The 144,179-nt window shown below is 42.1% G+C and overlaps 2 pseudogenes; both read right to left on the minus strand.

Annotated features, from left to right (window-relative positions):
• Positions 1–8,313: 8,313 nt before the first annotated feature.
• Positions 8,314–87,026, minus strand: LOC133389667 (dihydropyrimidinase-like; annotated as a pseudogene).
• Positions 38,049–38,167, minus strand: LOC133389749 (5S ribosomal RNA; annotated as a pseudogene).
• Positions 87,027–144,179: the final 57,153 nt, after the last annotated feature.

Below are 144,179 nucleotides of genomic sequence, written 5' to 3' on the forward strand. Positions count from 1 at the left end.
GCACAAATGGTCAAGGAATACCTAACTGCTTTCAACGAGTTCAAATCTCCAGAGCCCAATGAACTGCATCCTAGAGTAACTGAGGAACTGGCTGAAGAACTCTCAGAAACCCTGTCTATTACCTTTGTGAAGCCGTGGAGAATGGGTGAAGTGCTGAATGACTGGAGGAGGGCTAATGTTGTCCCTAACTTCAAAAAGGGCAAAAAGGAGGAGTCTGGGAACTACAGACCAGTCAGTCTGAAATCAATCCCTGGGAAAATCTTGAAGCACATTATAAAGTGGTCAAACTGTAAGCACCTTGAAAACAATGTGGTGATGACTAGAAGCCAACATGGATTTGTCAAGAACAAATTGTGCCAGACTAATCTCATTTTTTGATTAGGTAACCTCCTCTGGTAGACTGTGGGAATGCTGTGGACATAATATATCTTAACTTCAGTAAAGCTTTTGACAAAGTGACCCATGAGATTCTGATTAGCAAGCTAGCTAAATGTGGGCTGGATGGAACAACTGTCAGGTGGATCCACAGTTGGCTACAGGTTGGACTTAATGGCCTTATAGGCCCATTTCAAGCCTACTATTATTCTACACAAGTGTAACCGACCATCATCTTGGTATCTGCAGAGTCAGCAAGTTCAGTCTGTATTGACAGTGGAACACCCATCCATCATTGCACTAGTAAACATAAAAAATAAATATAGTCATGGTGGGGGGAGGCAGTAGCATGCTCCTAGTGGTGGTGTGCTTGTTGGGATGGGTTGAGATGGCAGCAATGAGGTTGGAGAAACTCCAGGTTGGTGGCAGTGGTCGCCCCGCAGATGCACCACCCTGGGGCTTCTCATCTTCATCCTGACAAGCACAGCACTGCTGGGAGGACACAATTGCTCTCCCCCATCCCCAATGAGCCACTGCTGTATTTCTGCATGATAATGCTTTTCTTGTGATGGAACTCAACTGTACAGAGTACTGGCACCTCTTGTTTTGCTGCCTGTGGCAACCATCTTGTGCTGGCACTCCGCAGTTTTATCAAGATATGAGTACCAGCAGCTCATTTCCCCCCCCAGCACTGTGTGTGTGTGCATGTGTGTTTATTTTTTTATTTATATGCATGTAAATAATGGTAGTAGTAACTCTCAGCACTTTTAAACAATCTGTTGCTATTGCTTTATGGCAACAAAACCATTCCCTCTATATGAAATTACAAATATCTTCAGCACCGTTAGGATGCACAGAACAAAGAAACAGTCTGACTGAATGGCTCATAATTCTCTGGACTTGACGTTTCCTTTATGAAAGGCAGAATCTTATTTCCTTCCTGCTTGCTTCCTGCAAACAGTTAAAATGAGGTCTATACTTTAACAAAGTTTGTTGCCCTTCCTAACCTCCCTGGAGCAGCTTCTCTGTTCCTGGGCCAGGCTGGAATCTTCTTTTCTTAACTTATGCAGTTCAAATATATATTTGACAATACTTATCAATAACTTTAAATATATGTACAATACAATACAGTACAATAGTATTAATTCAATCAAAACAACGTGTTGCAATTCTTAAAACAAATAACTTATTTATTACATTTATATGCCGCCTTTCTTTCATCACAGAAACCCATGGTAGCAGTAGCTATACTGGTTCCCAGGCAGTCTCCCATTGAGGCACTGACCAGATCCAGATGTGCTCAGCTTCAGCAAGGTGGTAGCCTTGTGTATTTTCAGACTATAGTCTGGGTCTTCCATTGTCTTAAGAAGGGCCCATAATTAACACTTTGAACCCAGCACATACATGCAAATTAGGGATGCAAGGTCAGAAGCATCCCAAACCCTGAGATTTCAGGGGCAGGCCCTAGTGATGTCATAGGGGCAGGACCTAGTGATATCATTAAGCTTGATACATTAAGCATCAACCACAGTTGCTTGGAGCATACCACTAAAAAAAATCTGATTAGATATTAAGATAGAAATCATTTAGCTGAGGGTGTTCCCAGGTCCAGCTGAAGTGACGGGATTGTGCCTTCTCACCTGCTTAGAAAGCCTGGTTAGGGAACATTTAATCTAGTCTACTTGCTTCTGGCAAGAAGGGTTTAAGTGCCCTCAGCCCAGGCCAGACACCAGAAGGCCATTGTAGGAAGAAAGTCTAGTGTTGTGGAGATATTAGATGGGAGCACTCAGGAGTAAAGATGGATGCCCCTGAAGGCTGCAATTCTAAACACACTTACTAAGGGACTAAGCCCCATAGAACTCAACAGGACTTACTTCTGCGTAGATATTGTTAGGATTGTGCTGTTGGTAAGGCTTGATTAGGTAGCCTCTGCAAATATATCCATATCAAAGCAAGTTTGGCAACCCCCTGCCTGGAATGCCCTACCTGCCTTTTAATGTGTCTCCTCCAAACTTCTTTACAGACTTGACTCTTCACTGCAGAGAGAGGTTTGAGAAATTAGTAAGAGTTAAGAAGATACTCTAACCTTTCCTGTCTATCCCATGGGCTGCTATAAACTCACTTTGGCAGACAACCCAATTCCAGTGAGTAATAATTGACAGAAAGAAAACGCTACCTTCACAGGCAGTAGCTTCGGAACATCAGCAATTGAAGCCACACTTCCCAGTATGTGAATTCTGTTTTATCACTATTGGGCAAGAAACAAAGCTTCATGCAAATAACAAGGTCATCATCAGTGGGTTTAAGGGGGTTGAGCTGACCACATGGAACCAATGTTGTTGCTTCTAGGCATGTAAGGGAGTAAGAGGTAAATGAAATAAAAATAGAAAAACAAAAACAAAAGACAGTAATGATTTCCTAAATGCAATCCCATATCAACCACAACAAGATTCCTAAGAGTAAGACAGAAAAATCAGCATCCCACAACCAGTCAGGATTCCTAACCAAAAACCAAAACTAAAAACTCCTGGCAGCCAGTCAGTCAAGGACACAGAAATCCCCATAGAGCACAACCTGACCAGGGGGGGGTGCAGTTAGTGCAGAATGCTGTGGCAAAATTGCTGACATGAGTGAGACCCTTTCAGCACATACCTCTGCTCTGAAATCTGCACTGGTTGCCAATCTGCTACCAGGCCAAGTTCAAGGTGTGCTTTCCATGTTATGGGTTCCACATAGTTCTTGTTCTGCTCTTGTAAGAAATCAGTCCTTTAGTGTGGCAGCACCTATATTTTGGAACTCTCTGCCTATTGACATTAGGCAGATTCCTTCATTGTACTCTTTTCAGCACCTGCTAAAAACATTTTTGTTAGGCAAGCCTAACGTTTTTTATCTGTTTTTAACTCATTGTTCGTTTTATTATTTTGAATGTTTTTAAATACCTGTCTTTAACCGTTTTTGCCAATAATTTTGTTTTAATTCCTTTTATAAACTGCTTTGAGGTTTATTACAACAAAGCGGTATATAAATGTTGTAAATAAAATACATAAATAAATTTTGGAGTCACTGTGGCCCTTGGGTCTCTTTTTTCTTTTAGGCACAAAGGAATATGCCTTATATCGATTCAGGCCATTTAATACCATCTAGCTCAATACTGATGACATGGACTAGCATTGGCTCTCCAGGATTCCAGGCAAGAATCTCTTCCAGAGTTTGAACTGTGGACCTTTGCATGCAAAGCATGTGCTCTGCCACTGAGCTACAGCCCTGTTTAAAAAAGTATCTTTTAACATTTTCCATTCACTAATGAATGCACAGCATACTAGGGCAGATCCACACCATGCATCTAAAGCACATTCAACAACATTTGAAGCACGTGAATCCCACCACAGAATTATGGGAACTGTAGTTTGTTAAGGGTGGTGGGAACTATAACTGTGAGGGGGAAACTTCACTTCCCGGGATTCTTTGGGGGAAGACAGGATCTGCATTACTTAATAAACTTTACCTGCATATAAATAATTTTAATTAAATTTCAAAATGGAAATAAGCTACAAAGTTGGGTGATCATGGGCTACACACCATCTCTCAGCCTAATCTGCCCCTCAGGGTGAAACAACAGAGGGGGACCATGACCACCCCAAGGAAGAAGGGCATATTTAAAATGTAGAGGAAATAATTTGTAAATAATAATTCACAACCATAGTGTGAAATCAGATACATATCAAGTCATAGTATGAAGAAATATTTATATAAGCATGAGTGTCAAAGCTGTTTATTATTTACACAACCTGTAAATATATTTATAGTGCAATCCTATGCTTATTTATTCAGAATCAAATCCCAATGTATTCACTGGGGCTTACTCAGACAGGGAAGCATACACAGGACTGCAATTCAGTGATAAGGAACTTCACTCACCTAATCCAAAATTCAGAATCATGCCACTTTAAGCTGTTTGGCAACTGTTTATACTTGTTTTATGGTTATTGAATTTTAAATGGCTTTATTTCTTCTTGTGAGCTGTCTTGGTTTCCAAACCTATCTCACAGGGTTGTTGGAAATATTCCATATATACACACACACTAGAGACGTAAAAATACATACAGCCCATATAATAGTTTATTGTCAAAACCAGTTGGCCTTTGCAGAACTTTTTTTTAAAGTATTAGTTTGCTGCCAAATAAAAGCAGTGACACCTAAGTAAGCCCTGCCCAACTGCTTAAAAAAAAAAGGATCAGAGGGGGAGAGAAAGATTTATAACACAATCCTTTTCTATGTTCATTCAAAAGTCCCATTGATTTTTAGAACAATGCTAACCATGTCTACTCAAAAGTAAGTCCTACTGAATTCAGTGGGGTTAACTCCTAGGTATGTGGAATTAGCATTGCAGCTTTACTTCCAGAAAAGCTTCATATTGGGAAGATTTGAAAACAGGTTATGAATAAGACAAATAAACTGCCCTCTTCAACAGTCCAGTAAAATTTAAACTTCCTTGACTCCTTAATTAGAAAAGTATAACACAGCAGCATGTACACTTCTTAAAACTTCTGTTCAAAAATTAGTTAGATAAAATGTATAATATGCCATTTTTGGCAAGTAATTAAAAAAACCCCTGCATGCACATTTTTATCATAATTATAACTAAAATTGTTTGTTGTGTATGCCCCCAAGATCCTGCTGTGATCTTCTGTTGTAGTGCAATCCTATGAATGTTTACTCAGAAGCAAGTCCCAATTCTGTATAGAGAAAGTACTCCTTATGCTGCTGAAAGCTATATATTTACTGAATTCCTGATGTGAGACAAACAGGAAAAGGAAACTGTTCTCAGAACTTGAAATGGGGGTTTAGCTATTGCCTGGGGGTCAACAAGTCTTATTAATCACAACTCTGATTTCCGAGGATGTGGACAAGATCCTTGGAGAGGCGAGAGCCACCACGTTTGCTAGACCCTTGCCCTTCCTGGCTCATTAAGAGTGCCAGGGGGGGACTGGCCGACTGGGTGAGGGAAGTGGTAAATGCCTCTTTACAACAAGGCAGAATTCCAATGTGCCTAAAAGAGGCAGTTATAAGACCTTTGTTGAAAAAGCCCTCCCTGGATCCCTCTATAATGGGTAATTATCGGCCAGTCTCCAACATTCCATTTCTGGGTAAGGTAATAGAGCGTGTGGTGGCTGTCCAGCTCCAGAGATTCTTGGATGAAACGGATTATCTTGACCCATTTCAGTCTGGTTTCAGGCCTGGCTACGGGACAGAGACGGCTTTGGTTGCCTTGGTGGATGACCTACGCAGAGAGCTGGGCAGGGGGAGTGTGTCCCTGTTGGTTCTACTGGACCTCTCAGCAGCTTTCGATACCATCGACCATGGTATCCTTCTGGGCCGCCTTGCCAGTATGGGACTTGGGGGCACTGTGTTGCGGTGGCTCAGCTCCTTCCTGGAGGGACGAACCCAGAATGTGGTGCTGGGGGATTCCTGTTCGACTCCTTGGCCGTTGACATATGGGGTCCCTCAGGGCTCAGTTTTGTCCCCCATGTTATTTAACATCTACATGAAACCGCTGGGTGAGGTTGTCCGGGGGTTTGGGGTTCGGTGTCATCAGTATGCGGATGACACCCAACTCTATTTCTCCTTTCCACCTAAAGCCAAGGAAGCTGTCCTGGTCCTGAACCGGTGCCTGGCATCAGTGATGGACTGGATGAGGGCGAACAAATTGAAATTAAATCCAGACAAGACAGAGGTGCTGCTGGTTAGTTGAAAGGCAAATCAGGGAATAGGGATTCAGCCTGTGCTGGATGGGATTACACTCCCTCTGAAGACACAGGTTCGCAGTTTGGGTGTGCTCCTGGACTCAGCTTTGAACTTGGAGGCCCAGGTCTCTGCAGTGGCCAGGAGTGCTTTTGCCCAGCTAAGACTGGTGCGCCAGCTGCGCCCGTTCCTGGAGATGCCTGATTTGACTACAGTGATGCATGCCTTAGTTACATCCCATTTAGATTACTGTAATGCGCTCTATGTGGGGCTGCCTTTGAAGACTGTTCGGAAACTTAAACTGGTACAAAGAGCTGCAGCCAGAGTGCTAACTGGGGCTTGTTACAGGGACCATACAACCCCCTTGTTACAACAGCTCCACTGGCTGCCAGTTTGTTTCCGGTCACAATTCAAAGTGCTGGTTTTGACCTATAAAGCTCTATACGGCCGAGGTCCAGGCTATTTGTCAGACCGTATCTCCCCATGTGAGCCTGCCCGGGCATTGAGATCCTCAGGAGAGGCCCTTCTCTCAGTCCCAACACCTTCGCAAGCGTGATTGGTGGGGACGCAAGATAGGGCCTTCTCGGTGGCTGCCCCCAGGTTCTGGAACTCTCTTCCTAGGGAAGCACGAATGGCCCCTTCCTTGCTATCCTTCCGTCGGCAGGCAAAGACTTTTTTATTCCGACAGGCTTTTGGACTAGAAGATGTTTAAGATAGGGCCTCATAAGGTCTGTTGTATTGTTCTATGGTCCTATTCTTAATGTTTTAAATTGTCTTAGTATCTTAAGTGTATGTTTCATGGTTTTAATGTCACGAATAGTTTAATTCTATTTTAATTGTATATTTCTGTATGTTTTTTTACCTATGTGTAGTTTTTATTTGTAAGCCGCCCTGAATTCCAGTTTAGGAAAAAGGGCGGGATAAAAATAAAGATTCATTCATTCATTCATTCATTCACTTATTGGCTAAAAACCTGAAAGGGCAGGGATTAGGACAGCCGGTACTGACAGAAGTTGCGGGGGGAGGCTGACATTTTGGTTTATATCCTTTGAACCAGACCACTAAGAAACTTAATTTTTTTAAAATGAAAGCTAAGAGTTCAGAGATTAAAGTGCTTCATCTGGAGACCCAGAGAGGACCCCCAACACCTGGCATCTCTGGGTGAAAACTGGACACCTGGCAACCTTACTGCAAATAGTTAAAAGCAGGCCTCTACGTTAACTACATCTGCAGGCCTTCCTAACCAGGGTTGCCAGGCTCAGGGCCTGAGAATGATTCTGTATCTTTAAGAGAAGAGACAATTCAGCCAAGTGCAGGTTTTCTTGCAACACTGTAATGGGAAAAACCACAAGAATTCACCTTGTGGTTTTTCCCATTACAGTGTTGCAAGAAAACCTGCACTTGGCTGAATTGTCTCTTCTCTTAAAGATACAGAATCATTCTCAGGCCCTGAGCCTGGCAACCCTATTCCTAACCCCTTTGGAGCAGCTCCTTTCTTCCTGGGCCTGACTGGACTGATGGAATCTTCCAAGAGCAGTCAGCCCGCCACCCTGAAATCCTACATACTGAGCATGTTCAATCAGCTACTTCTAGGAGGAATGTTATGTGTATACAGGGTAATTCAGTGTTCTGAGCTGGATGTCCCAGTGTGTGTATTTACTTAAGAAGCAGGCTTTTCCCCTGTGTTTAAATCACTGAGACTTAAGACTTAGTAAAATAAGGAAAGCTACTTTATTTATAGAAATACATAGATAGGAAATGCATACCTAGTTCTAACTAGCTAAGTTGGAGGTGCAATGCCCAGACTTGGGTATGGCCGTCATGGTTCAGGAGAGAGAACAAAGACAAAGATATCTCCTCTCTCTCTTCAGACAGTTGAAGAAGAGTAAACAGAAAGGAGGGTCAGACGTGAGGTCAGCTTCCCTGAGACTATCAGTTTACAACTGAAGGAAGTTAGGTACAGAAGACCACAGGGAAAGGTGGGCAAGCCTAGCTAACTGGAGAGCCCTAACTCAATCTTCCTTCTGGAATATAAAAAGAAACCCAAATGGGAGTTGCTTTTGCCACATTTCTAACGAGGAGAAGGAGGATGATAATTGCCATACTGTATGCTGGTAAATACAGGCATGCTGGATTTCACTATTTCAACTGTTTAATACTGTCATCAATACAAAAAACTGGAATCATCTCTGAAGCTTATGGCTCTATTATTACATCAACCCTGGAGGAGTGTCTGCTGGTGTAACTGTTACCTGTAAGATTGGCTTGTTCATCTCCTTTATAGACAAGAAAATGATATTCTCGTATCTTCAGGTCTTCTTTTCCGGCACTGACAACCCTGAGGAACAGAAACAGCAAGTAAGAAAAATGGATCACAATAATTTTTCAAATAGTATAACTTGCTAGATACACAAAGGCACAATGAAATTTTCATCTCTCTCACACACAGTGCTTTTTTCTATTTCAACTCTTCCTATGAAGAGATGAACTAAAGAGCAGGTAACATGAGATGGGCTTGTACAGACAATATTTTGAAGGTATGCAACTAGCAACACCTTCTAACTCTGGCCTTGACCTGTCCTTACCACTAAGGCAAATGAGTGTTGGACCAGAGTGGGCTGATAATTCCACATGACAGGAGTGATACAATCATCTTACTTAAAAAAATAATAAAGAATATGTGCTGCTTGGGTTTCCATTTCAGACACAAATAGTAATTGTTGGAACGTCATCTCCTCTGATCTCTGGCAATGTTTATACCTAAATCAGTAAACAATGTAGCCCTTATACATTTTAAGATTATATAGTCCTGCTTTTCATAAATGAAAAAAAAATCTTACATGTGGTACCTGCAACAAAATGTTGCAGTACTGACTGTTCAGATCTGTTCAAGGTTCCAGCTAGCCAGCCATACCTCTTTCCATACTCCATTCTGTTCCCCTTGGCCTACTTTCCACGGTCCCACTCTTTGCTCTTGAGTGGGTGTACACAGGAGTAAATAATGCCCGATACGACTACACTTTATTAGAATTGTAGGAAGTTGAAAGGGAAAACCAAGGGGGCCAAATCTCTCCAGAATATTTGGAGGTTATTCAAAACCACAATAATAGAAGCTCAGCTAGAATGTAGGTTGCAGATCAGGCCAAGAAGATGTCAGTGTGGTTAATGAGCAGATTCAAGGAAGCTATTAGAGGGGAAAAGATGTCTTTCAGAAAATGGAAGCCATATCAAAATGAGAATAAAACACAAATATTGGCAAAAGAAATGCAAGCAGGCAATAAGGAATAAAAAAAAAGAAATTGAGGAACACATTGCTAAAAACTAGGGTTGTGCATTTGCTTTGTTCGTATCCCAAATCCTCAGATGAGGGTATTCAGACTGAAGCAGAGCCCCTCCCAGGTAAGATGAGCCCCCTCCAAAGTGATCTGCAGTGAATAGGTGTATTCCCCTCACAAGCTCTTTGGATATAATTGGATATAACCCCCCCCCGCCATCTCCAAAATGATAGAAAACAATGTAAATACCATATTAGGGAAACGCCAGGGTGGGGAGAGTGGGACGGGGGTGAACAGAGCTGGAGTTTCCTTATCGAGAAGTCTATCTTCCAGTCCAGGGCTAGAATCTCACCCAACATACTCCAGTCCCAGTGCTTGGGATGAGGGATGCTGATTCTATAGAACCTTTTCCCTTGGTGCCCTTTTTCTCACTCTTCGGTAAGTTCTCTGAACGTTACAAAGTGTTGGTTGGTGGCATTGTGATTCAGCTTGTCACTTATTTACCCTTAACCCATCCTTCTACCTGTTTGTTTTCTTTCAATTCTAATCTTTTCCATCGTTCCCAATCCATCCCAGTCCCAATTGTTTGTTGCGTCTTGGGTGTGTCTTATATTATTAGGGACCAATCCAAACCCAAGATCTGCTGGAATGAGCAGGGTCTGGAATAGGCAGATCTCCGGCTGAGCCTTGGCTCAGTTGGGTCTCAGCTGGCCAAAGTCCCTCATCCTGGCTTAGCCAGAGGTATGCTGCCATAAGTCCTCCATCCTGGCTCAGCTGAAGCCGGCTGAGCCGAGGCTGAGGTAAGTCCCCAAAAAGGGGCATTCCAGGGGAGTGACAGGACAAGGTTAAACTTGCCCCTGTTCCAAATTCCGTTCAGCTTGGTCACCTGACCTAGCAACCCAGTGGCAGTTACACTGGCAAAAAGGGTGGTGCAAGTCAAATGCTATTTTAAAGGCTTGTTCTCCCTCTGCCAGGCTTGGGCTGGCTCAGCTGGCAGTAAATGGAGTTTGGAATAGGGGTAAGTTACATTGGCATAATTTGTGCTAGTGTAAATTATGCGGGCTTGCTATAGTTTGGATTGCTCTGCAGTGTCACTCCCCCCCCCCTAATTTTAGCCAAAGTATTTTGGAACATAGTTTGTTTTGGATTTCCCCCCCAAAGAACTGTCCCCCGATTTGCCTGTTTGAAATTTGGCAACGGTTAATCCCCTCTTGAGAGACTAGTATGTTTACAGGTTTCATGTACCTATGTAAAAACAAACAGAAAGAAGACCATTTTGTTTCCCAGTACCAATCAACGGGAGGACTGAAGCTTACGTTTTCTGAATATTGTTTCGGATTTGGTTCTGAGGTGAGCCTCCCCCCTGAGCGATCCGAAATGAATAGGAGCCCAATCCGAAGTGCCATATATGCCCCAAAGCAAATACATTAGAAGCCATTTTGGCTACTTGAGGATAGGCACTTGGAGAATGTGTTTGCTATTAGTGTATAGGATGTGAGCCTGGAAAAAAGATATGAATAATTGTGAAAATCTATAATATCTGATGAAGACCCCCCTGCCTTAACTCTTCTGCATGAGGAAGGCAACTGCATCAAAAGATGGATGCCTGTAGAATCTAAAATATGAAATGAATCTCCCATTTAATGGTTGGCCATGGCGGTCTTTTCCAACCCTTTAAAACATAATAATGTATTTGTTTAAATGATTTTGTACCAATTTACATTTTTCTTTCACTGTCCAAAAACACTTTGCAGCTTCATTTTATTTTCTGGGTGGTGACAGAATAGTAGGAATGGAGATAGGAAATAAATAGCTGGGGGAAATAGACTATTTTTCATACTATTTCTTTTTTGACAATGTTCAGCCTTGTTTGACATCATCTTTTACAATCTGTCTCCACTTTCTCTCTTCCTCCATTAGGTCACTGTAATGCAGAGTTGCAGAAACAGCATGTGTATATAAACATATATATGTAAATTAAGGCTGCAATCCCATACACACTTTTCCAGGCATAAGTGCCATTGAACCCAGTGTAACTTATTTCTGAGGAGACGTGCATAGGATTGCATTACTAGTAATGTATCTACAAGCAAAGTATCTGTTCTGCAACATATCTGTCTTTATAGCAATTCCAATAATTTTAAAACATTCTGTAAATTTATGAATCTCGTATGTTCCATTTCTGATACTAAAGTAATTAATTTTCCCACTTCTATAACATTCCACAAAATTTAGAATCTACGTCCTTTGTATTTTGCAAGTAGTTTTTGCAGCAGCTTATATATATGTATGCATGTATAGGCTTGTAACAGAGGCAGGCTTTTTCATGGGTGGCACCAGTGTTGTGGAATGCCTTCCATGTTGAAATATGAGAGGTTCCATCGGTATTGGCATTCCGCTGGCTCCTGAAAACACATCTGTTTAGACAAGGATTTCCCTGAACATGAACTTCTGATTTTATTTTATTTTTTAAAAAAGCTATTTTAATTTTCATGTTTTAACTGTTTTTATTGTATATTTTAATTGTTTTAATGTTCTGATTGAATTGTAATTGGGTATTTTAATTATATTTCAATTTTATAATTGATTGTATAGTTGTAAACTGCTTAGAAATAATTTTGCCATATAAGTGGTATATAAATCATCATCAACAACTTATTTAAAAGAGAATAACAAAATAATAATGGTGTCCTTGACTTCAGATTATTATATCTTGTTATAATGGAACTAATTTCACATATGACCTTCCAGACTATGTTAGAGGGATCACAGACTTGGATAGTGGCAGATCTGTGTTCAGATCTAAAGACTTAAGAGGAGAGATAGTAACTTGTAAAGATACAAACTGGAGTGAACTCTCCATGAAGTAAGAACTTGATACAAATGTGAGAATAAGGCTGATCTGGTGATGCAACAAGGTAAAGAAATCTACTTTGAGTGGCATTGTGAAGAGGGGGTGCATGAAGGCAAAAGCTGGTCTGAATGTTGCAGTGAGATTTTTTAACTAGGGATGTGTACAAGAAAAATAACTTTGCTTCAGATTGGGGCAGCTTCTCTTTCGACTATTTTGCTTTGGATCTGAGGTGGAGTCTTAATTCAGTTACTATTCAATGCTCTGGATTTCTCCCCATTGACTATAATGGGGAAACCAACAAATAACTACAGATTTTCAATGTTTTGACAGAATTGGATGAAATTTGCCTATAAGTTCCCCTTTTTTTGAGGGGATGAAACCTGCCAATTGTCAAATAGGTGCAGGGCCTTTGTGAAAGGAAGCTTTAGATTATGAATGACTTTTATTTTGTTGCAGAATTTCAATGAAATTTTCAAGCATAGTACTTTAGGGAATAAAGCATGCCAGATTTTGGACGGAAAGGTGTGGTTTTGTGTTAGGTACCTTTAAAGTCGATTTGTGTGTGTGTTTGTGTTGATTTTGCCACCTCTACCTCTCCTTCCAGAAACTAACTTGGGGACATCACAAGCATTACATGTTCCTGTTTCAATAATATAACACTGTGTGACTAACACAGAGCACTTCCAGATTACCCCTTTTTTGGGATGGGATTCAATCACATACTTGAAAATTCAGGCTGCACAATTAAAGTCGATTTGGAATTCTTGTGCAACATACCTGCTTTCCCCTCAAAATAGACTTTTTGTGATAAAGAAAGTGATGGGAAAATGCACTGGGGATAACATTTGCTTGACACAACACCATCTAACCTCCAAAGCAATCAGAATGAATGTTCAATATACAGGCCATCTGGAAGTCACACAGAACAGACACACAACAAAGAACACAGACATGGGGTCAGTCAGATACTCTACTATTAGTTAGAGAGAGATTGATCTATAAACAGTAAATCAAGTACAGCTGAGACCAGAATATGGGGGAAAGGGAAAGTGACTTACCTGATAACCAATCCAAGGTGCAAACAAACAGCAGCAAGAGCAACAAGACTTGAGATGCAAAGGATAGCATTTTAGGAAAGGGTTTTAGGTTAGGATGGGCTGGACTGCAATAAGGTCACACAACTAAAACATACCCACCAACAACTCCACAATGTTGCTGTTCCTGGGAGACTCAACTTGAAACATACCAATTCTGGGAAACTGGGACAATGTCTGTTATTTTTCTTCATTGTGTCTCCCAAATGTACTGTGACTTGAGAGTCCTAGCAAGGTCATTCTCTGGTTGGAAGCTACAACTCTCAGTCAGAAAACAACAACCCCCTCTTCTTTTCCTCTGCCTGGCATTTTCCTTTTATGAAGAGCTTGGGGAGCTCAGGTCTGTATCCAATTGATCAGAACTCTCCCCTCCCCTGACAACACTTCTCTGAACCTTTGGAAGTAACCCGCTGTGCTTCACACTGCTTTGGACAAGACCCACTTCTCTTTGGAAGAGATGTAAATGTCTTCAAAGTGGCCTGCTTCCACTTGGTAGTGTATGGTGTTGACCCTCACAATGTTTTGGGCTGGCACTGGGTGAGAAGTTAGATCCGGGTGCAATAAGTATGGCTTTAAGAAGCATTTTTATAGCTTGATTAATATATGATGAATTAAATAATCATTTTTTACTCACACATGTGAGTAATTATTTTATGCATGTATGTGTTTAGAAGGATCCAATGGCAAACATTGTTTGTTTCCACTATGTTCAAATTATACAGCCACAAGAGTGACTGTATACTATAGCCAGAATGGATTTTTCACATTCCACAATGCTAAATTGAAAATACCAGAGCTTGGAAAAGTTACTTTTTAAAACTAAAACTCCCATCAGCCCCAGCCAGCATGACCACTGGATTGGGCTGATGGGAGTTGTAGTTCAAAAAAAGTAACTTTTCCAAGCTCTGGAAAATACCCCCATGCCATTCTGATGCTGCCCATAAGCTCATTTCAAAACAAAACCTTACAAAACATATAGTCCTGAACTCAGAAACGCTTGCTTAACAACCGTTTAAATTTTCATGGTGATATACAAAACAGTCAGAGAGAATCGAGAGTTCGAAGTGTAAAAAGAGAGAAAAAAACAGACCCCTTTTGGACTTTTTGTTGTGAGTTATTTTTATCATTTGTTGAAATTAATAAAAAATCAGCAATGCTCACAGAGTACCTGTAATCCTAATACTGACCTTGCCCGAAACTCTGACCTTCATCTTCTGCAGTTTAAAAGTTAAAAAATTGCCTAGCTGATCTTTAATTAATTTATGAAATTGAGCACTACAGTCAATGATAAGTCTGGGCATGTTCAGTAAGAACCAACTGTCTGTGTTCTAAAAGCCAGACTCACAGCTGCTTGGCTTGGCTAATGAGGGGGGCACACCCATGCCAGACCTTTATTTTACTTTAGACAGTCATGGCTTCTCCCAAAGAATCCTGGGAAATGTAGTTTATGAAGGGTGCTGAGAAGAGACTCCTATTCCCCTGACAGAGCTCCAATGGCCAGAGTGGTTGAACAGTCTGCCACTCTGATTGAAGCTCTGTCAGGGGAACAGGGTGTTTCCTAGCAACTCTCAGCACCCTTTACCAACTACACTTCCCAGGTTACTTTGGAGGAAGCCATGACTTTCTAAAGTGAAATGAAGGCCTGGTGTGGATGTGACCAGAGACAGCTTTGGTTTAAATTTGGGTGGGAGGCTACATGTGCCTGCTGTAGGATAAAAAGGTGGGGGAAATGCTGGAATACTGTTCACAATGTTTTCTTTTTGGAAAGGAAAGGGGCTTTCTTTCTGCCCAGTGTCCACTCACCCAATCTCCTCCCTTCCTCCTCCTCCTCTCCCTCTTCCTCCCTCCCTGCCCTTCCCCCAGGACAGTTTCACCTATCCTAAGCATGACTGCACAGGAGTAAATCCCACTGAACTCAATAAGCATGCAAATGATCAGACCTGCCTTTCCCCTCCTTCCCTTCTCCTTTCCCTTCCTCCTTCCTTCTTCCCTGCCCATTTCAGTCCTCCCTCCCTCCCTTGGTCAGTTTTACATAGGCTAAGCATTATTGCGCAGGAGTAAATCCCACTGAACTCAATAAGCATACAAATGATCAAACCTGCCCTCCTCCTCCCCTCCCCTCCCCTCCCCTCCCCCTCCTCCCCTCTGCTCTTCCTTCCCTCCCTCCTCTCCCCATCCTCCTGCCCTCCCCCCTCCTCCCCTCCCCATCCCCTGTGGTCAGTTTCACCTATCCTAAGCATGATCGCAGGGGAGTAAAGCCCACTGAACTCAAAAAGCATGCAAATGATCAATTCATTCTCAGCAAACTTGCACAGGATTCCATTTCTTACCTTCCAGATTAAAAAACAGAGAAATTCACTAATAGGCAAAAAACCCTTGTGGTTTGGGAACATACCTATAGCCAACAGATATTTCTATCAAACTTTAAAAAGCAGGAAAATTGAGCAGCGATAGTGAATGCACCAGGGGAGCAGGAGACATGACCTCCTCTCTGAAATATTGTACAAATGCGTAAAAATGCAAACACCATTTGGGTTGGTCTTTCACAGTCCAATCCACTTCCTGTGTAGCTTGGAAGAATTTGGTAACATGTGCCTCTGAGCAATGCTGAGTGGTGGCAACACCTGTAATCAGCCCAAATAATGTGCTATGCTGATCTTGTTTTAGCAGGGAGGAAGCAACAATATTAAGACAGTTGATATAGCTCAGATAGTCACTTTAAATATGTTTGATTTACTTTGCAATTTTAGTGAAGTTTCCTATAGTAAATCATTCTCTTTGGCTTTTGTTTCTGTGAATATGTGAAGTATGCCAACAATTTGCAACCCTAAAAAAACCTCCAAAAACAATTGTGGAATAATGGCAGTAACTATTCTGCAGAATAGTTTCCAATGGACATGAGGAGTGTCTCAGTTTGCACAAAATAGAACAGTGGGAGGTGAAATGTATTCTAAGAAAATTCTAGGTGTGCTCTATGTTTTTAATTGACCATGCCCACCTTTCCTTAAATGGAGTGGTTTAAGCATAGCAGGCTGAAAACATGCATCTTGGGCAGGCCAAGTTTGTTTTTTCCAACAGTTAGAGTCATTGCTTGAGTAGCAACATATTGTAATCAGTCTGAGTTTACATCAAACTGCAGTTTCAGATCCGACTGTTAATGCACACAAAATAGAAATAGAACATAACCTTCAGTTTGAAACACAAAAGCTGCCTTCACCATCATATGACATTGACCAATCAAAAGGCTCTGAAATTAATAAAAATAAATTTGACCCAGGTTTCTAGGATGAATAATGAGTGAAATATAATTTTCTAGGTTAGATTCTCTGTAGTAACAGTAGTAACACAGGAAAGAAGGAAAGTAAAAAGAATACCAACAAACATACAAAAATGTAATTCTCCATCTTTGGAGATGGCTGGTGTTGCCACCACTCACCATACGCTCAGTGGCACATATTACCAAATTCTTCCAAGCTACACAGGAAGTGGATTGGACTGTGAAAGACCAACCCAAATGGTGTTTGCATTTTGACAAATGTGTTGGGCAGTACAATATCTCAGGGAAGAGGTCAGGGCTCCTGCTCCCCTGGTGCATTCACTATAGCTGCCCAATTTCCCTGCTTTTTAAAGTTGGATAGAAATATCTGTTGCCTATAGGTGCATTCTTAAAGTGCAAGATTTTTTTTGCCTATTAGTAAATCATTATCTAGAGCTCACAACTTGCAGTCATAGAAGTCATTAATCAAGAAATAGACTCTTAATCCTCCTTTTAGTTTTAATGAAACACTGTAAAGAAACGCCTTTCACCAGTAGATGTCAAGTATCAGTTGCAGTGATTAACATGCCTTTGTGACAGATTTGCTTTGTATTTTATACTCAGTTATTCAGCAACCTAATTTAAGCTGTCAAGAGGCAAATAGCTACAAAGACACCATTCTTACCCTCAGTGACATTACAACAGATGACTTGTGTGTCTAAATACTTATATTTTTGAACAGGCTCACAACTAGAGGATGGGCATTACATGTGTGAACAAAATAATGGCAATTATGAGCTTTTGCATCAAACTGGCGATTTTAGTGTGGTATATTTAAACTAAATCTAACCACAAAAAATTGTGTCTGTAAAGCCATCTGAAATCAATGAAACTTGCTAATTGGCTGTGCTCTTAAAACAGATGTAGAGACTGTATTTTCATACTTGTAGAGATTTTGCTGATGTACTCTGAACCTGCAAAGATGTCAAAGTAGAATTGTTGTTTGGGGAGATGGGTTCTTGTATCTAAATACATCTTTCCTTTCCTCCACTGCCTTGAAAGATGAAACTAACACTTTCAATAGAAGCTTTGTTAACTTGAGCTGAATTCACTTTATCTTCTCGTCTTTTCCCAACCCAATCTAATGTGACTCCTTTATATTAGCTCTGAACCTCCTGGCAGCTTAAAGTCAAGACCAGGCTCTGAAACTGGAGACTGAGAGGCCAAACTTTTCATGGAAGTTGGTTTATTTTTAGATCTTTTGTAATCTAAACTCTTGAAAATATTACAACTCCCAACTGGCTTGTGGAATTAAACAGAGGGGAAAAATTCAGTTCAAGGGAGCACATAGCTGTAGCAATATCAATATTTTGTACACAACATAAACAAGACATAAACTAGACTAGAGGCGTACAATCTGTAGTTTTATATAATCTAGAAAAACCACAATATATATGTATTTGTTTGGAATGCATTCAACAGTATAAACCAGGGGTAAGGAACTTTTTTCAGCTCGAGGGCTACATTCCCTCATGGACAATTTCCTGGGGGCCACATGCCTGTGGTGGGTTGGGTCAGAGGAGAAAGTGGGCAGAGCAAGTGATATAACTCTAACCATTGCATGATATACTACATTCTGGGGGGTAAAGAAAGGCCGGGGACGGAACTGGCAATCCCACCCCATATATATGGTCTGCCTAGTAAACGTCGCAAGACATCACTCTAAGAGTCAGAAACGACTCGCACTACAAGTGCGGGGACACCTTTACCTTTTTACCTATATAAAAGTCAGAGGTTTCTACAGTGCATACACAAACACACACCTCCATCTCTATCTTTCATTCAGGCAAGCAAGAAGCATTATCACAGTACTGTGCAAGGACACATTCCAACCAGACAAAAGCAGGGCAAGGTGGGTGAGGGTGTGGCCTAAGAAAAGGGGGGTGGTCATGAGAGAGTCTTGAGGGCTCTCCCTTGCCTGATATAAACCAGTAGATCAGTTGTAGCTAGTGGTATTCTGTTAGAGAGTTGAATATATTTTAAAATAAAATTTACAATATATTTTACAAGATACTTTAGGTCAGGATGGTCTCCCCCTCTATTTTACCTTCATAAGTTACAAACCCTTGACTGACCATGAATCCCCAACATCATTTGATGAACAATGGGATTTGAATCTGGATCTCTCTAGTCCAAATCTGAAACACTACTGAATTCCATTCTGAATTCCTGGTTGAGCTCCAGCCTAGATCTTTTCTGAAACTACATGAGTCTCTTGGTGTAATTCTACTCAAGATTTTGTGGCCTGTACAATCAAATCAATTAATTTAAAGTGCTGGTTTTAAACTTTAAAGCTGTAAATGGCTTAGAAGCAGACTGACCTTTGAGATCAGCTTCAGAGACCCTTCCCTGGGTGGCCCCTCTACTGCAGTTAGCCAGCTGGCTATTAGGGAGAAGGCCGTTTTAGTGGTGACTCCCCATCTTTGGAACATTCTCCCCAAATAGATTCACTACTGTTATTTAGGTACCACGTTAACACTTTTTTATTTACTAACGTCTCAAGCTGATTTTAGATTGGCTATTGATTTTTCTACAGCTGCTCTACAGTGAGCAGAGACAGATTAAAGGTAATAGTTTTATTTTAACTGTTCTAATTATTTTAATTTGGCATGTAACTTTGGCTGTCATCATTTGCATGTTGTTTTTTGTATAAAAGAAACTAAAATATTTCGCAATAAATAAATAAATATACAAAGGACATGCCTTCATAGGAAGAGCTGCTGTCACATAATAGTTAAGAGGGTGAGCTGTGAGCCAAGGGGCTCTGGGTTCAAATGTTGCAGTAGCCATGAATCTACTAGGTAGTCTTTGGCAAGCCACTATTGCCTTAGGCTATGGGCACACTAGTGTTTGAAAGCAGCCAGAATGGTTTCTTTGGCTGCGTTTTGAAGCAACGCTGCCCTCTGCTGGCCACATCTTCCTTCCCCACTGCTACCTTCACAACTCTTGAGGACAGCTCACAGCAAAGCATTGGACCAATCACTGTCTTTGCCTGAGCCTGCAGCAAACCATTTCCACACACACCTGGAAGATAAAGGGGTTGATCTACCAATCAGTTATGAAACCTCCCTGAAGCTGAATTTAGAAAAAATGCACTGGAGTTGATCCAACGAGATTCTAAGAATAAAAAGAGGTGGAGTTTGACTAGCGTTGTATACCCTCGTTTTGAGAAAAGAGAGATAGAGACACACTGGAATGGGCCCAACAGTAAGTGTGTCTGTACCCACAGTCACTCTGTTGGTAGTATAAATTATTAAAGGATTGCTGGGATAATTCTAATTATTGTTTCAGGGGATTATTCCACAAGCCAGGGATAGCCACACAAGCCAGGGATAGCCAGTGTGGCACTGTCCCAATATTGTGGACTGTAACTCCCACTTACCCCACCCTGTGTGGCTAATGGTCAGAGAGGATGGGAATTGTAATCCACAACAGCTGGAGGGCACCATGTTGGGTATCCCTGCCATAAGCTATTCCATGCCTTACATTTAACTTCGGCCCTTGTTGATCAGAGGGCCCAGTTTGGGCAATACATTTGGCATTGCTCTAGGAACAGCGGTGTTCTGTAGCTGTACACTAGTTTTTCAATGCAGCATTGATGTTTTTCTCGCAAGAGATGATTGCATAGATATGGACTCAAATAGCTATCTTTGCAGATATAACAGATGATGCTCCTGACTGAGGAAGCAAACACCAATGCAGCTCTGGAAGAATTTAAACAAATTTAGCTTGCTAGAGGCACAGAAAGATCTGTGTAGTGATGTCATCCTTGCTTTATTCACTAGTGAAACCAAACCAAATTACATAAGGCATAGATGTGATAGGCAGTGTAAAACCCAGTGGCTAAAATCCAGACTTGCTCCCCTTTATTTATTAACATTTTCATTGGAACTTGTCTAGTGATTAGATCAGACACATGATACCCAACAACACATGGCATTAAATCCTATGCTTGGGATTTTCCTCTCACTTTTAAAAACTTACATCAGCTGTGGGTACCCTGATCCAGATAATGGTGCAAGGGGTTCAGCCCTTTTCTCTGCACCACTTTGCTGCTGAAAATAGCAGGTTTTTTGGGGGGGTGGGGTGGACTGGTAGTGATTTGGCACTTGGCCTATATGCATGGGCACTTATGTGCATAAGGACCTGTCCTTTTAAACTTGTTCATAAACGAACTAGAGCAGTAGTTCCCAACCTTTATGAGTATGGGACCTGCTTTGTAAGCTCAAAAAATTTTGTGATCTCCCCATGCTAATTGTAATTTTAGTCTCTGTTAATTGAAAAAATGGTGTGTGGCAAAATCACATCTCCAAATATCTCTTTCCATAAAAGCTCCCTGCAGACAGGGAGGTGTTGCTTTCTTTTCTTAATGCGAAGGTCCAATCAAATTGGGATCCCCTCCCTCCCACAGTCTGAAGATGTACAGTCCTGCTTCCCAACACCAGTGGGTTAGAGTGTTGGGCTAAGATCCAGGCACAAATCCCTACCCAGCCATGAAGCCCACTGGGTGACCTTGGGCCAGACACAGTCTCTCAGCCTGACCTATCTCACAGGGTTAGCGTAAGGATAAAATGGAAAGGGGGAGGAACCATGTGCACCACCTTGAACAACTTGGAGGAAAGGTGGGATATAAATGCAAACATAATTAAATAAATACATACATTTCTGTTGCAATACCAGGATCCCAGCCCCAGCCAACCTGCTGAGCTTTTTTTCCTTTTCCTTTTTAATGATTATCCCAATGCCTAAGAGCACTAACCCCCCTCCTCAATCTGTGCACGTCATTGTCTGCAATACACAATCTAGCATCTCCATCACTAACACATTGCTGCTTCTTTATTATTATTAAAAAGAACTGATGACTTGGTTAGCATGCACTTGGAGAATGAAAGCAGAGCAGAAGACAGATCACGGCACGCGCACACACACAACACACCTGCTTCTCCTGCAACCATCTGCAGGCGTGCATGCATTTGGGCACGTGGGAGTGGGGAAGCCTTCAACTGCTACAGCGTCTTGAAGAGAGAGATTGTGGGGCAGAGTGTAGGTAGAAGAAAGGGGGGATGCTGGAACACACAGCCTCAGAAATGGAGGGTGAGCAAGTCCTGCAGTTCCTCACTGCTTCTTGGCTCTGTCTGGGCTGAAGGCAAGATCTGGACAGCTTCGCAAATAAGACTAATTTTTAAAAGGAGGTGGCAGTGAAGCAGGAGCCAAGAAAGGCAGGCAGGCTGGCTGCCGGGAAGGAAGGGGGAAACAGCCTTTCTTGCAGTCTTGCTTCTTTTTGCTTCACGAAAAGCCCTCTCCTCTCATTCTGAGCAAGGGCGTCATCAGCAGTGGCAGTGCGAGGAGACGGGAGTCAGCAATAGTAATCCCTTCTTCTTCCTGGTAGCTCCGCCCTCAGCATCCTTCGGCATTTGCTACATGTTTTATAGGCAGATACCTGCCCTCAGCGTACCTGAAAGATACTGTCACTTCAGCAAAAGTCCTTCCCTCTTGTTTGGAGCAAAGGGGAGGTGTTGTCTGCAGCGGCAGTGGGAGCAGACAGCATCCAGGGAGGGAAGACTTTTAATAAATAAATAAATAAATAAATAAATAAATAATTCATTCATTCATTCATACATTCATTCATTCATTTCTTTACTGTTTGCACTCCTCCCAAATTACTTTGAGGCTCCCCTGGGGATCACAGCCCCCAGGTTGGCAACCACTGATCTAGAGTTAGGGGTGAGCAGTGAGGTGGCCAAGTTGCTGATGTTACAAAATAGTTCAGGGTTGTTAAAACAAAAAGGGATTGCAAAGGACCCCTAAAAGGGCAGTAAAATGCAGGCAATTCAATGTAAACAAGTGTAAAGTTATGCATATTGGAGAAAAAAACACTTCATTTCATATGCTCATGGGGTCTGAACTGGCAGTGACTAACCAGGAATTAGACCTTGGGGTTGTGGTGGATAGCTTGATGAAGATGTCAACCTAGTGTGTAGTGGCTGTGAAAAAGGCAGATTCCATGCTAGGGATCATTAGGAAAGATACTGCAAATAAATCTGCCAATATCATAATGCCATTATATAAATCTATGGTGCAGCTGCATTTGGAATACTCTGCACAGTTCAGGTTGGCTCACCTCAAAAACAATATTGCAGAGTTGGAAAAGGTTCGGAAAAGGGCAATGAGAATGATCAAGGAGATGGAGCGGTTCCCCTATGAGAAACGGTTGCAGTATTTGGGGCTTTTTAGTTTAGAGAAAAGGTGAGTAAGAGATGACATGATCGAAGCATATAAAATTATGCATGGCATGGAGAAAGTGGCTAGAGAAAAGTTGTTCTCAATCTGTCATAACAGTAGAACCTGTGGACATCCAGTGAAGCTGAACGTTGGAAGGTAAAAAAATACTTCACACAGCAGATAATTAAACTATGGAATTTGTTCCCACAAGAGACAGTGATGGCCACCAACATGGATTCATAGACAAATTCATAGAGGATAAGACTATTAGTGGCTACTAGGCATGATGGCTATGCTCCGCCTCCACAGTCTATTTCCTTCCTGAGGATCTGCTTCAGGGGTTGCCAACCTTTTTGGACCAGATGGCACATTTTAAATGTTGAGAGAGAGTGCTGGGGTGGCACCCACAAAATGGCTGCCATAGATGGTGTGGTATAACACAAAATTAGAGAATAGTCATGGTGAAGCTTTCCCCATAATTGTATTCCCATACTAGAAAAGGCTTGATCTGTTGAATTTCTGCCTCCCATACAGCTGTTAAAGGCTCAAGAACCCTGCTTTTCCATAATCCTAACCCTAATCCAAAACCTAAACTGCCATCCTATAGCTACTTACCTGGAAGTAAGCTTTATTAACACAACAAGACTTATTTCTGAGTAGACATATATACTATTGTACTGTAAGTGAACTATACAACGAATTCTTATCAGTCCCTGGTCTTTAGCTCCTGCAAATCAGGAGACATGCCTAAGCCTGTTTGCAATGTTCTCACATTTGCCTTTCGGAGGGGGATTCTTTAACATTCATTTACTGTGTAGTAGTATTTGCAGAAAATAATTTCTAGGCACTACCTGATCTCAGGCAAACTTAGCACAGGAAAGATACATCCTGATTGCTAGAGAGAAAGGACAACTATGGAGATTCCAAGGACGAAGAAAACCTAAAACCCTCTGAAGCAGGAAAAGTCCACTAAAAGGGAGGGGAAAACAGCAGCTCTTTAGGACTCTAGGGATTCCTATTGCCTGGTGTCCAAACAACTCATTTCTCAATCACAGCTCTGACTTCATTCACTGGCTAATAACAGACAGGAGCAGCCAGGCTGGCTCATTTCACATAAATCACTTAGAAGGGTACCTGCATGCTTTGCTCTATAACACCCCTTCTAGGAGGAAGAGAGGCTTACTTTTTTAAAAAAAGGAAAGCTTACATTATGGGCTAGTTCCTGGGATTGCCACTGAAGGCCTTTGCAGTGCCATGGTGTCTGTGGGTGACAAGTTGGCACCCCCTGGACCTACTTAAAAGGCTGGTGGAAAGAGAAAGGACTTCGTTATGTGCAGAAAATGCAACACCAGATAGCACCTTTAGCTGCAAATAATATCTGCTGAATTGTGCCTCCCCCCCAACTCCACTACACTTTCATGCTCAGTAGCAATTTGTACTTGTTCTCGAATGTAACATTTATCTTTCTGGAAGGGATCTCCTGGGCCCACTTGGGCCAAGAGTAGGGTTACCAACTGTACTCTTTTAAGAGTACATGTACTGTTTTTGAGATGGTGCAACAGCATACTCTTACTTTTCACTTATCAAAGCCAAATGTACTCTTTTTGAAATGACAAAATGATGGTAACTCTAGCCAAGAGGCATTAGGAGGAAATGAAAATACTGGCCGGCTGGAGCATCAGATGGCTCTTCACTTTGCAATGTTACAGGCCATCCTGTAAAAAGCCAACTCAGAAAAGGCTGGGAGCAGAGAGGATAGCTCGGTGGACAGCATGGGAGGCCCCTGTTGGGGCCACATGTGGAAACATTTTTCTAGATTAAGATTTTGATGAAAAACCGCACACCATAATCTTTGACCTATTGCTCTGCTGAACGACTGGAATGTGGCATCACCATCCTGTACATTAAAACTCTCCACGAATCCCCACAAACATCACGGTGATCTGAGAAGGTGCTTGGGAACCACTGACAATGTATTAATGCTCATGTTAACATCCTTAACTGTAAATAACAGGCAATTAATCTTGGCATAGCAGCTTGAACAATTGTGTTTGTCCCACTGAATTGAGAATATTCATTAAGTGAAAAAGAGAGGAAAAACATCTCCTTTGCCATTCTGAAGTGATTATTGATAATCATTCAGCTCTTTCCAGTGTATGCTTTCCATTAGAAATATATATTAAAGGTAAAGGTGTCCCTGCACTTATAGTGCAAGTCGTTTCCAACTCTTAGGGTGACGTCTTGCGACATTTACTAGGCAGACCGTATTTATGGGGTGGGATTGCCAGTTCCGTCCCCGGCCTTTCTTTACCCCCCAGCATATGCCGAGTACTCATTTTACCGACCATGGATGGATGGAAGGCTGAGTGGACCTCGACCCCTTTTACCGGAGATTCGACTTCCTCCTTCTGTTGGAATCGAACTCCGGCCATGAGCAGAGCTTTCGGCTGCGTTACCGCCGCTGACCTCTCTGCGCCACGGAGGATCTAAATATATTCTATGTATTAAAAAACCTCAAAATAGGCATGCAGACCCAATAATGTTTTGTTTGGAATTTCTCACTTATATCTCTGTTGTAAGTTAGAAAATTCATATGTAGCTACAGGACTGGAAAAAGTTTGAGCCTCCCCAACCCCACTCAACATATATCAGTGTACAGACTTGTCCTATGGATGATTTACCAAGACAGGCACTTATCTTAAGTGTTTATTGTATACTCCAAATTTCTAAGTAGCTATAAGGCTAGTCTTGGCATTACAGTGGTAAACTCATTTATAAGAGCTGCCTTGTAGCCACTGAATTAATATAAATCAGTGGTGGGAATATTTTGTCCCAGCTGATTTTCTCTTAGTAGGGCTATGAAACTAGTGTTGGGAGTAAAGCACCAACACATATTACAAGTGACTTGAACCAGTGGGGGGCGATAGAAAGGTAGTCTGTTCTTCCCTCTGCTGATTTCTCCTAGAAAGTGTTTGTTGTTTTTGCAGGCTTTGCTTCTCCCCTTCCTTCTTTTTCTCTTCCTGTCTTTGTTCTCAGCTAGTTAGTAATGGCTCCTTGAGTGCTGGCCACATGGCTGCTTCAATATGTATGACATTATCTCTTTTTAAATTTTCAACTACAGGTCTTAACAATCCAGTTATTTCTGCACTCCACTGAAATACACACACACACACCACACACCAAAAACTCTAACAACTAGAACTAACCCCACTGGAAGGGACACAGCTAGGAAAAAATGGTTTGGGTATATGTGTGTGTCATGCCAAGGCTAGCCAGAAGCACTTCATCATCACAACACTCGATGCTAACAGTGCAACCCTATGCCTGCCTGCTTGGAAGTAGGAACCACTCAGTAAGTGTGTATAGGACTGCAGCCTGTCTTTCCTCAAAGAAGAGGAGTCAATCACTCCGTCAGCTGGATTCAAAGGAATAGTTTACTGGCACACTAAACAAAGAATCCTGGGAACTTTAGGTTAAGGGTACTGAGGCTTGTTAGGAGTCCTCTGTTCCTCTCACTACCATCCCCAGAGTGGTTTAACAGTTAATCCCTCTTCTCAGGAAACTCTGGAGATGGATCCAGAAGCACCCTCAGACTGCGTACCTGCTCCGTAGGGGGAGAGCGACCCCATCCAGGGCAGACAATTCACCAATTTCTTGGACTGGGAACCACTCAAACACAGTGCCTCTGTCTTGCTAGGATTCAAGCTCAGCTTATTTTGCTTCAGTCATCCCACCCCTGCATCCAGGCACCATTCAGGACTGCACCACCTCTCCTGATGTTGAAGCTGGGAAGCAGAAATGAGTGTCATCTGCATACTGACACCTTGCTCCAAAACTCCTAATGACTGCTCCCAGAGGGAGCTTCATATAGGTATTAAATAGAATTGGGGATAAGATTATACAGCCAGGGGGTTGAAAGACAACCATGCAGCACTACACTCTGGACTTGGTCCTGAAGGTAGGACTGGAACCACCGTAACATGGTGCCCCCAATTCCTATTCTACAGAGCCAGTCCAAGAGGATACCATGGCCAATGGTATCAAAAGGTGTAGAGAGATTCAGAAGCAGGAGCAAGGTCGCACTGCCCCTACACCGTTCTCTGTAAAGATCAGGGCAACCAAGGCTAACTTAGTCCCATGGTCAGGCCTGAAGCCAGATTGGAATGGATCTAAATCATCCAAGAATGCTTGCAGCTGCCCCATCGCTACTCTCTCCACCATCTGCCCCAAGAAGGGCTTAATTGTGACTGGTCGATAGGGATGGGGTTTGCTGCCTCGTTCCAATCCGCTTGTATTCTGATAGTCGGTCATTCCGTACTGATCTGCCCTTTTTTGTTCCTGCTTGCTTTGGTGGTTGCAGATTCGATCCGCTGTTGGGTTTTTTTGGTCGTGAAAAAAATTGCATAATTTTTAATGTAAATGCCTATGTAAATTATCACGGTGTTCCACATGGTTTATTTTTTTCCTATTGATCACACCTACACACTGTTACAAATTATTATTATTATTATTTACATTTGTATACCGCCCGATAGCCGAAGCTCTGTACAAATGTATCAACTTAGATGAAATTACAAAGATAATTATGTAAAATCGAGAAATATTTTTGAAAAGATTACAGCTGTGGCCCTCCACAAAAAAACAGTGTCAGTCCAAAAAGACAGTGGACTGTCAAATTCAGTCGGAATCTGATACTAAGTCCGATTTAGCGGATATTCTCTCCCATCCCTACTGGTTGATACTTATTCCAATCCAAAGGGTCCAGGGCTGGTTTCTTTAGGAGTGCCTCATCACTGCCTCTTTTAAAGCCACAGAGACTGCCCCCTCATGCAATGAGGCATTAGCCACTCCGGAAAGAGGCATTCACCCCCCCCACTAGATATAATAAGCCAGGAGGGATGGGGTCAAGAGGGCACATTGTTGGACATGTAGCTGCCAACACCTTGTCCACATCTGCATAAACTGAAACCAGTCCCACAACACATCACTGCCTCCAGGATTGGGTCCTTCATCTGAAACTTCAACAGCAGCAGAATCAAGGTCACTCTGAAGTTGAGTGACTTTATCTTCAAAGCATGCAGCCAACTGATCACAGTGGGTTCTCAAATGCTCCAGAGGCCTCTCCCTCACAGTGGGAGTCAGTAACTTTCAGACTGTTTGAAATAACTCTGCTGGCCGGCTACTAGAGGATGCAATGCAAGCTGTGAAGTAAGCCTTCTTCACAGCCCACACTGCCACATGGTGGACATGACTGTGTGCACTGACCAGTGTTCAGTTGGCTTGTGAGGGAGACTTGTGCCACTTGTGCTCTAGTCTTCATCCAGCTTGCTTCACAGCCCAAAGCTCCCCAGAATACCAAGGAGCCACTCAGGCTACACTGGGCAGGATGCTTGGGAGCGATTGTGTCAACCACCAGTTTCATCTTGCCGTTCCATAGCAAGACCAGGGCTTCCACAAGATCATCAGCTTTCTCCACTGGAAAATCCCCCAGAGCATTCAGAAACACATCAGGTTCCATCAGTCTCCGAGGGCAGGCCATCAAAACAGGGCCACCACCCTTACAGAGGAGAATTGTCACTACCAGTCCAAACTTCACTAGGTAATGAGCCGACCATGACTAGGGTCATTGCATGACCCCTCCATTCAGCACATCCCTAATATAACTTAGAATCATATAATCATAGAATAGTAGAGTTGGAAGGAGCCTATAAGGCCATTGAGTGCAACCCCCTGCTCAATGCAGAGATCCAAATTAAATCATGCATTGCTGTCCAATCGCCTCTTGAATGCCTCCAGTGTTGGAGAGCCCACCACCGCCCTAGGCAATGGGTCTCATTGTCATACCACTCTAACAGGATGTTTTTCCTGATGTTCAGCCAAAATCTGGCTTCCTGTAACTTGAGCTCTTTATTCCGTGTCCTGCACTCTGGGATGATCAAGAAGACATTCTGACTCTCCTCTGTGTGACAACTTTTCAAGTACTTGAGCAGTGCTATCATATCTCCCCTCAGTCTTCTCTTCTCCAGGCTAAACATGCCCAGTTCTTTCAGTCTCTCCTCATAGGGCTTTGTTTCCAGTCCCCTGATCATCCTTGTTGCCCTTCTCTGAACCTGTTCCAGTTTGTCTGCATCCTTCTTAAAGTTTGGTGTGCAGAACTGGACACAATACTCAAGATGAGGCCTAACCAGTGCTGAACAGAGGGGAACTAAGTACTTCATGTATTTTGGAAACTATACTTCTGTTAATGCAACCTAAACTAGCATTTGCCTCTTTTGCAGCCAGATTGCACTGTTGGCTCATATTCAGCTTGTGATCAACAACAATTCCAGGATCCTTCTCGCATCTAGTATTGCTGAGCCAAGTATCCTCCATCTTATAACTGTGCATTTGGTTTCTTTTTCCTAGGTGTACAGCCAGTGTGGTGTAGTGGTTAAGGTGTTGGACTATGACCTGGGAGACCAGGGTTCGAATCCCCACATAGCCATGAAGTGCACTGGGTGACCTTGGGCCAGTCACTGCCTCTCAGCCTCATGAAAACCCTATTCATAGGGTTGCCATAAGTTGGAATCGACTTGAAGGCAGTGCATTTACATTTAGAACTTTCCACTTATTGTTGTTAAATTTCATTCTGTTGTTTTCAGCCCAATGCTCCAGTCTATCAAGATCACTTTGAATTTTGTTTCTGTCGTCCAGGGTATTAGCTATCCCTCCCAATTTTGTATCATCAGCAAATTTGATGAGCATTCCCTGAACCTCCTCATCCAAGTCATTAATAAAAATGTTGAAGAGAACTGAGCCCAGGACTGAGCCCTGTGGTACCCTGCTTGTTACCTCCACCCAATTTGAGAAGGATCCATTGATAATCACTCTTTGAATATGATTCTGTAGTCAACTGTGGATCCACCTGATAGTTGTTCCATGCAGTCCAAATTTAGCTAGTTTGCTAATCAGAATATTATGAGCCACTTTATCATTTAGAAAAGTTAAGATATATTAAGATATATTATGTCCACAGCATTCCTACAGGGACATTACCTAATCAAAAATGAGATATTAATCTGGCAGGATTTGTTCTTGACAAATCCATGTTGGCTTCTAGTCATCAGTGCATTGTTTGCAAGTTGCTTACAGACTGACCACTTCATAATCTGCTCCAAGATTTTCCCAGGGATTAATGTTAGGCTGACTGATCTGTAGTTCACAGGTTCCTTCTCCCCCCCCCTTTTGAAGATAGGCACCACATTAGCCCTCCTCCAGTATCCAGCGCTTCAACCATTCTGCATGATTTCACAAAGATAATAGGCAGTGATTCTGACAGTTCTTCAGCCAGTTCCTTCAACACTCTAGGATGCCGTTTATCAGGCCTGTCAATTTGAAGTCATTCAAAGTAATTAGGTATTCCTTGACAGTTTGTCTATCAATCTCAAGCTACAATCTTGTCCTTTCAACTTGTACTTCATGTTTGCCAGGAGGGTCATAGATCCTCTTTTGTGAGAAGACTGAGCCAAAGTAGGAATTGAGCACTTCTGCTTGTCTTCTGTTATCAGTTTGCCATCCTAACTGAGAAGCTATACCACCATTCTTTTCCTCTGTCTTTTCCTATGCATGCACTTGAAGAAAGCTTTTTTGTTGCTTTTAGCATCCCTTGTTAACCTCAGCTAATTCTCAGCTTTAGCCTTCCTGACACCATCCTTGCAATTCTGTGCTACCTGTCTGTACTCTTCCTTTGTGGCCTCGGCTTCCTTCCACTTCCTCTATGTGTCCTTTTTTGTTTTCAGGTCATCTCTAAGCTTTTTGTGAAGCCACATAGGATTCTTCTGCTGTCTTGCATCTTTTTTCCTTGTTGGAATTGTTTGCAATTTTGCCTTTCATAGAATCATAGAATAGTAGAGTTGGAAGGGGCCTATAAGGCCATCAAGTCCAACCCCCTGCTCAATGTCCTTTTTAAGAAACTCCCACCTATCCTGGATTCCTTTTCTCATTATGGTTGCTTGCCATGGAACCTCACTTATCATTGTTCTGAGTTTATTAAGATCAGCTTTCCTGAAATCCAGGTACACATATGGCTACTCTCAGCTTTTGCTTCCTTTAAAATCAAGAACTGAAATATAACATGGTCACATTTTCCTAGAGTTTCTATAACTGCAACTTCATCCACTAAGGGCTCATTCACACAGGGAGTTAATGTGAGATTGGTACTACTTGAACCCTGTTTAATTCACAGGATTCACACGATGTTGCAGGCAAAGAGAAGGTAGGACACAGTTTTTCTCTTTAAAAATGGAAATGGACTGCCTTCAAGTCGATCCCGACTCATGGCTACCCTATGAATAGGGTTTTCATGGTAAGCAGTATTCAGAGGGGGTTTACCATTGCCTACCTCTGAGGCTAGTCCTCCCCAGCTGGCTAGGGCCTGCTCAGCTTGCCACAGCTGCACAAGCCAGCCCCTTCCTTGTCTGCAACTGTCAGCTGGGGGGCAACTGGGCTCCTTGGGACTGTGCAGCCTGCCCAGGGCTGCACAGGTGGCAGGGCACGTAACCCCTGAGCCACTCACTGTGGGGGTGTTCTTTAGCTGGCCCTTTTCACCCAGGAGACACGAGCAGGGATTTGAACTCACAGACTCTGGACTCCCAGCTAGGTTCTCCTCCCCACTGTGCTATACCTTTAAATCCTCATTAAATCAATCCGGGGATACTGCGTAAAGTGAAGGAAAAGCCATCTCCGCTTTGCAGCATTATTCCCATGTAGGTGCTTTGCTCCAATGTTTTTTCCTGGGGGGTGAATCATCACTTTCTATTATTAATTAATTAATTAATTAATTAATTAATTACATTTGTATACTGGCCCATAGCCGAAGCTCTCTGGGCGGTTTACAACAATTAAAAACATTAAAAACCAATATACAAATTTACAAATTTAAGAACACATTTAAAAACAATACTCCCCTTCTCCGCCCACTAAATTCTCCATGAATTGCATTTTGTTTCCATTGGCTTAACAAGCAACTCCCGACTGACTTCTTCTGAACTGCTGCAACCCTCCTTTCTTTCACCCCTTTCTCCCCATGTAAACTGCCTTCCTTTACTCCTGTTCTTTCTTTCTTTCTTTTTTAAACCAGCACGGTTCAAACTCTTTCCACCCGAACTCCGTCGGGCTTTGCAAAAGCGAAGCTGAACTACCCCCACGACTTTACCGCACAGCGCCACCGATTTGCAGGAAGGGAATGTTGGGCTGCGAAGTGTGTGGCGTCGCTGTCGTCTATGCCCTAGAAACAGGGCACCTAGAGTGCATAACGTGTTTCGCTGAAATCACTTTTATGACCTAGGGTAACAGGTTCGGCAGCTGCACATGAGGCGCTGCTTTTCCCTTCCAGTTTGCTGCACTCCACCCCAGCGGAAGGGGAAATGAGCAACTCTGGGGGTAGCCTGAATCACCTCCACATCTCCCCAAAACCTACCTGCCAATTACCAGCGATGTGACAGGAGGCACAGTCTTACACACAAAAAAACCCCTGTCTCCGACTAGCTAATTTCAAAAAAAGGAAGAAAGGGTTTTACTAGGAATGGGGGGGGTCTAGTCAGTGTCATGTCAATTTCACGCTGAGGCACTCTCCTGGCTTCAGTCTTGAAGCCTGAACAGTCATGGGGATAGCAAATTGTTTTTTCAAGGCAAGGGGGAAAATTTACTCTGAAAAAAGGGACCTTGGAGAAATGGGGGGCAGATGACCCCACTTCTTTTCAACTGCCAAACTTCTGGAAGCGGTTGTGGGCAGGAGGTAGTTGAAATACTGCAAAGGTGAAGAATTTTTGCACATGCCCAGTAACTGAGCAACCAGAGGGAGTACACATGTAAAATTAGAGGGTGGGGCCAAAAGAAACAGTGATACTAAACCTTTCCAGATGAACGCAAACTAGTGTGAATGCAAAACAGTGGATTGGAAGGTAGGAAGGTTGGAAATGTGTGAACCTTGCAAACTTATTGTGATGGAAAAAGCTGCATCTTTAATCCAAAGTTCAGCTCCCATATGAACCAGCCCTAAATCATCTCTATTGGCTAGAATCAAGTCAAGGATAGTTGATCCTGTGGAATTCCCTCCCCTTAATTATTAGGCAGGTGCCATCTCTGCTATCGTTTCAGCGCCTTTTGAAGACTTTCCTCTTTCAACAAGCCTTTTAAGTTGAGACCTATCCCAGTCTGCGTTAGAATTGCTTTTAATGTTTTCTTTAATAATATGTTTTAACCCTTTTTTGTTTTTAAAGATGTTTTCAAAGCTTTTTAAAAATGTTTTAACGTTGTTTTGTTTAATGTATTTTAAAGTGTTTTTAGCGTTTTTGTTTGCCGCCCTGGGCTGCTGCTGGGAGGAAGGGCGGAATATAAATCAAATAATAATAATTTTAAAAAATCCTCTAGTTGCTTCCTCCACTTTCTGTAGAAGAAAGTTTTCAGCAAAACAAGTCAGGAATTTCTTGGAGGGGCCATGTTTGGCAGAATTTGTCTCCCAACAGATATTGGGGTAATTAAAGTCCCCTATTACCACTACATCATACCTTCTTGAGACATTGGCAATTTGATTTTCAAAGGTTTCATCCTCATCTTCTCCTTGATTGGATGGTTGGTAGTACACTCCAAACACCATGTTCCTTTTATTCCTTACCCCATTAATTTTAATCAAAATACTCTTGGTGGGACTACCAAGCTCATCCTCCCGTCTTTCTGGCAGGGATATATGTTTTTAATATATAGTGTGACTCTGCCTCCCTTTCTATCCCTTCTGTTCTTCATGAACAAGTTATATCCTTCAATTGCTGTATTCCAGTCATGGGAGTCATCCCACAAAGTTTCACTTACTTGGGGTAAAGACTACATTAAGTGTATGCCCTGCCTGATGTGTTGGACCAATGACCATTTGAAACAGCCCCATGGTTGTCATGGAGACCATGAAGTCCCGTGCCGGTCTAATGGCAGCCTCCATGTGGATGTTGGAGTCACCCATAACTATCATCCTGGGGTTCTCCAACACCACACCACAGATCACTTCAGCCAGCTCAGTCAGGGATGCTGCTGGGCAACCAGGTGGTCAACAGACCAGTAGCATTCTGAGTCTGATTCTCTGGCCCATCACCAGGTGCAGACCCTCTAAGTCCATCCCAAGATCAAGAGGTTTCCTGGGGAAGGAGATGGTGCTTCTATGGACAATAGTAACACCACCACCCCGATACCCTAGTTTAGTCTGGTGCTGTACCAAGTACTCAGATGGGCATAGCTGAGTTAGGTCAGGCCCAATGGTTAAGATTTTTTACTTCTGTGTTCCATTTCATTACATTTTCTGTTTATTTGTGGATTAGTATAACCATGAAGTGGAAGGAACCAAAAGTGCATCCAGTCTAACCACACAACAGGATCAGGCCCTCCAGCTATCCCCTCCCTCTTCTAACCCCTGTAATCCAGACCACAAGTGGGACTGATTGTTGTAAAGTTTGTATATTCAGATCAAATACAGAAAACCTGAATACAGTACCGTTCTCTCTCTCCCTCTCTTTTTGAAGCAGAGTGGGAGGAGAGCTATTACCTTCGTTCAATGACACACAAACTTTAAATACAGAACACTTAAAGTGCCATTCAAAGCATTGCAGAGAAAATTCATTCTTTTTTTAAAAAAAAATCTACACAAGGTTTTATTGCATAAGATGTGTCACAGTGCCGTCTGCATCAGAAGTGAAACAACAAACTGGATTGCTTCCAAAAATGGCTGGCTCCAGACCTGCATTCCTATTGACCTGAAATGTCAACTGCGATTATATTCTGCTGACTGCCAATCACCATGGTAGCTTTAGAAACAATCTTGTGCAAAATAAAAGGAGTTGCGTCTCAGTGCCTCGCAGCATCTGTGCTGTATGAAAGTCGTGAGAAATGATAGCACCTTTAACGCAAGCCACCTCTCCTTCTGAGCAAAATGGATTGTTAATCTCCTAGTTATTCATGTCAGGAGCGTGCTTTCTCTGCAAGGCACCATTGTATGTACTCTGGTCAGAACTCCATTTGACCTTCTCTCCCTCCCTGTTCTGCACTGCAGACAAAGGAAGAAAGGACAAGTAGCTCTTAATAAGCACCCTATCATATAAAAGTTAACTTGTTCTTAAAACAAAGCAGGCTGCTATTGTTATATGAAGCCGAGGGACATGTTATTAGTTTAATATGTGAAGTTGCCCTCTTTGAAACTGAGCCGATCTCTGCTTTCCACAGTGGTTTCGCCAACTCCTTTCTTCTTTGACAAATGCCAGCCTCTCCTTTTTCCCACCCCCACCCCCATCTTCTATCAATTTGCTACAGAATCACCATCCATGTTTTGGGGGATGGTTTTATCCATTTGTTTACAACAGGTATATATGCCATCCAATAATGGAATGTTTTCTGGGTGGTGAACAAGCCCATTTACAAGTCATACAGTTTTATAAAGGCATGAAAATAAAAAAGGGGGGTGGGACCACTGGCAGGAAACCATATCAAATTGTACAGGAAGTGTTCAAAGATGAATTCAACCAAGATGGCAGCAGAAGTCCACATGGTCTGGGGGGGGCTAGAAGCATGGGCCCCGGGCCAGGCTGGCGCCCAAGGGCCCAGTCACGCCTGGTGCCAGCCCTGGTGAGGAGCCAACTCGAGCAGCCCCAGTGAGAGTCTCAAAGTGCAGGAACTGCTCCAGATTCTAGCATGTTAAAAGTAGTAGAACACAAGGAAGCAGGAAGGATGGAGTAGCAAACTGTAATATGCGAGAACTCTTGCTGTACTGAGTTCAGCCTTCATGGGATATTCCTTAACAGCCTGGAACGAAGTTACTTGAAAGACCACTTGTCCTGCACTCACACAAATGTGCTGAAGATTTAACATCAGTGACAAAGGCCTTACTCATATGCCTGCTGAGGAGAGAGGTTAGGGTGGCAGGCACAAGTGACAGGACCTTTTCCATGGTGGTCCCACAGTTGTGAAGCTCCCTGTCCCAAGAGATACTATCAGTCTCTTCCTTGCTATTGTTTAAGCAAGCTCTAAAAATATTCATTATTCATTATTGCTTTTAGTAATGGTGTGAAGGGGCCTCTATTTTTATGGGGATGGTGGGCTGATGGTATTGGATTAGAAGTTAAATATTTTACTGTTACCATTGTTACTGATGTATTGCACAGGTGGGCAATCTGATGCCCTTCAGAAGTTGTTTGGACTGCAGCCCCACAATATTCCTAACCATTGGCCATATTGGCTTGGGCAGATGGGAGTTGGAATCCAACAACATCTTGAAGGCCTCACATTGACTACTCCTGATGTATTGTTTGATATTTTGTACTGTTTAAAATATCAGTAGAAAATACTGATTATATTTTGTACTGGAAAGATCGTATATTTCAAATCGTGGCCACTCAATCAAGCTGCCTCAGTGGGCGAGATTGGAAGCAGGGCTCATTCCATCAGCTCTGCTGAAAGACAAGCTTCTGCCTCTGAGCTGTCATTTTAAGAATTGGTGCCTGAGTTTTCCTTTTTTCCTCTCCCTTCCCTACCCCCTTTCCCTTGTGTGTTGTGTTTTTTTAGATTGTCAGCCTGTGGGCAGAGGCTGTCTAGTTTTAATTGATTGTATGTAAGCTACTCTGGGAGCCTTTTTGGCTGATGAGCAGGGTGTCTTTTTTCAACAAGAACAGAACAGCAACAGGAAACCCCTGACTCAACCCAGATACAACTAAGTCCAGTGCCATCTCCTGACTAAACTATGTAATGACACTATCCACACATCATCATGTTTGAACTCCTAGTCCAAAAGTTTTCAAAATATGGTCCACAAGTTCCATTCAGGTGGTCTGTAGAAGAGTTGTAGAATGGCTGAAAATATCTGTATTTGGCCCTTCACCTGTTTTATTTTTCTGATGATAGAAATTGAGGCCGTTGATCAGGGCCAGATTATCGAACAGGCTAAGAAGGCTCTAGCCTAGGACCCATGATTTTCGTGATATGGCACTGGTGCAGTCCACTATATCATTTTAAAAGGGGCCCTTCTCAGTGACCTGGCAAAAGACCCATGGTTTTCATAATATAGTGCTTTTGCTGAGGAGTGGGCACTGAAGAAAAATGTTATTAAAATATGAGTTAAGTATGTACTTAAAAAAAAAAATTAAGTGGCCTGCTGAGATCCTGGCAATTTTCAAGTAGTCTGCAGAAAGGAAAGGAAAGAATGTGAACCATGGCACTAGCCCAGCAATGTGTACATAGTGGGTTGTTAGAACAGTCTTCTGACTATAGGCCATATCAGAGCCATGGGGTGAGGGTGGTACCTATTCTGCACCTATATCCACTCTTCTTAGTTATCACCCTATTACATGTTTGCTATGTGAAACCATACTGGTTCCAGTTTGCAATTGATCTAGGGCTGATTTAAGCGGCGTGAAAGTTATATTTGGGCTTATAAACAGTTTTTCCATTGCCTTTCTTGGATCTTAAATGACATCATGGAAGGAAAGGGTGCTTTAGACAAGAGCACAGCCCAATAAGGGATTATATTGCATTGCTCTAGGTGCAACACTTGTTAATGTGAAACAGCTTCTGATGGATGAAGCCCATGGCTAACTTCTGACCTTTGAGGAAAGAAGAGCAGAGTGGAGCTTAAGGAGAGGCTGAACTGTCTCTGTGTACATAATTCACAAAGGCATGAAATATGAACAAAGAATATAAAGATGAGGCTTTCTTTTACTTTAGAGTACTTACAGTGGTGTCTCCTAAAGTTACCCCTAAAGGAAATTATTTGTTAATTAAAGCAATGAATGCTGATCCATGTTATTAGGAAACTCTCATGTTTAACAGAGATGAATCAGTTTTAAATTGGAGAAAGGAATCAAGCAACCCTAACGAGCAGCAGAGAAATGTTAGGGCTTGCTGCTGCTATTATTGTTCTGTGTGTCGGAGGAGCGCTTGCTGGACCCAATCAACATTAGGTTCTGTTCTATTAAGCACATTTAGACAAAAATATGTGTAGAAAACCCCGACCTGCACTACTTTCTGAGATGGCTTGTTGTTGTTATATGCCTTCAAGTCGATTATGACTTATGGCTGCCCTATGAATCTTTTTTTATATATATTCATAGGGTTTTCATGGTAAGAGGTATTCAGAGGTGGTTTACTATTGCCTTCCTCTAAGCCTACGGCACCCGGTATTCCCAGGAAGTCTCCCAGGCAAGTACTAACCAGGCCTGACCCAGCTTAGCTTCCAAGATCAGACAAGATCGGGCGTGTTCAGGGTAGTATGGCCATAGGTTCTGGGATGGCTAATAGCATATAATTCAGTGAATCTCAATATACGAACCTGAAAACAGACAAGAACATATCTTGCTTCCTATGTTGCTGCTGGTTAGTGGTGAGTTCCCACCCCACCCCCTGTTTTTCATCAATTAATGAGAAAAAAAACTGCATTATCAAAGAGGAGAGATGATTTTGGTGAAATTTTCATGGCTGGGGTGCAGGGTTTTTTGTTGTTGTACTTACCTTATTGACGAGTGTTTGTGGATGTCCTTTCTTTTGTTCTTCAAATAATCTCTCTGGTGGCCTGTACTCAGAAGCCATTCCAGGTGCCAGCACTCCAACTAAATCCCAGAGGAAGACCTCATGAACTCTTCCCATAGTGCTTTTTCAGGTCAGGAATTGGGATAGCCAGGGAGGCTGCAGAGTGCTGCAGAAATGTCTACTGGAAAGAAAACACACACACACCACCCTTGGTTACCTTGCAAAAATAAGGTCAGCTCAAAATCCCACACATGCTGGAATTCCAAAGAAATTCTCTGTGGTACTCTGAGGGACTTTTTCTTTTTCTTGAGTAATTGATGGCAAAAGATGAAAACAGACTACAGGAATAGAAACACTGCTGTGCACACTGTTCACACTATAGTTGGCTGGCTGGCGACCTAGGTTGTAACTCAGGCCTAATTTCTGATTTTCCCAAAGAATGAAGCACAGCATGAGGATTTTTCCGGGTTTCCAAGCAGAAAGAAAATAAACCCAGCAACCAGTTAAAAAAAATCCAACTGCTCTCCACAGTTAGTTTCCAATTGCTTAGTTAGTCCTTTATATAGCAACTAAAAAAGTTTCCCCTTGATTGTCCCACAGGAAGGAAAATATAAAGGTCAAGAACATGACTAGAAGGGGGAATGCTGAAGGAGTTAACAAACACCCTGAAGTATTTATTTTTCTCTCTGTCCTTTCCTAAACTTATAGTATGGACAAGTTTGGTTTTTGGGTGGAATCTAAAACTGAGATACCTAATCCAGCATCAAAGCCAAGTTCAGGAGCTCACTCATTACCAAAGTAGCTCAGTTCATAAAGAATCAGGATAAGGGGCAGGCCACAAGTGAAAGAGGCCTGTAGTTATAGGCAAAGTCAAGCTTTTGAGTCTGCTATTCCTGAGGAAATCTCAAAAAAGGGTGAGACAATTAAATAGATTTAAACTACATTCATTTATGGCGAGGGCCATAATTTCCTACAAGAACAGTTCTAGAAATATGAATGGTTAGAGCATTGTAACTTCCACACTAGTTTTTAATGTCTTAGTTTATAGAATAAACTATTTTGTTTGTTTTACACCATTTGGTATCCCCTTGTTAACTATATCCTTAACATCCTTTTTTCTTATGAAACAACAAAAAAAAATCCTGATGTACATACTAAAGTTTTGGTTAACTTGGCCTTTACATAGCCCCTGATGTAAGTTAGCACACTCTCTGCATGGAGGAAGAATGAGGGTGAAGGTCACTGCCTTTCCCTTTCCCTGGCCTGACCCTCACATCCTCTCCACCAGTGGGGGGGGGATTGTTTGGCACTATGCGCCTCTTCCCCCCAAATGCCCCACCTAGAAATGTGGCTGTCCCACCTAACAAGGAAGGCTGGTCACAGGCTGACTTTGAGGCCAGACTAACAAGTAGCGTAGGGAGTTGTTTCTATCCTATTGCACAGCTTGCTTGTTTAAGCTCCTACATTTCATAAAGTTATGTTCTGAAGCATCAGGGTCCTCCTGGTAGCAGCAGCCCGCAAATCTGATTTTGAGTCTTGGGATCTCACCTTGGTGCTGTTCTTTGTTTTTAGAATGGTGTACTTTACCAAACAGACAGAACTGAGAGAAATGGGAAGGGCTGTGGCTCAGTGGCAGAGTAACTGACTTGCATGCAGAAGCTCCCAGATTCAATCCCTGGCAACTCCAGGTAGGGCTGGGGGAGATTATCTGTCTGAAACCCTCCTAGTCTGTGTGGACAGTACTGGACTAGATGGAGCAACAGCTGGAGTCTGTATAAGGCAGCTTCCTGTGTTCCTTTGAAGTGACCATGTCTGAGCAATTCAGATACATAATGCAAAACTTGAATCAAGATGCATTTCAAATACCAAACACAATACTTTGAATAAAAAGCACTTTATATACAGATACTTTAATTCAGAAGCATTTTAAATATGGGCTATAAATGTATTTACATCCATCCATAATGCATTTCTGCAATACAAAATATATTCATTTTGCAATGTCCTTTATCAAAGCTGCATACATGAAATTTGTATTCACTTTATTTGTAGACTTGAATGATAGTTTTGCACAGACTTAAAAATAAATAAATAACGGGCATGTTTATTCCCAGGTCACATCCTCACCCTGAGTTGATGGGCTTCCTGAAATTGCTCATCTACCCTCTAACCATTTTTAAATGATTCCTCTCCTTCTTTTTCTCCCATTCTTTCTTAACCTCTCCAATGAAATCCAGATTGTACCAGGCACATGTACACAAAAAGAAGGAATAACACAGGGGTAGTTTCATGTCAATTAAAGGGCACAGATGTCTAGAATGGGTCCACTTTAAATCAGGGCTGTTGGGTGCTTTTGTCTTCATCCCATGCATTTAAAAAATCCATCCATCCATCCATCCATCCATCCATCCATCCATCCATCCATCCATCCATCCATCCATCCATCCATCCATTTTTTATCTTGCTCTTCCTCCAAGGAACTCAGAGCAGCATACGTGGTCCCACTTTTTATTCTCACAACAACCCTGTGAAGTAGGTGAGGGTGACTGCCCCAAAGATCACACAGTAAGCTTTGTGACTAAGTAAGTAAGTAAGTAAGTAAGTAATGTTTATTTACAGTCATAGACCCAATATACAGTTGGTTAGATAGTCAGATTTAAAAACAGAAAGTAACAACTAAAAACAATCCGATACAGTATTAGCAATTTGTCAGTCCTTCTAAAACAGGCAAACTAATATCAGATATCCTTTTACGTATGGACTGAGCTACATATAAAAATTTTGCAATAGATTTAGTAGTGGCTTTATCTGTATCAGATAGAAAATGCTTTAAAAGCCAATTGGTAGATCTACCAGGAAAAGTTTTAATAATTGGTAAAATAAGTCTAGTTCGGGCATCCTTATACATATCACATGTGAAAAGAATATGTGCAATGGTTTCAATCTCTCTCAATGTACAAATACAAAAACGGCTTTCATATGGTACACCATTAAAGCGGCCTTCTAACATCGCCGACGGAAGGCAATTAAATCTTGCCTTGGCATATAAGTTCCGATAGCGAGGAATGAACAAATCATCCAAATAGGTTGCACGGTTTGGAAAAAGGAAATTTAAGCCAAAATAGGATGGAGAGCAGGTTTTACGAGCGTTGGCCATAGAATATTGAAGGTCAATGTCCTTAATACGCTGGCCAATAATATGGTTAGCTGTGCCAATATCCATAGTGGATAGAAGATCCATTGAAAGGCCAAGAATCTTTATTTTCTCATTGAAGCTTTTAGACCAGGAGCTGGTATATGAGTCACTCCAGATTAAGTTTGGGAGTCCTGAAGGAGGGTTTGCATAGGTTATTTTTGTCCAAAATCTAAAAGCCTGGAGCCAGCCAGAACACTCAATTGAGGTAAATCCCGCTTCAAGATGCAAACCAGCTGCGGAAACACAGCGTGGCATTCTAAATATTGATCTCAGGAAGCCCGAAAGTACCGATTCGATCTTGGCATTAAAACACAGTACCCAAATTGGAATTCCATATAAAAGTTGCGGAAGTATTTTAGTTTTTAAAATTTGAAGAGCAGCCGGAATATACTGACTGCCTTTTACGAGAAAAAAACGAAGGATGGCCTTTAGATTATTATTTACAGATTGAATAGTAGCCCGAATATGTGTAGACCAGGAGAATGAAGCATAGAACAAGATCCCTAAGTATCTGTACTGTCTGACCTGGTCTATCTTTTGGCCGTTTATTAACCATGGATGCAACGAAGACCGATGAGAGAAAACCATAATTTTAGTCTTATTGAAGTTGACAGTAAGCAAATTTTTATCACAACAAGTCATAAAGGCCCATAGCAGCCGTTTAAGGCCAACCTTCGAAAAGGACATTAACACAGCATCATTTGCATATAGCAGTAGCAGACACTTAATACCAGCCAGCTTTGGAGAATGAAAATTATCGGCGAGACAGTGCTTAATCAGATCATTTAGAAACAAATTAAATAGAGTGGGGGCCAAAATACATCCCTGTCATACCCCTTTAGTAGCGGGGATGGAATTTGTCAAACTGCCATCAGCTCCACAGTGTACCCGAAGTGTTGTGCATTGATAGAGACATTTAATCAAGGACAGAAGTCGATTGTCCATCGATGTCTGGGATAGTTTAACCCATAATAATTCTCTTGAAATAGAGTCGAAGGCGGCCTTAAGATCAATAAAGGCAACAAAAGGCCCTTACCATAGGAGCGCTTATATTTCTCCGCCAGATGACTAAGAACTAGGCAATGGTCAATTGTAGATCTATTTTTCCTAAAACCCGCCTGCTCCCAGCTGAAGATATCCTGCTCCTCTATCCAAGATTTCAGTCTCTCATTTAGTAGGCTAGCATATAGCTTTCCCACAACAGATAAAAGTCTGATTGGTCTATAATTTGAGGGATCGTCCCTGTCCCCTTTCTTGAACACTGGAATAACAACCCAGTAAGCTTTGTGGCAGAGTGGAAATTTAAACTCCAGCTTCTGTAGTCTAAGTCTGACACTGTAATAATTACACCACACTTAGGAATGTAAGCAGGCAGCAATTTCTGTCCTGTTCTGTGTTTGCCACAATCAGTGCTATTTCCGTTCCACTATAGTTTGGCTTCTGCTGTAACCTACATTATTCATCTCGCTATCTGCCGTGGCCAAAATAAATGTGATTAATTTAAATGCATTTCAGTGGAAGGAAAAAGTAAAAAACAATGCAGAACATAACACAATTATTTAAATAACGTTTGGGGACTACCCCCACCCCAATGATAGTGAATACTGCTCATATTCGCTTATGTGATTTCCATTCCTGACCCTGGCTGAACATGCAAATTGCAGCAATTTCTGCTCTCATTTCCATTTCCAATGGAATTTTCCAACATCCCTAATCATGCTATACTCCCATCATCCCTTATTACTGGCCAACAACATCTGGAGGGCACCACATTGGTTACCTCTCTGGCCTACTCTAACTGGCAGTGGATCTCTGGGGTCTCAGGCAGCAGTTTTTCACATCAACTGCTTGTTGCACCTTTTAAATGATGATGCTGGGGGCTGAATCTATGGACTTCTTTGCGCCCAGCATGCATTCTCTACCACTGAGCTATGATCCCTCCCTAAAAATCTCAGAGGAGTTATCACATGGTCAGAGATTATGCTCTCCATTGGGAGGCCTGAATACAAATAGTATATACATAAAGGATCCTGTGAGTAGCCCTAAGAGCAGAGAACAGCTTAATGTAAGCCAGAACCTAAGCTCAGGGTCCCTGTTAGTCAAACCCCAGTCTTACAGGCCAACCTGCAGTCTAGCAATTGAGGGAAAGGAAAAATGACCTTAAAGGAACCACAGCCTGTTCATATTGTTGGAATAAGCAACAGTCTGTAATCAATACTTACTATACTGAGTAGAAAAAGCCAACAGAAGGGTGATGCATATAGGAACAGGAAGCTGATGGCCTTCCTGAATTGTGAGTTTAGTTTCTCTTTCACTCTTCCTGCTTATTTCTGTTGTAACCAGTAATGCCTGATGCTCCATATCCAGTTTAAACATTGTAGAACGGTCTGTCTTCCTTGCAGTGAGACAAAACCTACTCTACAACATGTATCCCTTTCAGTTCAGTCTAGTCCTATGACTAGAGCTGAGGCAGTGACTGATTAAGAAGCCAAAATAGGTATTAGAGGCTGAAATACCCATACCTGTGAAGTTGGCTATGTTAGGTCCAAACCCAACACGCAAGTCGCCCTGACAACCCCAACTCGCTTATTACACCCGGGAAGAGTGCGGAGTTGAGTGCGAATGAACCCACTATCAGAGATCAAGTAACATGAGACAAAGAACCTTTGCAAAGGGGACCCAATACTTACAAGCCAAAGTCGGCCAGCATGGGAACCTCGTTTATTGGTGTCATAGGGTTTATATAGGCTCACCCCGAAGTTTACAGTATCGGGCATACGTCACAAAATACAAAAGAAGCAGTTGCTAGACACTATAGCTTTGGGGCAGACAAAAGGAGGTAAAGGGGTGTAGGGGGAAGGACGAAAGTGGAAACACTAAGATTATCTCTTAGATTCCATGTCTGCATACTTCGCATGTCCTAGAGATAAGCACCATGCAACTACAGAAGAAGGGAAGAATAAAGGGGTGGCCGGCTGTAACCGGGCGCCCCATGGGTAGGAGACAGACATGAAAATTACTACGCTTGCATATCAAAGGGTTTCACAAGTCAAGATCTGTGGGGCAGCGGAACAGCTTATAACATTTCTATGCAAGGCACCTTTATAGCAATAAACAAGGTTATAGGCATGGATGTGATACAAGAGATACATAGTAGGGAAGTTTCCAGCTTAAACCGGCTTTTATTATGCGAGCCACTGGAATGTAGGTAAGGGTCAGGTCGCCAGGGAATAAACTGACATTTTATATCAAAAGTCAACTAAAGGCCATTTTGGTTCTATTTCCCATAATGCCTGACTTTGTTTGGGTAAGGCAAGTGAACTATAGTATTGCAGACGCCTGAGGTTCAATTTTGATCCTAACAGCTATTTTCTTTTTCCTGCAAGCAAGGAGGAAGATTCCCTTCTGAGGATACAGGCCTGTAAAAGAAACTATTTTTTCTGCCATGCTGTTGGCTGTAATAATGGAGTTCAGTCTAGATTAGCAGCACAGTATGGAAATATTATAGCCTTGGTGAAATTTTCTCAGCTATGTTTTTCACTTATACAAAGCATTTGGAAAGCATGTGTTCCTTCCCACTTCCATTTACCATCAAAGGACTGCAATTGTGCTGGTGAGGAATTAACTGGGAGTTTAGGTGAAATACCAGAATATCACTCTGTTAACCTTTATGCAAGGGCTGTGACTGCATTAATGGAATGGCTAGAGGACCGCAGTCTCAGGGCTCATCCAGACGACTATAAAATGTGTGACAGGATCGCTTTGTGTTTTCATTATTTTCTGGTCGTCCATATGACGCCACGGGCTTTTGCGCATTTTTGCGTGGTTAAATCCGCTCCTGCAATACTGCAAATCATGCAATTTGCTTTTTTAAACCAGGAATCATCTGCTGTACCTTCAGCAGCTCGGATGAAATACCGCGCACTTTACAGCTGTGGGCGTTTGATGGGCAGTTCTTGGGCGGTTCCTCATATCCCTTCCCTCATTCTCAGCCAATCACCTATTTCCACTGTTGTGCATGTGCGCGAATGTCCGGGGAAAGCCCAGGAAAAAGGAACCTATCAGAGCAATGGCGTAGTGTTGCCCCCCCCCTGCAACTTCTACTGTGCAGATGCAAAAAAGCACATTTGTGCAGAAGCAGCAACAGCGGTTAATTTTTAGCCAGCCTGCAAACTGGGCAGCCGCTCAGGGTGAGATCTGCAATTGTGGTTGTTTGTAAACTTTTTCAAGGGAGAAAATATTTATCTTTGCCTCACCTCCACCTCCCACCCCTCACCCCCCGCATCAAATGCCCTTCTTGAACGTCTTGGTCTTTGCTTCCAGGCATCCAGAGTCGAGGGAGAGGGGGAGAGAAGAGAAATAGAGGCTTTTCTGTTGGATTACAGACACTCACGCACCCTTAGTCAATTTAGCTTTCCTGCCTGCAAGGCTACTCTCTTTGAGTCTTGTCAATTTCAGCCATAGCCTGCAGGTTCTCTGCAGCCCAGCTGAGCTGAAAAGCATACAGTCACTTTTGCAAAATATCGCAAATACGAGCAAAAAACCCACAAGAATTATTGGCATATAAATGGTTTGCTAGAGCGTCTCAGCCACCTGCAAGCATAGAGACTGGTGGTCTACCTTCCTAGGCATGACACATTGTTACTTGCTGTTCTGGAGAAATAAGTGGAATTGCAATCATGTGTATCTCCAGAAATGTTAATGTGCGTAAAGGTATAAAAGCATGCAAACAAACAAAAATACAGGAATTATAGGCATATAAGTGGTTTGCATGTTTCTTTTATCAGAGGGAACACCACAAAGCCTGTGCTGGTTGCTTCAGCGCAGATTGACACAGCAGCACACGGGGCTGTTTGCCTGCATTCCCTGCCTGAGCCAAGAGCGGCCACCCGTGCGGGGGGCCTGTTTGCTTCCCTCAGGGGCAGCATTCCTGCCGCCGAGCCGCATAACGGTCCGGGGCTGAATCCTGCAGTGAATGAGCCCAAGGGTTACGGGGGGATTCGCCCGGCGATTACAAGCGCTGATCCCTTGCACTGCCCACAATCCCCCTGGATGGTCAGGGGCACCTGGAGACACCCCCCCGGCTGGCGCTGCTCCAGAGTGGTGAGCAACAAGGAACTCCATTACAGCCACTACTACCAAACCATCAGGAAATTCAAACTTCCGTGCTTGTACATTCAAGCGCATGCGCCTTGTTGTGCTTTGTTGCAAAGGGGGAGAGGAGCATACGTCATATTTTTGCGGACCAATTGGCTGATAGGGGGAAGTGTTATGGGCAGAGCTGGGAAAAAGCAAGAAGAAGTACGGGTCCTCTCACTGCATGTGTGGGCGCAAAAAAAGCGGGTTTTTTTATTGGGAAAGAGCGAACAAACAGGCAAAGTGAGGACTGTCAGATGACGAACCGGATATGGAAAACGTGGATTATCCCGCTCCATTTGGATGAGTCCTTAGATTGGTTTCGGATGTCATATTTACTGCTATAGCAAACTCTTCAGATGTTGTTGGACTACATCTCCCATCATCGCTGACCATTGGCCATTCTGGCTGGAGCTGATGGGAGTTAGAGTCCCAAAACATCTGGAGCGCCACAGGCTACGATACCATTCATATATTTGTGGCAACTCTTCAGATCTGATGAGACCTGAAGCTCATCTGCTCACACATACGCAGACGTAATCTGTCTTCCTACTACATTTCTTGAAAGCACTGATTGTAGCAGGCTCATGTACAGCCACTGTGGTGTAATGGATATAGCCAATGTGGTTTCCTCCAGGTGTTCTTGAACTATGACTCCCATCATCCCTGACTATTAGCCATGTTAGTTGGGGATGATGGAAGTTGTAGTCCAACAACATGTACAGCAAACCATGTTGGCAATATTGAACATTGAAACAAAGTTATTCTATTAACAATATCTTGTCCGTCAGGTAGAAATGAGTGAAGCCCATACACAGTTGGGCTAATACATAAGACAAAGCTATGGTGCTGATTTTATTTATTTATTTATTTATTTATGCATGCTCTTTCTAGCCCACCCTTCATCACTTTATAATCCCAGACTAGGTTACACCAGTAAAATTCCCATTAAAACCATTAAAACATCAAATAAAATGTACACTGTCAGAATATAGTATTACAGCAGATGAACACCCAGCCTGTATTAAGCTGGCACATCTCAAGTCAGCTTGCTACAAAAATCTGGGCAAAAAACTGGGTTTAACTAGTGCTGAAACACGAAAAACAATGGCACCAGCCATATATTAGAGGGTGGGGGGTCCATAAACAGGACATCACCACAGAGAAGACCTATCTCGTGTCACCACCCAATGAGCATCCCCTAACAAAGAGATCTTAGTGCATAGGGCAGCTGCTATAGGGAGAAGGGTGCTTTCAAGTATTTGGGTCCCAAGTCTGTTTAAGGATTTATATGTTCACATTAACACCAGATATTGTCTAGCTCTCGGAAGAGGACAAAAACCCTTGATTCTAGCATCCTCTTCTTATTCTTATTTATTTTATTATTTTTTTATTTATATCCTGCCCTTCCTCCCAGCAGGAGCCCAGGGCAGCAAACAGAAATGCTAAATTATTTATTATTTATTAGACTTTTATACCGCCCGACTAGGAATAGTTCTCTGGGCGGTGAACACAGAGAATACAATAAAATACACAATATAATACAATAAGAACATATAAAATAAGAACAATCTAAAATCAGTACAACAGATATGAAAATCAGGTTAACTTTAAAATGCTTTGGAAAAGAGGAAGGTTTTAACCTGGTGCCGAAAGGATAACAATGTCGGTGCCAGGCGCACCTCCTTGGGGAGACTGTTCCACTTTAAAACATCATAAAAGACCTTAAAATACATTAAAATACATTAAAACAAAACAATGTTAAAAACATTTTTAAAAAGCTTTAAAAACATTTTTTTTAAAAAAAAAAGGTTAAAAACATATTATTAAAGAAAACATATTAAAAGCAATTCTAACACAGATGCAGACTGGGATAGGTCTCAACTTAAAAGGCTTGTTGAAAGAGAAAAGTCTTCAAAAGGCGCCGAAAAGATAGCAGAGATGGCGCCTGCCTAATATTTAAGGGGAGGGAATTCCATAGGGTAGGTGCCACCGCACTAAAGGTCCGTTTCCTATATTGTGCAGAACGAACCTCCTGATAAGATGGTATCTGCACGAGTCCCTCACCTGCAGAGCACAGTGATCAACTGGGTATATAAGGGGTAAGATGGTCTTTCAGGTATCCTAGTCCCAATCTGTATAGGGCTTTGTACACCAAAACTAGAACCTTGAACTTGGCCCAGTAGCAAATGGGCAGCCAGTGCAATTCTTTCAGCAGCGGGGTGACATGTTGGCAATATCCTGCCCCAGTGAGCAGTCTCGCTGCTGCATTTTGCACCAGCTGCAGCTTCCAGACCAACCTCAACGGCAGCCGCACATAGAGCACATTACAGTAATCCAGCCTGGAGGTTAACAGTGCATGGACAACAGTGGTCAGGCTATCCCAGTCCAGAAACGGCCGCAGCTGCCTTATCAGCCGAAGCTGGTAAACGGCACTCCACCCATGGAGGTCACCTGGGCCTCTAGCAACAAAGGTGGATCCAGGAGCACCCCCAGACTACGGACCTGCTCTTACAGAGGTAGTACGACCCCATCCAAAGGCAACTGACCAATTATCCAAACTCAAGAACCACCAACCCACAGTGCCTCCATCTTGCTAGGATTCAGACTCAGTTTATTGGCCCTCATCCAGCCCACCACTGAGTCCAGGCAGCAGTCCGGGGCTTGCACGGCCTCTCCCGATTCTGAAGTTATGGAAAAATAGAGCTGGGTATCATCAGCATACTGCTGACACCTTACCCCAAATCTCCTGATGACTGCTCCCATGGGCTTCATATAGATGTTAAACAGCATGGGGGACAAGATGGTACCCTGTGGCACCCCACAGCACAACTGCCAGGGGGCCGAAAGACAGTCACCCAATGCTATTCTCTGAGAGCGACCTTGGAGATAGGATTGGAACCACTGGAAAACAGTTTCTCCAATACCCATCTCACCAAGTCAGCTCAGAAGGATACCATGGTCAATGGTATCAAAAGCCACTGAGAGATCAAGTAAGAATAACAGGGTCGCATTCCCCCTGTCCTTCTCCCGATAAAGGTCATCCATCAGGGCAACCAAGGCTGATTCAGTCCCATAACCAGGCCTGAATCCATACTGGGATAGGTCAAGATAATCTGTTTCACCCAAGAGTACTTGCAATTGCTGTGCCACAACCCTCTCAATCACCTTCCCTAAAAAAGGGGTATTTGCAACCGGTCGATAGTTGTCACAAACCAATGGGTCCAGGAGTAGTTTTCAGGAGTAGTTGCATCACCGCCTCTTTCAAGGCGGTTGGAACCACTCCCTCCTGCAATGATGCATTGACCACACCCTGGATCCACTTAGTCAATCCCCCTCGGCAAGCTTTAATAAGCCAAGAAGGGCAAGGGTCAAGAGGACACATTGCTGGCCGCATCATCACAAGCACCTTGTCTACGTCATTATTCTTGTATGGCCATAAGCATCCTCTCTGAGATGAGTGGGGGATCATTTTCAGTTTATACCTCCCCTTCTCTGATCCTCATGAAGGACAAGTGCTAAGCAGTAAGCACCCATCTCTGCATCCCACACACCCTGGTACTGCCTTTTGATGGGATCCTCCCCCAAGTCAGTTATCATCACCCTCCCAACATAAAATGGGGTGAGTCTGAGTATGCCTTGTCTTCTTTTTTCCTGAGGAAGCTTTGCTTGTTCCCTTCCAGAGTGGATACCCATGCCATTGGCACAACGAGGAATGATATGGTTCTGTCTTTAAGTTACTGGAACTAATTTTGGGATCTCTATCAAATGCAAGTGCTAGTTAGAATACTTATTTAATTTGTTTATTTTCCTCCTATTTTTATTTGTCCCTTGTTTTCTCTCATTCACTTATTTGTGAAACTTTAATAAAAGGCTTGAATTAGAACTCTGGAGTTAGGTATTTTGCTGACTCAGGATCAACTTCACACATGTCACCAACATGACCAGTGTGCCCACCAGGACCTCTATGTCAACCCATGAAAGTTTCCCTCAAATATCCCCTCCGAAATTCACAATACACAAGAGACTGTTTGGTCTTCCCCAGCTCAATTGCTGTTTGCATTGGCTACATTGAAACTCCATCCTTAAACATGTCTACATTATGTAGGTGCCTTTTTCTCCATTGACAGGATGGCAGATGGGTAGGCATGTTTTCACCATTTTGTGGTTCTGTCTCTTTTTCTGTTCATGTAGATGTGTCAGCTATTATGCCACATCCTCATGACAGCCTTTTTGTGACTGGTGCTCATGGTATTTTCCCAAAATTCCAAATGTACCAACTGGTCTAAAAAGGTTGGCAACCTGTGGCTTAACCATGAATGTGTGCTATTAGCTCTTAAGGAGAAGAAAAGAGAAAGGTATGGATTGTCTGGCGAGACATGAGGGCCTGCTAGTAGTATTTCCCTACTAATTCAACACTAATTAATGTTGAGCTATATAGTCAGTAGTTGTTTTATTTATGTTTTCTAATGGGTGTTTGGTTAGTTTCTCACAGCGTGTATTCACACTAGAAGTGATAGCTCTGTAAGGCTTTTTAAAAATGGAGCTTCTAAAGATTTTTATGTTAATTTTGGGTTGTCTGTATGTGTACATTTCATGTGTTTGATAAAGTGTACAACAATTTGTCTTCTTGATTTCTAATTTTTGAATGTACACATTTTGAAGTTCTATATGATTTTGTGTTTTTAAGAACTAATAACAATGTTGTCCTTTGGTACAACCATTATTTGTGTGTACGTGGGGGAGAGGACCATGTACTTTCCCCCGAGCTCCTTGGATGAAGGGTGGGCTACAAAGGCAATAAAACAGCATTTTTCTGGATGATATGCCTGAACCACAGCAATCAAACTAAAATGTCTACTCTCCACAACCATGACCATTTGGGAGTAAACTGAACAGCAAACTGGGAACAAAAATTAAAGGTGGTAAGTATAAAAGTGGGGGAGGGAGGAAATGGGACACAACCTTTTGAATACTTTTTAGGGAGCAATCCTAAGCCCCTAGGAAGGGTGGCTGGAGGGAGGCTGTGCCATACTGGAGATACTCACAGTTGGAGAGGAAGGCTTGTGGTCCAAGGGAGAGGTATGAGGCTGAAGGCCTCCCCAATGTTATAGCAGAAAGCTCAGTTGTTATTGTTGATCTCCCTTTCGTGTTCCAAGGAGAGTAAGGCCAAAAAAGGGGCGTTCTGGATTAAGTAAATCCAAACCCTCCTTGTTTTTATTTAATTTAATTTATATACCGCCCTAAGCCCGAAGGCTCTCTGGAAACACCTCCCAAACAGAACAATTGCTGGAACTGGCATAGTTATTTTCCTTCCAATTAGAACCAATGGGAGAGATTTTATTTTTAAATGAACTAATGAGGAAAAAGGGGGGGGGAGTGAAAACCCACCTCTACCTTCTGCCCCAGGCTTGCACAAGCCTAGTAGAGTTTTGGAAGTGGTGGTTCATTCACCACCTGCTTTCTCCAGCCCACCTTTGAAGGATTTCTCTGTTAAGGGAAAATTAAATACAGTGGCTGACTGTCGCAACCTAGGGAACTGCACCTTCCAAGTGCACTGTTATCTCCATAACAGATTGAACCATGAATATATGTGTCTGATTTGTTTTTGGAGATGTTCAAAAATCCATATGCAGACCTCAGTGTCATAAATTCTTTTTCTGCTCTGTATAGATAACTTGTGCTATACTGGGCAGGAGAAGCATCTACAAGATGAGACATGCTTTTGGTATTTCTTTGTTCACAGTAGAGAAGCTTTTGCATGCATTCTCCTGTTTTGCTGGGGGGGGGGGAAACAGGCAAAGAGTTCTGTGTTTGTGAAAGCAAATATGAAATGGCTTTCTCTTGTGAGAATTCCATCATCATTATTCAAAGCTTTTCTTTGGTCCCAGAAGACAGAGAAGAGCTCCTCTAGTTAACAGAGAAGATTCTTTCTCTTGAACCAATGTAAGTCAATCCATTCAGATCCAAAGACAATATTCTTATTTACCACTGACTGAAAGGTCTCCCATGCCTTTTCAACTGTCTTGGAGATCTTTGAAACTGTCTTTTGACTAAGAAGGTTGTTTCATATTAAAATGTCCTATTTGACCACCAAAAGAATGAAGGGTTTGATTCCTGCTTGTTATACTTGTGAACAATATCTACTTGATAGAATGTTCTACCGTCTGCAAATTTTCTGTTAGTAAAAAATCATGCTTTAATTACTGGCCATATAAATGGATGGATGGTTAACATGCACTTTCTAATCATGAGTTAATGAGTTTCATCCTGATGAAAATGTTGCAATTTGTATAAACATTAATTAACTTTGTGTAACTCTTCCTGGGTGTTGTCATTCACCATTGCCTTAATTTAAAAGTAGCAAAAAACTAGAGGCTAATGATACAAGTTTGTTGTGACTAAGAGGAAAACTTTGTTGGGCTCAATAATTCTCTGGACACCTTGGAGGCTTCCTTCCTTACTGGGGATGGAAAGATCTGTCAAATGTGGTTCTCTCCCTTTCTCATTTTTCCCAATCTTAAATTCAGTTCTCAACCTTTCTGTAGCCATTTGCAAATCTCTTCTGGAAAAAAAAATCATTAAAATTCTCCAGCATTTTAGTGTGAATTTCTCCTAATAAACACATTTCTGTAGGCAACTTTGACTAATCTCCATATTTCTGCAAGCAATTTCTCATCATATAGTGCATTTTTGTATGTTATTTTCATTCAAATATTCATTTTTATGCACACTTTCCACTAACATGCATTTTTTGTAAACATTATTTGGCTGGTGAACTGCATTGAAAAATTCAAATAAGTGCTAATTTCAAAGGATGTCTGCATTTCAGTTCTCATATTATTTCGTAAGGTGTGGCTCTGATTCGGCTTTAAATGCGAACTGAATCAAATTTCTTGCCCATTCTTACTAGGTGCACATCATAGTGTTAATGCTCATGTAAGTTGCACAGGTCCAATTTTTCTGTGTGCTCTTTTGTGCATGTTTGGCCACACACATGAACACTTTCCATTTCAATCAATTTCAATGAGAGCATTTCCTGTCCACACTAGTGGCTGGTTCTTGATGGGGTGTATTCATACTGTGTACTGTTGCCGCCCCCTCAATTAGTACTTTCCCACCCTTGTTGAGTTCTGGAATCAGGGTGTCCATTGTGGACATGCATGCAGGTATTTGTTTACCTTTGTGCCCAGCCAACTTTTTATTTATTTTTCAGATACAAGATATACCAGACATGTGTGTGTGTGTGTGTGCGTGTGTGGGGTGCCTGGCCCTGCCAGTAGCCCACTGAGAGGAGCACTTTGCCAACAGAAGTAGGAAGTGTAGTGATAGCTGACACCCAGCAAAACATCACCACACATGTAAACTTAAGAAGCCCAGCCACACAAACAACTGCACTATGTCCACATTCAGGTAACATGTGTTTTTATTTTTGATTTTTTTTCTTAACACATTCTCCACAAATTAGGAAAAATCTCAGTTAAAGGGGGGAAAGCGTGGGCTGCCACTTGGATGAACTTACTGCTGTGTGAATGATGTGAAAAAATCATGAACACATGGAATGCCCCAAATTCACTGTAATTGCCGACCTGAAAGCGGCCAAGGCCCCGGGAGGTGATAATTTACCCCCAGAGATTTTGAAATCCCATCACGAATGGTGGGCTCCCATATTGGCCAACTTATTTACAGTCATTAACAATACAGGTCACTTCCCAGAGGACTGGCGGGAAGCCACAGTAATCCCCATATACAAAAAAGGCTCCAGAGCGGATCCCCTCAATTATAGACCAATCAGCCTACTATCGTTAGTGGGGAAACTCTATGCCAGCTATTTGAAGAGGAAATTATCCTTATGGATAGAGGAGGAGAACATCTTGGGCTCTGAACAAGCAGGATTCAGGAGAGGCAGATCTGTGCTGGATCACTGCCTACTCCTTAATCACCTGGCAGATAAATACACAAACCGAATGAGGAATGGCCTTTACGTTGCGTTCGTTGACCTGAAATCAGCCTTTGATTCCATCTCAAGGGAGAAATTATGGGATAAACTCTCAAGAACAACAATAGATAAAAGACTCCTCTGTTTAATATATAATTTACACCAGAACACCTCTATACGCGTCCGCTGTGGAAGCGACGGGGGCCTTACAAAACTGATCCTTTCAACGAAAGGGGTTAGACAGGGCTGTGTTCTGGCCCCTCTAACCTCTTCATCAATGATTTATTTTCCAGCTGTCTTTCTCCAACCTTTCATTCCCCCAAATTAAGCAACCACAGTTGTCCCATCCTGCTATATGCCGATGACGCAGCTCTGTTATCTTTCTCCAAAATTGGTCTAAAACGCTTGTTTAGAGCCTTCATGCTATACTGTTCAGACAACAACTTAAATATTAATTTCTCCCAAACCAAAATTGTAGTGTTTTCCAAGAAATCTACAACTTCAGACTGGATAATTAACGGCAACCGCATATCTCAAGTTTCGAGCTATAAATATCTCAGTATAATTTTCCATTCTTCCCTATCCTGGTCCCCCCATATCCGCGCGGCTGTCTCGACTGCCCGGACCACAATGAAAGGCATTCTACGTTTCTTTTATACCAAAGGAGGGCAGTATATCCTGGCTGCCATCCAGGTTTTTAAGGCAAAGATAATTCCTCAACTCCTTTTTGGCGCCCCACTTTGGATCACCTCATATCGTTCCTCTTTCCACTTTCTTACGCCAAATTTTTGCCCTCCCAAGGTGTGTCCCGAATGCTGCGCTTAGATTGGAAGCTGCCCAACCTTCGCTTGAATCTCAGGCATGGGTTCAGGCATTCAACTTTTGGATTAAACTGTCCAATGATTGCCCTCCCGGTTATTTACAACGTCTATGGGCAGACACCTATCTCTCACTCTGGATGAAAACATTCCGGGATAAACTTCCCAGATTAGGCTTATCCATTGAGTACTTATACACGCTAGATCCAATAATAGCCAAATCCACTATCCGATCGAGACTCAGGGATCTAGAAATACAAACCACAATGACAGCAGCAACCAAAGTCTGCTCCCCTCTTCATTTCAACCTGAACTTGGACCCTAATACGCACGCCCCCTATTTAGATTTCTTAACTGTCCCTAAATATAGAATCGCACTTACCAAAGCAAGGTTCAACTGCCTAACCTCAGCAGTACTGAAGGGAAGATACCAGGGTATTGAGTATAATCAACGCACCTGTCCCTGCAAACTGGGTGCTAAAGAACCCCTTCGGCACATGTTTCTCGAATGCCCACTCTACTCCCCTGAACGCAGCAAATATCTATCTCCATTCATAAAGAACCGTACTAATCTATCTCCTGAGTGCTTGCTTGCCTGCTTGCTGAGGGGTCAAAATAAAAATATTACTTTCTCTGTTGCTAAATACATATACGCAGCCCAGTCTAAAAGAACTCAATTACCCTCTTGAATATCCTATAAACATTTTACTCTGACCTACTTATATTTTAATTTTAATTCTGTTATTTTTATCCTTATAATGTGTAACAAATTATTTTATTTATGTATCAAGTATTAGGCATACCAATGCACTTTTTATGCCCATGAAACACATTATCTGTTCTGTACGTGTGTAATTTTATGAACTGATACACCTATGCTTTTTACGGATCATAGACCGCAATAAATAGAAATAGACAATCCACTGTAAACTGTGGTGTGTATACCACCTAAATGATCTCTGCAAGCCTGAAAGTAGATGCTTTTTGGAGAAGGAAAAGAAAAACTGGGATTCTTGGAAGTCTATCTAGGCTGCCAATGATCTGGCATGATTCACCTCCCACTGTTTTATCTTGTGCAAATTGAGACACTCCTGAGGTCCACTGGAGACTATTCTGCAGAAGTCAGTGCCATTATTCCACAATTATGTTAGGAGTTTTTTTAGTGTAAATTTTGCAAAGTGTTGCTGTATGTCACATAGTCACGGAAATAGAAACAAAAGAAAATGATTTCCTATAGGAAACTTCACTAAAATTGCAAAGTAAATCAGACATATTTAAAGTGACCATCTGAACTATATCAACTGTCTTAATAATGTTGCTTCCTCCATGCTAAAACAAGATCAGCACAGCACGTCTTCTTTCTGTTATTTGAGCTGATTGCAGGTGTTGCCACCACTCACCATATGCTCAGAGGCACATATTACCAAATTCTTCCAAGCTACACAGCAAGTGGATTGGACTGTGAAAGACCAACCCAAATGGTGTTTGCATTTTGACCAATTTGTAGGGCAGTCCAATATCTCAGAGAGGAGGTCAGGTCTCCTGCCCCCCTGGTGCATTCACTATAGCTGCCCAATTTCCCTCCTTTTAAAGGTTTGATAGAAATATCTGTGGGCTATAGGTATGTTCTTAAACCACAAGGTTTTTTGCCTATTAGTGAATGTATTTTAAAGTCTGTTTTTATGATGTTTTAAAGTGTTTTTAGTGGTTTTGTTTGGCGCCCTGGGCTCCTGCTGGGAGGAAGGGCAGGATATAAATAAAATAATAAATAAAATAAAATAAACTCTGCCAACCAATAGGTGATGCTATTCAACATCCTTGGTGCTTAGCTAAGATTTTGGGTCTTGTATTCTTGTTGTTCTGTATTATCTCTTGTGTTGTCCTAGAAATGTTCCTGGAAAAAGTGGTTCTTTATTGGAGGCCTATGCTGTCAGTCTAACTGTCAGATCTCTAATAAAGTATTTTATTCTATGCCAGGATTACAGCTGGTGGCAGCAGCTTCAAGAGGGCAATATCCTTATTGCCTGAGAAGATATTTATGGGTGCTCAGATAGGCCTGGAATAGGCCAGTTGTAGTCAGTGTGGCAAAGGCACTCACCTGACCTCCCATCACCCATATTGCTGCTGTTTACTGGGAGGCAGAGAGGGAGGGGCAAGTGATGTTGCAGTTGGGCTCCGAGAAGCTACTCTGAGAATCCGTGCTGGACTGAAGAGTGGGATATTAAATTCTCTAAATATAGTGGAAACTCATTATAATGTTTCTTGCTGTACCACGGATTTGTATGTAATGCAGGTGTGATGATGTTCCCCATGTAAAATATGGTGTACAGTACTGTGGTTTTCATTATAATGAAGAACCCCTATAATGTGGGTGGATTCTTTGTCCCCCATCCCCCATGTTATAACAAGCTGCTGTGGGTCCTACTGGGAGAAAGGGTGGGATATCAATCAGTCAATCAGTCAATCAAATAAATAAATAAATAAGCAAGCTTTCACTGTATGTAGCATGCTCAAGTGACTTGCTAGCATAGCTTGTCAGAAAATGCAGGGAGGCAAGGGGCTCCAAGCAGAAAGAGGGATTTGGGACATTTTAATGGTTTTATTTATTTATTTATTTATTTATTTAATTACATTTCTAGACCGCCCTATAGCAGAAAGCTCTCAGGGCGGTGTACAACAAATAAAATCACAATTAAAATATGAGCAAGTGTGGAAAAAAAAATATATATAGTACAATTATAAAACATTAATAAAATTGCCATTGAGATTTAAATTAAGATCATATTAAGTTTAAAATGTTAAATTAAAATATTTAAAAATTTACAAAATTTAAAAAGCCTGGGCGAAAAGGTAAGTTTTTACCTGGCGCCGAAAAGATAACAGAGAAGGCGCCAGGCGTATCTCGTCTGGGAGGGCATTCCATAGTTCGGGGGCCACCACCGAGAAGGCCCTAGATCTAGTTGTTGATCTCCGGGCCTCTTTATGGGTTGGAACCCGGAGAAGGGCCTTCGACGTCGAACGTAGTGAACGGGTAGGTACATAGCGAGAGAGGCGCTCCATCAGGTATTGCGGTCCGATGCAAGTCTTCCAAGTCTAGGAAGTTTTAAAGATACAGAGTTTTCCCCAAACCCCATTTAGTTTGAAAAATTGCCACAAGATGTATTCTTCCATTTCAAGTATCATTCATGTCTTTGACAGAGAAATATTGCAGTGAGTGGTGTCTCTGTTGAAAAGAATTCATTAGATTGCCATTAGTTGCTAATAATGTATCATACTTATTCTTATAGGGTTATGCTCATCTGTTTCCTCTTCCACCTGCCTTCCAGCGATAACCTCTAAAGTATACTCTGAAGGGCTATCAGGCTTTCCTTGAAAAGCTTTTGTAGTAACAATTCATCATCTACAAAAGATTTGTGGGAGTATAGAGATATGAACCACAATTTCTGAAATTTACGTTCTCATATAAATCACACTGAGCAATTTAGTTAGTCTTTGGAATATTTAAATTTTGTTCCATTATCAGGCTAGAGTAGTCTATGTATTAGTATCTGTCTTGTTTGCACTCATCTGGACAAAATTTGCCAGCCAACATTTATGAAATTTGTGAGTCATGGTATCTATCTATCGATCTATCGATCTATCACTTTTAAGAGATACTTGTGAAGAAGTGTGGTATTGTATAATTCAAAAATCAGTCGGTCAGAAGCTACCCTAACTAACATAGAACTGAGGAAAAACTATTAATATATAGGAGTGTCTTAATCCTTATGGTAATATTCCTCTTTGAGATGAGATAATTAGACTTACTGGTATAACATTTTTAAGTGTTCAAAATACTTTACATACATTATCTAGTTGTACATCTTGCAACAATCCTGGAAGGTAAGTCAGTGTTATTATTATTCCTCATATTGCAGTTGGTGGGACTGAGGCTGAAAGAGAGTGGCTTGACTATGGTCTGTGGACCACCAATGGTCTGCAAGCTTCATTCAGGTGGTCCATGATGTGCCTGGATTTGTGGTTGAAGATGACACATCCATCGCATTAAATATTCATATGGACTTTTAATTCTATTTTATTGCTGCTTTTATTTCATATATTATATTTTGTTGTATTACACCTTGAATTCCATAGATTTCCAGAATACAATTATATCGCATTTAGCACAGCACATTACAATTGCTACAACAGGCAGAAAAATAATTAAGTGGTTTATCAAGATACTCAGCAATTTTCAAGTGGTCCACGGGGGGAAAAAGTTTGGGAATCATTGGTTTAGTGAATTCATGGAAGAGGCAAGTTTCAAGCTGGGGACATCCTGGTCTGCAGCTAGCTGAGAGTGTTTCCAGACTGTCACTATTTTCAAGTGAAATTCAGTCACATACCGTAAATTCCGGTTGTTCAATTAAAGTTGATTTGGAGGTCTTGTGCAACAATCTGTTTCTCCAAAAAACCAGATTTTTTTGCGATTAGCAAACTGACAGGAAAATGCACTGGAAAGTGATCTAGCAGGCTCTTCTTATGTTCTTAAGGTTTGAATAACACTTGCTTGATGCAACATTGTCTAATCTCCTAGCAAACAAATTGGAATGAATGCTAAATAGCCAGTGTTGTCAACCCCCCTTGCAAACAAATCAAGATGAATGCTCAGTAAACAGGCTCCCTCAGTTTCTTAGTCACTATATTATAACCGGCTCTCAGATGAACTTGTAGCAACCCCTTGCCACACTGCAGAGTCCAGAAATATCACTGCAGACCATTATCCATTCAGTGCTGGTAAAGCACAGATGGCATGCATGCGTGCTGCGCGTGCACACCCCTGCCATGAACCAAGATGGTGGCAGAGGCTTCAACCCCTTAGGGAAACCTCAGCCGCCATCTTTGTTAAGGGCAGTGCTGTGTGTGCAACTTCAGAACAACTGAGAAAGGTAGGTTAAGCAAGAGAATGGCGGGGCGTGCAATCCTCGGAAGCGATCCTGCCACGAAATACAGAAGGGGAGCTCTGGGGCCTGGGACAGGCTTGTGCCCAAGGGCCCCAGCATGTCTGGGGCCAGCCCTGAGGTGAAGAAATAGGGGCAACCAGCAGATCAAGCCTTGCCTAAGCAAGGCCTAAGAGACACCTCAGGATCTCACTGGTGCCTTGATGACAAAGGCCAAGAGGCTTCCCAAGGACCATGGCAGTTGAGCCGAAGCTTAATTGGTAATCTTTGGGAGAAACTGAGCATGTGTATTACTCAAAGAAGGGAAATACATTGTACCCAAACAAGTTAACTATATGACATCAAATGTCAATGTATAATTAAGAGAAGCCCTATAGCACAGCACAATCGGAGAATTCAAATGGGCCTAGATTTAAATGGATTAAAATGAAACAAAGAACACATGCTGTGACCCTCCAGTGGTTTAAAATGATGCACCAGTTTTTGGCTCATCAAGCTTTTGAACAGAACAGCAGAATTTAAGAGGTCAGTAAAACAAACAGGTGGTGGAGCAGAAAGGGGGCAATAACACAAGTATTGAGATGTTTTGGCACTTTTCACAGCCAATAGCTGAGTATATTTCGTAGCTAATAAGTAACAGTAATGAGTGTAATCACAGCTAACCACCTGCTTACCATTTATGTTTGCAAGAGAATGTTTTATTACATATTAATCTCCAATTAAATCATACCATCCTCCTAATCACTGTTAATTCTACTGTTGTTTATAGTTAGAGGTTATATCCTAGGGCTGTTTTGTTTTACATCACACATATTTGGGTTAATTCATTCAGGGGGGAAAAACCCCTAGTTCATCACTCGTGATCACTAAAGTCTGATTCATACATGCAGGTTGATCACTTGATCGTTTCAGCACCAAGTGATAGGTTTTCCATGTGAATGAGCCGTCAGAGATCAAATAACACAGAGAAACTTGCATCGCACCACAAAGTCATTGGTTTTCAGTGGACTCAATCCACAGTCTGCTGTGAAGTCATGTTGAGTACTAATATGGAGCTGCCCTTGAAGATGATCTGGAAACTTCAACTGGTCCAAAATGCAGTGGCCAGATTACTGGCTGGGGTTCCATTTAGATCTCATATAACTCCTGTTTTTAAATCGCTGCATTGGCTGCCAGTTTGTTTCTAGGCCCAATTTAAGGTGCTCACACTAGTGTTTAAAGCCCTAAATGACATAGGTCCAACATATCTGAAACCCTCTTGGGTGTTAAAATCAGCAGAGGGGACCTCCTTGGTAGTTCCACCACTCTCAGAAGCTGGAGGAGTGGTGGTGGTCTGGGAGAGGGCATTATCTGTGGTAGCCCTAAAGTTGTGGAACTCTTCCCCGTGGAGGTGTGTCTGGCAACTTCACTATGCAGTTTTTGGTGAATGCTGAAGAAGACACACCTTCTTACCGTGGCCTTTGACACCTGAGATGCATATTTTTAGGACCCAGCCTATTTTTGTGATTGTAAAATTTTAAATGGTCTTTTAAGGATGAATTTTAAACTGTTGTAACCCACCCTGGAATCTCAGGGTAAAGGATGGGTAATAAATTAAAATAACAATGAATAACAGCAGCAACCACCACCAAGTGATGTAAAATCAACAGATCTGCTTGTATTTGTGAACTAGCCTAATGAAGGACTGAATTGCGGCCCGATGGAAGGTCCTATCTCATCTTCTTAATGTATCTAGCCTTGGACAACCCAGGATGCCACTGGAAGGGCATTGCCACATAACCTGCCCATGAGAAATTAAATCATTTGCATGTTCTGCCCGCATCAGCTTCATCAATATTATTTTATTGATGTTCTGAATATTTGCATTAAAGACTTTCTTAGCTGTATTGTACAGGATATCTGGGAACAAAAATGTATGTCATTAAGCTATACATTTGATCTTGTAATTTTTTATGTGTGGCTAAAACATGCTTAAAAAAATACTGTGATGGCCTGCAGTCCATGTGGCAAGGGTGATTTGAATTTCCTTCTTTTGCAAAGAAACCTTGGTATGATATTCTGCTCTTCCTGGATCCCAATCATGCCTCTGTGTATTCCACTTATTGTCTCTGTACTGTGTTTTGGGGCTTCTTCTATCTGTTTTTCAGCTGTATTCAGACCCTGCCCTTGGTCTGTATCCTGAGGTGCTGCTCACATGCTGCTCTACCCTCCAGTCAGTATTGCTGTTCATAGCTTCTCAGTAACCTTGGTCCTGCATATCCTGCGCACAGTTTGGCTGTTTAAGCACATGGGATTTGAACTCTTGTACATAGGATTGCAGCTGTGATCTCTGCAGACTTTCCCCTTCTGTCACAGACGATTCATTTTTCTAGTTTAGATGTTTGGGCTTTTTGAACACTGCATTTGTCTTATCCTAATAAATGCCATCAGATTTTTTGACTTACCTTGGCTTGCCCTGATCTTGTGTCAACTGGACCTTGATGATCACCATTAGGCAAGTCTCTCTGTGATGCAGTTTTGACACAGCCTTTGAAAACGAGACATCACAAGCTTTCATTTATGTTGCAAAGCAAAAACTGTGAACAGGAGGGCAAAAAAACAGATTGTAAAACACTACAGTGGTTATTATAAAAACAAAATGGGGTTGGGTTGGGAGAGAGAGCTTAGTCTGTTCATTGTTCACAAAATCAGATTCCTTCGCAAGGCAACTTCATCAGCAAAATCCCAAGCATCTCTCCCATGCTGGGAACAGCCCAGCAGAGGAATGCAAGTTCATTAGGTTTGCTTAAAGCAAGTACTGTTTTGCAATGACAAGAGAAAGGCAAAGTCTGGGAAACTTGGCAGGAAGTTGAGACACACTGTATTATTTTTCACATGACTTGGTGATGGTGATGCTAATTGAAAATTCTGAAGGGGCTTTTCCCCCTCCACTCCAATATGTAACAATATGAACATTGCCCAATGATGTTCTGTTGTATGTCATTTGACAAGCCCAAGATTTTGCAGAAACTCCTTCCAATGACCTTTTGAATGTCTGGGAACTTTCTTGGCAGCTGGAATGTTGCTGTTAATAAGCAAGGTACATCAGTATCCCATCTGAATGTGTGTAGTAAAAGATGTGGGGGTCTTGCAGTGAATGCTGTTAATTCCCCAGAATTCGTAATAGAATGTCCAACCGGGTTTATCTTTAGCAACTCTCATTTCTAAAATGGCCCATTCCTGGTGAAAGAATCAAGAAAATATTCAGACCCCAGTGGTTTGACACACACAAAAATCTTAGATGTGTGTGTGAGCACACACACACACACACACCCCTTTAGTTGGGCAAAGGAAAAGAAGAATCTCTTACCTCATCCCTCTCAGTTACTGGGACAGGGAGGCACTGAGGTTTTAAACCCTAATACGAGGCCTATGGGCTCCATGCTGCCCTTGGCTTTGCTCAATAATAATAAATATGAATAATGTCATAAATAAATAAATATGTATATACTTTCTTTGTGGATTGGAGGGGTGGCGGTTGTGATGGTGCAGAAATCTCAATACGCCATAGATAAATCTTTTCAACCTAACGTGATTATTACATTTCAAAATAAGATGAAAATAAAAATAACAGATCCCAAATGCTGCCATCTAGTGATGGAATAAGGTGGTGCCTTCATAATTAGATATATATGTATGTCATTGTGATCCCTATATAGCTTGGCAGGGCTCATATTTATCTTTCTGCAGGGATTCAAGAAATGGAGGGGCAGTGCAGTATATTACAGTCAGATACAATGTCACATTATTTTTGCTTCAGCTATCAAAGGAAGAAAGGATATATTCTTATTCTTGATCAGAGCATCTCATGCCTGTAACTTAGGTTTGGATGAAGCCAGGTACTGTTGGCTCCTGCAAGGAGGTGTGTTGGAAGCAGGGCTGCCAGAGGTGTGAACAGACCCTGGAACAAAGGGAAGCTTTCTTCAGGAGACACCTGGCATCCTTCTTTCACAATCTGCAGAACAGGTGGTGTTACAGATGCCACATAATATTCATTCCGCACTTGCAAGAACTCATTCTTTTAGTGTGGCAGCACCTATTCTTTGGAACTCCCTGCCTATTGTCACCAGACAGGTTCCTTCACTGTATTCCTTTCGGTGTCTGCTTAAAACTTTTGTTTAGGAAAGCCTATCCAGACACATAGATGTTGATGTGTTTTAATCTTTTCAGTTTGTTACTGTTTTAATTTGTTTCAAACATGTTTTGAATTAGTTGTTTTGAATTGTTTTATTTATCATTTATAATTTTTTTGTAAACCTCTTTGAGGGTTTTTTTCAATCAAGCAGGACATAAATTTTGTTAAATAAATGATCTGCCCGAGCTGAGGTTGCCTTCCTGAATTATCTTTCTGAGCTGCAAAACTTACACCAACATGGGCCCTTCTTCCTAGCACCTTGCTGAAATCACTTTATCTGAGAGAGATGACCAGTTCTCTTAAGTAGAGATTGATGTGTACTAGGTGCTGTTCATCAGGACATCACTCTAAGAGCAAGATGATCCAAATAGTGCGGCACCCTTCTAAAAAATCTAGAAAACACTGTTGTGTAGCAGCTGATCATGTGGAGGCCACATAATTTTAAATATATTCTTCAGTGTGGATATCCTGATCATGTAGAGAGCCTCCACACCAGTTCTATAGTACACATTCTTGGAGGTCATTTGCACAGAAACTCTGCACATTTCAGGTGACACATTTTCAGATGTTATAGCTCCTATATCAGCTATCACTAGGGATGGGGGGATTTGATTTAGTTCATTTTTAAAGGTGAGCTACCCAATTTTCCCTTTCCAAAATAATATATGAACCAAAACACAGGCAGCCTTCAAAATTTGCACTTCTCTGAATTTTGCAGTGCAGGTGTCCAGTAGGGATATGTTAGAATTCTGCCCATTTCAGATTTGATACCAAATTTTCCATTAATTTGCTTATTCTCTGTCATTGCGGATTGGATTTTTATGTAGTGATTTTCCACAACTATTTTAAAAAATGAATTTATTTTAAGAAAAAAATCTGTTTCCAAAATATTGATATTAAAAATGAAACTTTTATCAACATTTCCTTTTATTTATTGATATTTCCTTCCAAAATATCAATAATGATATCAATATTTTTGTGAGGGAAAAATGGACAAAGAATGAACTTGAATCAATACCAACTTGTTAGGTTGATAGAATGCTTTTGAACTGACACTGACCAAAAGGTTCCATCCCCAGTATCCAGCCAAATGATGTGTACCAAAAAATGCATATATTAGGGTACAGTGAGCATGAAAATGCATATGTCAGTGAAAATAACATACAAAACATTATTACATTAGGGGAAATTGCTTTGCAAAAATGTGTATATTAGGCAAAATTGCATAGAAAAATGTGTTTGTAAGAAGAAATTTGCACTAAAACACTGATGAATTTTCAAGAGAATTTTTAAGAAATAAATTTGCAAATTGCTCCAGAAATGTGGAGAATTGAATTTTAAATTGGAACAATGAAAAACTGAGAAAACTAAAATTGACATATCCCTCCCTCCCTAGCTGCCACACTGTAAAAGTATTTCTCTGTGGCTTCATATAGGAACAGTAACATCTCATTTTAGTACAGAAACCAAAAGGGTATAAGACATTTGGAACACCTACATGTTGGAAAGTGTTCTTCAACTATTGGGCTAGCATCCAGCAATATGGGCCCCACTGATTGTGTTTATCAGAGTATGCCAATTTTAACCACAGTTAGCTATTCCTTTTCCTATATTTGAATAAAAGCATTCATTTTCAAATGTTGTTTTGGCCTGGGTAATGGACCAAAGATGTATTCAAAACAACATTTTGAAAAGCATTATATAAACATATGAGTAAAGTATCTGTGTTAAATGTGAATGTGTCAAGACTTGGAATGAGGGTATGTGGGTTACGAATAAAGACAGGCATCATGCTAACTAATAAAAAATTGCAGAGTCTTTGGAAGAACTACACCTTCTTGCTTGGACCTTCTCTGCTACTCCCACTGCTGCCAAGGGAAGAGAAGGGGGTGTACTCAGTGTGTGTGTGTGTGGAGACATCTTTTGGGGGTAGGAGTGGGCAGTAGTGTGGTGGCAGATTTAGAAGTGCAGGGTCCCTCATTATAGTCATGCCATGCACCCTCAACACCTCACAGCCACATTCCCTTCTAAGATTATACAATCTTCTAAGATTGGATAATAAAAATAAGCGTTCAGTCTCTGTGATTAACAAATGAGTTGTTTGGACACCAGGAACCCCTGGGATCTTATAGAGCTGCTGTTTTCCACTCCCTTGCACTTGGCTAGTGGCTTCTGTCTTTCTGTAATCTCCATTTGAGATCAGGTACTCCTTATACATTATTTTCTGCAGATTCTACTACACAATAAGTGTACGTGTGTGTTAAAAAATTCCATGGCATACATGTCTACTCAGAAGAAAGTCTCTTTGTGTTAATAGAGCTTACTCCCAAATAAGTGGGTACAGGATTATAGACTAGGCTTTCTTGTGAGGAAAGGGCAGTCAAGTGTTCATGGTGAAAGGGCTCCTTATGCATACCAACCTGGGTGTAAACTCACTTGAATACAACTGGGATGTATGTAAACACCCAGTAATCATTCATTCCAGATTGACTACAATCAGCATGAAAGGACAAGGAGAGAAAACTGTTCTCAGTGGCAAAAATGCTCCCCTTTCATGCTGATTGGCTCGTAGGAGATATAGGGCTCTGGCTGAGTCCTGGCTGCCAAAAAAGTAATGTGACATTAACCCGGTGCAACCTGGCAGGCCAACACCACTAGGAATAGATGGCAGAGATGGGTAGGGGAAAGCTGGGATTGCTCTTCAGCTCTGATCAGTTCTGGAACTTGTAAAACTCATCTTTGTTCTGAAGTTCAGTTTGGATCCTTGAAGTTTCTGATCTTTGCTGGGAGAACTTTATCAACATCTTCCATCTGGATAGCTCAGCCCAGCCCAGCCTGTGCAATTGCCCCTGCCTTTCTCAAAACCTACCCTTGTTTAGTTGTATGTGTTGGGGGGGGGGGTTCATGGGACTGGCAATGGAGAGATAAAAGGCTCATTTATCTCCAGATGCTCAGATAATTTATTAATGCTGGGGATCATGAAAAATGCAGTTTCCAATGTGTCACAGATCAAAGAATTGGGCCAGGAGGCATTGGGAACTGCATTTCCTATGATCCACGGAATGAATGAATCCAGAATTAATGGCTGCTTTTTGTGGTGTTTGGGCCTTAAAAATTAGACCTCTGCTAATACCCCTCCCTGCCAGCCTCTGTTAATTCCATGGCAGTAACTCCTCCCTCATCATAACAGTAAGTTAGGTTTAGGGAAAGAAGGGGAGATGGTAGGGATTGCTTTCTGGGAGCTGTCCATTGCTCATTAGCCATCAATATTTTTAGTTGGAAGAGCTCTTTCACAGCAACATCAGAAGCTGCTTTATCCCGAGACAGACCATTGGACCATCTAGCTCTATCTTGTCTTCTCCACTCTCTAGAATTTTAGACAGGGCTCTCTTTTCCAGCCCTACCTGGAGATGCTGGGAATTGAACCTAGGACTTTCTTCATGCAAAGCATGTGTTCTACCACTGAGATCTCTCTCCTTGCAGTTTTACTTTAAGAAAAAAACTGAGAAGGACATACACAGTTATGAAGAGCCAGGTGAACTTACCAATCACTAGTTCTTTGGGAAGAGACAAGAGTCTGTAATGTGTTGAAGGTGGTTTAACTATCCTTAGACATTGAAATCTTGCCTTTATAGCTGCCTGAGAAGTCTGGTAAAAGGAGTTACTTGACAATAGAGATAGCATCTAAGAAATCGAAATATAGAGCCACAATCTAGTATGCACCATACTAATTCCCAATGGTTTATGCAACTACAAATACCAGAGTGGTAACAACCGTAGTGATTGCTGTTTCATTAAGGGTTACCAAGGTGATGATAAGCAGTCTGTAAGCCATGAAAGTCCAGAGATTAAAGGCTAAATTCCAGAGGGATGTATCTCAGCACAGACCACATGACTGAAGATCTATTTTGCTCAAATGCAGTAAACATACATTTTGCATGGGAGTAAGGAAGAGCAATATTACTGGTGGAAATAACCAAAATAAATTAAATGTTGAAGTACCACTTTGCAATCAGCTGAAATGAGTTCCAAAAATTCACATTAAAATCTGGGTTTTCCTGTTAACTCTAAATAATAGTTTTGGTTTATTCTTCAAATCAGTGTTTGATCCTCTGGAACAGGGGTGGCTAACCTATGGCCCTCAAGGCGTTGCTGAACTACAACTCTCATAATTCCTGGTCACTGGCTATGTGGAGTGGGGCTGATAGGAGTTGGAGTCCAACAATATCTGGAGGGCTGCAGTTTACCCACCCTTGGTCTTGAACATTATTTGATTCACTAATAGGCAAAAAACCTTGCAGTTGAAGAATGTACCTATAGCCAACAGAAATTTCTATCAAACTTTAAAATGCAGGGAAATTGGGCAGCTAGAGTGAATGCACCAGGAAAGCACAAGACCTGACCTCCTCTCTGAGATATTGTACTGCCCTACACATTTGTCAAAATGCAAACACAATTTGGGTTGGTCTTTCACAGTCCAATCCACTTGTTGTGTAGCTTGGAAGAATTCGGTAACATGTGCCTCTGAGCATATGGTGTCTAAAGTGAAATAAAGGTCTGGTGTGGGTGTGGCCCCCTGATTAGCCAAGCCAAGCAGCTGGGAGTCTGGCTTTTAGAACACTGACAGTTGGTTCTTACTGAGCATGCCTGACATTATCATTGAGTTAAACGTAAATTTTCTTAAATTAATTAAAAATCAGCCAGGCATTTTTTTAAACTTTTAAACTGCAGAAGATGAAGGTCAGAGTATGGGGCAAGGTCAGTATTAGGATTACATGTACTCTGTGAACATGGCTGATTTTTAATGAATTTCAACAGATTATGAGAACTCTCGGGGAAAAAATCCAAAAAGGCTCTGGATTTTTTCCCTCTCTTTTTAGACTTTGAACTCTCTGTTCTCTCTGACTGTTTTGTGTATCGCCATGAAAATTGAGAGGGTTGTTAAGCAAGCGTTACTGAGTTTAGAACTGTACGTTTTGTAAGGTTTTGTTTTGAAATGAGCTTATGGGAAACATCAGAATGGCATGGGGGTATTTTCAATTTAACATTGTGGAATGCAAAAAAATCCACTCTAGCTATAGTATACAGCCACTCTCATGGCTGTATAATTTCTTTCATTAAAAGCAGAGCTGTGCTGAATATTCTCTCTTTTTGATTTTAAGGTAGAAAAGAGTCCTTGTATATGTGTTTGTGAGGAGGAGGGCACAGGAGAAGAAAAATATTTTCTCTCCAAAATTTTTAGTTGTGAGATTGTTTGCTTTTTAAATGGTTTGCTCCCATTGTTTACACTATCAGCAATTGCTTTGATACCATTTTTCCCCATTTAATTGCTGCTGCTGCTGCTTTTTCCTGATTAATCAGATAAGTGAAACTATCTGATTGGGGGGAGTCACTCAGATGATGTCATGATGCTACACATCCAGTCAGATTTGGCCTGTGCAGACATCACTGAAGGCAAAGCCAGCTCAGAGCAGGGGCCAAACACTTTCAAGCATTTCTGAAGCAAACACTAAAAATATTACTGTGGCTTTTCTATGCTACTGAAAATGTGAAAGTTCAGCAGAGTAGTTTCAGCCATGTGTGTAGTCCTGTTGGGATGCGTTGGGACACTGTCCCATTACTTTTTTTGTAAGCAGCCTCCTCTGAACCTCCATCACCACAGAGGGGGGTTGGAAGTAAGTGGATATTTGCCCATCCCAGTCTGCAGCCCATGGCGAGGTGCCTCTCCTTCCTGTCCTTCCTCCTCCTCTGTGGTCTGGCCCTGCATGGGAGGCTGTTGCTGAGGCCTCCACTCTTTTGTTCAGCATAGGGGGGGACTCCTATCCTGCCTTCTTCTTCTTCTATATGGTGATGGGTTGGTGACAGATCAATGTGAATCTGCAGAGGCTGTGGAGGCAGGTGTGCTTATGTACTGAAGAGTAGTTGCTCAAGTAGTGTGTGTGTGTATGAGGGAGAGAGAGAGAGTGCAAGGGGGCATAGCTGTGAGGGGGCATGGCATGACTCATGAAGGGAACCTGCACTTCTTAATTTGCCACTACACTACTGGTTTCAACTCAGCTGTAATTTGAAGAAAGTTTAGTGTGTCCCTGATCTGAATGATAACTTGGTGAGCACCATGCATGTAGTGGGATCGTTGGGTCTTCTTCCAGAAAATGTCCAAATGTCAAGCTTCACTAAAAATAATATGATGTGACAGAAAAGATAAAATCCCGCAAATCCCCCAATCTGCTTGGATAGTTGTGTATAAAAGATCCCATCTCTAGCTTGTCACATAGATACAGGTATATTCACTTGCCAATCAACATAAAGCATCTTCCATTTAGTCCTTTGTGTGGGAGGCCCTTAGTGTTAGTCCACTGTAAAACATAAAATCAAATTTGTAGAACCTTGGTTGGTTTGCACATTTTGAATCCTTCCCTTCCTGTATAAATGAAGTGCTTCATAGAAGCATAGAATTGTAGAGCTGGAAGTGGCCTATAAGGCCATCAAGTCCAACCCCCTGCTCAATGCAGGAATCCAAGTTAAGGCATGCCCAACAGGCGGCTATCCAGCTGCCTCCTGAATGCCTCCAGTATTGGAAAGCACACCATCTTCCTAGGTAATTGGTTCCATTGTCATACCCCTCTAACAGGATGTTTTTCCTGATGTTCAGCCAAAAACTGGCTTCCTGTAATTTGAGCCCATTATTCCATGTCCTGGATTCTGGGATGATACGAGATCCTGGCCTTCCTCTGTGTGGCAACCTTTCAAGTACTTGAAGAGTGCTATCACATCTCCCCTCGGACTTCTATTCTCAAGGCTAAACATGCCCAGTTCTTTCAGTCTCTCCTCATAGGGCTTTGTTTCCAGTCTCCTGATCATCCTTGTTGCCCTCCTCTGAACCTGTTCCAGTTTGTCTGCATCCTTCTTAAAGTGTGGTGTCCAGAACTAATGTTTATCCAGAAAAAATGCACTGACATTCCTTCTGTCAGACGTGGGCTGCAGACGTGGCTTCCTTCCATTTGCTCTACAGAAAATCAGGATACAACCCTGGGGATTTTGTATTCCAAAACAGAAACAGGCTAACTTAAATCTTGCATGGTGCACTTAAAAAACACACACTAGAATTTATGTGGCCCAATTATGTATTCTTAATTTATAAGAACTTATAAATGTATAATGCAAAAGTGCATAAGGTGTAACTAATCTGTGTTAAGTGATCCTGATTAGTTTTGCCCTGTTGCTTATGAACACATGGAGTACTTCGGAAGGCATGAGATGGTCCATCAGAAATTGGGCAAAGAATTGCAGTCTAACTTCCACCCACTCCTACAATATGGTTTCAAGCCATGAGATAAACATTAACCTGACATATTGATAGCAGCTGTAAGAATTTGACAGTTGCATCACTGGGACATGAATCAAGGCACTGCTGTGCACAATTTCCAAGTTTAGTGGTTCTCTTGGATTTCCCCCCCCAATCAAGTTACTGCATCTGATTGACTTTGACATCAGTTGATTGCAAAAGGGAGAGAAATGCACATTTCCATGAGGTTTGTAGCAGCAAATGCTCATATACACTATAAATGAATCCAACGCCAACCTGCTTTCACAAATTTGTCTAGAAAAACAAACTTGTTTTCTGTGCTCAGATGCTTGATATAATTTTAGGAGCAGAGCTCATTAGAGAAGCTTATTGCAAACAAGCTGATTCTAATTCATGCCAAGAATCAAATCTATGTATTTATTCCTTTGTCCACATTTTCTTAAACACCTATGCCACAACCTTCCTATACAGTATTCTAAACATGTGCAGATTTCTACACAATATCATTCAGAAGATGAGGAGGCAGGAAAATGGGAGCAGCCATCTCCCCCCCCCCAATGCCCACAGGAACAATGCTATGTCATGGCATAATGTTGATTCCATCGTGATATATTCTTCAGCTTTGGAAAGGTACACTGTTGGACTGCTCTATTGCTCTTGATGTGGCAGCAAAGCATTTTTATAGCAAGCAAACAAAAATCCTCAGACTCCTGTTCCTAAGTGGTAAGCCAACTCCTCATTAAACATATCAAAATTAGCCAAGACTAGGAGATTACATTCTTTGGGGTCCATTTTTACTCCCACTCCTTGAAACAGATGAAAAAGCCTGGGCAGAATACTCTAGTATAGGGATGGGTGTGCGGGCAGAAGTTCTTCTGAGTCTGCTTCTAGGTACTGCTGCTGCTGCTCTGAGCATTGTGTTATGCTTAATTGCTGCAGTCATAGTCTTGTGTGTCTGCTATTCTTGTGCACATTTCACAGGGAGAAAATATTTCACTTTTATAGCAAACAGAATAATTTGCAAATAGAGAGAGGATCAGTTACACAAGAAAAGGGCTACTGTCCAATAAAAGTTTATAAATTATCAGTTTCATTCCAATTTATGTATGTCTTTCTGCTAGTGTGTTACATTTACTTTCTAATAATTTTAGGATCAAGGGAGGGAGATCCTTTGTAGCTTATCTCCTGAACTTGTCTAGGTCACTGTACTTAATGAGGTTTATAATTCACTCTACTACACCAGCATCTTTAATTATGCCTAGCACTTAATCTTCACTGCACCTCTTAAATCACAAGATCTAAAATTAAACTTTCTCGAGCCTAATCCAATAATAAACACACATGACATTTTGTGAAAAATGTGAGAGCCTGATTAGAGTGGCATACTGTATTGCAACCAGTTTAAAACAAGGCCTAAAGAGCAATTTGAAGCTATGCTGGGTTATGCAGGGTGGGTGCCTGTGAAATAGACAGATGTGTGTATCACTTCCAGTACCTTCTTTTTTATTTTATATGGTTTTTACTTTGCTGGAAGAGGGTAGCTATACACATTGAGCAAATTGAAGCCACAAACCTACAATTAGTGAAAATTGCCTAATGATGAGAACCACTGGCTTCACTGATGCTCTTTATGGAAATAGCATTTAACCAGCTCAGTAGCAATTACAGACACATGAAAGCAAAGATTAGTGCTGAGGAGCTGAAGCAAATACAGCTTTCCACCATCATTTGTGAAAGCATTTCACAAATGTGAACTGTTTACTTAAGTTGAAATGTTAAGCCACCTCCTTCGGGGTTATCTCTTTTGGTGGAAACAGTTTATACAGTCATTGATATGTTATTGATACTTAGAGTTTGATCATTAAGAAAACAACAACTAAAATGTTGATGCCGATTATGAAAGCCAAGTTCAATTTGTCGGCATTATCCAAGAGAAAGGAATACTCTTCTGATAGGTTGGCAGGTGGCAAAGTGGAAGATTTGTGGTTCCGAGACAAAGAAGTTGGATGCATTTATGAAATATCTCTTCTGATTTGCATTCCACTGCCTCACTTGTGGACCACCAGGCCAAGAAGGGCTTTCCTCCTCATGCATATGAACTTTGGTTAATTTCCCTCTCTCTAGGAAATGTATCACCATTGGAGAGAGTTGATGAGGTAGCCTGACTAGCCCAGTACATTTTCCTTGACAGTACTGAGAGGAACATTTGCTCTAGTGATGGGTGAGTTCTTTCCAGCTTATCTCGGAATGTGTTTGGTTTTTCTGAGCATTTAGGAGAAAAGACCCTGGGACATTCTGAGCATTTGCTGCTAAGGGCTTTCCTTAACTGGCTTAGAGACTCCTATATATGCTAAGGAGGAGCATCTTCTGCTGGGGTAAATTGGACTTGTAGGTTTTTGTGCATCCTCTTGCAATGTATTGAGCTGCTGTGAGGCACAGAAAAGTACAAGTCCCGTGAACCCAGCAAGAAAGTATGTTCCTACACACAAAAACATAGAAAGCTACCTTGTATTGGTCCATCTAGCCCAGCACTGTCTACACTGACTGGCAGTGGCTCCCCCAAGGTTTCAGATTAAGATCTCTCCCAGCCCTACCTGGAGATGCTTGGGTTTGAACTTGGGATCTTTTGCCCTGCCCCTGAGCAATGACCCTTCTCCCACAGCCCTCCCACCTTTCCCCTGAAGAGGCTCAAGAACATCTAGGTCCGTTCCTGCCCTCTCTGCTGCCAGTTCTTCCACTTCTCTGTAAACAGTAAGTGGAAGGCGCTTAAACTTTAAGAGGCTCATATATATATATTTAAGCCAAACCCTTCCACATACTTTCAAGCAGCACAACTCTCTCTTTATGCTGGCTTACAGCCCATCAGCGTTTCATGGATGTCTGCATCAGTATGGTGCTTTTGCTTATTCAACATTTTTTAAAAACTATTATTATTATTATTATTATTATTATAGTTTATTTATATCCTGCCCCTCAAGGCGGCTTACAAGAAAAACACCAATATAAAAATACATCAATAAAACAATACAATTTACAAAAATTAAATAACAAATAACATTTTTTTTAAAAAAAACAGCAATTACAACTTCCAGTGAAAATACAGGGTGGTGCAGGTGCCTGCAGCGGCAGAAACATCTCAGGTTGCCCCCAACAAAGCTGTGAGTTGGTTCTCTCTCTTTCCTTCTATGCTTGCAAGTCCGACACCTTCAGTTGAACTTCTGGTCAGCTTCTCTGATGGCAAAATATGAGTAAGCTTCCCCAGCACCAGCCAGTCCCGCAGAAGCAGGGTGGGTCATGGCCTGGATGTCATTCCCCATCCCTCCACCGTAGTTGTAAATGGTGGCAGCGGCGGCCCCCTGCTTGGCGGCCAGATAGATCTTATCGGAGAAGGTGCACCTCTAATGGCTCATGCTTCCCTGAGGCTCAGGTGCTACATGAGGCTCCCCCTCCTCTGCACCCATATATAATATCATCTTCAGGAATACATCAATTAATGTAAATGTACAAGCAATGTTGCTTTCCTATATGATCAGCAATACAGACAGATTTTAAAGAAAATATTCTGACTAGACAAAGCCTTTGTGTAAATATGCAGTGGCTAGCACCAAATAACCCGTGAATAATTCAAATGGGACATCATCCCATCATCAGGATTTATGTCTTTTTTTTAAAAAAAAAGGCAGTCCTATTATTTTGCCCGGAGACAGGATGGATGGATCAGATTTGATTACACAGACCATACCTTGTAGCTTTTGGGTCCCAAATGACAATGTCAGCATCAGAGCCCACTGCTATTCTTCCCTTCCTTGGGTACAGATTAAACATTTTAGCTGCATTCATGCTGGTGACTGCAACAAACCTGTTTTCATCCATTTTGCCACTATGCACTCCTTTTCCCCCATATAACTGACATTTTGTCTTCCACACCATTCACCCCATTTGGGATCTTGGTGAAATCATCCTTCCCTAAAGTCTTCTGGCAGATGTCAAAGGTACAGTTATCCATCCCTATCACGGTCAAGTTGCCATTTGCTAGAAGGTTCATCAAGAAGTCTGGAGTGGCAGGATCTGGCCTCAGTGGTGGACCCATGACATGTGCTGCAGCATGGTGCCATTCCTTATGCCAGTAGTGAGTGCCATCTGTTTCAAGGATCACCATATACAATTCTCCCTTGCCTTTGTGCATCCGCTATCACCTTGGCAGCAGACTTGCTCATCACATGAACTACATAAAGAGGGCAATTTTCTGAGTTTGCTATGGTGATTGCTCTCAACGTGGCTTCAGCTTCTACTTCTTCTGGGCGACACAGTTCATGCTCTTCTGGACCAGTTATTCCAAGGGCTAATAGCTTCTTTGCGCCCTCTGCAATCAAATCCCCATTCTCTGCATGGACTTGAGCAATAGCACCAATTTGTTTGCATAGAGAAAAGGCAGAGTGCCCCTCAACAATTTTCTACAAACTGTGCACTGCACCTATGAAAGGTGTAAAACATGGCTCCCCAATTTGCAGTATTTTAGATGACAGCTCTTGTTATCCCTGGCTATTGGCCATGCTGGCTGGGGCCGCAGGGGGAGGGGGGTTGTTGTACATAATATCTGGGGAGCACCAGGTTGGAGAAGGCTGATTTAGAAGTGTTTGTTCCTGATTCATGATGTATTTTTGAACTAGGGGAGTTTATATTCCCAAAGTCCCAAATGCTGAAATTAGCTCCCATCGCTAATTTGCTCATGGTTGAGATCTAGCTGATCACTATGAGAGAATCCACCAGGAATGTCTCCTGTGTAAACTCCAATGAAATGAATGGGCGCAATGCAAGAGAACACATTTCAATCGGGCTTGCTCAGGAGAACTTCCTGGTGTAATGTGCCCTCTATTTGTGAATTAGGAAGGCATTTTGCCCCAGGTGAGATCGGCTAATGACTCTTGAGGCACAATCCAGCCAAGCGTAAAGATTTTAAAGTCACATTTATTTCAATAGTTTTATGCTAAAATCTCTTCCATTTTAATAACATTGACTTTAAAATCCTTAATTTTGGCTGGATTGTTGTTTATTTTTCCTTATAGGAGGCAACATGGTTTAATCTGACTGAGTCATCGACTAGAGTATTGGTTCTTCAGGCATTTGCTGTTAGCAAGTGGCACACTATTTATTTATTTATTTATTGTATTTATATACCGCCCCATAGCTGAAGCTCTCTGGGCAGTTTACAATAACTGAAAACAAATATACAAATTTAAAAACACATCTTTTAAAAACAATTTAAAACATAATTTAAAACCATTTAAAACACATGCTAAAATGCCTGGGAAAAGAGGAAAGTCTTGACCTGGCACCAAAAAGATAACAGTGCTGGTGACAGGCGCACCTCATCAGGGAGATCATTCCATGATTTGGGGGCCACCACTGAGAAGGTTGTGACGCCCTTCCCTGGCTCTCCCTGTCAGGTTCCTACCTGCGCATGGCTACTGCCTGTCACTAGGCACCACCAGGGACTCCACCAGTCCGGACTGTCCTTTTTTATTGTTTCTCTCCCCGCTCTAGCACAGATCTCAACAGATCCCCCTGCTAGGCAACCACCAGTCACGTCCTAATACTAGTATTCCCAGAGACTCTGAATACTGGTATTGTTATTCTCTTCACCGCTGCCACCATTTGTTACAGTTCCCCTTCAGCCTTGGTCATTACCTTACCCTCCCTTCTGGTCTGTGAAACCCCAGCCAAGGATCAGGCCTTTGGTAAACCAAATTAAGTATTTATTAAAGATAACAAAGCTAACAAGATTAACAAGATTTCTTCTTAAGGCACATAAGCATATGGTTTTACTCAATACTAATCCGAACTCCACCCCCCTCCTTCTCCGCTCTCTCCTGGCAAACAACTCTCTAAACCCCACCAAGCAACCCACTCAGTTCACCTCATCCACCACCACCACCTCTGATTCCACTGTCTCTCTTCCTTTTATACGTTCAGCCATTTTAAACACTCAGCCAATCATCTAGCATTCTACTGCCCATTCACTCCCCCTCCTCTTTCACTCCACTTACCATGTATCTTCTAAACAACCAACACTTACCATATATACATTAATATAGGAACATCACATTTCCCCCCCCCCTTAAAACAACGGCAGAGTATTATTCCTGTTCCAGGATTTATACGTCGCGTTAACAAATAAAAGTCTCTATGGGGAAAATGTCTTTCTTTGTTCCTCCGTCTGGTCACGTCACTGCAGTCCCAGCCACTTGCCTGGAAAGCCCATCGGCCAGTACATTGTCCTTGCCTTTTATGAACTGGAAGTCCACTTGATAGTCCTGTAGGGCCCAGGACCACCTCTGCAGCATAGTGTTATGGTTTTTCATAGTCTGCAACCATAACAAGGCCCGATGATCCGTAGTCACTGTGAATCTTCGTCCCCACACGTATGGGCGCAACTTGTTCAGTCCCCACACGACCGCTAGGCACTCCTTCTGGACCGACGAATAGTTTTTCTCCCTCGGCGTCAGCTTGCGACTCAGGTACGCCACTGGATGTCTGGTGCCTTCTCTCTCCTGTAGCAAGACGACTCCCAGCGCCAGGTCCGACGCATCTGTAGCCACGATGAATGGTTTCTCATAGTCTGGTGCTATTAATATGGGTCCTTGGCACAAGGCTTGCTTCAGTAGATCAAAAGCCTTCTGACATTCATCCGTCCATACCACACGCTCAGAACACTGTTTCTTTATTAATTCATGCAAGGGGGTTGCTATTTCCCCAAAATTTCTCACAAACTTCCTATAAAATCCAGCCACACCCAGAAATGCCCTTACTTGTTTTTTGGTTAAGGGGATCGGCCACGCTTGTATTGCCTCCACCTTGCTCCATAAGGGGGTGATTTTCCCACTCCCCACCTTATGTCCTAAATAGATTACTTCCTTTAGTCCAAACTGGCATTTCTTAGCTTTTATTGTGAGGCCTGCTTTTCTTAAGGCCTCCAATACTGTTGTCAGGTGTTGGACATGCTCAGGCACCGACTTGCTAAAAATGGCCACGTCATCGATATAGGCCACTGCAAAATCTGACATGCCTCGCAACACAGTATTGATTAGCCTCTGAAATGAACTTGGTGAGTTCCTTAGTCCCATGGGTAAGGTCACAAACTCATATAACCCATCTGGTGTACTGAAGGCAGTTTTGGCTCTGGATTGCTCGTCTAGTTCCATTTGCCAAAATCCTTTACAGAGATCTAGTGTAGAGATAATGGTTGCTGCCCCCAATAACTCTAACATTGCGTCTACCCTAGGCATAGGATACGCATCTGGGACAGTAATTTTATTGATTAGCCGATAATCAATGCAAAACCTTGTCGTTCCATCTTTCTTCGGAACCAGGACAATACTTGAGGCCCAGGTACTGATGGATTTCCTGATCACTCCTAATTCCAGCATATCTTCCACCTCCTTTTTGATCTCATTCAAAACTTTCCCATTCACACGGTACAGAACAGATCTGATTGGGGCATGATCTCCAGTATCAATGGAATGTATAACTATACTGGTTCGGCCAGGTTTGTTGCTAAAGAGATTCCTATAGGTTTTCAAAACTCTCAGAATCTCTTCTTTTACTTCCTCCTTCACCTCCTCTGACCATTCCACTTGATCTACCCCTCCTTTGTCTTTGCTTTCCTGTACCAAATCTGGAAGTTCAGGCCCACTTCCCTCAGGGAATAAGGTAACTTGCAACACCTGTACATCCCTGGTATGGTAAGGTTTCAACATATTTACATGAACCACTTTGCTTTTGTTTAATTGGTCTGTGGTGATTACATATGTCACTGTGTCAAGCCTTTCTCTGATGGTATATGGTCCTTCCCAGTTAGCCTGTAATTTGTCATGTTTCCTGGGTATGAACGCCATAACCATATCTCCCACATCATACACACGTTCCCTGGCTGTTCTGTCATACCAGTAACGTTGCTTCTCCTGTGCTTGACTCAAATTCTTTTCCACCACCTCCATCATTGATGTTAATTTATTGCGGAATTCCAATACAAAATCTACTACAGATGTTTTGTACTCTCCCAGGGTTCCTTCCCATGAATTTTTTAATAGTTCCAAAGGTCCCCTCACTTTTCTAGTGAACATGAGTTCAAAGGGTGAGAAGCCTGTTGACTCCTGAGGGACTTCTCTGTATGCAAATAAGAAGCATCCCAAACGTTCATCCCAGTCTTGTGGGTGATCATGAACATAGCTTCTGATCATGCCCTTCAAAACACCATTGAATCTCTCTGTTAACCCATTAGTGGTGGGATGGTAAGTAGTGGTCTTTAGATGTTTTAGACCACAACATTTCCACATACATTGCATCACTTCTCCCATAAATACACTGCCTTGATCCGTCAGCACTTCATGAGGGAAACCCAGCCTCATAAAGATTTTTAATAAAGCCTCTGCCACTACAGGGGCTTCTACAGATCTTAGCGCTTCTGCGTCTGGGTACCTGGTGGCAAAATCCACCACCACCAATAGATATTTCTTGCCATGCCTTGTGGGTTTGGAAAAAGGGCCCACCAAATCTATTCCCACTCTATAAAAGGGTTGTCCAATTATAGGAAGGGGCTTTAAGGGTGCCTTAGTCTTTACTCCACTTTTTCCCACCTTTTGGCATATTCCACAAGATAGACAATGTTGTTTTACATCTTTGGAGATGTTTGGCCAATAATAGTGTGCCGCCAATCTCCTCTTGGTCTTTTTTATTCCCAGATGTCCTGCACATGGGACATCGTGGGCTACCTCTAGCAATCTGGTTCTGTATTTGCTAGGTACTATCAATTGCTTCACTGGTTCACATTCATCCTTTCTCTCAGCAGGCATCCACAGTCTATATAAAACCCCATTCTCACACACAACTTGATTCCTCAGTTTGTCAGTGAAAGGAATCTGTTGGGTCAGAGCTTGTTCCTTTATCTGCTTCAAACTTATATCTTTATGCAGCTCTTCCCTGAATTGCTCTGCTTCTTTCTGATCAGAGACCACTTGATACAGTTTGTCTCCTTCAGCAGGCCTGCTAGTGGTTGCTATGGTGACCTGAGGCTGGTTATCAGATTCCACCCTGTTTGTTTCAGCCCCCCTTAATATGGCTTCTTTTTCTCTGCCAATTTGCTGTCTGGTCACTACATAGATCTTTCCTTGGGCTCCCATTACATCTCTTCCCAGTATTACTGGTTCTTGTTGCTGGGCATTAATGCCTACTTTATATCGGCCCTCTCGGCCTCTCCAAGTCATTTCCACCAGGGCCACAGGCAAACTCACTCCTTGGATAGTCACAGTTTCCTGAGGTAATATTACCTCAGATTTTATTAAATCTGGCCTCAGTAATGTCTGAGCGGCACCAGTATCAAGCAATGCCCAATAATTTGCCCCTTGTACACTCACTTCCTCTCTCAGACTTGAATCAAGGTCTGTTACTTCTGTCCAGTTTATCTGGCAGAACTGAACCTTTTCGCTGTTTCTAAAGCCTTGGGCTCTGTTTTCACTGCCCTTGTCTGAGCAGGATTACTAATGGGGTTGGCAACCTCACATTGAAAACGTAGGTGCCCCGGTCTACCACATTTGTAGCATAATTTCTCCTCACTTTTAGGGTACACAGATCCACTCTGGGGTGTCCTGTGCCCTTCAGATTTTAATGGAGGACTCATTCGCTGTGGTACCACATCCCTTCTGCCAGCATTATATGGTCTGGGTTTAAAATCTCTTGATGTTTTCCCCACCCAGCCAGTTCTGTTGGAGGCGAAGTGATCTGCCATCTCTGCGGCCTCCTGCACCGATGTAGGAGAACGGTCTTTGACCAGGAGCCTTATTTCTGGTGGTAACTGATGGTATAATTGATCCAATATCATGAGGTTTTTCACCTCCTCCACAGACTGAGCTTTTGCACTTGTCAGCCATTTCCCAAATATGTCCATCAGTTTTGCCCCCAGCTCCACGAAAGACCTCCCTGTCTGTATCTGGCAGTTTCTGAAAAGCTTTCTAAAATAATCAGGCCCCAGTCTGAATCTTTTAAACACTGCTTCTTTGAATTCAGCATAGGTGACGGGCCTGTCTGAGGGGAAATATTGGTATACCTCAGCCAATTCCCCTTTAATCAGGTTTGATAAATACTGCATGTATTTATCTTCAGGTAGCCCCCACAACTGAGCTGCTTTTTCAAAGGTGCTGAGGTAAATTTGAGGATCTTGACCAGGCTCATAGACAGCAAAGTCCTTTGGAGTAATTTTTATTTTTGCTCCATCTCTGTCCTTTCTTGTTTCATCAGAATGAAACTTCTCTCTTTCAAATTTTAACTTTTCTACTTGTAATTCGGCATCCACTGCTCGTTGCTTCTCCCTCTCCTCAAACCCCATTCTCATTCTCTCAGTTTCCATCTTCAACTTCTCAGTTTCCAACTCCCTCTGCTTGTCTTTCCCATCAGCTTCCATCCTCAATCTCTCAGCTTCCAACTCCCTCTGCTTGTCTTTTTCCTCAGCCTCCCATCTTAACTTCTCTCTCAAGTACTCTATATAAGCGGGATTGCTTAAGTATCCTTCTGGGGTCTCTTCTCTGACAGGTTGTTTTTGCTGGGCAGTAGCAAATCCTATAAGTGCTACCCTCAATTCATCTACCCCTTTACCCTCGTGAGGTAAATTGAATTTTATGCACTTCTCCACCAGCTCCTCTCTTTTCATTTTTATGTATTCAGCCATGGTGTTTGAGTTCACTCACTCTTTGCCACACACTCTTTGCCAGTCACTCTCACAAGAAATCTTGTTTTGTTATTTCTGTTTGTCACAGCACTGTTAGGGATTCTCCAGTATTCGTACCACTGCTACAGCCAACACCTGTGACGTAGTCTCCTTTGTCACCACGTGTCTTTGGGACTTTCTTTGTTTCGTATCCCACCGCTACTGCCACCACCTGTGACGCCCTTCCCTGGCTCTCCCTGTCAGGTTCCTACCTGCGCATGGCTACTGCCTGTCACTAGGCACCACCAGGGACTCCACCAGTCCGGACTGTCCTTTTTTATTGTTTCTCTCCCCGCTCTAGCACAGATCTCAACAGATCCCCCTGCTAGGCAACCACCAGTCACGTCCTAATACTAGTATCCCCAGAGACTCTGAATACTGGTATTGTTATTCTCTTCACCACTGCCACCATTTGTTACAGTTCCCCTTCAGCCTTGGTCATTACCTTACCCTCCCTTCTGGTCTGTGAAACCCCAGCCAAGGATCAGGCCTTTGGTAAACCAAATTAAGTATTTATTACAGATAACAAAGCTAACAAGATTAACAAGATTTCTTCTAAAGGCACATAAGCATATGGTTTTACTCAATACTAATCCGAACTCCACCCCCCTCCTTCTCCACTCTCTCCTGGCAAACAACTCTCTAAACCCCACCAAGCAACCCACTCAGTTCACCTCATCCACCACCACCACCTCTCAGATTCCACTGTCTCTCTTCCTTTTATACGTTCAGCCATTTTAAACACTCAGCCAATCATCTAGCATTCTACTGCCCATTCACTCCCCCTCCTCTTTCACTCCACTTACCATGTATCTTCTAAACAACCAACACTTACCATATATACATTAATATAGGAACATCACAAAGGCCTTCTCCCTTGTTGCCATCCTCCGAGCTTCCCTCAGAGTAGGCACGCGGAGGATGAAGAGTGGGTGTGTTGATATGAAAGAGGTAGGGAAGGGACCTTTCCTTCCAGCAGAGCACAGGTCTAGGTAGCCTTTGATCAAGATTTGTGAATCTGATGCCACACTTCCATTTGCATTTTCCATCCACCCCTCTGGAGACACCCTTATGGCCTCCTTTGATATGGACCACCCTGATCTCTCAACAGTTAAAGCAGGCTTGTTCATGTGCTGCAATGATGCAATGTCAGTTGGCTTCCCCCAGCTTTTGATGTCTTGGAAGCGGTAACAAATTTGGGCTTAGCATTATAAGCATGGCCCCTCTGCGGATGTGATTACAAGGGATACAGACCCTTGGAATCACAGCAGCTGCCTGGGCTGCCAGCTGAGTTTTGTAGCTTCCGACCAGGTGCAGGACATCTCCAGGAAAAGGCAAATACTTTGACCTCCCCTGGGACATTCCATATGCTGGAAGCTGCACATTGTGAATGCTGGACAGCTGATTGCACAGATGGTTATGGGGCACTTAGCATGGGGATGAGTTCGGGGGGCATGGTGGCCATAGAAGATGACAGAGTCTGAGGGATGAACTGCACATTACACAGAATTGCCTCCGATGGCTGCTTTTTGTTTAAACCACCAACAAAAAAACAGTGTAAAGTGACATTCTACTGTGTAGAACGTGTAATTTGGTTCTCAGTATACTAATTTGCCCCAGGAATCTATTTCATATAGCAAGGGAGAGACCTACAGTCTTGGAACACAGAAGCAAATGCTGGTTGGCTCAAAGGTAAATAGGGACAGGAGACTGGCAATCGTTTTCAAGAGATTATTGAAAGAGGCATCACTTCCTATAGTGTACTCACATATTTCTTTTATCCCACTGTGGTCAAAAAAGGATTGCAGGTTCCTGATACAGTCCAAACACCTGCAGAACTTGTTTGCCAGAGGTGAAGGTAGAATGTGTGTATTCACACCCCAAAAGCAGTAATTGCTTCTTCAAACTGCTTCCAACTCTCTGCCGTTTGTCACCAGCCCAGCTGTCTCCGCTGTTGCCTTTAGACATTTAGAGTTGGATGTGAAGCATGCTCTGATATACTTTAAGCCTGGCTTAGTCAAAGGTAGTGAACAAAGAGAGCTTTGAGATCCTGCTGGGAAGTTTCTCCCAAACCTGGTAACAATAAAAGAAAAGAAAATCCTTCATCAGGGAGTCTGATCAGTGGGATTCCACATCATTGGGGTCAGGGCAGATTGCTTTGATCAGCACAGATTAAAGGCTGATGAAATCTCCATTGGGCCACCAAGTTTCCAAATGATAGCTTTTACCCAATGTTATTTTGCTACCTAAACTAGGCATCACTTTTCAACCATGCTTCATCTTGCCAGTAATTAAATAAGAGAAGATCAAACACATACAAATCTTTTATCTGTTTCAGCAAATTTAAAGGTAACAATTCTCTCAGTAGTGAGTTTGGTGTCATTCATCATTAAGGCTGCATCACTAAGTCTACTCAGAAGTAAGCTCCATTGGGTTCAGTGGAATTTACTCTCAGGTAATTGTATATTGGATTGCAGCCTAAATGTATTATTTCCCATCTTCTAGGGATTAAAAGACAATCACTTTGGTTCAGGATATTTGCACTGGGAAGAAACCTCCTCCCTCTCCCCCACTGCAGCAACCTCTAATTATATAGAAAAATTGTAATGTGTCATCACCACCATTGGTAATTATGATGGCTGGGTGAAATGATGTGTAATAAATCTAGAGAAAAACTCAAGTATATGCTGTGAAAATATAGAAACATCCACTCTTGCTTCCAGTTTGCGATGCCAGCCCTACTTGTGTGAGAAAAAGTAGGTGGAGACCGAATGATAGTTTTTACCCAATGTCGTTCATGATCTATTTTTTTGTATGGGTCTGTAATTATGACAGATTAAGACAGCTTTGCTAATAGTTAGCCCACCTTGAGACCAACCTTGAAAATGTATTGTGTGTGTAACTGCTTCACAAGATCATTAATCTGATCTTGGAAGCAGACTGGAAAAGCTACAAAGACAGAGGCCCCATCTGCCCTATACATTTAAAGCAGTATCATACATCTTCAAACAAACATGACTTCCCCCAAAGAATCCTGGGAACTGCAGTTTGTAAAGGTGCTAGGAGACCCCTATTCCCCTCACAGAGCTTCAATTCTCAGAGTGGTTTAACAGTCAATCCCTCTTCCCAGGATCATTGCATAGGTATATAGCTGTTAAACAAGATAGCTACCTAGACCTCCGCGTTCCATTTTGCTGTTCCATTGCTTTATTTTAAAGAAAGTTTTATTGTAGATTTCTAGTGTTGATTTGTATTTTAAATTGTATTGAATACTGCCCTGGGATAAATGTTTATATGAATGTGTTCAATAAACTAAAATGAAATATAACAACTTTTCCATATAACCTCATTGCACGACCTATTCTTTTAAATGTCAAATCATTCATCCGTGTGCATGTGTATGCTAGCTTCATTTTTAAAAACAAAACAAAAACAGAACATTCTTTAATTATAACCAAACAATAAAAGAATCTGGTATAAACAGCACCACTATGAGAAGCATTGATAGCCCTGTTAGTGTGAATAAGATAAAAACTGTATTTATACTCTGAAAAAGGTGAAGTGGATTTTGCAAGCGGCATTTTCCATTTCCTAGACTGCAGCTGGGCCATGCTTGTTAACTATGTCTTGCATAGTGGCTTTTTTAAAAAACAAAACAAAGATCTAGAAGATTCCCATTGGAAGCACCTTCCTAGGCTAGAGAGACATTGTAGAGCATCAAGAAAACGTTCCAAGCAATTAAACGAACATGAGCAGCACAGTAATCCTATGGTGGGGGTGGCGAAGTTTGTGTCATGACCCCTGAATTGAGCAGTGAGCTGGATGTGGAGGCTGCAGGGGTATCAGCTGGGAAGCTGGGTCAGGTTGGGTTCCGAGCTAACTGCTGAACATAGGGAGACCAGCACATCTGAGTTTGTAGGGCAGGAGCCCCCAGAGGATCCTCCCACACCACCAGGGCCTATTGAGCCAGAGCCCAGACCTTCACAGACACCATCCCTGAACCTGAAGAACCAGGTGCCTCTCACTGTACGTCACCAGTCCAGGGGCCCAGGGAGTGCACCAAGAGGGAGGCTATGGACAGAAAAGTGCCCATATTCCAGCCAGAGGTTTAGCCCTTTAAGGCTCTGAGTGGGGTAGAGCCTGAAGGAGGTACACTTAAAAGGCTTGAAGAAGTTAAAAAGCCTCAGGCTCACCTGAAGCTTTGTTGGAGCAAGTTGCTCACTTGGAGCTATCCATGGTCCAGCAACTTTTGGCCAGCCTCGCCCTCCAGCCTTGTCACTTTTCCGTAGGATCCAGCATTGGACCTGAACATGGCAGTCTGCTAGTGGAGCAACTACCACATTCATTGTTCCGCCATTTCACCACCACCATGGTAGGAAGTGGCTTTCTCCCAGAAAAGTGAGCTCCCCCTTATGTGTCTAGCATCAAAATGCAGACTATTAGACTTTGAAAAAAGAAAAGCCTCCTATCAGGTGGGCTGATGCAGAAGAGACAGGGCAATCCATTCCTCTTCCACCAGCCCACTGCATTTCTATGCCTACTGCAGGTGAGAGGAACCCCCTCCCTCTGTGGCTAGGCCAGAAACCAAGCACTCACTCGCTTGCATGGTATTCCTCATCACCTATGGCAACCAGGCGAGTTGTTAAGTTCAAGGCTGGGTCTGTGCCATGCTCCTCTGTTGGGCCTAGTAAAGTGAATGTCTTCTTTTTCATTGTATAGCCTACACGTTGGGGGGGGGAAGGGAAGAGGCAGATGCTTCCCTAATAGCCTAATGGCCAATGACATTAAGCTTTAGCTAAAAAAAAATCCTTGAGGAGAGGGAGGGGAAGTTCTGTTGTGCAAGCAGAAGTCCTTGCTCTAATGGAACATCTTTGTTGGATACAGTCCCATGTACCTTGACCTTAGAGGTGAAGGGGGGTCATTTGATTCTCTTTCTCCGACAGCAAAATCTCTTGAGCTGGCCTTGCGTGGCTCTAGCTGGGATTCAGGCTTGAGAAGAAATGCTGGTGAGTGGGGGAAAGAGAGAAGGAGCACAGACTAGCCCCTAGCACAGGACTCCTGAAATGTATCTGTACTAGGAGATTCCAATAAAAGAGCCCTGTCTGTTTGATACCCAGCTGGACGCAGCCATAGACTCAGCACTTCTCTGTGTGCCAACATTTTCCCCGCCAGCTTGTATATTTGTAAATAAACAGATGTTAAAACAAAGCACTACCCAAACACCTCAGCTCTCTGGTATTCTCATAGACTATCCTGGGATTTCCTTCAGCTTGGAGGAGCAGGGAGCATATTTTGCTGGTTATTCCTTCTGGGAAGGAAAATAACATTGCAACAGAACCATCCCAAAGTTCTATATTGCAAGAACAACCACATCAGCCTGTGTCGCTTCCTCTTCATGAGTTGCGACATGAACAGCCTCTTATGCAAAATGGACCTTGCTGTGGGCCTTTCACAGTCTTCCTAGCATGGGTTCCTTAATAAACGCTATGGCATCTTTGAAGCCTGCTGGCTGTTTGTTCTGACATGCACCACTTGTCATCTTTTAGCTAATAGGTGCAGGGAACGGAACAATGAACGACAGGCTCCGAGTGACTAGCAGTGGCAGTAAATTTATTTTGCTGCTAACGGCCTCTGTAACGCACAAGCCAACTTTATCTCATTTTACCGAGGGTGCGCAGAGATAATTGCTGAAGTACTTTGTTAAAAAGAAAAGCTCTCTGCCATTTCTATTAACTAGCTGCATGGGGCCTGTTTCACTTGAGTGCACTAGGTACCACTTACAGTTCAATTTTTCAGCCATGATGGACTGGAACATATCAACCTGCTTTCTCTCTTCTCCACTAATTGCATGCATTAATCAACAGGAAGATTTAGATGATTTTTTAAAAACAATAATAATAAAATCTCATTCCACCCCCTCCTCCTTTTGTGAATCTCCTTTTATCAATAAAAGCTAGACATCAGTGCCAATGAATTTCCAGCTGCCATGGGATTAAATAAACTACCTTCTTACCACAGCAGGGTGTAATAAGTTACTGTTTGGTAGGAGCAAACCAAGCATACAGAAGCTGTTGCAATTTAAAACAACAATAACAAAGGCAGGCATTGACCAGGGTAAATCTACAACATGCACGCGTTTACATAATCATGTTGGAATTTGCTTTGAAATTTTGCCTGGAAAATGTATTAAGTCTGAAGGGTGAAGACTGCTGCATGTCACACATGCTCACCAACTGAGGGCCTTGCCCTGAGTAACTGAGGCCATCGTAGCCTTTCCGCTGGACGTCACACATGCTTGCCAACTGAGGGCCTTCCCCAGCACAACCGAGGCCGTCATAGCCTCTCCGTTGCATGTCACACATGCTTGCCAACTGAGAGACTTGGCTTTAAGTAACTGAGCAAAAAAAGGAGGGTGTAAACCCAGAATGCCAAAGGTGGGAATTTCAAAGTATTTATTGTATATTCTTTGAAGAAATAGTTTGTAGTGTGAGATGCCCAACGCGTTTCAGCCCATCAAGGGCTTTCATCAGGGGCTACAATCCAACAGAAAAACTTAATCAGGACAAACATATCTTAGGACAGACATATATAAGGTTCATAATACCTATTAAAATCCCTTACATTATATAATTGGAACTCATACTTTTCTTAAAAAACATATGCAATTGAGCCATATGTACACAGAAATAAAAATGTAAATACATGGATATGTACATATAAACCCACATGATACATGTAATGCTATGAAAATCATCTCAAATGCTGACTTCCGGGAAGGGTGACTTCGCTTGTGCCTGCTTTTGAGACAGGCTCCCGCCTCAAAAGAAGCTTATTCAGATATAAATCAGTCAGAACATTTTTTTTTTTTGACTGATGAAATTTCTCCCGGGCAGGGAGAAACGCAGAGATCAACCTCAAAAGCCTGTTTTTGTTGGGAGGACTGGATTTCATTAATTTATGAGAAAAGGTCCAGCCAACAATGCCGGACGGACTTCCAAACTTTTGCTCTATCTGTTTAATGCGATACGTTTATCTTTTCTTCAAAGAGAAAACCGACTAACAGGCAAGCACCCTTCTTTCTATTATTTTTCTTACTTGGTTTAAATTGTTGCAGCAAAAGGAGATTTGTCAGATTGATCGGCTTTGAAGTACTCCTGGGTGAGCTATAACTCTTCTCTGTTATTCACGAAATTAACAGCTTATCTCTGTTTCTGTTGCAAAAAGCTGTCCTGGAAGTGCATTCTAAAGATATAAACAGAAGAGGGATTTCTATTCCGAGGAATGTTATATTGTCTGGGACTATTCTCTTTTTGGTCTATTTTATTTCGACGAATCTGCTTCTTCACGACGCCACTAACTGTTTTGATGCTGGGAACCAAATTTGTTTTGCATTCTTGAACATAGAGAGATAAGGCAGGCTGCTCTGTTTATACTGTGATGTCATCAAGCCTGGAATATTAACCCAATTGTTGCTGAAATAAGAAGTGGTTCTTCTTTACTTCTGTTTTGCTTTGTTTTCGTGGTTTTAAAAATGGCAATCAAGAAAGTGGCTGAGAATCTGGAAGTAATTATGTTTCAGAAAATAATGGATGAGATTGAGATAACGAAACAAACCCTGCGACAGGGCAGTAAGGAGCTGAAAATTGAACTGAGCAAAATGACGCAGGAGCTTAAAGAAATAGGGGATCCTGTGAGAGAGGAGAATGAGATCAGAGATGAGAAAAGAAAAAATAAAGGGAAGATACAAGCCCTAGGGATTGGAACAAATGTGGAATTGGAAAAACATCTGGAGTTTATGGATATTAGAAATAAAATCTACTGTTTGGAATTTAACGTTATCTCTGAAGAAATTAATGAAGATATTAGAGATAAAGTTATCAATGGCTTGGATAATCTTCTGGACTGGAATGACGTGATGGAGTTTGATATAGTGAAAATCTATGGAATTAACTGCAGCCATGTGACAATGGAAAAACTCTCAAGAGATGAGCCAGTGCATTTTGTAAAAAAGAAGAACAGAGATATGACTTTACAACAGTACTTCAGCAACTTATTCAGAATGGATGGCAAGAAAATATTTGGGATAGAGGAAATTCCCATCAGACTCTTATTATATGACTATGGCTATGACAGCAAGATTATTATGGAATACTGATAATGGAAGATTGGACACTGAAATTACTGGACTTAACAGGACTATTGAAGATGGAAGATGAAATTAATAGGGATAATGGAATAATGGCTATTGAAATTATTGGACCTAACAGATTTTGATGAGATGGATTAATCAAAATGTTTATTTGGAGAAAAATTGATAGATATATTTCTTAAAGAATTGAAACCTCTCTTTGACTTTTTGTGGAAAGAATAAAGTAATGTTTATGAGATTTGATGATTAATTAAGATAACTACTGGAGGAAAGTGATTTTATAATATAATTTAAGAGACAGGATTGTTATATATTGTAGACCTATAACTGATTTGATCTGTGACAAATGGGAAGTCAATATTTTATTTTTTTGCTTAATCATTTTTGTTTTGTTTTGTTTTTTGTCTTTGAATGTTTTATGATTTTGTTTTGTATGTTTTATGAAAATTTGAATAAAAATTATTGCAAAAAAAAAAAAAAGAAAATCATCTCAAATGCTGCAAAATAGCAGAATTACTCACATTATAGTAGCTCAAAACTCTATATGCGCCAAAGAGGTAAAATTTCAATACTGCAGCAATCAAATAAATTCTTTAATGATTTTTACAGGCAAAAGGGAACATATATATAGCCTTATGCTAGACTATTTCCACCAGTCACGAAAACCAGGAGGATAATTGATTTGACCTTTAGATGTAAAATTGAGTGCACCTGGAAAAAACTTTTTTGTAAGGGTAGGAAAAATTTTTTTTGCAAAAAACTCTAGTGTGATCTAGAAAAACTTATTACAAAAGAGGAAGAAACGAATAATCTTCATTCAAACCACTGGGTATCACTGTCTTAAGCCTCAAAATCCAACCTATTTCTTTTTTATGGAGAAGAAAATTTAACCTTGATCCTTGTATCTTCTGCAAAACCCAGAATTTCAGTCCCACATTAGCATATTGGGAACATTGAAGACAGTGTGACACAAGAGGTGCTCCTACTCTGTTATTTCTGATATTACTCAAATGTTCTTGCCCTTACGTAACCGAGGCCGTCGTAGCCTCTCAAGCTGCATGTTGTCCCATGCCTGCCAACTGAGGGTCTTGCCCTTAAATAACAGAGGCTGTCGTAGCCTCTCAAACTGCATGTCGTCACCTGCCAGCGATCTGTGGGTCTTGCCTCAAGCAACTGAGGTCATTGCCACCCGGGGGAAGGACCACCACTTGTGAAACCATCTGTACTGAATTATGCTGGAATAAAGTGGGTAGGAGCCTATCCAAACGCATTCCTCTCCGGCCATGCCACTATATTGCAGCCCATCGACTGAGGCCCAACTGTGAGCCCATGCTTGATTTCAAGGCCCTCCTGACTGCCCAGAAGACTATGCTGAGGCCTCCTATTAGGATGCGCGTCTGCTCCATCCCCGTCCAGCAGCCTGTCAAAATAATTATAACTTGATAGGCTTCCGAATTCCCAGGCCCTCTAAAAGGGGTGAATATAGCCCTTATAAACCTGAGGACGAGCGTCCAACAGCCTGCACCTTTGCCTGGGAAAACCCAAGACCTGCTGCCGTAGAAGCAGCTGTAAAAGCCCGCTTTGTGAGCACCCAAAACTGGTATTTTGTGAGGGGGTCCTCGCTTGCATTGGGGAATAAATATCCTTCTCCAGATCCCCCTGGCCAATGTACGGTCTGCCCCATACATCTCTGGTCCGTCTGAGACCTTCACAATTGTATATGGGCACAACCCCCCCATCCACAGAGACATCTGATAGCCGGAGGGCACGTCGAGACAGGTCTCACTTGGATCCAGCCATCACCTTACCTATCCTAAAAGCTCCAAAAAAGCCCAGCATAAGGGCTACTGCCTGGAAAGTCTGGCTTCATAGCCAGAGGAGCATACTGTATTCCCACTGGCTCACCATACCCAATAAAATGTCCAGTGAGAAAGGGCGACGGGGATAGGGAAAAAACCACCAGCCTAGCTATGAAGGAAAGTCCCGCCAGCTTACCTTGAAGTGCTTGGACTAACAGGCCCCTACTCCTGCCATCCACTGGGAATTTCAGCAGATGACACAACGGAAAAGGCCATTCTGGCACACAGCCCTTGCCGTCCCAGAATTCCTGAATTGCCCTACCTGCTCTGTGGTAGCTGGCGAGTGTGCTGGGGGCAATGGAATCTACAGGAAGTCCAGCGCGCAGTTCACAAGAATAGGCCATGTTTGCACAGCCCCTACAGCCGTTTCAGCATTCCGAGAGCTGGTGATCACACTAGGGCAATGGATAGGCTTATGGCCATCTCCGACTGGGGTAGATCATCCCTACTCCCAGCTGTCAAGGGAATCCCCAGGTACATAGCCATACTATAAGCTGTGACCTCAGGTGCTAACATGCATCCCAAAAACTGCCATACCCCTGAACAGCCAATCACACAGATAGTGCCCCACTACTTCTGGGCCCACACGTCTCCTGATTGCTCCCTCCCAGAAGAATCTGAAGCACTCCATGTAAGAAATATAGCAGTCCATAGGCAATGTTCTGCCGCATAAATGCATAAGGCACCTCTGCCACATGTGCGCACCATGTTAAATGAAGTGTAGTGCATGGTACCTAGACTATCAGGTATGAACCACTTACAGCCGAACCCCTTCAATAAGACTGGTGGTGAATCAGGTGTAATTTGCATCTTTACACTCTGTCCCTGGCAAATTACTGCCATAACGAAAACAGATGAAAGACTGTAGGCCATGAAGGCCAGCCTGGAGGCCACGAAGGCCAGTCGGGAGTTGGAGTATGGGACTAGGAAACCAAAAGGAAAACACCATAACAGACAAACCTTCCCTTAAACCGGGTAGCCAGCAAGCAAAGTTCGTAATACCTTGAGTCTAACCGGGGAGGGACACATGTCCTTGAGCAGCTTATGCTGGGGGCTTCTACTTACCCCTTTGAAGGGCTCTTGCCTCCTATCTCACTGTTGCATATATCCTTCTGCAAAAGGGAAGGAAATCATTTATGAGTAAGTACACTTTACCAACTACTAGTTCATTGCAGCTAACCCAGTTCCCTTAAAGCAGAGACTTCAGGTAATTGTTATCAAAAATCCCAACAAAGAAAGGTTTTGTTATTGTTGTAAAGTCATCAGGAAAGGGTGAAGAGTCTGCCTGGATCTTAAAATGCAGCCTCTGTGTCAAAAACAGAGTCTAAGCTTGCATCAAGGCAGCCCTTGTTTCAGTAAAGTCCAAGATCTTGGAAATGAGGATAAGATCCTGATAAGTGATCTGTCTTTCCTCTTTATTGCTATCCACCCATTTAGCCACACTATCATCTGCAAGACCTGCAATTCCCTGCAGAAGTTTGCATGTTCTTCTGTAAATATAACAAATGCCATATGCCTTGTTTTTGATATGAGACCAAATTCAAATAAATGCAACTTCTCAGAGTTAACAAGGAATGTGTAACTGATACTTGGAAAAGGATCACTGTCACCTAAGTAGTGGTTGTGATTTAGACATTTCCCAGCAAACCCTGTCATCTGTGCACACCATTAGTATCCAAATATGAAAGGCCCAAAGGCTCACTTGGCCCCTCAAAGGCCACATGTAATATAATAATAGAATTAACTACCTCAACCTACTATATTCCTGGGCCTAGCAGGAAGTCAGAAGCCTAACCAAAGAGCTCCACCCCCCCAAGCAACCACGATGTAATAAAATTAATAGAATAAAGTACCTTGAACCTAATATAGGCCCGAGTCAAGCAAAGGCCCCAAGCCTAACCAAAGAACCCTTCACAACGGCCAAGAGAGGCTGCCAAGGCCTCACCCACATCCTTCACTGTCTTGCGCCCCTTTGTGGGGTGGACTGAATGAACAGCATACGTTGGCAAACCACGCTGCTGTTCTCAGTACACTATCTCTCAAGACATTGCGATCTGACCAGTGGAAAAACAGGATGTGGTTAACTTTATGGCTGTAAACGATACTGACATCTGTAGTGGTTAAATAACTGCCTGCATATTGCCACGTAGATAATGCTGTTGTACTATGTATGTACGTGATGTTATACAATAGTTAAAGGTCATAGGCTGTTTATGGAGAGAAAATAATCCACGCCTCCAAGCGGAGGTAAAATAAAAGCGGAGACGAGAATTACGAGGGAGGCTCCGAAATTGAACTCTGGTCTCACCGTGTCTCACTGTGTCGTGATATCTACATCTGGTGACCCCGACGTGATTCAGAACAAACACCCTCGTACCCACTGGCAGGATCAGCCAACGGTGCACCTCAGCGTACAGCTCCCATTCGTGAGTATGGGGGGGGAATTGTCAGCTCAGCAGAAGGTTCATGCACAAGAGCTACAAAAAATTTTAAAACAGGATACCTCAGCTTTTATAAGTCGTTCTCACATTGAATCATTGTTAAAAACAATTCAATGTCAATGTCCATGGTATCCAGAGCAAGGATCACTACGTCAGTCAGATTGGATAAAGATAGGGAGAAAATTACATGAAGAACCAAGAGCACCTATTCACCATCTCTTATTATGGCAAAAGTGTGCTGAGGCCATTAGTCATTTAGGGATAAAAGAGACATCGCTGTTTGCCAATTCTGACCAGAAAACTCCTCTTTATCCCCAACTTTCTTTACCTACACCTGAAAAGGATATTGAGAAATTTGTAAATGCTCCTCCATATAGCCCTCCAGTCCAACAAGAACAGGTTACTGGGAAGGTTAAAGCAGCCATAGCTCAGGCTGCAGCCTCAGGATTATTATCTATGGAAGAAATGGGAGACTGGGAGGGTACAATTTCAGCTTTTCCCGTTACATATCAGCCAGATCCTAATAATGCTAATAATCGCATAGCAACTTGGACAGCTCTTCCGTTTTCTGTTATTAGAGAAATAAATAAGGCAGTAAGAGAATATGGGATTACGGCTAATTATGTACAAGGGATGTTGGAAGGAGTAGCTACTGGATATAACATGATCCCTCAAGATTGGAAGGATCTCTTTAGGATGATTTTGACTCCTTCGCAATATGTAGTTTGGGACCAAGAATTTAGACATGCTGCTATAGCAGCTGGGGATGCTAATATCATTCCCGAGCAAATTTATGGGTCAGGTAATTTTGCTACCATAGCACAACAAGGGGTATTGCCTGAAGCCGCATTTCATCGAACTGCTGAGTGTATACAGAAAGCATTTAAAAAGGTGCCTGCTGGGAAAGAACCCTTACGTTCTTTTACGAATGTACGGCAGCAAGCAACAGAGCCCTATTTTCAGTTTGTTGACCGTTTGAAAGAGGCTCTGACACGGCAGGTTGATAACCCTCAGGCACAAGGGGAATTATTGTTAAAATTAGCTTACGAGAATTCTAACACAGACTGTAAAAAGATTTTGAAAAACATTATTCATAGACCGCAATATGAATTGGGAGACATGATTCAAGCTTGTGCAGAGGTAGGTACACATGTTCATGCCATGACATTGTTAGCTGGGGCATTAAGACAGGGTAACAAACCTACAGGCAATTGTTTTAATTGTCAAAAGCCTGGTCATTTCAGAAGGGAATGTCGGGCTCCTGGCGGAGGAGCATTTAAAGGTGGGGGCACTGTTACAAACCGGCCAAAGAAAATCTGTCCGAAATGTAAAAAGGGTTATCATTGGGCTAATCAGTGTCGTTCAGCTCCCACTACCAATACCAATGTGTCTTCCCGTCCTATTGAGGGAAACTGAACTTGGGGCAGGCTTCCAGCCCCGAATCTCAAGGAAGTGTACCCACCCCTGCTACTCAAGGAAGCGCTGGAATTGATTTAATACATGCAGAGTCAAAAGATGTTCCTTTGCCTGGAGCAGTTCTTTTAATGCCTACCACACTCACTGGCCCTTTACCAGAAGGCACCGTAGGCCTTGTACTACCGCGATCCTCTGCTTCCAAGAATAATATAATGGTGGTACCTGGTGTTATTGATTCTGATTATCAGGGAATTATTTATATTCAGTATTGGAGTCACCTTCCCCTTCAGTTGAAGAAGGGAGATTCTTTTGCGCAACTATTGTTATTGCCATATCGTCTTTTCACATCGAACACTTCCTCCCAAAAACGTACTGGTGGATTCGGATCTACAAGGACGAAATCGCCGAGTGTGAGTATTTCAGGTAATCCTTTCCATCCACAGGTAGCTGCAGTACTGGCAGAAGTGACCAGGGAGAAACCGGTTCGTAAGTATTGTTTAAACAATGTTATTTTTGAAGGTATTATAGATTCTGGGGCAGATGTCACAGTAATTGCTGAACATAACTGGCCATCCTCTTGGCCAGTAGAAGTGGCCCCTTCTGTGTGGGGAGTGGGCGGAGCTCAGGATTCAAAACGGAGTAAGGATTGGATACAAGTTGTTGCTCTTGATGGTGATCGTATAGCCCACATTCGCCCTTGTATTTTGGACATTTCAGTAAATCTGTGGGGAAGGGATTTACTGGAGCAATTCCAGACCACCATTGTTATTAATGATTAGCCAACAAAAGGCAGCTCTTCCTTTACAATGGAAGACAGACATACCCATTTGGGTAGAACAATGGCCCTTACCCAAAGAAAAATTAGAAGCTCTGCACCAACTGGTAAAGGAGCAACTGGAAGCTGATCATATAGCAGAAAGTAATAGCCCTTATAACACCCCAGTGTTTGTGATTAAAAAGAAATCTGGAAAGTGGAGGCTCTTACATGATTTACGAGAAATAAATAAATTAATTGTGCCCATGGGTCCGCTACAATGTGGGACGCCTAATCCAAATTTAATTCCATATGACTATTCCTTAGCTATTATAGACCTGAAAGATTGCTTTTTCACAATACCGTTACAAGCGCAAGACGCACCGAAATTTGCGTTTACTGTTCCCGTATATAATAACTCTGGCCCTGCGCAACGATATCAATGGAAAGTGCTACCTCAGGGCATGTTAAATAGTCCAACCCTATGTCAACAGTTTGTAGACATGGCCCTGCGACCCTTTCGGGCTCAATACCCTACATTATTGGTCTACCATTATATGGATGACATCTTGGTGGCTGGGAGAACCCTCCCATCTATGTGGCAACAACACCTTACTGATCATTTGTCACAGTCAGGGTTGCAGATTGCCCCTGAAAAGGTACAACTCAAAGAACCATTTCTGTATTTAGGACATAAATTAATGCAATCCTACTCCACTCCTGTATTGCCCTGTCTTACTTTGTCAATGAAGCCAACTTATGTAGAACTACAACAATTCTTGGGTTCTATTAATTGGATTCGACCATATTGTAAACTTACCACTCAAGACATGGGGCCTTTATTTGAATGTTTAAAACAAGGACGTCAACCTGCAGATATTATTACTTTAACGGAACAGGCAAGGCAATCCCTAGAATTAGTTTCTACAACGTTAAAAGCTATTTGGGTGGATCGACAAATATTGAATAAACCACTGATTTTATTTGTTTTATTTGATGGAAGCCAACTTTTTGCTGCACTCACTCAGGAGTCAGGCTCCAATGCTACACATATAATAGAGTGGCTTTACTTAGCCCATACACCAAAGTCATCTATCACAACTTTGCCAATGCAAGCAGCAGAAATAATCCAAAAAGCACGATTACGATCAAGGCAATTATTAGGTATCGATCCGGTTGAAATTTCGTTGCCTCTTAAACTTTACACATGGGAAAATGCTGTTGCGCTTTCTGATGACCTTCAATGGGCTTTAGTCTCTTATTTGGGCACAATTTCATGTCGTTCCTCATCAGATCCACGGCTTCAAATTACACAAAAAATTCCTATCCAGTTTCAATCTGTAATCAGTTTACAACCCTTACCTGCGGTCACGGTCTATACTGATGGCAGTCCAACTAGAGGGGTTGTTGCATGGCACGAGCAGGGGGTTTGGAAGACAATTTTCACCTTACCCCAAACTTCCGCTCAGAGATCTGAGTTGGCCGCTGTTAGTATGGCGCTGTTGACTTTTGCAGATCAGGAGGTTAACATTATTACCGATAGTCTTTATGTTAAGAATGTTGTACTTGCATTACCCGGTAGTTATGTCTCTCCCATGCTGGACACTAATCTACTTGCTCTTATGCTTACACTTCAAAAACTCATACATACTCGGTCTTGTCGATTTGCTATATTTCATATTCGCAGTCATCAACCTTTCCCAGGATTGTTAACAGAAGGTAATCAATATGCTGATCAGGCTCTTCGTGCCCTCCTTTGCACACCCATAGAAAGTCATGCCCTTCATCATCAAAATGCTAAAGCACTCCAGAAGCAATTCCATCTTACTGCCCAGGAAGCCTCTGCCATTATTCAACAATGTCCCCAATGCACACAGTTAACTCTATCCCCAGAACCAGGAGTGAACCCACGAGGTCTCATAGTTAACCAGTTGTGGCAAATGGATGTTACACATTTTCCTACTTTCTCCCCATGGAAGTATTTGCATGTTACAGTAGATACATATTCCGGATACATATGGGTAACTCCTCAGAAAGGGGAAAAAACTAAGAATGTTATTAATCATGTCATTCGTTCTATTGCCATCATGGGCCAACCTCAGACGATAAAAACTGATAATGGTCCTGCATATGTTTCACAGCAATTTGCACAGTTTTGCACTAAGTGGTCCATTACACATTTGTTTGGTATTCCTTATAATTCTACAGGTCAAGCTGTCGTCGAACGTACCAATCGTACCCTTAAAGAGTATTTGCTTAAACAAAAACAAAAAGGAGGAGTACCACTGGGATTGGCCACCAAAGAGGAGTGGCTGGCACAAGTGTTGTTTACCATTAATCATTTAAATTTGTCTCAATCTCCCAATACTCATTTTTCCTTTTCTACTCGAGCGCAGCGGCATTTTCAGCAGTCGGAGTCTCTACCTGCCCCGCGGGTGCAGTTTCGGCAACTACCAAATCCAGAGTGGAAAGGCCCAGTTCCGCTTATAACGTGGGGTCGAGGTTACGCGGCTGTGTCTACGCCTGACGGTCCTGTGTGGGTACCTGCTAGGTGTATCCGGCCCTGGAAAGACGATGTCCTGGCACGATAATCTTAAGAATCCCATCCCTAATTTTTCTCTGCAACTTCAGGATACTGGGATGTCTTCCAGGAAGCGTGGTCGGAATGTTCCGCAACCTCCCGTGACTTGGGGCCAAATAAAGAACTTAGCAACACAAGCAGAAAAAGCAATGGAACAAGCCGGGGTGGACAAGACAACTGAGAATACCATTCTTGCTTTAATTGCGTCTTTAAATACAAATTCTATTTTTGTACTTTGCATTTGTTGGATTTTAGGAAGCGCCGGGGCTGACAGGTTGGGGCAGGAGTTGGGGATGCGGTTTCAACACAATATCTGGGTTCAGTTAGCAAGAATGACAAATGTGAGTGACTTTTGCATGACTGAACATGTACAGGAAATGGGTATGTTGGGAACATGTTTAATACCCGTATGCAAAGCACCTGGGGATATTGGGAACATTACAGGACTTGGGCGGTTCATGAATACTTCAGAGATTAAATATCATACTGTTTCGAATTGGGGAACTCCAACCTTCCAGCTGCCTGTTAATGCTTTTCAATTATTTACATCACATGTTGCAAATTCCATTAATAATACGTGTGCTCGGATGGTTAATTGTAGTCGACATAAGGTGCAGAAGGGATGTCTAAAGGTTGGGAGACCCACATGGAATTGTACACAGCACATTAACATATCCAGTATGTACGGACACATTCCTTTACCAGGTGGATGGTTTTGGACATGTGGAGAAACCACTTTTAATTATGTTCCCGCTAATATTTCTGATACCATCTGTTGCCTGAGTCGACTGGTTCCCATTTTCCTTCATAAAAGGGAGTTGCTAGCTCAACGTAGGAAAAGAGAAGCTGTTGCCATGCCGGCTGATTGTAATGACAAGGTGGAATTGCTTAATAAAGCAGAAAGTGTATCACTAGCCATCTCCCTTGTTGGACTTCCTGCATTGGCAGTAAGTAACAGCAATCAATTACATAAATTAGCCTGTAATTATGTTAAGATGATAAATGCCACCTCTCGAGCCATTGCTTTGTTAAATGAAGAGCAGGGTATATTAAGACAAGCTATCTTGGATAATCGTGCAGCTATAGATTACCTGCTATTACAACATCAGTTGGGGTGCGAAACTATAAAGAATATGTGCTGTTTTAATTTAACTGACAACAGTTTTGAAATCAGAACACAGGTAAAAAACTTGAAGGATCTAGCTAATAACATTTTGCAGGACGCCCCTACAACTTGGTGGCAGTGGCTTTGGAGTTGGCTGCCCACTGGATGGCTAAGTCAGATTCTTAGATATGCTATTCTTTTACTCATTTTAAGTATAGGCTTATGCTGTTTTTTACAATACCTTTTCCAGACGTGTACACCTGTTGCTCCGCGACCATTACGTAGTAATTACTTTTTGCTAAAAAATAAAAAAGGGGGAGATGTGGGGTGGACTGAATGAACAGCATACGTTGGCAAACCACGCTGCTGTTCTCAGTACACTATCTCTCAAGACATTGCGATCTGACCAGTGGAAAAACAGGATGTGGTTAACTTTATGGCTGTAAACGATACTGACATCTGTAGTGGTTAAATAACTGCCTGCATATTGCCACGTAGATAATGCTGTTGTACTATGTATGTACGTGATGTTATACAATAGTTAAAGGTCATAGGCTGTTTATGGAGAGAAAATAATCCACGCCTCCAAGCGGAGGTAAAATAAAAGCGGAGACGAGAATTACGAGGGAGGCTCCGAAATTGAACTCTGGTCTCACCGTGTCTCACTGTGTCGTGATATCTACACCCCTTACCTAGGCTGAACTCACACCCAGCTTTGGCAACCAAAGGGGGATAAATAGGGCCTGTTGAGACTTGAAAGGCTTGTGCAGCCTCCTCTCCCATAATTAGTTCTGAGCCTGCAGCCCATCGCAGTCCAAACACCTCAACCACTATCAAAACCTATTCCATGCGTATGGGGTGGTGGTGGTTTAAAATTGCCCAAAGGCCTGCATTTTATGAGGGGACCTTTCACACACACCTCTTTTCCTTGCTTGGTTGGCATGACTACTTAAATCCTCCCTGGCCTATAATAAGAATTATGAGACCAATTATAGTAATAATAATAATTCTTATAAGCCACCAACTGCAGAAACGCCAGCACAAATACCAGTATTGTAAGCTGCTAACTGTAGTAAGTCACTGTCTGCAAGGTCTGATCCTTTTATTCAAAACCCTGCAGCTCTTTTGCTCTAATTTATTTTAATTACTGATTTATTCCAATTACTTTATATTATATCGCTGCTCTTATACAATATTAAATGTGTCTGTGATCTTGTTTAACTGGCTACCAATAGCCCTAAGGCGGCGCTGCTGGGGGACACTGAGTGCCTACCCCCCCCCCAGCCAAGGGGGAGGGGGTTTCCAGAGCATTCGGCCCAGCAAGCCCTTAATAAAAGACCCGCTCCAGCCGCCGCCACTCCTCCAGGCTCATGACCGCCTGCCTCCTCAAACTACCCCCACCAAGGAAAATAACTGAGGCCTAATCGGCCCACAAACGTGGCCTAACTGGCCTGTAAATGCGGCCTGTGCCGCTGCAAACAAGCGCCTCCGAAATGGCACCAACCATGCGGCCGCTCTTCTCCTAGCTCTGCTTCGGCCCTCGTTGTCCTTTAACATCACGCTGGCAAAGAGGAAGGTAGGAGGGGCGGCTGGACTTAAATAAGCCCCAAAGCCCCACCCCTCCACACTGCACATCGCACGCACACAATAGGTGCGATGCGCGACGTTGCCCCAAACAAAGATGGAGGCGGCAGCTTCGCCCCCATCTGCAACCATGCCCCACTCGTCAGCTGCGCGGCGAGCGGGGCATCATATGCACACGTTTACATAATCATGTTGGAATTTGCTTTGAAATTTTGCCTGGAAAATGTATTAAGTCTGAAGGGTGAAGACTGAAATATCTGAACCCTCGGATTGCTGAAACAAATAGGAATACTGTGGAGTGCAAAAAAAGGGGTGGGGATTGGGGAATGAAAGATGATGCAAAATGCCAGGAATCCCTTTTGCAATGGGTTGAGGCACCAAAGGCCAGCATGGAAGATAAGTAAACAAGCCACATTCCTCCCATTTCCTTTTTCTTAAGATAATTTTTATTTTTTGTCTTCTAAAAGAATGACTTTTGGGCACAACTTAGGGTTGCCTGTGTTTAATTGTATCAGCTGTTTGCACAGAAAAGCGGAAAAAAGAGACCTATTCCACTTACCATGACATGCTTTAAAGCATGACACGGAAATATGAAAAAAGCCAACTGCTTTTCTCGTGCCAAGATTTCTTTTGTCAAGTAAGGAGAAAAACATGGTTATTTGCGCCACCCCAGGGGCCATAGTTTGCAGCTCTGATTCACAATGAATAGATCTTACCAGGATATTCCTGAATTCAACAGCACTTTAGACATAAGTGCTGTTGTAAATTTTCCGATGCTTAGGCCCATTGTGAAATGAGGACACTAAACGCCTCACAGCTTCCCAGCCATACTATGCAGTGATTGTCATTAAGGGATGGCAAAAGATTGCAGAAATAAAGAGCTGGGCATTTCAAGTGCCTTGGTAGTACCCATTATGAGTCTCACAATCACTCCTCATGTCACTCATCAATCCTTCCAAAGTCATAGCATTTAATTTGTGAAACCACCAAGTTATTTTCAGGTCAGAAAGCAATGGCGCATTTCCACTTGGTGAACAATGTTAACATGTTTAGACATTTTGATGAATATAAGGTTTATTTTCTCTCCACTTTTATACACTTCACTTTTGTGCAGTTCATCAACCTCCCCACATAGGAAGCAACAGATGGAGGGCTTGTGGGGCTATGTGGGCTAGATCTGCCGCCTGATGGTGATCCACAGCACAGCTGCATAATCTCCCTTTGCTGATGCATGAGACAGAAACATTTCCTAGTGTTCTCACATTCAGATAGCATGGGCAAGGGCTTTGCATGTATGCATATAGAGCTTCTCTATGTGGGGAAGGACCCTGTTCAGGCCAGATGCCATGGAGTGACCATGGTATGCCTCAGTGGTGTCCATAGAGCCTCCTACCCCTCTTATCAATTATTTTCAATTTATTATTTTTGTGAACCTTCACTGTATTTTAGAGACAATTTGTAGGTATTGTTAGAGCGGATTTTAATCACATATGTCATCTTTGCATGGGAACTTGCAGACCTTGTGTATGGCCAAATTTATTGATTTATTATTAATTACATTACACACCACCTTTCTTTCATCATAGAACCCAAGGCAGCGAACATGTGATTCCCAAGGGGTCTCTCATCCAGGCACTGACCAGACCCAGACCTGCTTAGCTTCAGCAAGGTGGTGGCCTCATGTGCCTTCAGATCGCAGCCTGGTGCTGAGACTTGAAGAACTTCATCTGGTGGCAGTGAACCTTCTCAGTGGTGGTGCCTACATTATGGAATGTCCTCCTCTCTGCAATATGGTGGGCACCAATGGTGGTGTATTTTTGCCATTTATTAAAAACACATCTCTTGGTCCAGATTTTTCCTGACTATTTCTCACAATCTCATTTCAAATGATTAATAAATAATACTGGCATCCAAACTAACCATTATTTCCCAACTCCAATCATTATCACATTCAGTAAAATGCAAAGGTCACAGTTTAGCCTTTCATCTGAACTCAGGATCTAAAAATGTTTCAGGCTTCATGGGATTTTACCTAAAGAGCTGGGTCTTATTCTGCTGTATCTGGATTGCTGCAACAGTATTTAATGTGAGTGGGACCTTTATTTTCTAAATACTTTATACTACAATCAATGGAACAACTGCTTTAATGAGGTCGACAAGGCTGTAACACAAACCCACTTCAGATTGCTTTGAATATGAGGGCAATATTTTGTAAAGAAAGGCAAACTGCATTGAGGTTGTGAATGTGTTTGGTAATATTGTCTCATGAGCATTTTGAGAACTATTTCAGCTAGATTGAAATGGCTTAGGTTTCATACTTTGTGCTTGAGCAAATGCCAGAAAAATAGGCCTTCGCTCCCCAGAAATGCCACCTGTCCAAAAAGCCAATTGGTTTGCTGCTTTGATAAACCACCTGCAGCATACACTGGCAATATGTGATTCATCTTTAGATTTAGCCACTGCCACAATCAGGTTCTTTTCAGACTGTAGCTAAGGGAATCTAATTACACTGTTTGAACTGGAAGACACCAGCATATTGCAATTCCTTTCCAAATGACGTACAGTCATTTGAAATACCTTACTAAGATCAAGCCATTGTGTTAAGGTAAGCTTAACTCTTTGGTGGCTGATGACATAATTCTCATATCTGACAATCATGGCTGCCTGGTCAGAAGCATCCCAAACCCTGAGATTTCTGGGGCAGGCCCTGGTGATGTCAAGGGGTGGGCCTTGGTGATGTCATTTAGCATGATACATTGAGCATCTACCACAGTTGCTTGGAGCATACCACTCAAAGAAAAATAAATCTGATTGCAAATTAAGATAGAAATTTTAGCTAAATGAGAGTGTTCCCAGGTCCAGCTGAAGTGATAGGATCATGCCTTCTCACCTGCTTAGGGGGGCAGAGCAGGGAATATTTAATGTAGCCTGCTTGCTTCTGACAAGAAGGGTTTAAGTGCGCTCAGGCCAGGCTCGGCCAGTCACCAGAAGGCTATTGTAGGAAGAACGGAGCCTAGTGTTGTGGAGATGTTAGATGGGAGCACTCAGGAGTAAAGATGGATGCCCCTGAAGGCTGCAGTTCTAAGCACATTTACTAAGAGACTAAGCCCCATAGAACTCAATAGGACTTACTTCTGAGTAGATAGGATTGTGCTGTCGGTAAGGCTTGACTAGCAATCCTCTGCAAAGATATCGATATCAAAGCAGGGTTGGCCTGGAATACTCTGCCTGCCTTTTAACATGGTTGCTCAAACTTCTTTACAGACTTGACTCTTCACTGTAGAGAGAGGTTTGAGAAATTAGTAAGAGTTAAGAAGATTCTCTACCCTTTCCTGCCTACCCTGTGGGCTGCTATAAACTCACTTTGACAGCCAACCCAATTCCAGTGAGTAATAACTGTCAGAGAAAACACACACATGGTTTTGTCTACCTTCACAGGCAGTAGTTTGGGAACAGCAATTGAAGCCACACTTCCCAGTACGTGAATTCTCTTTTACAACTATTGGGCAAGAAACAAACCATTATGCAAACAAGAAGATGCATCATCAGTGGGTTTAAGGGGGTTGAGCTGAGCACATGAAACCATTGTTGTTGCTTCTATGGATGTAAGAGAGTGTAAATGAAATGGAAATAGAAAAAGAAAAACAAAAGACAGTGATGATATCCTAAACACAATACCATACCAACCACAACAAGATTCCTAAAAGTAAGACAGAAAACTCAGCATCCTGCAGCCAGGGCCGACCCCAGGCATGCCGGGGCCCTTGGGCACAAGCCTGCCCCGGGCCCTGGCGCTCCCCTTTCATGATTCACGGCAGGATTTCTGCCACGTATCACAGGGTGGGAGCTTCGGAGCCCCCGCCATTCCCTCACTCAACCTACCTTTCTCGGCTGTGTTGCGTGGCTGTGCAGGGCTACCAACCAAGATGGCGGCTGAGGTTTCCCTAAGGGGTGAAGCCTCTGCCACCATCTTGGTTGATGGCAGGGATTTGCACGCATAGCACGCATGTGTGCCATCAGCCAAGATGGCGGCAGAGGCTTCAGCCCCTTAGGGAAATCTCAGCCGCTATCTTGGTTAAGGGCAGCGCTGTGCGCTTAGCCACACAACACAGTTGAGAAAGGTAGGTTGAGCGAGGGAATGGCAGGGCCTCCAAAGCTCCTGCTCTGTGATACATGGCAGTGATCTTGCTGCAAATCGTGGAAGGGGAGTGGAGGGCCCCTGCAGGGTTCCTATAGCCCCAGGGCTGCTCTTTGGAGCTGGAGACCTGGCAACCCCGCCCAAGACACTCTGATGTCTTGTCAGCACAAGAACTCAGAGTGGTTTAACAGTCAATCCCTCTTCCCAAGGAACTCTGAGAATTGTAGCTCTGTGAGGAGAATAGGGGTCTCCTAACAACTTTCAGCACTCTTAACAAACTGCAGTTCCCAAGATTCTATGGGGGGAGCCATGACTGTTTAAAATGGCAATGATATTGCTTTAAAAGTTTAGTGCAGATGGGGCCTAGATGTTGTGAAATGCAGGGATAACAAAACAGGATATTATATCCATGGTGAGATGCATTTAACTCTAGATAGGTTTGCCAACATTTTTCTACTGTGTATTTTTAGAGCAATTGTTTTGGTTACTTCTTTCATACATTGTAATAGACAGAGAAACAGGAACTTGTAAAGAAGAATCACATGCAGTGCCAGGCCCAGCCTCCAAGAGGTCTTCTGTATCTTTAAAAGTTGTGCAGTGGGAAGAGAGAATTCTACCTTGTGGTTTTTCCGACTACAGTGTTGCAAGAACACCTGCACTTGGCTGACTTTCTCTTCTCCTAAAAATATAGGATCAGTCTCAGGCCATGAACCTGGCAAACCTAAGTGTTAGGTTGCTTCCAATATGTAATATTAAGAAAGGGCCTTAATATTGTAAATAGGTCATTGAGATATCATAAATGAGTCATTGACAACTGATTTTTAAAAACTCATTGGATTTCCCCTGGAAAGAGTAAATCCAGATTAAATGGGGATAAAACATGAGCTGCTATTTTGATGAAAATGATGTTGTTTGGATGCTGGAAAAAAAAACTTGCCTGCATGGGGACCAACAATCCCATAGTACACACTTACCTGTCTGGAAGCACCTTTAAACCAGAGGTATGGGCCTGCTCCCTACCTTCACAAACTAGTGTTACATGAACAGTGTTATCTGGATTCTGCCCCCATGCTGAAAATGGGAGACAGCAATAAGGTAGGCAAGTTAACCCCATTATTGTCTCCGAGCTGAATGCACTGCCAAAATAACAGCACTGAGTGATTACAGCATCCTTGATCTTCAAAGCCTTTCACAAACTAATGTAGTACTAAGATAAGCTGGAACAATTTCCATTGATTTCAGTGGCAAAGAGCTTAGTAGGTTCCATAAAAAGGATTACATGTTTGCTAAACTAATAAAAATAAAATTAAAGCCCGCTAACTAAAATAAAAATGCATGCGGAAAAGCAGATTTCAGGCTTGAAACCACAATCCAATCACTGTCTGTAGAGAGAGGAGGCACAGTAACCAGCTTTCCAAATAGCTTTGTCACACCATTGCAGCTGTAGTCTAGAGCAAAGCACTCTGGATACCTGTGAGAATCTGTCTCACGGGAGCCCAGAAGCCTTTGCAGTTCTTGCCTTGATTATGCTGCCACCTGGAATCTGCTTCCAGAATTAACACTATGCATCCCACAGGTCCCAAGCAGCAATAGAAACAGTCTTCAGATTGGCTGTTTAGCTCACTCTCTAGCTAATACTAGAGCTGTCACAAAATTTCACCTGAAGCAAAATTTGAGGAGAGATTTGAAGGGTTCTGTTTCTTTATAGAAACTATGAGAGAAATAAAAGAATTGGTGGGATTCCTAAAAAAATTCTCTGGAGGCTTCTCCTAAATTTAAGGTGAACATTGATGATGTTGATGAAGCAAAACATTGCTAGGAATTTTGAAGGATACTAAAATTGTGATATGTTTAGCAAAACTTCTCAGAGGTGCATTGCAGATCTCTACAAAATCATGATCAGGAAACAGGAAGAACAAAATGATGGCCATTTCACTATAAGGAATGTAGCCATTAACTTTGAGGTTGTAGTCCAATCTACCACTCCCAAGTGGGGATGAGCAAATATGTCAATTTCACTTCATCTCAGTTTTTCAATTTTCCATTCTTAAATTCAGCTCTCCACATTAGCATTTTAAAAAAAAGTCCTCATGAAAATTCATCAGCATTGTAGGGTGAATTTCTCCTAATATACACATTTTTGCATGCAATTTTGCCTAATATACACTTTTGTTGCTAATCTGTTTCCCACATATAATGCATTTGTGAATATTATTTTCACTAATATATGCATTTTATGCATACTTTACCTTAATATATGCTTTTTTGTGCACATTACTCAGCTGGAGAAACACATTGCAAAATTTGGAAACATTGAAGGATGGATGTGTTTCAGTTCTTGAATTACAGAGCAATCCAAATGGTGGGAAGCCAGCGGAGGGGGGACAGTGAGGAGGAGCCAGTGGAAAGCTCCGTGGCATCCAGTTCAAATTAAGTAGGTTAACCTTTTAATGTGAACTGAATCAGATTTCTTCCCCATTCCTACTGCCAACATGTATTCATGAATGACATAAAGCCCAATTCATGTGACCAGTGGGTTTGGGGAATTGGACTTTGTCAGCCTGCGCTATGTGCTGTTATAATGAAGCAGCTTCTCAGCATCATATCCATCTGTCCCGGTCAACTGCAAATTATTATTTTAAAAGAATATGTTTCTAGTCATGTTTGCAAGCAAAATACATGTTCTAACATGTGGCAGCACTGAAGCGTGGAGCAGGTCCAACATGGCCTCATCCCTACTCCTGTCATTGTAGAGTTCAGTCATATGTTCCGCATAGACCTGGCCTGGAAATGCTTTTGTTCTCTACCCCGAGTTCTAGTGTTTGTCCTGTTCCTTATTCCAAAATATCATGTTTAGACCAACATACTTTGGAGGAGTGATGCACAACTGACTACAAGATCTTCCTGAATTATAGCATTTTCCCTCGTTTTCATGGTAGCAGTTTCTATATTTTATGATTATCTTTAGCCACCATGAACTGCAAGAGAAAGTGGGAAATTTCTTTGTTATATTCACTAATAGGCAAAAAAACCCTCATGGTTTAAGAACATACCTATAGCCAACAGATATTTCTATCAAATTTTAAAAAGCAGGGAAATTCGGCAGCTGTAGTGAATGCACCAGGGGAGCAGGAGACCTGACCTCCTCTCTGAGATATTGGACTGCCCTACACATTTGTCAAAATGCAAACACAAGTCTAATCCACTTCCTGTGTAGCTTGAAAGAATTTGGTAACATGTGCCTCTGAGCATCTGGGGAGTGGTGGCAACACCTGCTGTCAAGAGTAGCTAACTTTGAGTTAAAGTTGGTCAAGCTAAAATGGTTCAACCAAAGGGAATTCTGGGAGCTTGTTGATCCCTAGGATACTCTGCTGGGGAAGTCCAAGTGCCAGATAGGCAATTTGCAAATGTCAAGAAGATACAACTGAACCTTATCTGTTATCTCTTATCTGCTTCCTGAGATCAAAGTAGGGAAGAGTGGGTATTGCAGATCAGGACCGCTGGGTGGGACTGTCTAGCCCCCCTTATCTTTAAAGGAGGCGATCATGGTAGGGGTGCCTAGGCTGGCTAATTGGCCCCCTCCCTGTTGCCAGCTGAAACCCCATAAAAATGAAGGGTGATCCTTCAGTTACTTGTTCCCATTCCTTTATTCCAACTACTTGACCTGTCTGATGATGCTGTTGGGAGTATAGCTAGGTTAAGTTTTGTTGTGTTCATTGTCTGTTTGAATCTCTCACAGTATTATGCAAATGTATTTCTTGTTTAGCCTGGTTGAGGACAATCAGTTTTAAAGGAAATACGTGCTGCTCTCTTTTCATATGTACCTTTCTTTTCTTTTAAATAAACTACCCTTTTATTAATGGTGTGTATTGCTTGGAGCTATGACTCTAAATTCAGTCCTTGATCACTGGACGCTACTGACTACCGTCGATTAGTGTGGGTTAATGCCCTAGAGCAGAGGGTGTAACAATAGGTCTGCTCTAGGATCTCTGTTAGTGCTCTGAATTCCCCTTATTCAGAGTGGAAGCTAAGAAAGGGGTGGTGGCAGTTCTACCGTAAAATTAATCCTGGAAGAGGGAGAGTTTGCCTGGGAAGAAGTGACCCAAGGGAATTGGGACTGTTCTCAGAAGCAAAGAACCCCCTTGGGGTGCTGAGGTAAAGGGACCCCAGGGGGGCAGTCTTTGACACCTGCCATCTCCAAAGATGGAGAATTACATTTTTGTATGTTTGTTGGTGTTCTTCTTACTTTGCTTCTTTTCTGTGTTACTACTGTTACTACAGAGAATCTAACCTAGAAAATTATATTTCTCTCATGATTCATCCTAGAAATCTGTGTCAAATTTATTTTTATTAATTTCAAAGGCTTTTTATTGTTCAATGTCATATGATGATGAAGATAGCCTTTTCTGTTTCAAACTGGAGGTTATGCTGTATTTCTATTTTGGGCGCATTAACAGTTTAATCTGAAATTGCAGTTTGATATAAAATCAGATGGATTACAATATGTTGCTCCTTAAGCAATGACTCTAGCTTTTGGAAAAAGCAAACTTGGCCTGCCCAAGATGCATGTTTTGAACCTGCTATGCTTAAACTACTCCACTTAAGGAAAGGTGGGCATGGTCAATTCAAAACATAGAGCACATCTAGAAATTTGCTAGAATATATTTCACCTCCCACTGTTTTATCTTGAGCAAACTGAGACACTCCTCATGTCCGTTGGAAACTATTCTGCAGAATAGTCAGTGCCATTATTCCACTATTGTTTTGGGAGCTTTTTTTTTAGTGTTGCAAAGTGTTGCTGTACTTCACATATTCACAGAAACAGAAGCAAAAGAGAATGATTTACTACAGGAAACTTCACTAAAACTGCAAAGTAAATCAAACATATTTAAAGTGACTATCTGAAGTATATCAGCTTTCTTAATATTGTTGCTTCCTCTCTGCTAAAACAAGATCAGCCCAGCATGTCTTGTTTCTGTTATTTGAGTTGATTGCAGGTGTTGCCACCACTCACCATATGCTCAGAAACACATGTTACCAAATTCTTCCAAGCTACACAGGAAGTGGATTGGACTGTGAAAGACCAACCCAAATTGCGTTTGCATTTTGACAAATTTGTATGATCATTTGCATGCTTATTGAGTTTAATGGGATTTACTCCTGTGCAGTCATGGCTAGGATAGGTAGAACTAACCGGGGGGGGGGAGGAGGGGGAGGGAAAGTAGAGGGGAGGAAGAAGGGGGATAGGGGAGCAGAAGGAGATTGGAGGGGAAGGGGGAGGTATGAAGGAAGAGGAAGGGGAGGGAAAGGGCAAAAGGGAAGTGATGGGAGGGAGAAGGAGGGAAGGGCAGGTTTGATCATTTGCATGCTTATTGAATTCAGTGGGATTTACTCCCATGCACTCATGCTTGAAACTGAAATGGACTGCCTTCACATCGACTCTGACTTATGGCGACCCTATGAATAGGGTTTTCATGGTAACCGGTATTCAGAGATGGTTTACCATTGCCTTCCTCTGAGGCTGAGAGGCAGTGGCTGGAGGGGAGGGGGGGAGGAGGAGGAGGACAGGGGGAGGAGGAGGAGGAGGGGGGGAGGAGGAGGAGGGGATTGGAAGGGGATGGGGAGGGGAAGGGAGGGGTGAAGAAAGGGAGATGGAAGGGGCAAGAGGGAGGGGATATGAGGGAGGAGGAGGGGTGGGCATGTTTGATCATTTGCATGCTTTTTGAGTTCAGTGGGATTTAGTCCTTGCAATCATGCTTAGGATAGGTGAAACTGACCTGGAGGAGGGGCTGGGGGAGGAGGGGCTGGGGGAGGAGGAGGTCAGGAAGGGGAGGGGAGGAGATTGAGTGAGTGGGCACTGGGCAGAGGGGAAGCCCCTTTCCTTTCCAAAAGGAAAACATTGTGAACAGTATCATTGCTTTTCAGGGTTTCCCCCACCTTTTTATTCTACAGCAGGCATATGTTGCCTCCCACCCAAATTTAAATCAAGGCTGTCCCTGGCCACATCCACACCAGGCCTTATTTCACTTTAGACAGTCATGGCTTCTCCCAAAGAAACGTGGGAAGTGTAGTTAGTGAAAGGTGCTGAGAGTTGCTAGGAGATGCCCTGTTCCCCTCACACAGAGCTTCAATCAGAGTGGCTGACTGTTAAACCGCTCTGGCCACAGGAGCTCTGTCAGGGGAACAGGAGTCTCCTAGCAACTCTCAGCACCTTTCACAAACTATACTTCCCAGGATTCTTTGGGGGAAGCCATGACTGTCTAAAGTGAAATCAAAGTCTAGCGTGGGTGTGGTCCCCTGATTAGCCAAGCCCAGCATCTGGGAGTCTGGCTTTTAGAACACTGACAGTTGGTTCTTACTGAGCATGCCTGACATTATCATTGAGTTTAATGCTAATTTTCTTAAAGTAATTAAAAATCAGCCAGGCATTTTTTTTAACTTTTAAATTGCAGAAGATGAAGGTGAAAGTATGGGGCAAGGTCAGTAAGGATTACAGGTACTCTATGAACATGGCTGATTTTTAATTAATTTCAATAGATTAGGAGAACTCTGACAGAAAAATGTCCAAAAGGGGTCTGTTTTCTCTCTCTCTCTTTTTACTCTTTGAACTCTCAATTCTGTCTGACTGTTTTGTGTATCGCCATGAAAATTTACAGGGTTGTTAAGCAAGCTTTTCTGAGTTTAGGACTGTAAATTTTGTAAGGTTTTGTTTTGAAATGAGCTTATGGGAAGAATCAGAATGGCATGGGGGTATTTTCAATTTAACATTGCGGAATGTGAAAAATCCATGCTGACTATAGTATACAGCTACTCTCGTGGCTGTATGATAAAAATAATAAAAACAAATGGCAACTAATTTAAAACACAGTATGCATAGCTTGTTAGGGGTTTTTTTTGTACCTATTCTAGAAGGGTAGCTGGTTATCTGTAGTAGCAAAAGCAAGGAGGTTATATGGAGTCTTAAAGAGTCAGGCAGAGAGAGAGTGATCTGAAGGTGGGGGACATTAAAACAGTCCCTGTGTCGTCATAGTCAGTTACAGACTTACGCAGCCGTTTTCCCTCTGCAGCAGTGGGGCATCTATTAAGATGGTTTGCCCCCAGAAACAGATGGATCCTATTGCTTTTCAGAGGGCTCTGGGAAGTTTTCCAGTTGGCATAGCTGGCTCTTTTGTCAAAGCCCTGGTTGATCTGTGAAATACAGAGATGACCCGGGCAATGGACACGATTGCATCTAAGTGTCCTCTTCTAACTCACAGAGCTCAGGAAGCTCCATAGTATACCCCGGAGCTAAGAGCAATGAAGCAAGAAGGGAGACTGCTTGAGAACAGGTGGAGAAAAAGTCCTAATGAATGCAACCGAACACTGGTATGTGCTCATGTTCAAGCCTACTCAGTGGCAGTGAAGGCGGCAAAGAAAATTTACTTCTCTGCTTCCATTGCATCCTCAGCTTGCTGTCCAATTGAGCTGTTTAGAGTGGCTAAGGGCTTATTACCTAGTGGCCCTGAGGAAGTGGTAGAGCCATCTAAAGTCTGCTGTGACATGTTTGCTAAGCATTTTAAGGATAAAATCACTTCTATCCATCAGGATTTGGACTCCATTGCTGATGCTGATGATCTGGGTGATGTGTCTGGAGCTCCTTCTTGTCCAATGTCATTGGATGCGTTTCAGTTGTTGCGGCCTGAGGACTTGGACAAGATACTTGGTCAAGTCCATGCAACCACTTGTATCTTGGACCCTTGCCTTTCATGGCTGATAAAATCTGCCAGGGAGGAGACAGCTAGGTGGGCCATGGAGATAAGTAATGTTTCTCTCCAAGAAGGAGTGGTCCCAGGCTGCCTGAAGGAGACACTGGTAAGACCACTCCTGAGGAAGTCTTCCCTGTGCCCAGAAGCTTCTAATAATTTTAGACTAGTAGCAAACGCCCCCTTTCTGGGCAAGGTTATCCAGAGGGTGGTTGCCAAGCAGATCCAGATACTCTTGGAGGACACAGATCTTTTAGATTCATTTCAATCAGGATTCAGACCTGGGTTTGGTATGGAAACTGCCTTGGTCACCCTGTACAATGACCTGTGTCGGGAGAGTGATGGGGGGAGGGGGTGCGACTCCATTGATCCTCCTTGATCTTTCAGTGGCTTTCATTAAGCATGATATCCTTCTGAGGCGAGTTGCGTATTGAGGGCACTGCATTGAGGTAGTTCTGTTCTTACTTGGCTGGCTGGCTCCAGAAGCTTGTTGTTGGGTAGCATTGCTTGGCTCTGTGGGTTGTCCAGTATGGGTTCCCGCAGGGGTCAGTTCCGTTCCCCATGTTGTTGAACATCTACAGCTGAGTTTTGGAGTGCATTATCAGTATGCTGATGATACACCACTCTATTTCTCCTTTTCATCTTCTGCAGGTGAGGTAGTGGATGTGCTTGGTTGCAATAATGGACTGGATAAGGGCCAATAAACTGAAGCTTAATCCAGACAACACTGAGATGCTGTTTGTGGGTGGTTCCTCTGACCAGCTGAGTTGTTTGCAGCCTAGTCTAGATGGGGTCACACTCCCTCTGAAGGAGCGGTTTGTAGTTTAGGGGTTCTCATGGATCCACTGCTGATGCTTGAGGCACAGATGGTCTCAGTGGCACGGAATGCCTTCCATCAGCTTAGGCTAGTGGCTCAGCTGTGACCCTACCTGAATAGGAATAACCTGGCTACAATACTCTGGCAACCTCAAGGTTGGATTATTGCAATGTGCTTTACGTAGGGCTGCCTTTGAAAATGGTTCAGAAGCTTCAGTTACTGCAGAATGCAGCTGCCTGATTGTTGACAGGTTCAAGGCAAACAGAGCATATCCTGTTCCAATTGCACTGGCTGCCTGTATGCTTCTAAGCCCAAATGAAAGTGCTGGTTTTGACCTATAAAGCTCTTTACAGCTCAGGACGCCCATATCTTTTGGAATGCTTCTCCCAGTATGAACCTACCCAGACCCTTAGATCTTCCTCTGGGGCCTTCACCAGATTCCCCCTCTGAGGGAGGCTTGGAGGGTGGTGACAAGGGAGAGGGCCTTTTTGGAGCCAGGTAAAGACGTACCTTTTCTCCAAGGCATGTGATAGATTGAGATGTTTTGTTTTAATACGCTGCCAGACTTCCTGTGGCTGCATGGGGGTCCTATTGCTATTGTTTTATTGTTGTTTATTGTTATGTTTTATAGTGTGCTTTATCTGTTTTTGTTTTAACATTTTGTAAATTGCTTGGGAACCTTTGGGTGTCAAGTGATTGATAAATAAATAAATAAATAAATAAATATAAAATAAAGTTGTAACATGAGTTTTATCTGTGGGCTGTTGTCTACAAAAGTTGATGCCATAACAAATGTGCCAGATGTTCCTTTGTTGTTTTTGCACTTTTCAATTTTAATCTGCCATTTTATTGCTAAGTCTTGTTGTTGTGCATCCCCCTCCAACTCTGCAGTTCAACTTCCGCCTTAAATAATTTTCTCATGGCTATGGATTTTGTTGCTTCACTGTCTAGATTCCAGATTATGAATGCATGTTAAATGGAATGCATATAGTTCAGCACTTGGTGCAGATTTTACTCCTCACATAATATGAACATTATTGATAGCTCAGTACACTATTAAAGCACATTTTCTCTTACTCCAATACTTTTTTTTTAACATTTTGATCCTCTCTTCCCCATTTTGGGAGCACCTATAAGCTTTGGGGCCAAGTCATCATTCATCGTATTTGCAGTGGTATCTCACAAACAGCCCCTTTAATTATTTCTCTTTCCCAACGTACATGGCAATGTTGGGCCTCTTGGGGCCTCTGGTTCACTGGGTGGCTCTTACAGGCTATATTTCATGTTGCCAACTCCAAATAATGATGGCCATCTTCCCTGACTGCCTTTTGTCTTTCCAGCTGTTACAGATTCTGCTCTTTGCCAGTGAAATCTGTTTTAGCAATGGAGAAAGTTGCCACAGTGAGAATGCTAATCAGGCTGACAAGTAATAAAGATATGCTAATGATGCTTAAACCAGCCATCTTCATAGTTATCAAGAGCAAGCTCAGAGTGCATATTCTAAAACTCCTCTGTGTTGTACAGTGAGAGACTGCAAGAAATCCGTTGTGTAATCTGTGGTAAAAGCTTATCTTTAAATACAAACCTGAACAAAAAATAAAATAAAACAGCTCTCATCCCATTTAGAGCAAGAAAAGACTCAGTGTGTGATTAGGATTCAACCCTCTAATAGCTGTAATTCTTTCTTTGTCAACGGCATGTTCTTTTGTATGTTAGAATATGGTCCAACGGCATCACAAGAAAAATGAAAGACTGAATGGATTAAATATTTCTTTTTTTAAAAAGCTGTTCCTAGCCTATGAGTCCATGTGAACAGTGAAATGATGAGCTGTCTCATCTTGCTCTTAAAGAGCTGGAAAAGACCATTCCAGCTCCAGGCAACAATGAAAATGCATTGCTTTAATAAGATGATATGCTAATTTCTTTCCAGTTTTGTACTGGATGGCCCTGCCAAGGTATCAATGTGACTCTGGTAGTCATATTTTGATCTTGCTAAAGCCATGATTTTTTTTTTTGCATTCTTTCTAGCTGAGCATCATGTACACCAAGAATAAGGTGCTAGACAAAAAGAGGTGAGCGCAATCATTCTGTATCCTAAATTTTGTTAGTGTGTAATAATTGCCCCTTAAATATAAACATCACAGAAGATGAATTGCTGTATCACTCCTCCATACTGAATATTGCATATGCTTCCTACTTGGTCTGCATATCTGCTACGCTGCTTATTCATTGTCATTTTCTAGATGTTTGTGTCACTGGGAAGAGCAACTAAAGCTCTTCCAAATATTAATTTATTTCTTTTCATACATTATATTCCCACCTTTCTTTCTGGAACCCATGTCACTCACCCATCCAGGCACTGACCAGATCCAAACCTGGTAAGTTTCAGCAAAGTGGTCGCCTCATATGCCTTCAGACCATACCCTGGGACAACTTCAAAGTCTTAGGACAGCTTATGCCAACCTTGTGCTCTCCAGTTGCTTTGGGGTCTCCTGATGACTTGCTGAACATAGGGAGTTTCTTTTTGTGACTTTTTAGTTATTTGACATGTTTTCCCAATGCACATGAAAATGCTATTTGCATTTTTTATAATGCATTGCTGATCTGTGTTTAAATTTGCTACAATGCTTGAGGGGTTTACACATGCCTCCCCTGTTAGCCATGGACATTTTTTGTTGCTTCATAACTTTATTTTTATTTATTTTTTTAAAAAATCTGTTTGATGCTACTTGCTCCCTTTCTGTCAGTGTACGACAGATGAGAGGGTTAAACCTCAGGTGTTTTGTTAAAACATGGCTGCCCTATATTTCTCTCAAGCAGGTAATTGTGTACTGTGCACAGCTGTCTTGCCTACCTGTTTTAGAACAGGCACAAAAATAAAATGGGGTCAGTTTTGTCATCTAAACAAAATACTATGGAAAGAGGAAAAGACACCTTTCAAACTGGCCTCTTTAAAAGTCCTTCTCTTGAGAAAGCTGTGGAAAGTGAGTCTATGGGCAATAACTGCATCATCATCTGTATTAAACAGTAGTGACACCATCAACCCAGTCTCACAGAGATGATCTGAAAGCAAGTTTTATCAATTTTAATGGAACTAACCTGGCAAGTGATAGGTACAACCCTGAAGAAAACGAGTTTTGTCAAAAGTGAGTCCCACTGATCTCAATGGGACTTAATTCCAAATAAGTATGCTTAGGACTGCAGCAATAGTCATGCTGAAATCAGTGGAAATCAATAACTGCATGATTTTACTTAGAATTACATGTCTCTCTTTTTATTTATTTCTGTTATTTACATACCACCCTTCAATAAAAATTTCAAAAGGTTGCATCCAATGCTGTCCATGTTCAAGTGTAACAGACTTCTACTTGTGCATATGGGACACTGCCTTCTTCTTCTCTCTTGTTCCCTGCAGTCCCCAACCTGCCTTTGATTCAGTTTACATTTAAAGGTGAACCTACCTAATCCACACTTTCTGAAACAATATGAGAAATGAAACTTAGCTGTCCTTTGAAATTCGTACCTTCTCTAAATTTTTCAGTGTGGTTCTCCAGCCAATTAGTGCGTACAAGAACGCATGTACTGGGATCAATTGTCCATAAAACATAAGTTTTTATGAAAATGACATATAAAATGTGTCTATTAGGCAACATAGTATACCCAACATATGTATATTAGGAGAAATTGGTACTAAAATGCTGATGAATTTTCATGAGGAAAATAACAAATTGATGTAGAAATATGGAGAACTGAAGACTGGGAAAATGAGAAATGGAGAGAAACTGAAATTTACATATTTGCCCATCCCTAGATGAGGAAACTTCTGGAGCAGATTTTGAGAGTATGCAGGGGTAGGAGAGGGAGAGGAAGTTCCACTGCACAAGGGCAAGTCACCTTGCACAATGTTGGACTCCACTCAGGCTGATTTACAATAAAATTTAGTTTAAAAGTACCATTTAGCTGAAATTATATATATATATTTTGCAGTATAATTTTTTATTTATTATTTTAAAAAATAAAATACAAAAGAAAGATAAAGAGAAAAAAATGCAAAAACAGATGACTTCTGATTTATCTTCGATCAGCTATAACAGATACATATAAAGATACCTTGTTCACTCATAAATTACATAATCTCATTTTTTTCTCAATTAAATAATCTAGTTAATCATCAAATCCCAATATCACCAATTCATTTTCTGTGTCTCACAAAAAACTCAGAAAATTACAGTTGTCATTATTGGGAAGAATCTCTGTGATGAATGTATTGCCTAGAATGATGTTTCTATTTCAAACAATACCTGTGATAGCAAATGATTTACCTTTCAAACAATGGCAAAAAGATATTTCTAAGTTTGTATGGCAAGGGGAAAAAACCAAGAATTAAATTAAAATTACTACAGGATGTAAAAGAAAGAGGGGGATTGGGATTGCCAAATTTGAAATTGTATTTTGCTGCCTGTTGTTTAGTATGGGCGAAGGAATGGATCTTGTTGAGAAATAGAAGGTTATTGGAGTTAGAAGGGCATGACGTGAGGTTTGGATGGCATGGTTATTTGTGGTGTGATAAAGTTAAAGTTAATGTAGATTTTAAAAATCACTTCATAAGATGTGCTTTGTTGAGAATATGGCATAAATATAAACCAAGGCTATGCACTAAAATGGCACTATGGATTTCAGTGCAGGAAGCTTTTTATAGAAATGAAATTTTAGGAAAAGAAAGATGGCTAACTTATCAAGATCTTTTGGAAAAGGAACAAGGTGAATACAAAATGAAATCAAGGGAACAGCTGGCAGCAGAGGGTTATAGTTTTTATTGGTTTTCTTATTTACAGTTGATGGAAAGATTTAAAATTGATAAAAGAATCTTTGATTTTGAAGAAGGTAAATCTGAGTTTGAAATGAGTTTGTGTACAAATGATGAACATGTAATTGCCAAAATGTATAAACTTTTGCTAAAAATTGAAATGGAAGAAGAAAAAGTAAAAGACTGTATGGTAAAATGGGCTAAGCCATACAAATGGACCAATGGGAAAATATGTGGCCGAAAGGGCTGAAATTTACATTGTGCCATAATCTTAAAGAAAACTTTTATAAAATGATGTATCGTTGGTATATGACACCAGATAAACTGTCAAGAATATACAATACTGTTCATAATGAGTGTTGGAAATGTAAGCAACAGGAAGGGACTTTTTATCATATGTGGTGGACATGTAAACAAGCAAAAACGTTTTGGAGTCAAATACATAAATTAATGCAGATAATTTTAAAGATTAATATTCAATTTAAACCAGAACTCTTTTTGTTGGGCTTATGGACGTACAATTGGAAAGGAATCGTGGAAGAGTGATTCAATATATGGTTACTGCAGCGAGATTACTATACGCACAAAGATGGAAGGATACAACACTACCAGCAATTGAAGAATGGCTACTAAAACTAATGGACTTGGCAGAAATGGATAAGCTGACGTGTCTATGGAGAGAAAAAACAACAGTCACATTTCTCAAGGATTGCGATCCCATTTAGCTGTAATTATAAATCACCAACCAATATGCGTTTTATGCATTGTGCCCAGTGGCTGGAATCCAAAGATCTTCTTTTTGGTGTGTCTAAGGGGTTGCATTATCCCAGCTGGATTTTCAATTTTTGAACAACAGACCCTCATGCTAATACAGTAAACTGCTAGAGAATGGAGTGGGCAAGTACTGTGGCCAAAGGCAGTATGTGATTTATTCCTCCTGTTTCATAGGCACTCAAGTTATTCCCTTGACTGTGCTGAGTAGTACCTTGAATGTATGCTTATTATAGCTGAAAACATTCCCCAGGGCAGGAGATAGGGGAAAAACCCCACAGACTGATGTTAGATAAAAAGTGAAGTTTTGTTCTTAGAGTATGACTCATTCATTTTCTAGTGACAGTGTGGAGCTTGATCTTCTTTAGATTGGTATCCCTCTGATCTTCGATTCTTATTTCCATGTCACTCAACTCAGAGGGTTACAAAATGCTGTTCACGTACCTACCCTTATCAACATCCAATCTCTAGAACGAGAAGAGTATCCGTGTTTGTTTCTGAAGGCTCCATCTCCTTCTTTTCTTCTGCCATACTGGATTCAAGATGATGCATTTGAGGTCTCTCAGTTGGTAATGGAATAGAGAAGGAAATAAAACAAATCAAATGGACTGATAAATTGATCCTTTCATATCCATAGCAAAATTTATTTCTCTGTGATTTAGGCAATCAGTCTGGCTCTCCAGAGAAGAGATTGAAACCTCTACAGCTGTTTGTTACCTTATAAATCTGAGAAGAAAGCTTTAAATAGTATTTGAATTTTACTAGCTGCAAAGGCGAATAAAGAAAACTGTAGTATTTCACAAGGTCATTGCATTAGGAATGCATCTTGCTCTTTTATGATGCGAGATAGCTGCTTAACTTTAATTTTTTTAAAAAAAATGTAGTTTTTTGAGATTGCAATTATTGCAAAAGGGGTGCAACATCCACCGCAAAATGTGTACTCTATAAATTTAATCAGAACACAAAAATTATTAACAAATCTTAGAGAACATTCTAGTACATTGCTGCTTCCTCCCCTCCCAGCACATGGGATTCCCTTATCATTGAACCCTACTGTAGAAAATTTTGTCAGGGGATATGTCTATATTATTGTCGTTGTTAGTAAGAACCTAATAAGAAGAGCCCTGCTAAATCAGGCCAAAGGCCCATCTGGCCCTACATCCTGTTCTCGCAATGGCCAAACAGATGCCTATGAGAATCCCACGACAGGGCCTTGACTGCAGAAGGATACTAATATCAGTGGCTATTCATATTAGGGGAGGGGGGAGGCCATCCCCTTCTGTGAGACTGCAAGGTTGAAAATGGCATATTCTTCCCATTTCCTTTGTCACCACCTTTGACACCCAGGAATGCTGTGTGCTGAATTTACATTGTGTGCCCCCTACAAATGTGAGCATTAGAACTCTCTTCAATAGCCTTCCATAGGATAGCTAGCTTCTAAATGCTTATTTATTTTCTTAAAGTATCATTCTGTTTCCCTCTTTCTTCTTTGATCGTACTCTTCACAGAAATGTTTCTTTAATTTGGACTTAAGGTCTGGAGTAAATTTTCTGATGAGCCCAAGAGACAACGTCCCCCCCCCAACCTGCTTGGCATTACGATATCTGCTTGTGCCTAAATGGAAGTATGAAGAGGGCAAGCCGCCCCTGGCTCATGCAAACAGGAGGGAACTAACTGGTCACTACATCACCCAGACAAATATGTGGCTCTTAGCTCTGGTTGCTTCCCTGGAAAAGAGAAAGAGAAAAAAGGGAGGTGGTGGCATAAACCAGACCAAAGCATGCCAACTGGCCTCCCTCACAAGGGCAGTTGTGAACAAGACAGTCATTATGAGTAATTAATGATCTCTGAATAATTTTACATTGAATAAGCTTATGTCTACAATCCAATGTCACTGACAGAATTGCAGTGAATATGGCTTTTCTTAAAGTGTCTGGATCACTGTGCCCTAAGTATCCTATGAACCAGATCTAAGGATGCCAGCTGGGTCTGAAGAGCCAGACTTCCTATTTTGTTCTTTTGTTTTCTTCCAATTTGCATGAAACACTTTACAAAAATGTCATTTCCCATCTTTTCCCCAGCATTGCTTTACTCACACATTTACAGCACTAGAGTTTTCTCCTTGGGGTCTCTATGTAATATTTCATTTCGAATAAATTTGCCTATTTAAAAATGAAAACACAAGTACTTGTAACTGAATAAGTATGCTCAGTCTATAGTGCAGGTGGTAGTTGGGCGATTGCCTTGGTCTCATTTCAATGGTCCCAAAGAACAGAGAAGAGCCAGGAGACAATGTTGACAGATTTATTTTTGCCGTCGGCTCTAGTTGAGTTCAGAATAAATGCTCATATGTTGTTGTTGTTATTATTATTATTATCTTTATTTTTATCCCGCTCTTTTTCCAAGGACTGGAACTCAAGGCGGCTTCCAGATATAAACATACATATAACTTACAAGCATACAAAAAATCTGCATTAGAATACAATTAAACTTTGCACAATAATAAAACCATTTAAATATACATACAAATATATGTTGAATTAACGGGGTGTGGGAGTGGGGCCATGCCGAGTAGCCCTGTCTCTGACATAGGGCATGCTGGCTCCCCCTGCCCTCTGATGTCCACATGTAAACATCTATAGGGAGAAAGCCTTTGAGCATAGAGCTGCATGTGTGAAGGCATCCACAGAACCTGGAATCCTGTGCAGTTGGGGTTCTAGATCATATGGATGTCTTCGCACAAACACTTCTTCCCTGCAGTTATTCATGCTATGTGTCGATGTCACAGATTGTGGCTAGTCAGTATGGCCCTACTTCCCATATTTCTTATGAATAGTGCTAGTGCATAGCTTGCATAGAAGGAAATTATGACATCAACATTAGCTTTAAAGGACTGAAAAAGGCACAGTGGATCAAGAACTACCCTGCTGATATAGTGTAGCAGGATGTTCCCCAGCCATGCCTTAAAAGCCCACATTGCCCCACATTGTGTCACTTGTCTGGCACTCAGCACAGAACGCATCCAGACAAAGGTTGGGAATTCCCCACCAACATCATCCTGCACCAGCTTGGGCCAGCATGGCTGACTTACCCTTTACTCTACAGACTACATGGGGATGGAGCAGGTTATGGTGATCAGAGAGACCAATCACCAGAGAAGGGTGGTGCTTCCTCCCTCAAATAAGAAGCATCCTTCTTTTCTCCTAGAACAAGGAATCACTCCCCCTGCCAAAGCAGATCATGCGAAAATGGGAGCCAGCAAACTACTCATGGGAAACATTCAGCATCCTTTCTCTGCAGTCTAGAGCCAGTATTGTCAAGAACGAGGAAGGCACATCTGTTTGTGCTTGTAACAGCCCATGAGAGAGAGGCAGAGAGGAGCAGCTGTTGAGAAAAACAGGGAGCTGACAAAAAGAGACTCATTCTGAGGGAACTCGAGGACCTCCCTACTAGTGTTAATTTTTCTCTTGCTTCATCCTTGTTAAAGCAGAGATGTCACATCACTGATGGGAAAGCAAAGGTTTCCTTAACACACACTCCTCAGTTCCATGGAATTGTATTATAAAAAATCGGATGCCACTCTGTGTGTGTTTGTGTCTTGTAGGGATGGAATGATGTGTCAGTTTCAGTTCCCTCCACTTCTCATTTTTCTAATCTTAAATTAGGTTCTCATCATTTCTGCAGCAACTAAAAACACTTTTTTTAAAATCCTCATGCAAATTCTTCAGCATTTTAGTGCAATTTTCTCCTAATAAATACATAAATATGCAGTTTTGACTAACGTACACATTTGTGTTGCCAGCACATTATCCTAACATAATTCATTTTTGTATGTTATTTTCACCAATATATGCATTTTATACATATTTCCCCTTAACATATGCATTTTTATAAACAGTGGTTGGTTGGAGAACCACATCACAAAATTTGGATAAGTGTGAATTTCAAAGGATGGCTGTGTTTTGGTTCTCATATTATTTCAGAAAGTGTGAATTTTATAAATTCAGCTTTAAATGTGAACAAATGAATTTCTTGCCCATTCCTACACTCCTAAAGGGATTTGAATGTTGTTTTCTCTACAACTGAGATCCCCAATGTGGTGTCTGTTGGCACCATGGCCCTCTCAGACACTCCGTCTGGCATCTGCCAAGGCCCTCTAATCATCACAGGATTGTTTTTTGGTTCAAAAACTGGTTTGTTTGACTTTTTGTGGTTTAGTGGGGGAGTTACCTGTTTTGGGGAGGGGTGATTGTGGTCTCTTTTTTTGTCTTTTTTGTGATTTATTTGTTTTTGAATTTGTGTGTTTTGCCTGTTGTGCTTGTGCATGTCTGTGAGGAATCTGAGGAAATCCCCACCCTATCTGGTATTCAGTCCAGTATTTTTGAGCTACTACAAACATGGTATAATGGCAGTCTTGTTATATATATATTTTAAAATCACCCCAATGTGTTTTAAAGCATAAATGCAGCTATTTACTCTCAGCTAAAATGGGTCAAATGGGTCATTGATATAAATAAGTGGCAATTATTGATATCAGCACCCTACCTGGATAAAAACAGATGGTATTTTGTACTTCATGCTAATTTTCCTAGTAATGAGTTGCCTACATGTTCTGATTTTTTTCCACCAAGAATTTTTCCTATGTTCTATGAGAAAAATCTACCTAACTATGACGAAGTCAAAAACAACCCAACCATATTCAAGATGTGCAGGTCTGTATTGTGTCCTATCTATAGGAGAAGAATGATAATGATCCATTAAACAGAGTTGCTGTAAGGTTAGATCAGTTAAACACTAGAAAGCCATTTGTGCATTAATACAGAAATTTTATGCATATTTTGTATAACTGTAGATTTTGTGGCAAACATATTTCCCGAGTGCCCACTTGTATTAACTTACTGATTTCAAATGTTATATGAATTATGGAGTAATAATATATACATAGGGCCCTCCCCATGTGATTTGTGACCCATGAAAATGCAGAGGTCCAAACTGTGTAGAAATGCCCTACACATGTACAGGGGTGCTTTTCAGGCATGATTATGAAGTGGTCTGGTGCTCCCCACCTATATATGTTCATGCAACAAATATGAACATTACAGATAACATACATCTATGTGTTAAGGATATATGTATTAATGCACTACACATTTAGTGTGGGGTATGCTGGTTAATATTACTATGCACACAGCAAATACGTTTGCTGTATAAAGTGTGAAGCTATTCTTACATGGGAGTAAATCCCTTTGAACTCAGTGGGATTTCTTTAATGTTCCACTGAGGGCAAGGGGTCTTTCTCCTGAGCAAGAACCACTCTACTCTTTACATAGCACATTGGGTTGGGCTGCATAGCTAACTAAGCCATACCCAGAGTAGACCTTTTCACATAAATGCTACTTGTCAATTGCTTTCAATGGCTCTGCTCTGAATATGACTAATAGTGGGCATCACTCAGTTATTTACTTGAGGGATTTACCTGTCTTTCAGTAAAATTTCCAAGCTGGCTTACAATTTATTTATGTATTTATACCTGTATGTCTAAAAGCTTTGGTGTTCCCCTGAGCATGCTGATACTGCCCTCTTGGTTCATAGTGACCTGGTTTTGCTCTGTTCCTGTTGACACTCACTATCTGAGTTTGCTATTAGAGGGAGTAGTTGTGTTGTGGTGATGTGAGAAGCTGATAAGCCTATATGTTTTATCTTAAATAGGTGTGTGTGTGTGTGTGTGTGTGTGTGTAATTGCTTCATCACAAGACACCATTTCACAGTGAATGATATGCTAGGACTTTGATACTGGGCCGCTATCATACATCAAGATGCAGAAAGTTTATCTATACAGTATTGATTTCAGATAAGTTAGGGCAGCACAATATTGACAGTAATGCCTATTTTAGATCTCTTTTAGATGAGTAAAGTTTGAATTGTTCTGCTTGTGGGCTCAGCAGAGACACTGAGGTACGATTCACACAGATAGTCTTGTGGAAAAGCCTTCTCAAGGTTACATTAAAATAGCTACCATTCCACAGTGTACATGGGTGAATTGGGCCTTACAGCTGGGATAAGCAGGACGTTCTATGGCTTCTTTAATACGTTGTGGGAATCAAGAAACAGAAGAAACAACGCTCTGCCTGGGATGGAAGCCAAAAGGTCAAAAGTAGTACACCATAGCTTGCATCCTGAGAGGCCACATGGAGCCTTCCACCACCATAGAAAACACCATGGCGATGACAGTGTCACAGATGCCTAAAAAGGGAAAGCAAGTTAGCATAGCAATTCTCGAAGCTGAGTCTGAATGCCTTTATGGCACACATGTAGTGTTGCTTTGGAGATAAGCTAAACTGGCCCATACAATTCTCAGAGACAGAACAAGTCAATTAAACTACAAGAAAAGGCTGCCTGGGGGATTGATTTGGTGTTCATGAGCTTGGCCAACAGCAGTCTCTGTGCACACACACAACTAGGTACACCATATGGGATCTGAAGCGCAGCACAGTAGCTGCTGCAAACAGCAAGACAGGAATAAGAGAAATGGTCATGCTTATCTCTGGATAACGGGAGGAACTCAGAGAATTTATGCCAGGCATAAAGCAAGTCCTCTCCTTTCTTTATTTCTCCTAAAGAGAGTTATCAATTTTGTTTAGCAGTGTTTTGACAAAAATAGAAAGGCGATATTTTCCATTCAGAAACTACTTAATAGGTTAGAAAATGCTTTCTCCCAGGACATTTGGTGTCAGTGGGGGAAGTCGATTGACTTCCTAATGACAAAGGGATGCTTTGGTGACATGCTGCTTTTGGCAGGGAAGTGTTAATAACCCACTGAGAATTTACAGATGAAAATTATATACAAGGACAGGCAGAAATGCTGCCTTTTTGTCTTCTGAAAGAAATTAATTGCAAGGAAGACAATTGGAATCATCTTCATTTGACAATGAAACAAAGGGAACTGCTTCCTGCTGGTCCACATCAACTGCAAAATGGCTCATTTTAAAAAGGGGATACGCAAAGGTTATCTGCGACCTACTTCTCAAAGGTACAAATAAACCTTTCTTGTAGGGACAATGGCAGGGATTCCATTCAGATGAGAGGCTGAATGTCTCCTGCTTGGTGCTGAGTTCCTATCGTTCTTTCGAAGGCATTCAGTGGGCAAGAGTATAATTGTTGCTCACATATGTCATTTTGTTCTTTCTCTTCCTGTTGTCTGCTAAATTTCTGCAATGGAATTTTGATTGCAAAAATACCATTTATTGACTAAAAGTGAGATCTGTCTGTGTTGAAATTCTAAGGGAAAGTATGCCAACCTTTCTGCTGAATACCACTAAAAATCTCATTTTTTTGGTAGTACATACATATGTCCTTAGCCTTGCCATAGATTATAAGAACCATACCTGTCAATAATGCCCCTGAATAAGACAAAATATGCTTTCAGTCTTTCAGTAGGAAATATTAGTGACCTTTGTTTACATCAGGGCTGGGGAAGTTGTGGCCTTCCAGACTTTGTTAGACTTCAACTCCCATCAACCTAGCTAGCATGGCCAATGGTCAGGGATGATGGGAATTGTAAACTTGCACACACACACACACAAATCTGAAGGGCCACAGGTTTCCCATCCCTGGTTTATTTTATTAGGTGACATTTTGGAGACTTGAAAATGTGGCACTACAGATAAAAACCAGTTAACCCTTTGCTATCTAATCTCTGTTGATATGGACACTCTCTTATTTAAGAACATCAGCTACGGTAGTGGTGGTGCAAGTCCTGGTGTGAATCTGACTGAACAGAGGTTACGAGTACATAGCCATTCCTATCACATGGTAGTGGTGGCAGTGAAGAGAGCAAATACCTCAGCCTCTGTTGCATCCTCAGTGAATCTCCCAGTGGAGCTGTTTAGAGTGCTAAATCAGCTGGTCCAGACCAGTGTGGCATCATGTACAATAGACCACTCAATAGCCTGTTGTGAGAGCTTTGTGAGTCACTTTGAGGGGGAAATTACTTGAATCTGTGTGGAACTTGATGCCACAACTGGTTCAGGCTTGTTGTAGGGCCCTGGAGCACTGTCAAATTATTATTTATTTATTTATAAATAAAGTGGTTGACCAGCCACTCTGGGCGACGTACACAATAAAACGATACATTAAACATTAAAATTTAAAAACCTAACAATAAAAGCTTAACCCATCCCAAAAGCTTTCCTGAAGAGCCAAGTCTTCAGAGTCCGGCGGAAAGTCATCTCAGAGGGGGCAGGACGGAGATCATTTGGGAGAGAATTCCATAGGGTGGGGGCCACTATTGAGAAGGCCCTCTCTCTAGTCCTCACCAGTCTTGCTGTTTTTACCAGTGGGATCGAGAGAAGGTCCTCTGAGGCTGATCTTGTTGAGCGGCAACCCTGACGATGCTGGAGGTGCTCCTTCAGATAGACTGGGCCAAAACCGTATAGGGTTTTAAAGGTCAAAACCAACACCTTGAATTGGGTTCAGTAAGCAACCGGTAACCAGTGCAACTCCTTTAACACAGGAGTGATGTGATCTTGCCGGTGGCTGCCTTTAATCAGACGAGCTGCCGCATTCTGTACCAGTTGCAGCTTCCGGACCGTTTTCAAGGGTAACCCCACGTAGAGCGCATTACAGTAGTCTAGGCGAGAGGTGACCAGGGCATGTACCACCGGTGGGAGTAGATGGATAGGAAGGTAGGGGCGCAGCCTCCGTATCAGATGAAGTTGATACAGCGCCATCCGGCTCACAGCCGAGACTTGAGCCTCCATGGACAGCTGGGAGTTCAAAATGACCCCCAGGCTGCGGACCTGGTCTTTCAGGGGCAAATTACAGTTTGTGGGATTGGTTTCAATTGTTGCAGCCTGAGGATGTAGACAGGATGCTTGCAGTGGAGAGGGTGACTACATGCCCTCTTGATTCCTGCCCATCATAGTTGATAAAATCTAGTAGGAGGGGCTGACAGGATGGGTCCAGGGAGTGGTTAATGCATCACTGTAGGAGGAAGTTATGCCCACTGCCTTGAAAGAGGCGGTGGTGCAGCCCCTCTTAAAGAAGACCTCCCTGGATCCACAAAGAGAAAACTATCATCCAGTTTGTAATATTCTGGGCAAGGTGATTGAGAAGGTGATGGCTGGCCAACTGCAGGAATGCCTGGAAAAAACAGACTATCATGATCTATTCCAGTCTATTTTCTGGCCCAGTTTTGACACCAAAACAGCCTTGGTGGCCTCGATTGATTACCTTTATCAGGAGAGGAACAGGGGCAGTATGTCCCTGTTTGTTCTCCTTGACCTCTCAGTGGCTTTAGCCACCATTGATCGTGGTCTTCTAACTGAGCAACTGAGTGAGGTGGGAGTTGAAGTTCTTGAATTTCAGTGGTTCTGTGCCTACCTGCAGAGTCACTACCAGAAAGTAGTATTAGGAGATGGTTGCTCAGTTCTATGGCTTTTGGGTTGTGGGGTACACAAGGGTCCATTCTGTTTCCTGTGCTATTTTACATCAATATGAAACAGTTGGGAGCTGTCATCCAAGGATGTGGAGTACAGTATCATCAGTATGCTGATGGCACACAGCTTTATCTGTCCATTCCATCTGAATGAGGAGAGGCTGTAAAGGTGTTGGACTAGTGTCTGGAATCTGTGATGGACTGGATGGGGGCCAATAAACTGAGGACGAATCCTATTAAGCCATAAGTGCTGTAGATGGATGGTTCCCATTGTGACGGGCAGGGCTGCCTTCTTCTGCCTCCAGTCAATCAGAACGCTGAGAGGAGGAAATATAGAGGAAAACTGTTTGGTCAGTTGGAAGTGAGGGCTGGGGGTTGGAAAGGTAGAGGATGAGGAGTATGATCTGATCTGTGATTGCTCTTGAACTGGAAAAAAAGATTGGTAACGAAGTCTAAGATTACAGCAAGGGTGGGAAGTTCAATGTGAGAAACAAATGTATCTTTTATAGCTGTAAACCAGCTAGGAGTTACAGTACTGTAAAATGGTTTCAAAAGTAAAAGGCTCCCTCTTATGAGTCACCCCACTGCCTGGATCTCATTTCTGCCTGGGGAAATGGTGGAAGGTGGAAAACAGTATTGGGGCCCACCTAGACTGGTCGTGCACCTGAACAGACACTGGGACACACTTTAATATTTATTTTACTGTCAATTTGACCATCACTTTACCACAGTCCGGATTGCCCAGCTGTGGGTATTGAGATGATGGGTGAGGTGGGACAGATAGCTCTAGTGAGGGGAAGAGAACAAGGAAGAGATGCCTAGTTTTACTCATGAGGAGCATCTGAAGCCTGTCACACCCATGTCCAGGAATTAGGTGTACAACCTGTTATGGGAGGGGTTATACTCCCTGGACCCAATTCAATAGCACATAAAGCCTTCAATAGCTTTGGAGCCCAAGAGCATATCAACTATCTTGGACCCTAAGATTGGCAGCTGAGGCACCAGTTAGCACTGGCCTGTGACATGGCCTTTTTAGTGGTGGCCCCACATTTGTTGAATGCTCTTGCCAGAGAGGTGCATCTGTCTCCATCATTATTGACTTTTAGGAGGAATTTGAAAACATTCCTGTTTACCTAGGCATTTGATGTCTGAGAAGGAGACTGTTCCTGGCAACCCAGAGAGTACTGGTTGGAAGAATGTTTTTAACTGTAAACTGCTTTTAGAATGTTTTTACCTGTTTTTAGAATCCTTTTTTTTGTCATTCACTTGTTTTGCTGATGTTTGGTGTCCTGGGCGCCTATGAGAGGAACAGCAGGATAGAAATTCAATAAATAATAATAAAACAATAATAGATGTACCACTTCTAAGACTCTGCATAGCTTTTACCTCCTAGTACACAACTTTCATGTTTGTCAGTATCTCTGTACTCTGTAAGGCAGTATAAGCTGTTCAACTACAGATCTAATTTTTACCTTGGCAATGGCCCCTATGAAATAATCCTGCCAAACATGATTGGACTTAAGACATCAAAATCCACAAATTCAGTAAGTTTTGTTTTCATTGAATTCAGTTTGAATAACTGACATCTAGACTAATTAAACTGAACATTTTTAAAATTCAGAATTTCAAAACTTTAAAATTTAGAAATCTGAAACATTCACTTTGAATATTGAGATTTCAGACAGACCGATTGTAAAATACCCTAGTCAGGTCTGAACACCAAACTTAAAATTTAGTGAACTGGTAAATATGAAGATGGGTAAAATTCTATTGGCAAAATGTGGAGCCCCAAAAAATTTTTGGGCAGAAATTTTATAGTCACTCAGATTTAGCCATCGTGGCTGACAATATGTCCTCTCTTCATAGTACAGTTTTCCTGATTCCAGCCATAGTGTCATCTGTCGAATTCCATTTTGAATGTTGTTAGAATTAGGCTGCAATCCTAAACCCCACCCCCAATGTTGATGGCTGGAAGAGGGGTGCTAGAATAGCATGTAGTGTCCTCTCCATCAGCCTTTACTAGTGGAGAAGAGTGCCATTGGCGGTGGTGGTGGCGGCTCCCTGTACAAAGCAGAAAGATCCCAAAACAACCCCACCCCTCACCTTTGGCCCTTTGGAGCTAGCAAGGCTTCAGAGACAGCAGAAGATTGGCCTCTCCACCAGAGCTTGGAAAAGTTACTTTTTAAAACTACAACTCGCATCAGCCCCAGCCAGCATGGCCACTGAATTGGGCTTATGGGAGTTGTAGTTCAAAAAAGTAACTTTTCCAAGCTCTGCTCTCCACTCTGTGCTTGCCTGAGCTCTCATTAGGATTGCTATGAGACACACAAGAATTTTGGGGAAAGCATTGTTCAGCTTTGAACAAACAAGCTCTGCATCATGGCTGGGCCATGGATAGTGGTCTGAGGTGAGCTGGGAACCAGAAACTGTGGGACAAAGCTAGTAGTCAAGAGCAAACTAGGAGGCAGGGTCAAGGAGAAAGGCAGACGTTGGGACCAAAGAGCAAAGCAGAACTGAAGGACAACCAAAGGGACATCCCAGAGATCAGGAAGATCTCATGCTGCAAGTAATCCTTCACTGGAACCCTCTTATAGTCCTTCCTGTCCGTGGGTATCCAGTGATTGGCCTGGGTGGATGCTTGGACAGGGCCAGTCCCTAAGCAGATGCTGTGTATACAGTTCAGTGGCTCACCACATGGGGCAGCGGCAAGCAAACCCAAAGGCTCACAGCTGCTCATGACACACTTCCACGAACTGAAGTTTCTTAGATGGGCTTGGGAGGTTTGATTTCTCCTCTCAGGTTATGATTGGACAGATCATTATCATGGCTAATTGGCTACTCGGGTTAAGAGTGGAACTGCATGTGGGCTGACTCTTAATATGGCTTTTTGGACTATCCTTACAGTCCTTCTCCAGAATTGTGTCCCTGTGATTGCTGAGTCTGAGTCTCATTTCAGAGGCTGAATGAGATCACGTGGCAGAGGCTACCCTGTCACCATTTACATAAACCTCTTTCTCACTTTGCTCTGTTGTTTTTCTCATCCTCTTTTGTTGTGAAAATCTGAAAAAAATCTGTAAAATGTCTGCAAAAATGTGCAGTGTGGGTTACCTTAGTTACTTGTAGATTGTTGTAATAGTTTGTCTCCATCATTGTGAATGGAGCAATGGAGACTGGTCTGTTGGGGCAAATTGGGCACTGCCCCACCAACCTCAGTCTGCCATCAGCCAGTCTCCACCTTCCTACCTTATTACTTACAACCAATCCAGGGTGTAGCACTGGCTGTCACCCTCCTCCGTAGTCTCTGTGTTGCCCTTGTAGAACTCAGCATAGAGGAAGATGGAGATAAAACAAGAGCAAGTTAGCTCTGCTTGTCATTGGCTCTGGGTGTATCTACTGTTGTTCTCTCAGCCTTCCACCCTACCAGTCACAGTGGGCACCAGCCACCACTAGCATGGAGATGAATCTGTCTCCACTATGTCCACTTTCTACTTCATGCATCTGAAGAAGTAGACTTTTATCTGTAAAGACTTATTTGTTAGTGTTCACCTTTGTTAGGGAGCCAGATTGTTAGGATTATTTATTGTTGTTACTACTGCTTCAAGAGATGGCTACCCTTCCGGAATATCTCTTGTAGAAAGGGAGTTCAGTTTAGGAAACTGGTAGACAAACCAACATATCCACATATCCCAGCTATCCAGAAGGACAACTGAAGCTATATTTATATGACCAGCATCAGACATGAGTCTGGGAACCCTGGCCACTGCTTCTCTGCCACCAAGTAGTGGTGGAAATTTGTAGAAAAAAGGTGTGTCTGTGTGAATTAACCATTCCTCCACTTATCGTTTTCTTCTGCAACCCATCCTCAATCATACTAGCCATGATGGCTATATTCTTCTTTCATTGCTGGAGGTAGTATGCCTCTAAATACTAGTTGCTGGAAACTGCAGGTGAGGAGGACAGTTTGCAGTCAAGTTCTACTTCTGAGCTTCCTGTGGGCATCTGTGGCCACTGTGAGAACAGAGTGTTGGAATAAGTAGGCCTTTGGCCTGATCCAGCAGGCTCCTCTTATGTTCTTATATTCTTAACACCCCTACCCCACTTATTTCCATCCCTCCCCAGCCAGGGTTCCTTGAATATATAAGCAATACATAAGGGAATACAGATAGTAGGGCTAACCCCAGATTCAGTGTGTATATTTGTGGGGGGGAACAGTTTTGATTGAGGGGGATAAAGTGAAATGCAGCAGGTGAAGAATGGGTTAAGCACCTTCTTTTTCTTGCTGCTTATTCACTATAAATCACCCCCCCCCACTCCTCTCACTTTGTAGAAGTGGCCTGAGTTCTCAGCTTCATGTTTGCTATAGCCTCTGTAGCAACTCACAGTTACCATGACAAACCCCTCACTGCATGCTGAAATATGCTCTCTCTCCCCCTTCTGGGTAACCAATGAATCTCCATTGCATTCAATTTTCCTTTAAGATGTCTTTTTATATTCTCTTCCCTGCCCTTCATTATTTACCATGTGTTCATTGCCAGTGAAAAGACCAGTCTGGAATGTACAGTATGTTGATCACATACATTTTCATGAATAACAATCACACTTTGGATTCCAGAAAACCTTTTGAGTTTTCTCTAGAGCCAATATCAAATCCCAAATCCTTCCTGAGGAAAGCCTGCCAGCTTTTCCCCTGCCCATGTGCATTTGCTTCTGTTATTGTTTGAATTTCTTTTAAATCTGTAAATACAGTGCACTTTTATATGAAGAATTCCTCTTTGAAAGCCTCTGTGAAGCAATATTCATAGAAATGTTTTGATACACTTTGGAATGTTGGCAGGAGAAGAAGGTGCCCAGAGTTAAAGTACTGTGGAATTTGGCTTTTCTTATGTGTGACCAGATATAGTTTAATTTTGCCTTCCAGAATGAAATAGAAAAAGACAAGGGGAAATGTGCGTTTCAGGGGGATGGAAAATGCTCTGTGTCAAAAGAGACAAGAATCACTTTGGGGAAATGGGAATATTTTTCAAGAGGACAAATGTTTCTCTTATTTTATTATCTGCCTTGTGTTGGTTGCCATTCTCTATAAAACCTGGGCATTTAGACACTGAAATGCCTATAATGATAAGACTAACAATAAAAGAAAACTGCCACTTGCTTTCTCAGTGTTTCTTTGCAATAGCACCTGTGACTTCTAGTACACACGGTATCTGGGGATAGATATCCAACTATGGATGGAGGAGAAATTTGATTCAATTTGCATTTAAAGGTGAACCTACCATATTCACAGTTTCTGAAAGAGTCAGTCTGGTGTAGAGGCTAGAGTATTAGACTGCCACCTGGGAGACCAGGATTCAAATCCCCACTCGGCCATGAAGCTCACTGGGTGATCTTGGGCAAGTCACTGCCTCTCAGCCTAACCTACCCCACTGGGTTGTTGTGAGGATAAAATTGGGAGGGGGAGAATAGTGTTTGTATACTACCTTGAGTTCCTTGAAGGAAAGGTGGGATGCAAGTGTTGTAATAAAATAAAATAAATAATAAAATACATGAAGCAAAACAGAACTATCCTTCAAAATTCATACTTCTTTGAATTTTAGAGTGTAATTCTTCAGCCAAGCAATCTGTACAAAAATACATATGCTAGGGTAAAGTGTACATAAAATGCATATATTCTTTAAAAGAATATACAAAACTAAAGGAAATTGCTTTGCAAATATGGGTATACTAGGCAAAATTGTATACAGAAATGTGTACAGTACGAGAAATGTCCACTAAAATGCTGGTGAATTTTCAAGAGGACTTTAAGAAAGAAATTGCAAATTGATGTGGAAATGAGGAGAACTGAACTTGAGGCTGGAAAAATGAGAAACAGAGAGAAAGTGAAACTGACAGATTCACCCATCCCTGTATCCAGCTAATTCATACCCAGAGTAAACCCATTGACGGTGGAGGCTGATGCGTTACAGCAAACAGAGCACCACCCCACTAAGCCCAGTCCTACCTGCCTGACTTCTTACTTACAATCAGTCCAGTGGGTGACAGGTAATGTCAGCCTCCTTCTCCTTCATCTCAGTGTTGCCTTTGTAGAATTCAGCAGGGAGTAGGATGGGGACAAAAACAGTATTTGTTAGCTTCATCTATCATTTTCTCTGCCTTCCATTGGCTCTAGCTCCACCTACTGTTGCCCCTCCTGCCTTCTACCCTTCCAGTCCCAATGGGCACCAGCCTCCACTGCCCACTGAAATTGATGGCCTTAAGTTACTTGTTGCTTTCCATGCTTGTGCTTATTGAGCCAGAGCCACACAAAAGGTTGATACCAGTGGACTCAACGGCACAGAACGTTGAGAGACCGAGAGGGACAAAACTGATGACAGGTGGGAGAAGTCGATGGAATGGAATGGCTGGAAAGGCAGGAGAAATGAGGAGAACACATACAGAGATAAAAATAATAAAGATCCAAAGGGAACCATTTCATTGTCTGGTGAAGTCATTTCCTAGTTCACCTTCAGAAGCTATTTTTAGATGCCCCCAAGGATGGAAGTGAGAGCTGCTCATAGAAAAGAATGGACAAATCCAAGATTTTAATGTAGCTGGGGTTGAGCACAAGTGTGTTGCCCTCCCCACGATCCCAAAAGTAGCAGCAAAGAGAAGAGGTTATGCTTTTTCTGACTCAGTTCTGATTTAGTGTGAAACATTTTGTTTTAAAAAGGCCTTGCTCATGCAAATTCTGAAGCAATTTCAGTTCATTCTTCAAACTGCAGAGCTATGACTGGAACAGAGTGGCATATAGCAGCCCTGCAATGTAGTTCACACTGAAAACTGCAGGTGACGCTCTCAGTGGTTTACAACAATCCTACAGCGCTCAGCTGTATTAGACGCCTGTTGCAAGTTGGAGGTTGGGTTGAAGCTGAGAGACTAGTACCACAATCCTAGGGTTGCCATATTGCCCGGATAGCCGGGTTTTACCCGGATTCTATGCATGCCGCCCAGCGCCCGGCTAGCCCCTTATGTGGCCCGGATTCTCAGCTTTAATTAAAAAAAAAATTAAGTTTCTAGGTGGTCCGGTTCTCGAGATATACATAAAAACGTCAGCCACCCCCTCGACTGTTAAATCTTTCTTTAAACAGTACTGTACTATAGCACTTTGTAGCTTTAACCCCGCCCGTTCAGCATTGCAGCCAATCAGGGATTGTGTTTCAGTTTCATTGATTTGAGGCAGTGTCTAGAAAATAAAATGGTGGTTTCACCCCCTTCCCCCCCCCCCCCGTTTATCTGAAAATCTCATAAATTGGGTAAGTATATACATTTCAGTTTTTTTTCCTCTTGGGTGCAGAAGTCAGAGCTTGGGCAGTGTTTTGAAAACCTTCCCAATACTTGCTTTTTGTAAAAGTAATGCTAATCCCATATGCCCAAAGTAAATCCCATTTAATTCAATAGGACTTACTTTGAGTAGACATGGTTATGAATGTGCTGAAAATCAATGGGACTTTGGAGTGAATGTAAAAAAGAATTATGTTTGTGTTCTAACTCTTTCTGTCTCCAGTCCAATTTTAAAGCAAGTAGGCAGGGCTTACTTAGGTATTACAGTTTTTATTCTGTAGGAAAGTAATACTGATTTTTTTAAAACTAATACTGATTTTTCTCCAATGACCAACTGGTTTGACAATAAACTATTATATGGGCTGTATGTATTTATACATCTGCTGTGTGTGCGTGTGCGTGTATGGAGTCTTTCCAACACCCCTGTGAGGTAGGATTGGAAACCAATGCATCTCACAACAAGAAATAAAGCCATTTAAAATCCAATGACCATAAAACAAGTATAAACAGTTGCAAAACAGCGTAAAGTGGCATGATTCGGAATTTTGGGTTGTGTGAATGAAGTTGCTTATCACTTGAGGTTGCATTTCTGTCTCTGTTTGAGTAAGCCCCACTGAATACGCTGGGACTTGCTTCTGAATAAATAAACTTAGGATTGCACTATAAATATCTTTACAGTTTGTGTAAATAATAAATATAGTCATGCTTATATACATATTTCTTCATTTATCACATTTTATCATATTTTATCATATTTATCATGTTTTTGGTTTTTGGTTAGGAATCCTGACTGGTTGTGAGATGCTTAGTTTTTTGCCTTACTCATAGGAATCTTGTTGTGGTTGGTATGGTATTACATTTAGGAAAGTGTTACTGCCTTCTGTGTTTTTTTTTCCTATTTACATTTCACTTATCTTTAACCTCACAGCCATAGAAGCAACAGCAGCATATGCAAGATAATTAACTCCCATTAGTGATAAGAACAAGAATTTATAATTATTATTTCAATTAAAACAAGAGGCTTATCAATACTTTGAAGAGGACCAGATATTTATTTTCTTTCTGAGCCCAGGACTGGGTCTTTCATGATGCCCGGTGTGTGTGGGGGAGCAGGAGAGTAGTCGATAAGACAGACATCCTGGCATTGGTAATCGAATTAGCAAGGTATGTGTGGGGTTGTTGCACACTTCCAGGCCCAGTTTCATTTTGAGTATGGAGGTGGAACCTGTGTAGCTGTGGTTGAGAAATTTTGAGTTAAGCAAAGCTCTGCTTTTATAAAACCTAAGAAACATACAGATACTTTGAATGTCTGAGTGCCTGCACCAGTGGAATACTGGAGGAACTTGTAAAACTTGCTGCAACAGTATTTAGAACTGAGCATGTGGTGTGAAAGACTCCTTTTCCTAACATTTTGGCTTGTTTTTCTCTACCCACCACATCTCTGAAATATATTGTATATGTTATAGTTAACCGTGCTGCTGCCCTGACTTACTTTATGTTTGTTGCTATTTTGTGTTTTTATTATGTTTTTATATTGATTGTGTATTTTTATTGTTTTTATTATATTTGTAAACTGTGCTGAGCTCTGTTTTTAACAGCAAAAGGGCAGGATATAAATTCTCTTAATCAATCAATAAATACTCCCTAGTGTTGGAAACTAGAGTCTAGGCATTTAAGGCTGAAAATGTTGCTTTAAAAAAAAAGATTTCTCACATCTTTCCCCAGTTTTTGGTGGTAATTCCTAGGCACAAAAACAAAACAACTGGACAATCCAAATATTCATACGCAAATATTTGCATAATATGCAAATAATATGCAAATAATTTGCATAATATGCAAATTAACCTGCCCGGATTTGTGGAACTGGAATATGGCAACCCTACACAATCCTGCAGTGTTGCCCATTGCTTTTCTCCCCATAGTGCAGATTGGGCTGAGAGTAATACACAATCATCCTGCAATGTAATTCACTGTTATACCTCTTTTACAGTTTGAAAGGCTCTGCTAAGAGAGAGAGTACAGCAGCCCTGCCATGTCATCTCTTGTTAATAACCTCTCGGTGGAGCTGAATTTTGTTGGGATTCCCAGTCCAAAATCCCCCATTCCTCTCAGCAGCAGCAGACTGCCTGGTGAGGCTTTGTGCCTCACCTGACCTCTCTTCAACTGAGTTGCTGCTGCATCCTGGGATGGAGAAGGGTGAGGGTGCAGCCAGGTCAGCACAGTGCAAATGCACCAACAGGAGCACTGGATTGGCTCCACTGGCATGTTTCCACTGTACCAACCTTTTCACTGCCCAGGCCTGTAGCCATGCTAAAAGTTTGGAGGGGGGGGAGTATTTTTTCCTGTAATAAATTTAATCATTTTTTTTAAAAAGGGGGGAACTTTAGGGGGGTCAGGGCCCCTAGAACCCCTGGCTATAGGTCTGCCACCATCTCCCCCTCCTCCTCTCTGTCCTAGTATGCAGCAGCAGGTCAGTCAGAGTGAGGTCAGGTGAGCAGGGCAGCCCCAATATGCTGTCCACTACTGCCTCATCGTACTTCAATTGCCTCCTCAGACATCCTCCCAGGCCAAACCGAGTACACAGTTGCATTCAGAAGTCTCATGCTCCATTATGCTTCCATAACTGCACTTTTCAATCTTCAAAAACTAAACTAAAAATGAAATAAGACCCAAGTTAGTACATGAACTCTTCTCTTGGATTCTATTCCCCCCCCCCAACAACCTCAGCCATGCTCAGGGGCAGACTGCAACATTTTGTTGTGGGCCTCCTTTTCTCCTCCTCCTCCTCCTCCTCTTCTTCTTCTTCCTCCAATAAGCAGCTGCAAACAGATATTCTCACCATCATATATGGAAAAGTTTTACCATTTAGTAATAACCTAGATTTCTGCTTTACTGAAATTTCATTTCTACATACATATAGCCGGAGCCCGCTGTCTTCCTCTCAATGAAGAAAAGCTACTTCTAGTAGGGACAATTGGAAGCAGAGAGATGGTGTGGAATAACCCTTTCTCTGCCATTTCCCCACTCCAAATCCCTCCCCCACAGCATTGTCCCCCATCGGGTTTTAAATACATGGCCTGGAGCAAATCCACATTCTACAACAGTGTCATATTCTTTGAATGCAGGGCCATCTAGCAACCTTAAATCTGTGAGATGTTTTTGCTTCTCTTTTTATAGAAGGGGAAAGAGAAAGCTGCCCCCCCTTTTTTTGTGCTGACAAATCCAAAGTGCACCAGCAATTGTAAAGGCTGAATAGCAGTCCAATTGATATGCTAGTCAGGGCTGCCATTTTGATGCACGTTATAGAGAGTGACTTAAGAGAAGTTTGAAGAATGGACTAGTTTTTGTTTTTGTTTTGGACCTTAAAAGCAATCAAACTTCATTTGTGCAAATACACTTTTCTCAATGAAATCTTCCCTATAGCTGTTGAGAAACTGGTGGATGCTGCAGCTTGCTCACAGTTTTCTGCCAATACAGCAACATATTGCAGATAAAACCTAATGAGCTGAATTTAACAACAACAACAACAACCAAAAAATGCCATGTGGCTTTCTTACAGTGATGCCCATCTGTTGGCTTCAGCAGTGTGCTGCAGCTGTAGCATTCTCCTTCTCTTGATCCAATCATAAATAAAGTGGTGCACCCTAGAGTCAGGTATGATGAACAGGCCAGCAAATTGCCTTACATGGGTATCATACAGCTCCTTATCTATCTCACTTTGCAGAGCTACATAACCAGATGGCTTTTTAACAGTGGGTGAAAATCTCTGTGTCTCTGTTATTTATTTATTTAGCTAGGCATCAAGCTGGCATCCACAAAGTCCACTGCCCCAAACAAGAGCCCTTTAAAATTGGAACGGGGCTGAGACTGCAGCCACCAAGCAGAACTTTGGGGACGGTGAAGCCGCTTTCATTAAGGGAGGAGAAAATGCCAATTTCGACCAGGGCGTGGTGGAACAAAAAGGGCATATATCCTGCTCCCTCCGCCCCCTCCAAAATAAGAAAAGTTTTTGTCAATGGCCTTTTTGCCCAAGAACAGTCAGGCTGGCACAGCTCCAGCCACCCTGCTGCTTAGCGAAGCACAACAGCTTTCCTTTTCCTCTTCACAACAGAGTTGTTATTGCTGGCCGTAACAGTGGCTCAGAGATGCTTGGCTCTTTGCTCTCTGCATAGTCACCTCTAATGCGAATGTATCCAAGGAGGAAAGTAAAACAATGCTGTGCCTTGAAAGGGAGGCTGTTAAGGTGGTCTGGCTATTCAGGTCAGCTTGAGGGGCTTTGTGTGTGTATATATGTGTGGCATCGCTGCCAGGAAACCCCAGTGGGTAGGCCTTTAGTTCCTTGGGAAGCCCATTATAAGCTGTGATGCTTTTTCCTAATCTCCATATGACAGCCCCAGAACACTGCTTCATTTACTCCTATGAAAGCTTGCCATTTACTCACAAAACCCATTAAGATGGTGAGCGAGGTGGGGGAGAGGGGGGAGAAAGGCCCTTCTCCTGCGTTTCACTGGTCTTCCAAGCTTCTGTAACTTCAGGGTGGCTCCGGGCTGGCACAAGACATTTTGTTGCCTGAGGCAGATTAGCAAATCTGCCCTCACCTCCAAAAATACAAACCAAAAAAACAACCAAGGTGCATAGAACTCAAGGCTGACAAAGTTGTTTGGCACTTGAGGCAGACAATCCCACAACTGTCTCTTCCCATTCCTAGCCATAAAAGAAATAAAATATCCACTTGTTGCCCTTTCATGTCACCAAAAATCACCTGTCCAAGGGGGCAGCCACAATCTGCCTATGGGAAGGTTGGCCCAGGGGTGGAGGGAGGGTGAAGAAAGGAGGAGTGAACCAGAATTAAGAACATAAGAAGAGCCTGCTGGATTAGGCCAGTAGCCCATCTAGTCCAGTGTCTTGCTTTCACAGTGGTCAACCAGTTGCCTGTGGGAAACCCACAAGCAGAACCTGAGCACAACAGCAATGTCCACCCCTGTAGTTTCCAGCAACTGGCATTCAGAAGCATACTGTCAGAGGCAGCATCTTCTGAATTGCCACCTTTTGCTCCAGGTGTCAGTTTACAACAAAACAAAACATGAAACCAATTTATGGGTAGAATCCCTGACTGAGACCCACATCTGGCTGGGGAAGAGAGCAGATTTGTTTGGGCAACCTTTCCCTCTCTAATCTACCATTCTCTGCTGTCAGTTGATTCTATGATCAGCCCAAGACATTTTGCTGCCTGAGGTGATGGTAAAGATGGCGTCTATCCCCTCATTCCATGTACAGAAGTCAGCTGGACTGGCAGATGAATCTGACTTCAACACTGGTGACAGGACAGCATCCTTCATTGCATCTTAAGGCCGCAGGATAGCTTAGGGAGTCTAGCACTGGCCAGACAGCTAGAGGAGTGAATCTGTCCGTTTTGGTTTCTCTCATTTTCCAGTCTTCAGTTCTCCACATTTTCACATCAATTTGTGATTTTTAAAAAGTCCTCATGAAAATCCACCAGCATTTTAGTCTGAATTTCTTCTAGTATTTCTCCTAATATACACGTTTGTGTATATGATTTTACCTAATTACACATTTTTACATATTTTTGTGTAAAATTTTATACAATTTGCCAAGCAATTTTCCCTACTATAATTCATGTCTGTATGTAATTTTCACTGCTATATGCATTTATATGCATATTTTACCTAGTATATGCAGTTTTGCACACATGACTTAGCTGGAGAACTGCATTGCAAAATTTGGAGACACGTGAATTTTGAAGGATGACTGTGTTTCAGTTCACATATTACTTCAGAAAGTGTGAATTAGGAGGTTGGTGAACTGAATCAAATTTCTCCCGTGTGTGCATTGCACACAACTCTGCCCTTCAATATTTTGCTGCTGTTCCCTGCCCTTGAGCATCCATTGCCTGAGACAACCACCTCACTCTGCCTAATCAGGGCTGCCCTGAAGGTCTCACTCAGAACTTGTGCTGACCCTGGAATCAATTTCAGGCAGTTCATCTCACTTCAGTTCTCCACATTTTCACATCAATGAATCGACCATTAGCGTAGGTTCCTAAGCAGAGCAGCATGAGCACCACTGCAGTTAAGTCAAATGATAGCAGAAGTGGAGAGAGGGGAGAGTGGCAGAGAGGAGAAGATACTGCCCTAATCAATCTGCTTTTTTCTTTCTCAGTCCCCCCCCCCAAAAAAGCTCCTGGATGGAACACTGAGCAATGCAATCATGAACTCTGTGGGAAGTGAATCAGATAGCAACAGAAGAGAGGAAAATTCTGTCCTAACAAATCTGCTTTCTTCATCGGCCGTTCCTCAAATTTGTGCATATGGAACCAACCATTGGAACACAGGACATTAAAACAGGGTCATTAAAGTTATTTCAGGGCTCCCAATGATTACACCCCATTTTTGCCTCCACAGCTCTAATGGAAGATAGAATTCTGAATGTCCTGCCCAAACTCGCTGAAGTCAGATTCGGATGCAAAGGGGTGCTTTTCTTTAATAGGTTTAATGGAAAAATTCAGTTCACAGCACTTCATGAATCAGCTTACAGGTTAAACAGGATTCAGCATCTCTACCC

Source organism: Rhineura floridana, chromosome 7 (genome assembly GCF_030035675.1).
Source record: "Rhineura floridana isolate rRhiFlo1 chromosome 7, rRhiFlo1.hap2, whole genome shotgun sequence".
Taxonomy (NCBI): domain Eukaryota; kingdom Metazoa; phylum Chordata; class Lepidosauria; order Squamata; family Rhineuridae; genus Rhineura; species Rhineura floridana.